Below are 133,282 nucleotides of genomic sequence, written 5' to 3' on the forward strand. Positions count from 1 at the left end.
AAATCTGGTGTTCTGTCCATGCCCACTTGATGTGAAATGAAGCCATGGATATCTAACCTCTATGGTAGCTAGAGTCAAATCATCTTGAACTTCAGCTGGTTCAAATAATCCTTTGAAACTTTTTTGGGGGGAGGGGCTGTACCTGCGGCATATGGAGGTTCCCAGGCTAGGGGTCGAATCAGAGCTGCAGCTGCCGGCCTACGCCACAGCCATAGCCCTGCCAGATCCATGTTGCATCTGCAGCCTATGCCACAGCTCATGGCGATGCCAGATCCTTAATCCACTGAGTGGGCCAAGGATTGAACCCGCATCCTCATGGATACTAGTCAGGTTCTTAGCCCACTGAGCCTCAGCAGGAACTTAACAAGATTCTCCAGTTTCAGGAAATGTAATAATATATCCAAAATCAAGTCAGAGAGCTTTACCTTATTTAAGACTAGTATATTCTCTGTCCAATTATTCATGGATAATTTATCTATTTGCAAGTTCTTTCGTCTTCTCTAGGAACAAACTCACATATGTGAATTTTCTTTAAAACCCAAACAGGAGGTAGTAAATGATTAATGAGGATTGTACAGAGATTGACACAAGAGCAGAAACTTACATACCCTTATATCCTTATTCCTCAATAAAATATTAGAGTTTAGATCTTTTATCAAGTTCAAGTCCAATAGGAACTTGTGACTACTTAATGTTTTTATTCAGAGTTTTTAGCATTGCAAAACTCAGTGGATATGGAAGTTGTTTTAAGATCTTCTCCATCAACTCTTCTATTAATAGTACAAAGACTTGAGAAGCCAACAGCAGATGCTCACTTGTGAAAGAGATCTATACTCACAAGACGCGGGTCGGATACGCATTAAGTTCCAGGGTTGAAACCTTGCTCATGTGTCTTTTTAACTGTGAACTTAGGAAATTTATGAGATTAAGGGCCTAGGTAAATCATACGGATTTTAGTGTGGTCAGTGCAGTGAACATAGCTGATGTCAGAGCTTTTACAGGAATCAAAACGCTAAGGCCCGAAGCTCTGCATGCTTGAGAAAGAGCAGCACACGCTTTTATCCTCAGCGTAGCCATTGTCATCGTATCAGTCTTGGATGTGGAGAGCCCAGTGTGGAGAACTGTGCTCACAGGAGTTACAATTTATTTGCTCATGTCTTTCATGTTAACGTTTCAGGTTCGTTTAAGTTGCTCTAGGGAGCAAATCCATTTGAATTAAAAAAGGATGAAGTGCATACAAATGTATTGAGAATGGGAGCCTTGTTTCTCCCATCCTCTCGGCCAGGTAAGCGCCACCCTGTGTGTGTAGCATCTCTCCCTGGAGGCCGGTCAGGTGTTGGAGGAGCAGCTCTGATAATTTACCTCAGATATTCCAGGTGTTTCTTTCCCAGAACCAGTGGAGTTTTGAGGGGTGTGTGTGTGTGGATTCTAGCGAGGGGTTTGTATACATAGTTGCCAGTGCACCTGGTGAGGGGGTTCATGATCCTTAGTGTCTTTTGGGCACTGCCGTGGTTCAGATGCTCACTGATTGGAGAGTGCGTTCTGCCCTTGGCATCGGGCACGCGGGACGGGTTTGAACCGGAAGCAGTGCCGTGTGTTGCATTATTTTTACAGCTCTGTCCTTTATCTTCCCAGCTCTGTCCTCTGCACTGTCAGTCCTCCTGCGTTTTACACAGGGGCTCTGACCTCTTTATCACGAGGACAGTCTGAGGCACAAACTGAGTCAAGGATTTGACTGGGGTCTCTGTCCTCAGTTGAACTTGGCTCCCCCAGGAAGCTCCTTGGGAGCAAGAATTACCAATGTTTCCCCTGGTGTCCTCCATGTCATTGATTATTTATGCCAGAGGCTTAGCAGGCATTTACTAGAGATACAGTGAATTGAATGAAAGGCATTTGATAAATGACAAACCATAGCATGACTGTGGTGTGACATAGGATAATATGAGGATCGTGGACTCCCTGGTCCTCTAACATCAGTGTTGGTGACATCACTGCAGCATGTTCTCAAATAGAACAGTCCCTCCGACCTGAGCCCTTCGAGCATGGCGTGATAGCTTTCCAGCATTTTACTGTGAAGTTTTTCAGACAGACAGAAAAGTTGAAGTTATAACAGGGAACCCTCACTGCCCACCGCCCAGATTCTGAAATGAAGCATCTCGTTCAGTTTGCTTCGTCGCCTGGCCCTCTGTCCCTGAGCCCCTCTTCATTTCTTGGCTGCATTTCAGAGTAACCTGCAGCCGTCCATACACTTCCCCCCGAAACACTTCAGCATACGTATCATTATGCGACTTCGAACTTGACATTCATCGGCCTGCTGTCTGATTTGCTAAGATTCTGACATCCTATTTGGTGGTAGCTAAGAAAAGATGGCAAAGTGAATTCGAAGTAAGCTCTGTGTTTGGATTCGGGGGAGTTTTCATTCGTTTCTAACCACCAGCAAGTGTGCAAACACTTTGTATCAGTGCCCTTTTCTCCCAGGCTGCAGGGTCGCTTTATTTGTGGTACTGAAACTCGGAAGGCCGGCCTGGGCAATAGAGGGGAGGGTCTCGATTATGTGAGGAACACTGGAGAATTGGGGCTGAGGCTAGTGGGGCAGAAGGTTCGAGTTAGATGCTATAAAAGACGGGGAAAGCGATTCAGACTAGGAAGTTAGCAGCTCCGTACCACTTACTTCTGCAGAGTCTAGAGAGGGTTTAAAGGCTGTGTACATGGCCCTTCTATTATAAGGGCCATAGATTTAATAAACACTCGCAGTACAAATAGAGGGTCCGTTTCACCTTTTTTGGTTTTCACATTGTATTCCATGGAGCCGTAGAACTTAGAGAAATTTTCAGAGATTTTTCACCAAGATCTGAATTAGGTTTTTTAAAAGTGCATTGAACCATTTTTAAAACAGTGATAAAAAAAAAAAAAACACCAGGCATGCTCAGCTGTGTCTTACAGTGAATGTTAACGTACCGGAGGACGCTTGCTGAATGACATTAAAATAGGCAAAGGTTATTAATGTCAACTTAAAATAAAATTTTGAATAACACTTAGCTGTCATCCATCAAAGCCAGGATAATATTTCTGTTGTGGGAATCAAGACAAAAGGTCTTCAGTGAGACCATTACACTAAAGCCATGGGGTTAAGGCTTTGGCCTGTGAAAGCTGAAGTTACGTTTGGGTTTCCAGTTACCATGAGCGCTTATCCATCTGTTATATTTAGATTTTTTTTTCCAGTACCTTTAGGAATCTCAAACAGATGAGTATATGCTTTCAACTTGAAACAACCATAAAAGGGGAAAGGAAGTTGAGAGGTCGGAGGCTGGCTCCAGTGACATCCCTCAGAGGGGGCTGTGTGCACGGATTAGCGAACCTTTCGAAAGGTCCTTCTCTTGGCTCATAGCTCAGACTGCTCAACACACGTCTGAAAATGCATGGGTGCAGCAGTGCAGTTCGTACTGCGATTTTCAAGGCTTCTTCAATTATGCCTAAAACGACCTGCAGGGGCTCTGGCAGATTTTGTTTCTCTGGAAGGCCATGGTTCTCACTTTGGTCCTGGGTTGCACTACCTTCTGTGCCTGCAGTCTAAGCCAGTACCTGCTCGTTTATAGCTGCAGCTGGTTTTATACAGTGTTGGCTTATCTGTATTTTATTTTCTCCTAACATTTTCTACTGAAGATTTTCAAAGTTGGAGTGATTTTGCGGGGAACACCTGTATGCCCGGGAGTCTGCCAGTGACATTTTACGCCATGTGCTTCATCACACATCTAGCCGTCCCTCCATCGATCCATCAATCCAGATGATCTGGGGGTGCATTTCAAAGTGAATGTGGTAGATTGTACCAGTTAAATTCAGATATTTAACTGATTTCATGTGTTTTACACACTTCATGTCTGGCTTTTTGAACATTACACAAATGTGCTTAAATGGGCGTAGAGTCCTGGGAAAGAAGATGTAAAATAAATGCCCCCATTTTACTGGGAAAACAAAATTAGGAGCCTTATTTTGAAAGGAACAGATTTGCTGGAATTCTGGCTTGGAGTTGGAAAAGAATACTGGCTTATTTTTAAATCCAAACTTTTTTTGTGACTCAGATGTTGCTGACTCTTGATAGAGAAGGAGGAGCTACTTGTAAATTTTGTTTTCATCTTTGAGACAGGAGCCAGATAACTCCCATTCTGATAGAGAGGCAGGGTCGTCTTTAGAAGTGTTACAAAATGTGTCAGGAGTTGGCCACTCCGTCCAACTATTCCATCTGGAAAACAGAGGGGCAGTTCACTGAGGACCAAATTGGTCTGTGCTGGATCTGGTCCCAAACCCTGGTGTCAAGGTGTTAGGTGCAAATTATTAAAAAGACTTGTTGCAGTTGCAGCAGTGAGGCCCGTGGACATGGAAGATTGGAGCGTGGGGCTTTTGCCCCTGCTAATGGGGAAAGCGCTCCCTCCGTCCTCACAAAACTGCATCTTTGTTCCCTTTCTTCTCAATCCCCCGATTCTCAATCTCGTCCAAACACTCTCCCTTGACCCAGGGGGTTGGCTGGGTGTAGTTCGTTCTGGAAGTCTTCACTCGCACTCTTGAGTTAGCCGGCGGGGGCTCCTTTAAAAGCATTTCCAAGCCGTTTCCCCACTCCCTATAGGGCCAATCCTGTCGTTGCCCCTGCAGTTCCAGCTGCTGATGCTTGGGCAGAAGTGGATACCGCTGTGCCGCCAGGCTCGGCACCTTCCAGGAAAACTTCATGTTTAAGAACAGAGTTAGGCTAGAAAATCTTCGGGGCAGGGATTAGGTGGAGATGGAGCTGGGCCGTTGGATACATTTTAAATGTGTCAGTAGAACATGAATTGTAAAAGCTATATATAGGGGGTTGTAAAAATTGAAGCAATGCCCTCAGACGGACACGCTGCTCTGTAAAACCCATAAAAAGTCCCTGGCACTGTCGGAGGGTAACGGCCCCGGGTCTTGGTGGAGACTCTTAGGTGGCAGAGGTTTTGATTCCTCTGCTACTGACCTGCTCTTTGATCTCCGAATGTGTCTGGCTTGTTCTGTGATGGTCTCAGAAGTACTGACGGTAAAGCCGACTCCTATATATAGTAGAAGAGGGAAGTTTAAAACCGTTTCTGGTTTCTGTGCTAGCTCAGGTTTTCGAATTAGTCACATTTATTTAGTTAGTTAGTTATTTTGTCTTTTGCCTTTTCTAGGGCTGCTCCGGCGACATATGGAGGTTCCCAGGCTAGGGGTCCAATCGGAGCCGAAGCCACCGGCCTACACCAGAGCCACAGCAACGCGGGATCCGAGCTGCGTCTGCGACCTACACCACAGCTCACGGCAATGCCGGATCCTTAACCCACGGAGCAAGGGCAGGGATCGAACCCGCAACCTTATGGTTCCTAGTCGGTTTCGTTAACCACTGAGCCACGACGGGAACTCTGGAATTAGTCACATTTAGATAGTAACATTAATCTCACTTGATTTTATTTGAAAACAGTTGTTCCGTATATGAATACTTGATGTTCTGTGGTTCCTATGTACAGTACCACCCTTAAGTAAATGCTCTTTCACCACATCAATTTAGAAGGTTCATCTTCTGACTACAAAGCAGATGTTTAAAACACAGAGATATTGATTAGACTGTGTACCTATTGCAAGCAGGAAGGTGGAAACTTTTCTAGATTTATGATGAGGACAGGTGACAGTATGAGCTTCTATTCTTAGTTTGACCTTGCCCCCCTCTCTTAAGGCGCAAGACACTTAATCTCTCTAACATCTCTGTTTATCCATCTATGCCACCTGTAGTCTTCTTTCATGAAAACAGTACCTGATTCATATTTGATAGCATTTGAGGACTTAACATAGAAGTTGGCATCGAGGTTCAAATTACTATGTAGAAATTATTTGTATGTTAAATGATAATCTTGACAAATTACTAATTACTACATTTAGAAAGTTACAACTCTGGAGGGAATTGCTATTTGATATTGTTGTCCTCTGTGTTCTGAGTTACCATCATAACAGTAGGAAAATAAACCCTGTCTTGGCTGTGTTACAAAGGGATTAACTCACTTCTTCAAGTTGTTACTAAATCTCCAGGCCTTTAGACAACAAATAAAATTTTATTTAATTTTTCTGGGGGAAAAAAAAGGTTTCTAAGCTTCACTTAATTTTTTCTGTTGTTGAGAGCTTTCCAAGTTAATTCTCTTGGTAAAGAATGGACGATAAACCATGTCAGGTACTCAAAGCAACTAAAATTACCCTCTACGAATAGGCAGAGGAGTATGCTTTTGATTTTTAGATCAAAGCAAAGAGTCCAGATTGTGTGGAGCTTGCTTAGTATACATTTGTTCCCAGCTCCTTGTGCCTTTGCAAAGAAATCAGATGTTAACTAAATATCAAGAGGATTACACAGCTAGACCTTAAGTAAAAGTAAAATACCCAGATGACTAGTCTCTAAATTCTGTATCCTTGGCAGTTTGCGCTGACATGAAAGAGAATCCCTGTCATCTAGGCTGCCACTCTTTTCACAGTGACCTGCTCCTGGGTTTTATGGTGAATGGTATATAATTGTTTTGTAAGTCATGTGAAAAATGAAATCTACTTGAAAAACTAGAAGGCACTACTTACGTACAAAGCCTGATTTATAAATTTTTTTCTTTTACAGATATTTTATTTTGACATTACTTTTCAGTTCATCTAGTGCTGGGATGCACATGATTTAATTTGGCTTCAAAAACAAGTCTATAGGGAAAGCTGGACAGGTACTCATGTCCCCATTTTATGGGTGAGGAAGGACAATTAACTTGGCTCATGAGCAGGTCGACAGAGTCAGGAGTCCCTCTGGGAGCTTTGATTCTTTGCCGGTTGCTCATTCCTTAAGTTACAAAACAGTGAAGCCAAGCGAATGTTAACTGCTCTTTTCATTAAATGCAGGGTTAAAATGAATTTAACTTTCGTACTGTCGTCTCCATTTATTTTAACAAAGTGAACTTGTGATTGGTTTTACACTTTGAGCATCAAATGTCCTGTTTCATAGCCCCCGAATCCATCTCGTCTCTGTACACTTCCTTGTCTGATGTGGTCATTTGTGTAGCGTTTATTTAGGACATTAAATGAGTTGATGATTTGAAGCGAGGTAAAATGAATTCGTTTTGGTGATTGCTTATACCTGTGGCCCTCCACACTGAGTTGCCACAATAGCCTGACTGGGGATCCCGGTTTTACCGTCTAACAGAGATGGCTGGCAGATCGACTTTTTAATGATTTGCATCTATTATGCTGATTTATAAACATTAACCCCTTTTCCTGAAACCCAAAGCGTTAACTTTTTAAATGTTCACTTTGAGATTGGAGAAGGGGCCGAATGAAATTTCTTCTTGTTTGTCCAGAGAAACAGGGAGGTACAATCTAAGTTGGTAAGTCAGTGACAAGTAGAGCACGAGTCACCTGGCCTCAGTTAGTTATGCGACCTTTAAAAATCAAGTGCCTGTCTCAGAAGATTGACTTTTGAGACTACAGACATGAAGTTCCCCTTGTGCTTTAGAGAAGGAACACTTGCCGGCTTCATTTAAAGCCCTGATACAGACAGGTTTCTGTCTGTTGTGCGCGGGGTGGCACTTGCCCAGCACACAGTCTTAAGGTCAGTTGTGTGACTCAGAGCCACGCGCTTGGCGGTGCCGTGTGTCTGCGCATGTGCCCATCTGTGTGCCCAGGAGGCCTGGGGCGCAGCCCAGGTGTCCCCCTCATAACCCCCAGCTGAGAAGCCCTCTTTGATTGTTTTCAAGAAATAAAGAAGAGAATGCGAACCTTTGAGAGTCAAATTCCGCATTACTTTATAGCTTTTCAGCCTGAAGACTTGACGCGCACTCAGCGCCTCCTGAATTTTGAGAGGCACCTTGTCTGTTGCCACCAGTGCCTCACCGTGCGGCACTGAGCGACCATGCGTGCGTGTTGTCAGGATAAGCGTTTTACTCAGTTTATCCTTTTGCAGTTTGTGGGCCAGGCCTTGTGGTTTGCTGTGAAGAGCACTGGACTTGGAAGCAAAAGCCACTTCCTGTCTGAGTAGCTTATTAGCTGAGGGTAACCTTAGCGTCGTTGGCATGGGATTTCCAGATGGCACCTTCTCTGCAGGAACAAAAATAATCTGCCATTTCAGTACGCCTGGTGGGTACTGCCTGATCCACGTGAGATCCCTGCATCCTTTTCCTGGCCGTGTCTTCCTTTCCCTGTGAGTGACAGCCCCGGTTCTTTGGTGCAGCTGACCCTTGTTGGGTGTCAGAGGAAGGCAGTCTGACTAAACTCACTCATGACTTTTCTAGTTAGTTCATTCCGTCATTTAAACTTAGATAAGTTTAAATGCGTATGTCTTAGAGCATCGTTTGTATGAACAGGCTGGAAACAGCCTAAATGTCTGTCAGTAAGGGACTAGAAATCATGGTACAGCCGTTGAACACTGTATACAGGCCACTCAGTCGAATCCTATATACATGTCACAGAAGTAGAGGCTCTTGCTGTACTGACGTGGAAGTTTCTCTAAAATACAGTAAATAGAAAAGGGCAAGATAGAGAAGAGTAGGTATAGTATATCACTGTTCTGTTTTTAAAAAAGGAAAAAGAAAAAAGTGTCCATAGCTCCCTATTTTTCACTTGCCCAGCATCTCTGGAAACCGAAGACCCCAGTATCGGGGGTTAGTGGGGGGGGGGGAGGCGTGTGGGGCGGGCAGGGGCGGAAGGCTTTTCACCATGTGCTCCTTACACCTTTTCTTCAGGGGGTGTTTGGAAGACACATCCCCCTGCAAAAAACGAATGTTCCCAGCAGCAGTGTTCACAGGGGCTAAAAAGTAGGAACAGTTGATGCGCATCAACTGATGTTGCCTGAACGAGCACAAGGCGGCATCCGCTTCCCCTCCGAAGCCGAACGAAGGACCTGCATAGCCTTGGCCTGCGGGAACCTTGAAACAGGCCGCGTGAAAGAAAGTCGCCACAAAAGGTCCCACATTATATGATGCCATCTGGATGAAAATGTCCGGAAGAGGCACATCCTCAGAGCCAGAAAGTCGATTAGTGGTTGCCGGGGTTCTGGGAGCGGACAGGGAGCAACGGCTGATGGCTCTCGGGTTTCTTTTTGGCTAATATACGTGGCCTGGAATTAGATAAGGGTGATGGTTACACAACTTTATGAATAAAAACCACTGAAGTAGGCACTTTAAAAGGGTAAATTTTGGAGTTTCCCTGGCGGCTCAGTGGTAACGAACCCAACTAGGATCCCTGAGGATGCAGGTTCGATCCCTGGCCTCACTCAGTGGGTTAAGGATCTGGCGTTGCCGTGAGCTGTGGGGTAGGTTGCAGATGTGGCTTGGATCTGGTGTGGCTGTGGCTGTGGTGTAGGCCGGCGGCTGCAGCTCCGATGAGACCCCTAGCCTGCAAACCTCCATATGCTGCGAGTGTGGCCCTAAAGAGCATAAATAAATAAATAAATAAAGGGGTAAATTTTACGTTGTGTACATTGTCTCTCAGTAAATAAAATAAAAACCGGTATGGTGATGTCATAAACGTGGGCACTTTAAGAATCATTGTGAAGGTATGAAACCAGGAACCCCTCCCCGAAGGTTCCATCAGAGAAACACGTCCACTGTGAGCTATGGTACTCGCACTGCTGCTGACGCCAGAGGGCTTGGTAACCTTTGCTTTCACTGCCACCCACCGCTCATGTTTTCATTTTATGGGAGAACATTGTTGTTAACGCAGATGCAGCCCTGACGGATGGAATTTTAAGCAGAATAACTCCAGGAAGGATGTTCGTTCATAGAGGTTGAGAGTTGGGCTGCAGGCCTCCCCCAGTCCCTGCCGCTAGCAGAGAAGGTCACGGGGGTTTTCAAAGGGGCCTCAGAATCTTCTGGAGCAGGCTGCCTGCCCTTTATCTTCTCACAGCTGGTCTCAAAGCAACCCCTGCACCTTCCCACTGCCCCAGTGAACCAGTGAGCTGCCCTGTCCCCTGCCTCAGGTTCTCCTGGGTCAAGTGGCATCTCCGGGTTGGGGGAGCCCTTTTTCACAGGAGGCGGTTGGTGCTGGGCTGAGATCACGGGGCCTGACAGCACAGCCTCTGTTCCCAGGCCTCTGGCCTGTCCTGGCTTGGGCGGGTCGCCGTCGCCGTCGGCCTTCCCAGCCCCGCCCGTCGAGCCTGCGCTCATCGCCGCCCAGGGTTCTGGCTTCTCCGAGACCCCAGGCGTCCCTGTGCTCACTCAAGCCAGGTCTCCCCATGAGCAGTCTCGCGTCCCCCGAGCTGCTGAGGCCTTCCTGTAAGTGGCCTAATGACATAGGCTCTTTAGATCCGTATCCTTGGCATCCGTTCAGCGTGAACTCACAGGGCAGAAGATGAACCTGTGTCCTGGCCGGAGCTGCGGTGCCTGGCGGTCTCGGCAGCCTCTCCTCCCCGTTGATCTTCATAGGCCAACAGAAGATCAGAGATGTGAGCCACGGAGCGGGGAGGGCGCCTCAGCAATTCGTCTCATCCAGGTGAACCCTTATTCATCGTGTCAGAAGATCTAGCCGTCACCGGGCTTGCCGGCTCCTTGGTAGGAGGGCCCTAAGGAAGACCCTTCCCCATCCCAGGATTGAGCAGGTGACCTCGTCCCAGTGGGTCTTTTATTTTCACTCGAGGGTCCTAAGAGCAGAGTTTGGTTCTCCCCCCAGGTCTCCATCGTCTGCTGGTAAGCCCTGGTTCATAGGGGCCATGCAGCTCTTCCCTCTGGGCTGGCCTGCTGCTAGAGCTCGGGTCCTCTGAGCTGCTGGCACTTTCAGAGGTGTTGTCCGGTGCCCCAACCGTTCTCAGGTCCAGGATCCTTGCAGCTGGGCTCTTGGCCAAGATCCTGAGCTCTTATCTTTCCCACATATCCCCTGTGAATTGCTAGGCTTTGAAGATAAAGTCCTCTTTTGCAGGCATCTGCTTCTTGCGACGTCCACATTTTTAGAGTGTGATTGAATAATAATACATTGTGCTTACTGTGTGCCAGCCACTGTTCTCAGGGCTGCCAGTATTTACTACGTCATGTCTCATGACAGCCTCGTCAGGGTGGGTACTCTTGTTATCCCAATTTTACAGATGAGCGAATTGAGTCACAGAGTAATACTTAGCTGCGCACCACCCGTAAGTGATGAAGGCAGGATTCGATCCTGGACGTTCTGGCTCCAGAGTCCATGCCCTCGGCCACTGTGCTGTAGTCCCTTGAAACTTTCTAAAACAGATGGCCCCATATTCCCCTCAGGGCAAATGCTATACTATCGGTCTTAGAACAGTGTTCGTGGTTCTGACGGTCTCATGTGAAATGAAGGCTTGAATTTCTCTCATGGAAGCCCGTCCAAAGCACGTCATCTCACTTGCCCTGAGCGCAGCCATCACCAGCGCTGTCTGCCCCCCGCACGTTAGGCTGTCTGACCTCGTTCCCCTTCGCTCCGTGTTCACGTGCTGCCGCTCCGGGACTGGCGCTGCTGGGAAACGCACGAGAAGGTTGCTTGGGGTTTGAGGTAAATGTGATGTCATCTTTCCGAGTGCGGGACCTTTGGTGGCTTCTGCCACTCCAGCCTCAGACCCCTTCTTGGGTTGGGTTTGCTGGACCTCGTGTTCCTGTCCTTCTGGTGGTGCGCTCAATGCCTGGCACCGTGAACATGCTGCTTGCCTTCCAGAGCTTCGAAACCACTCACCCGTGCTTCTCGGGTGTCAGCTGGTTGAGGGCGACTCTCTGCCCCTCCATCACCCGCTTCCCCGTTAGCTGAGCTGGAGTTGCTGGGCGCTTTGACTAGACTTGCTGGGGCATGAGGGCACCTCTGGGGTGTTTGGTCTGCAGATCGCACCGCCGCCCCTTAGCCTTGGTGTCATGATCTGGGCATCAGAGGTCAAGGTTTAGCCTAAACTGCCTTCACAAGTTTTTCAGCGCAATGAGCACAGAGCCCTTCCTGGGAGCCGTGGATGCGGATATATCCAGATCCGTCCAGACCCGGAGCTGCTGCTAACGCAGTAAAGAAGCCAGACCCTGTCTGCCCCTCTGTAAGAAGAGATGGGTGGGCTTGATGGTCTCGAAGGTCACCTCCAACGCTGTCATTGTGCAGCCTTTTTTTTTTCTTTTTTTCTTTTTAGGGCCACACCCATGGCATATGGAGGTTCCCAGGTTAGGGATCCAAATGGAGCTGCAGCTGCTGGTCTATACCACAGCCACAGCAACGCGGGACCTGAGCCGCGTCTGCGACCTGCACTACAGCTCATGGCAACACCAGATCCTTAACCCACTGCTCTTGGCCAGGGATTGAACCCGCAACCTCATGGTTCCTAGTCGGGTTCGTTTCCACTGTGCCACGACGGGAACTTGTCATTGTGCAGCCTTTATGCAGGTGGAGATCCACAGGGAGAACCAGCCTCCCCTTCGGAGTGGTGACCTCATGGTAGGCTGCACACCGCGCGGGCGCGCGGGCCTTAACGGTGGACCTGCCACGGAGTTTTCCCATGGTAGCGCCTGTCCTTGCAAACAGAAGAGCTCTTTTCACCGAAAGGCGTGAGTCACCATGCTTCACATTAGACTGAGATACTGCTCAGGCAGACACGTGGCCCTCGGGGAAACTGGACAGATGGGGACCAAGCGGGGCTCTCAGCCCTCCGGAAATCTCATTGCCCCGCTGCCAGCAGTCCATCCTGTTGCCTGACCAAACCGAGGCTTCCTGAGTGCTGAGATGCCCAGGTCACGGCCGGACCGCATTCCTCCCCTGGGGCTCCCACTCCCGCCTCTCTGCACCAGGACCAGCCTCACAGAACCACCCTCTACCCTGAATTTGGGCCGTTCCCCCATTTGGCAGTTGCAAACACCAAGGCTGAAGGAGGGAATGTAGGCTTTGCGGTCCTCGGCCCATGGAGCCGGGCCGTGTGTTACTGGTAAGCTGAGGTGTCAGGTCCTCCCCTGGGTCAGGTAGCGGCGTCGAGAGTAAGGAGGTGGGAGCTGGTTGCATTTGCTGCTCTTTCCTGTCCCGGATGTTAATCAGCTGGCTAAATTATAGGCTAAGGTCGTGGAATGTTTAGCCCTCAAGCATCTATCAGTCTTGAAATGTCCATAACAGGTGGGCTTGGTGAAGGCCAGGACTTAGCCTGATTGAAAGGGCGTTTTGAGTCATGGCACATGGCAACATGGAAATAAAACAGATATATCACAAGTGGGTGGTAGAAATAGACTGGAAGAGAATTTTAACACCTAAAATATGACACAGTTTTCTCCCTACGAGCTTCTCGGTTTCACAAAATACTCGTTTTCCTTGGATCCGAGATTCCATATCTGTTTTCTATATTTCTTTGTAAAACACTTTCTGCTTCTGTTTCTTTTATCACTTTATTTTCCTTTTTTTAAGTGCCACTTCAAATATATGTATTTTTAACATCCGCGATCATCATTTGAAAGTCCTTTGTTCAGTGTTGTCCTGGTGGTGATTTCTGATTAGAAGCCCACAAAAACATCTCCGGGGTGTGGTTGGGGTCATTCCTCCATCTTCGCGAGAGTCTCGGGGCACTGGCAGACTCGGGGAGACCTTTAAAACTATTGCTAGTTACGGAGTGACATGTTCAGAAATCAAATGGCAGAAGCCATGGTACGTGTTTAAATGCTTAACCTCTGAGTCTTTCAAGGAAATTTTTTTTTTTTTTTTTTGTCTTTTTACCATTTCTTGGGCCGCTCCTGCGGCATATGGAGGTTCCCAGGCTAGGGGGCGAATCAGAGCTGTAGCCACCAGCCTACGCCAGAGCCACAGCAACATGGGATCCGAGCTGCATCTGCAACCTACATCACAGCTCACGCTAATGCCGGATCCTTAACCCACTGAGCAAGGCCAGGGATCGAACCCGCAACCTTATGGTTCCTAGTCAGATTCGTTAACCACTGAGCTACGACAAGAACTCCCTCAAGGAAACTTTTTAAGTCCTGGTAGATTGTGAAATGAACAGGACTTCACTGGGGTGAATTAGCATTTTCAGGGTGTTGAGGTATTTGATCTCATCTGTATCAGGTCTTCCCTTTCATAGCCAATCTTTCCTTCACTCTGAAGTCAGAGACCCTTTGGGGAGGAAGGAGAATTCTAGGTTTGCTCTGATTTGGCTCTCACCTGATAAAATCACCTCTCACATGCTTCTGGGGCTGTCCTCTTGGTTTGTTTGGTTGGGTTTTTTTTTTCTCTGACTGGCATGCCCCGAGTTGAGACACTTATGCAGTGACTTTGCAGAATATGACTTGTCAGTAAGAAAAGTACTCTTCCCACCCTAAAGATTGACAGGAACATGAGATGGCTGAAGTTGTACCGGCTTTTTCTGGCAAGAGCACGTAGGACAAGAACCACATCGTATCATGGTGCATGACTAGGTGCCTTAATCTTGCGGTTGGAGTCACTGGGTAAAATTGTTGGCGGAGGGACTGGTAAGCCTGACAAAGTTATATGGAGAGAAAACTTAGAGCATATTATTATTATTTTTTTTTCTCTTTTTAGGGCCGCACCCGCGTGGCATGTGGAGGTTCCCAGGCTAGGCGTCCAGTTGGAGCCGCAGCCGCCGACCTACACCACAGCCACAGCCACTTGGGATCTGAGCTGCGTCTGCGACGTACACCACAGCTCACGGCCACGCCGGATCCGTAACCCACTGAGCAAGGCCAGGGGTCGAACCTGTGTCCTCATGGTTTCTCGTCGGATTCGTTTCCGCTGCGCCACAACGGGAACTCGTAGAGCGTATTGACTTCCTAGTGGTTGGCACAGGGAGAAGAGGAGGAATGTGAAAGAAAAGTGAAGACGAAGCCACTGGTGAAGCCACGAAGACTCCCTTCCAGGTTGCTGTCAGCCTCTCGCCTCTGGTCCTGCCCCGGGCACGTAATCTGAGGGCGTGTTGCCACTTCTTCCGTGAGCCCGTGTGGAGGCCGCCCTGCCGTCTGGATCGCTGTTCGTCTTCGCCTCCTGGGCTGCGCCCCCCTGCCCCCCGGCAGTGGTGGGGGTCAGGAGGTGGAGATTCTGGGGTTCGAGGGCCGCACCAGAGTCCCCGTGGGTGCGAGCAGGGTTCCACCCGAGCCGCACTGTCAGCACCATTGCTCTCGGCCTGACGGCTCTCATCCCATTCAAGGCACTTGGCTGTTGACATCTCAGATGCGAACCCCGTGGCACAGCGCCCCCTAACGCGCCAGGCCTCCCCACCCAGCTCTGGCCCCGCGGCCCCCCCGTCGCTTCCCCGATCACCCAGAATCCCGGCCTCTCCCGCTCCGGTGCACTGAGCCAGACCTCAGCCGCCCTCTCGGTCTGCCCCGCCGTGTCCCTTCTGGCTCCCCTGTCCTCTCCTTGCCCCCGCCTGCTTGTGCTCGTTCAGCCCGTGGCCCCTGACGTCGCAGTGGGACAGTCGCGGCTCCCTTCCAGGCTCCGTCCTGGCCCCCGGACTCCGTTCTCCCGAGAGCTGCCGGCCGTCTTCTTCACGGCTTGCCTTACTCGGGTCTTGCTCCCCTTGCCCAGCTGCAGAGAGGTCCCCTCCTGTGTGTGTGTCCCTTCTACGTGGCTTTACCTGCCCCTGCTGCCTTGTCCTATGCCCCCCACCCCGGGTGTGGGCTGCATCCGGCCTCTGGCCTGGGCCCTGCTTTTCTCATCCCCTTGTTCACACACACCCCTGCTTTTCTTGGTGTGCTGTAGACCCCACATCCTTCAGGGACCAGGGCACAGTCATCACAGCCATCAAGTCCTGTCTGATCCCCCAAAGCTGATATGACATCTGCTTTACATCTGTCTTGCTGCGCTCGCGGCGGCTCCTCGCGTGGCAGAGTCACCTGCATGTTGATCTCAGCCTCCTGTGAAGCAGGGACGCTCCTCTTCCTTGGGACCAGCAAAAGCCCTGGCACCACCCCGCGGACATCTGCTCCAGGAGTGTTCTTCTAAAATGAGCGACTACATAGGGGGTACGGTCTGCAGGTGGAGCCACGGGGAGGTTACGCGGAAGTGCAGGGTGGCTGGAGACAGGATGCCTGGCTGCCCTCGGAGGTCAGTGGGCCTCGGAGGTCTTGTGCGCGAGGGGGCTTGGGAGTTGTGACGCCCAGCACTCACGGAAGGACCATCCTGCTGTTCGCTGGGCCACGAAAGGCTGGAAGGCCTGAAACGTGGCCTTCAGGCACCAAAGAGATTTGTTCCTCAAACCTCGGCCGGTGCCACCCAGAGTATATGAGGAGCTTTGTAAACAGTGCAGTGATTACTAAGGATGTCATCACACATCATCCTTTGTTAATGTGTAACGAAGGTGGCTCAGCTGCTGATGAAACCGGTGACTGGGCGTCTGCTGAGGAACTGTCAGGGTTACCGAATCGCTGGTCTAAGACAGGGCAAAGCTGCCAGCTTTCCTTACTGAAGAACTGATTTTCACCTGGCAGAGGACCTGTCTTCCCTGTTTCGCTTTTGTGTAGTTGTGTGACGAGGGGACATGGGCAGTGGGGACAGGTGTCAGAGCAGGCGTGGCCACACCTCATACAGTTTTGCGAAGGCACGGTTGGCCTGGTTGGTGAAAGTCACCGACCGAATAAATGCCGAGGCCCAGCTCACACTGGCCTGTCAGAGGTGACTGATGAATTGATGGGCAGGAAGCAGGTCTGTTGTGTTTTCTCTTGGGTTTTAGGCAAAATCGACTTAGGCTTTTTGCTAAAACATTTCCTGGGCCAGGGATTGAACCGGTGTCACAACAGGGACCCGAACCGCTGCAGCGACAATGCCGGATCCTTAACCCATTGAGCCACCTGGGAACTCCAGCCCGTTGCTATTCCGTTGTCACCTTTCGCAGTGCTCAGCTGGCTAAAGGGACGCGTCTGCTTGCTGGGAGTAGACCTCCCGAGGCCACGCGCTCTGCTTGTTGTTTGCAGCCCTGCGAGGGGGGCCATTAAAAGCGCCTTGGCCCTAACCCAGCGTTTACCTCACTAAATGGAAAATTTAGTGTTTATCAGGGTTAAGCATCTAATAAAATAGGAGCCTTTCCTCTGGGTGCAAAGTCTCATTTGTTTTAGGAGCAAGGCCTTGTTCATACTGGCCAGTCTCCTGCTCTCGCGCAGTCAGCCCAGCTGGGAAAGAGGCCTTTCTCTCTCCGGGCTTTTTGGGGGCACTACTGTGTGATAAATCTGCCTGTAGCATCCTGGCTTTGAGGGTGCTGTTACCTTCTGCTAACTGGGAGCTCCTGGCAGTCCGGGCTGTCTTTAGAATAACTTCCCGTGAGACAGTGGAAGGGCACAGGCGTCCTCAGAGTCTGGCATCCGTTGCTGAAGCGGGTATGGCTCACCGGCCAGGCCTGGGGACAGAAGACGAGGAAAGCATGGCCCTGGCCCCCGAGTCAGGGTTGTCTACACTCCTTGATGTTCAGTGGCGGAAGCCACTTGTAGGGTTCTGGGTGGGACTGTGTTTCACTTTTATGTGAGGCTTGGCAAACCCTTTTCAAGTTGTGGAATTTGGTTTTTCCACACGGAGTCACTGAGGAAGCTGGGGGCAGTGGGGGCAGCGTTCGGCGGGGTGGCTGGGGAAGATGGCCCGAGAAAGTGACCTGAAGCCAAGCCTGGAGGAAGCAGAGGAGCCAGCGCGAGGCCCGGGGCGGAGGGCCCGGCTGCCGGGGGCGGGTACCCTGGGGTGGGGCGGGTGAGGAGGGCGCAGGGCACGGCCCGGGCGGGGGCGCCCACGGCTCCTCCTGGGGCCCCGTCTCCAGCCATCGCATGGCCCGTTGGGGTCACGGTGTTTCCGTCCCCGTTTCTGCTTTCATCGTCCCTGACAGTGGAAAGCAAGGGGCTGCGTTTGTGGGACACGGTCTCTTCCTCGTGTACTAGCAGGTGCGTGCGTGTGTCTGCCCCTCCGGGCCCGCCCTGTCTGGCACTCAGGAGGGGTGCTCTTTTCAGGATCCTGCCAACCTCCGGGACAGACCCAGGAGGACACGGGCCGTGCCCTCGACCTGTGTGGCCCTCGGGTCCAGTGCGTCTTTCCCCCGCTGCCGCCGGCGGTCTGTCTCGTACAGTTACTTTGACCAGTAGCAGCACAAACTCGCGTCCTTCCGGGGCCCGCGGGCGAGCTCATCGGGCGTATAAAGTAGATTAATGGGGTGGCTCAGCGTTGAGGTATGCCACGGCCGCGTCCAAATTTTATTCCGGTACAGGGATCACTTTCTCTGCGGCCTCTCTGGCTCTGGAGCTAATTTGGATGCTGAGTAGCCCCACAGGTATTTATATGTAGTGTTTGGTATTTTTACTGGGTCCTATTCTTCTCCCTTGGATCACCTAAAATGGTTAAGAATTTTCGAGTGGGATTAAGGTTGCGATCTCTGGGGAGGGTGGGCCATCTGCTCTCGGTTATTTTCGTGTTCACCGCTTCCCCTTAAATGTATGTTCACAACGGAGCCGCAGCCTTATCAGCCGGGCCCAGGGGACAGTGGCTCCAGGTGCGGCTTGGGACTCGCTGGCGGAGCCATGGCCTCCCACAGACATGCAGGTAAACGCGGCGGCGGCGGCGGCCCCGGGCGGCCCCGGCTTCTCGGAGCACAGGGTGCCGAGGGCCCCGCGTCCGACCTTTGTTTAAGAGATATTTTTGGGTGACGTGATTTCAGTCCTGTCTAAATAGTAACAGAGCCGTAGCTCCTCTCTGCTCAGGCCTTGCCTCCCTCTAATGCTGTTTCCGGGACAAAAGAGATCTTGTTCAGGTAAAGTCAACAGCTCGAGTAGCTTATTTCTTGAAAACATGTAAACACGTTGCTCCAGAGCCCTTTGGCAGGACGTCTGGGAGGCTGGAAGCGATTGGGTGAGGAAAGAGGTTTTCGTCGTGACTGTTCGCAGTTTGGGGGTTATTTGTAAGATACAGATCTTCATCTTGACAGTGCTTTAAACCGAATTTCAATGTTTAGAAAAGGTCAGCCGTGGAACATGGAGCTGCAAGAAGGAAGACTGATAACGCAAAGTCCGTGCTGCCCTAAGGCCCTCTTCTCCTCGGAAGGGCCCTGTGTCTGGTCCTCCCGGACACACAGCCGGGAGCCTTCGGCTGTGACACGTAGCCCCCCAAGTCTTCTGATCAGAAAACAGGGCAAAGCTGCGGACCCTCTAGACTGTCGGTGCCCCAAGAGTCTCCCTCTCGTTTGATGCCCTGACGTGGAGGAAGCCTCTGGCGTGGACCAGACCCCCGGGGGACGGGGCCCGAGGGCTGCAGGGCGGGCAGGTCTCTGGGCTCAGCCTGCTGCCTCGCTCCTCCCAAGCCAGGACTGTCGCTGTGGCTCTGTGGCCCTCTTGCTAAGGAACGGTCCCCTTTCTTAGCAGCCAGGCACTTCGGCCCATCTCTCAGCTTTCAGATGAAGGGTCGATGTCATTCTCAGTGGCAGTCTTTTGGAAACAACAGTTTTGAGAACTGAGTGTTGCCTGTGGCTGTTTAGATAAAGGCAGTACTGGGCTGTTTAGATAAAGGCAGTACTGGGTCAGATTTCTCTGTCGGGGTTTGAACCAAGCGTGCTGCCGTGGGATGCGCTGCTTTGGTCCGCCTGTCCGCTTGTCCTCCTTGTTCCCAAGGCTCTCGAGCTGCCTGCTGTCTCTTCCTCCACCCGGGAGCCATTGTACCAGCTCGGCACCACAGGCCCGAGACTGTGCTAATCTAATCGGCCAACGTCCGCAAGCTCTGGGTGTAGACAAACTAGCCGGCTGTACCAGTTGTTCCAGTGGACCTTGGACGCAGGTTAACTGGTAGAGGAACTGCCCGTTTTATTTACTAATTAAATGACAGGATAAGGAAATCTGTTTCAAAGGTGACATGTTTATAACACGCCCAACCTTGGATTTTGAAACTATACCACATCCTGACGTTATTCTTCTATAAATCTGGAGGCTGTAACTGTAACGAAATTAGACAAATTGCTGACACCTTCTAGGTGATTTTTAAAATCAGGAGCTAGCATCTTGTGTCGCGTTAGGTTCAATAGGTCCGTGAGAGCAGATGAGAGAGAAGTGCCCTGAAGTGGACTTTGTGTGGACAGGGTAGAGGCTTGCAGAATCGGATAGGTCAGAATCCATTTTTAGGGGCCGTCCGCATCCAGAGAGGATGTTTCAAGGGCGAGCCTTGATCCTTACTGTCTACAGAGGGCCTTCCTTTACCCTTTGGCCCTTCACGTCGAGGCCGGCCTGGCGGGGGCCAGCGTGGGGGGGTGTGCTGGGCTGGGGGCGCGATCCCGGGGGACCGCGTCCTAAAATAACGGAAGACTTGGGCGAGGGTGACACTGAAGGCTTTGTACTTGCCGTGACCACTAGCGGACGGCCTGCCGCTTCGCCCGAGAAACCGAAAACACATGTTGCTGCCAGTGTGTGCCCTGCTCGGCCCGCCCCGTGTCAGCACCGAGCGGCCCTGGACGGGGCGGGGCGGGGGCGGGGCTTGGACCCCGGAGGCCAGTGTCACCTGCCACCAGCCGCCCGCAGGAGACTTGCGGTGTTTTCCTAACACAGCGTAGGAGGCAAGTTGTTAACAACGGTCTGTTTGTAAGGGAAAAACACTTGGCGGTGTTCGGCGAAATTCTCTGACCGGCCCCTTTTCGCGGGTCTCCTGAGCCCGCCCCGTGGCAGCCGCTTAGGTGTTCAATCCCCAGCCCGTCGGGCGCCTCCCCTTCCCCCGCTGAGGCTTCCCCCGCCAAGGCTTGGTTCTCTGTCTGCTGAGTGTGCTCGGGAAAGCAGTGTACCCTTTCCTTGGGAGCCAGTACCTATACGCAGAGTGACTAATGTACTGCTGGGTTGGACTGAGCAATTAACAGACCAGACGTAACGGGCATTTTTTCCCGATTTGAGCGACTGCTCATTGTTTACACTGTACATCACACCCCTCAGGGAAAATGCAGTTAGAAAAACGCTACCTGGTCGTAATAATTCACTTTTTCCTTAAATCGTCTTTATTTTGAGCCATCTGGGCAGGCGGGGAGAAATGAAGATTAGCAGGAAAACATGAGCGAATATATACAAAACCAGAAACAAGATGATTAAATGCAAATTGGATCTTCTCTAATGAGGTTTATAGTTTAAAAAAAAAAGTTGTAACATTGTATTTCCTGTATGTGTACATGATTAAATCGAAAGCCAAAACGATTTTGGAGATAACTGAGGTCTGCATAGGCCCCTCTCAGCGTGCTGGCTATAGTTCAGGAATTTTCTCAAAGAGGAAGCTTGTTTATTAGGTGAAGAATGATGTGTCTTTTGAAGCAGACATGGCAAGAAGGTCCAGCTATCCTCTTGGAATAAATACCGAATAGTTGATCACGCAGTCGCATTTCCAGCTGCATTCTAAGTATAGGAAGGACCGTTAGTTCCCCATCAGCACCTCGGGGTCGCAGGAGCTGCCTCTGGATTTTCTACAACAGACGTCTTTGTTATAAAATGCTCTTAAGAAAAGAGGTTTTGGAATCCCCTGGTGGCCTGGCGGTTAAAGGATCTGGCATTGTCACTGCCGTGGCCTGGGTTCCATCGCTGGTTCTTCATTGTATGCTGTGGGTGCAACCAAAAAAACTGTTTGTAAGAAAAAAGAAAAGAGGTTTTAGAAGGTTAATCATGGTGGTGACATCTGCAGGTGTCAGTCGGCAGGTATGGACTGTGGGAGCCACGCGGGCAAGGCCCGGGGTGGGCGGGTGGCGCCCGGTGTCCTTGCAGAGCTGGCAGCGGCGGGGTCAGGCGCACCCTGGCATGGGCTCGGCCAGGAGGGGAAGTGGCGGCCTGCAGCCGTGTGTCTGATGGCTCCGCTCGCAGTCCAGGCTGTGCCCTCTCCCAGGCAGCAGCAGCAGGTCGAGGCGGACAGACAGGGATGTTCGGGGAAGGTTAAAAGGTTCTACGCATCATGTGCCCCGAAATTGCCACGGGGGTAAGAAAAGGACTCCCCGAGAGAGAAACATCCAGTGCATGTAATTCACGAAGATGAAAGCGAGCACCAAAGAGGACGTAAAAACACCCTTTTCATTTTTTTCTCTATCCTCTTCTTTCTAACGAAGGGAAAGGGAGGCGTAGAGCTTTTCTTTCCATGGGAAATCGAAGCTTGACTCTGCCTTATTTTGGTGGATCCCACGAATCAGGGATTTTGCGGTCTCTTAGGAACCTCTGGGTCTCAGTGTTGTCTGTCACCTAGCAGCTGTTGTCTTAGGGTGGTTCATCTCTTTGGAGATAAGTAGTAACAAAATATGTTGCTCATATGCAGACTGTGTGACTTGGATGCAGAGTTCTGATGCAGTAACTGTCTCTCATCAGCAGGAATGCATTGCTCCAGCTTCCTCCCAAGTACACCGCGTGAAGGCTTGAAATAGTTTTGGATCAAATAATCCTAAGGTTAGAAAAACACGAGGTAAGCGCATTCAGGTTGCCCAGAGTTCCACTCAGTTGGATTTATTGCAAAAAAATACTAAAGTTCATGAATTTGACATCGACATTATAAACGTGCCTTCAGTATTTCCAGCCTATTTACTTATTAGGCAATAAAGTCTGCAATCCTCGAAGTGCCTATTTTATCTTGACAGATCAGTGTTTCCACACACATGAAAAAGGCTTGAGTCAGCTGTGGAAATCTGTTTTAAAAGGATATGCCCTTTGAAATCTGTCTCTCCATCTGGACACAGACTCTTTGGGTTAGAGTATACAGTGGTGGGGAATGGGAGCCGACCCGGAGCTTTTCATTCTACTGAAAGACAAAGTAATAACGCCTAAATCTCGGAGTGAAAACCACTAAAAGCAGTGGAATAACATTGCCTGGGGGGGCTGATTGACTTAATTTTCCTTCTGCTTGGTTTACGACCCTGGACCGTAGGCACGATACAGGGGTGAACAGCCTCACTGACTGACTCCATGTTCATGGATGAGCCATGGATTATTCCGTCATCCGGATACCTAGAAACTCTGAGCAAGTCGTGATCTAGAACTATGAAAGTAACCAGTGAAGAACTTGGTGTTGGTAAAATGATGGTTTGAAAAGTGTGTGGTTTTAAGGTGGGAAAGGCTTGGCAGGTAAGATCTCTCTGGTACTGTGAAGCACAGTGGGTTTCCTTATCTCTGAGACCTCTGAAAACCTAAGTGGGATTCATTGTGTTTTCTGGTGCTTTGCTTCCTTGGGTGACACGAATACCTGCATTTCTCCTGTAAAGTTAGGACTCAGGAATACCCAGTGATAGGACTCCCCTTAGGTGGGTCTCTGTATGGTACTTTAATATAGAAATATCTAGAATCCATTTTTTTCTTTGAACAACATCAAAAGAGAGGGACGTTACAGTGAGGAGGGTTTAGACTCTAAGTAGAGACTTTGGTGAGGAAGGAGGTTGGGTTTTCAGACGTGGTCCAAGCAGGTAGTCCTTGCTAGAACCAGCCATGGTTACTGGCCGTGCAGGAAGCCCGTCCTGTCTAATCTCACAAGTTCTGATTTCCTGCCAAATGGCATTTGGGAGCCACTGATAATTTAATTTCCTGGCACTTACTGTTGCTGGGGATTTATTTGGTTTCTCTCCGCAGCTCTTAACAAGAAAGTAAATCTCAACAGAGCGCACAGTTTCAGTGTGGAAACACTAATAAGACAAGGATTTTATGTGACATGTGCAAGACCAGCAAGAACGAATTAATAAGGAGAGTGATTTTCAACCTTCTGTCCCTGTGATAGACGCTCTTTCCTGTAGACGCGGGGGCTGAAGACAGTTTTAAAGCTGCCTCCCTAAACAGTGCGTCGTCGTTCAAGGAGACGGACCCCAGGGTCCGGGCGGCTCTCCTTTTCTAAGCTGGCTGTGTAAGGGAACACCTCGGATTTCTTTTGGGGGAAAGAGGGCCAGTAAGAGCCGTTCTCTAGTCTCAGAAAATCTCTGAACCGTGACCCAAGTGTCCCAGGCCCCTTTCTTGGCACAGGACTGTCACTCCTTGCCTCGGTCGGGTCGTCGGGTGTCTGGAGAGGAGGGTCTGTGTGAGCAGATGGGCCGGGGCGGGCTGCTGGCCGCCCTTGGCTGGAGGCGGGTTCTGAGTGAGAGTTCACAGCTTCCTGGCGGTGCTCAGACGCAGGGTGTGGTTTCCTTAGCTCACTCTGCTATTTGGTTGCCTACAGCAACAAGATCCAAACAAGTTGGACATGTGTTTGTATAAAAAAACTGGGAATGGGACCCAAAGTGGGTGTCCGGGGCCGTTCAGTTAGTGGAGGAGCCGAGGTGAGTACGGGCAGCTGCTCCTTTCTCTTCCCTCCTTCTTTCTCTTTAAATCAGTTCCCGGATGTTTGCGCGCACGACCACCGTGTTCGTGGGTAGCGGGAGAAAGTGCTCTCTCTTCTCGTGTTGTCTGGGCGCGTTAAATAATTGCTGTCTCTTTACCCGTGGAAGTTTCTTTTTCAGGGAGAGAAGAAGAAATAAGCATGTGTTTATGGAAACTGAGAGCTCATAGAAACATTTGGTACCTTTTTGGTGGCGCGATGAACAGACTGCTTTTGAGCGCTGGTGACCGCAGGCCCTCGGGTTGGGGCCGGGGGGAGTTGTTCAGCTGCAGGCAGTGCGGGAGGGGTTCTTGACAAAATCCGCCTGACACTTTTTACAAAGTCATCCCCGCCCCCACCTAGATGCTGCTTGAAGATGGCAGTTTTGCAAACTGCAGGGTCCTGAATCCTGACACTTCATGGACTCTATTGATCCTCACTTGCTTGGATGAAGGGGGATTTGATTTTTGGCGCGTCACGAAGCCAAACGCCACTGTGACAGATAGCTCACGGGTGCAGAACTGATTGCTCAGGCCTCCAGAGTCAGTAAACTGTCTTGGAAGTCATTCTGTAGGATCATTTCAGGGATTACAAAGTGCTCTGCCAGATTTGAAATAAATGCTTACGCACTGCTCATGTCCCTAGCATGGTCTGGTGTTGGCAGAAAGTTTGGGTTCAGATGCGCTGAATTCCGTGGCTGGGAGCGTGGGGGCCTTCTCCCTCCCCCGCCAGCCTCTCCTCCTAGGAGCTGCAGACGCTGCCCCAGCGGCCGCCCGCCCAGCTCGGCTCAGAGCCGCCTGGCCCCCTCAGTGTCCTCTCAGAGGCAGTGCAGGGGGATGGCCCAGTGGGACCCTCTCCCGGGAGCCCAGGGACTGTCTGTTTCATCGCCGGAGTCACCAGTGAACTGCCTCTGGCCTCAGCGCCCTGGCCGCAGTCCCCGAACCCCTTGGCCTTCGCGTCTCATTTGTTCTGCCTCCTTGCCCCCCGCAGGCCCCTCCAGCTACAAGGTAGGCACCATGGCCGAGAAGTTTGACTGCCACTACTGCAGGGACCCGCTGCAGGGAAAGAAGTACGTGCAGAAGGACGGCCACCACTGCTGCCTGAAGTGCTTCGACAAGTTCTGCGCCAACACCTGCGTGGAGTGCCGCAAACCCATCGGCGCTGACTCCAAGGTAGCGCCCGTGGGGCCAGGGTTGGGGGGGGGCAGGGCAGGGCCGGCGCGCGGAGGAGCAGCCACACTTCCATCCCTGGCTGGCTGATGGGGAACACGGCCAGACGCCAGCCCTTGCGATTGTCTCAGGAGTGGAGTCTTCCAGCCTCCCCCGCATCCAGGGTGTCAGGGACTGTGTCATCCTGACGGCCACCCCCTGTGCTCGGTTCCCAGGAGGTGCACTACAAGAACCGCTACTGGCACGACACCTGCTTCCGCTGCTCCAAGTGCCTTCACCCCTTGGCCAATGAGACCTTTATGGCCAAGGACAACAAGATCCTGTGCAACAAGTGCACCACTCGCGAGGATTCCCCCAAGTGCAAGGGGTGCTTCAAGCCCATCGTGGCAGGTACCGGCCACACTCAGCCCCGGGGCAGCCAGGGAGGAGGCCCTGAGGGCAGCGTGGCGCAGGGGTGCTTGTGATGGGGATGACGCTGGCGGGAGCCGCTGCCGGAGGTTAGCATATATATGCATGCATATATACACCCGTATATATGTGTACACATATATGCTCGCACACACGCACACACTCGGCAAGTAAAGAACCCTGGAGAGAACGGGCTGTGGCAAGAGAAGGAAGCGACAAGTATGTAGCGCTTTCTCATTTGGGTTTAGTAAGTGATCGAAGCATGCTTCTTCCTGGGGTGCTGTTCCTGGTCAAGGAGCCCCTTCCCACTGGAATCTCTTGAGTCCATGCAGGGGGTGGGGGCGCGCGGCGCGGGGATTCAGGCGTCTGAGCCCCACAAGGTACAGCCAGGTCCCCCCCCCCCCCCCCCACGGACAGCGTCTGGGTCGGCATGACCGCACGGGGGGCGCGGTAGGGGAGCCCACGGGCAGGGTCAGGGGAAGTGTGAGGCCAACAACTGCAGGGCCTGCGTTCCCTCCCCTCTGGAGGGCCCAGGGAGGCTGAGCGGATGCAGCCCCCTGCAGGGCACTGTCAGTGGGGCTACCCCCTCGCTTCCCCCCGCAGGCGATCAGAACGTGGAGTACAAGGGCACCGTCTGGCACAAAGACTGCTTCACCTGCAGCAACTGCAAGCAAGTCATTGGGACAGGAAGCTTCTTCCCCAAAGGGGAGGACTTCTACTGCGTGACTTGCCATGAGACCAAGTTTGCCAAGCACTGCGTGAAGTGCAACAAGGTACGTTGTCAAGGGCGTTCTGCGCTGGCCATTGTTTCTAGAAGCATTTGACAGTTTGCAGAGCACTTGCACACACACTATCCCATTCCATCCTCACGACAGCCCTGCGACGTAGGAATTATTATTCTCGTGTCACAGAGGAGGAGACCGGGGCGGTCGAAAGCAGCGCCCAGGCCGAGGCAGGCACCCTGACTGGCTCTGGAGGCCGGCCTCCGCCACCCGGTTGCCGCGTTAACCTTGCACACGGGCTCGCCTTCCCCGAGCCCCGGTGTCCTCGTCTGGAACCTGGGGATAATAATGGCACCTGCCTCCCATGGCCGTTGTGGCGATTCAATGAGATACTGTAGACCCGAGCGCCCAGCACAGTGCCTGGCACGTAGTAGGCATTCAACAAAATGGTTGTTGAATCTGAATCCGGTGCTACACTCCCTGGTCTAGGCCATCACATCTGGAGGAATCACTTACCAGGATCAGCCCTGGCATGCCGAGTGCTTTGTGTGTGTTACCTGCTCTAAGAAGCTGGCTGGGCAGCGTTTCACCGCTGTGGAGGACCAGTATTACTGCGTGGATTGCTACAAGAACTTTGTGGCCAAGAAGTGTGCTGGATGCAAGAACCCCATCACTGGTAGGCTAAAGAGTCCTTGCTAAGTCTGCCAGGCTAGGTCTTGCGCATGGTAACCATCTCTCATTTTCCTACGTCGTCGGTTTCATCCACAAAGGCCCCAGAGAGTGCCCCCTCCCCCTGCCACTGTGGTCCCAAAGGCCCCCAAATAGTGCGGATTCTCCCCCAGGCCAGGTTAGCCTTTGCAACACAGAACACTTCTGACTACTGCCGACTAACTTACGATGCTGCCGGAGATCACGAGCCTGAGACCCACGGCCACGGGCAGGCACTGCGCGGGGATGCTGGGGGCGGGGGAGGGGCGGGGGGGGGCCAGGCGCGGGCTGGGCTGGGGTGCGGGAGGGGAGCGGGGGAGGGGGGGCGGCGAGCCAGAAGCTGGGATGCAAACACCCCGTAGGGGAAGGTAGCTCAGAGGTGCCAGTGGGCAGGTCTTTTGCGATCAGGAGCCAAGCGAATCACTTCATTCCTCATCTCGCGGCCGCGGTCCACGTGCCCTGGGCCCTCTCCCCCGTCTCCAATTTTCCCATCTCCCGGGGAGCCTTGAAATGTACATTTGAGAAGACTTTTGCCATCCTCAGGGAAAAGGACTGTGTCAAGAGTGAGCCACCCAGTCTCTAAAGCTAGGAAGGCCCCAGTGTGCCACGGGAAACGCTTGCCTCTCACCCTGTTTCCCAGCGCCAACCTCCGGGGCAGGCATCCGGGTGGAGAGAGGACTTGTCCCTCGTGGGTGGTGGTTCTTTATAGAAAAAATCGAAGCTTAGCAGCTCCTCGAGGCCCGGTAAGTGCACACCCCACAAACGGCCCAAGTTTGCCTCCTGGTGGCCACTTTGATGCCATGGCCCTGACCTAAATCAAAGAAACTGGTTGTGCTGGGAGGTCGGTGCGCGTCAGTCACAGGGCGATGGCGGTGGCAGGGGATGTGGGTTCTGGAAAGCACGGGAGCCCTCGGCGGAGCTTTGGCATCTTCTCAGGTCCCGGCGGCGCGGGGGACGGCGGCGCGCGCGCGCGGTGGAGCGGGGGGCCGGGCGCCGGGCGGCCGCTGCCCGCGCGCTGGTGGGCCCCGTGGACGGCCTGGCTCCCACCTGTGTGCACTCAGCTGTCGCTCTTGTTTGCTTTTGTTTCCTCCGCAGGGTTTGGTAAAGGCTCCAGTGTGGTGGCCTATGAAGGACAATCCTGGCACGACTACTGCTTCCACTGCAAAAAATGCTCCGTGAATCTGGCCAACAAGCGCTTTGTTTTCCATCAGGAGCAAGTGTATTGCCCCGACTGTGCCAAAAAGCTGTAAAGTGACAGGGGCTCCTGTCCTGTAAAATGGAATTTGAGTCTTGTTCCTTGTGTCCTCGCCCTCTGCCCCGTACCACCCCTGGGGCCAGAGAGGCCTTTTCACCTCTCCGAGTTGCTCCTCCTGTCCTTCTTCCCATTTTACAGTTACGCCTCAAGTACGGGCACGCAGTGATCATGTTAGGATTTAGCGAAAAGCAACCCTGCAGCAACGTTACTGTCCTGATAGCTGCAGTTAGCAAACGAACACGTAGCTAGATTGACTCTTCTGCATGTTTATCCTAGAGCAGAAAAGCGCCGACCATTTAGCTGCTTAGTGATGTAAGCAAGAAGCCTAAGAGATAAAGCCCCCACTGAGATGCCTCTCGTGGCTCAGCTGGGACCCACCGTGTCCGTCACACGACACACGCGAGAGTTGCAGCGGCTGCTCCAACTCGGCTGCTCACCCTGTCCTGTGAGCAGCAGGAACTTACCGAGATGCATGGTTTAACTTCCCCATCAACACCTTCCCTCTGTTCTTTTGTGCTTTCACACCACTAATACGGATTTCCAGAAAACTAACATTTGAATTTAGCTGTAATTCTAACCGACCTTTCCCCTGTACTAACGTTGGATTTGGATTTGTGGCGTGCTTTCGGAGCGTTCCTCCTGCCAAGCATGGAACACGCAAGGCGATTGGGAGAGTGTAGGCAGGTCTGAGAAAACGAGCCTGTGTCACCAGAATGTCGTCACAGCGAATACTTCTGGAAGCTTAACAAAACTAACCCAGCTGTCCTTTATCTTTTTTTAATGAATAATGTTTTGTTTTAATGAATAGCAGCATAGTTTATGGGTTTGGAGACTTGCATGAGAATGTTTTCGCCCCCTCAGACGTTCCTGCGGTTTTGCAATTTACCCTCCAGAAGTAACCATAAAACCTGAGAGGGGCAGGTGAGCAGGTGCCAGGACTGTCACTGACATGGACATGCCGTTTCCAGACATGGCAGAGTGGGCTTCCCCCTAACCGTCGGCGGCGGCTGCTCTTGTGAGTCTTAGGACCGTTCCTCAAGAGCTTACAGCTGGATCGCTGGGGGAGCGGGGAGGCCACGGTCCCGGCAGGCAGAACCGGATGTCCACGTAGCGCTTACCTGAGACGCAGGAGCACCTCCTTACTGTATTCTAGCTACACTGTTATATTACATAGCATATCCCGAGACGACTTCAAGAGTACACACGTAATGACAGCGCGTATTAACATTCTCGTAGGAGTGGTTAGAGAAGCCGAAGCCTCATTGCTACATTTTGTCATTAGCTTTGATCATCTAACGTTTCAGTGTATCCTTACGGAAATAAAGCAGCATATAAAGAACCTGCCTCATGACTCCTGATTCTGCCGGGTGGCCCTGTTCTCAGGTGATACCGCTGGTCCAGAGGCCGGAATGAGCTTTCTCCTTCCCTCCGTGCCATTACATGGAACCTAGGGATTATGAACAAGATCAGCCTTGGCTCCTGTGAGGAACAGTACCAACCAAAAACCCCACTCCGACCTCACATGACTTTTCCCAGATGTGCGTAGCCCTTTAAAAGGGCAAACCGACTTTCTTTGGCTAGGGGGCTGGGGGAGGGAATCGCAGCTGAAGGGTGGCCTCGGGAAGTCCTCACGTCCCTCTTTTGTCGGCTGCCCTCTCCCTGTGCCCTCCAGAGCCCCAAGCTCTGGCTGCTGCTCGCTCCTGCCACTGTCAGGCCTCCAGAAGGCCGATCGCCTCCTGGATGGCGCTCGTTTGGGCTGGTGTCCCTCTGGGGTGGCAGGCACAGGGACAGTGTGGGCGGAGGTGGAGGAAGCTTCTAGATGGTGGCCACGTGTCTGAGGTGCAGGTCGCGGAGGAGCACGTGGTCATTTTAGAATGGCGCCCGAGGCCCAGGAACACAGACGTCGGCCACCTGCTCATCAGAGGGGCGGGTCCCCAGGCCAAAGGGGCACCTTCAAGCAAAGGTGGAGTCGGGAGGAGGGGGTCTCAGCTTCGAGGAGCCTCGTGCCCAGGGATATCAAAGGACAGAACCCCTTTGGTGTCTGTAGAAACCATGAGCATTTCTATGAGCGGGAAGCAGCCCCTTGCGTGTCTCCATAGAGAAATCAGTCATAGCCCTCAAAACAACGAAGAGCCTGTCCGGTCTGCTCACCTCCCGGGGTCCCGAGGAAGCGGGGTGGGGAGTTGAGACGGCGCCCCTCTGCTTCCCGAGGGGTGGAGCTCAGGGGAACCTGCCTGGGAAGCGGGGGGAGGGGGCAGGGAGAGACCCTGACACACTGGCCGTGCCCCCGCCTCTGCCGGCTCTGTGCTGGCCAAGCCTGCCTCTCCTCGGACCCGCTCCCTCCCTTCCTGGTCCTCACCCTCCAGCCTGCCAGTGACAACGATGACGACGATGCTCCAGCTGCCTCTCGCAGCCCCTTCTCCCTCTTCAGCTGCCTGGGCTTCTCCGCTTTATCCCTTTCACATTCTTGCCCCCCTCAAGCCTGTCGCCCTTTGTTTCTCATACCACTTGGCCCACGCCTGGGCCAAAGAGCTCTGCTGAGAAGTAGATGTCTGTGGAGCCAGACTGCAGGCCCTTGGCCGGCCCGAGAGCCCCTAAGATGCTATTGCTCAAGTCCCTCAGTGCTGCAGTGAGGCCTTAGACACACGATAGCCAGCCCTCACGGCCGGCACCGGCACCGCTGCCTCATTCCCCAAATGACAAAGCTGGAGGTCACACAGCAAGGGACAAAACACCACCCAGGGCACACCTCTAGCCCAAGGCACTGCCCTAGGGCAGGGCCAATGCCTGTTCTGGCATCATGAGGACACCGCCATCATACACAGCGTTCGATACTTAATTTCGAGAGTGACAGACAACCTGAGACTTGGAAGGAAGGAGGGGCCGTTTCAAGGCAAGCGCATTTGCAGGCGAGAACCCTCTTCTCCCACATCATGAAGGCGGTCAGAATATCGGTGCATCTGCTTCCAGGTAACAGGGTGGGTTCTGGAGCTATACTGCCTGGCTTCAAATCCTGGCCGCGCTGCTGCTTTGCATTATGACACCTTGGGCAGGTTACCTAACCTCTGAGCTGCTTTCCTCGCCTGTAAAGTGAAACCGAATTCCTTCCTTGCACAGTCACTGCGGATAACCTGACCGCAGAAATGCTTATTAAGCAAGGGCGACTGACCAACACCCAAGAAGTGTCCAGTGTTAGCCATTATTTTCATCAAACACAGTACGTTACCATCCACCACGCGAGCCACAGACGCTGTTCCCTCCCCAAAGCCGTATGAGGTGTGACTTCAGAATCACACCTGAACATCTGATCTGCCTCTTTCTAGTTGTAGAGCCTTGAACAAATGCCAATCGCCGTGAATCTGTGTCCTCCTGGTAAAAACGAGAACCCACATGTCACTGGGTGGTTGTGAGGCCTTAAGACGAGGCCTGTAAAGTAGCAGGCCCGTGGAAGGTGCAGACGGCCCTCTGGTTATGACCACATAGCCGGGGAAGTTACTGGGCCAGCCCGTCTGGAAGCTGGAACCGGACTGGCGGGGAGACCGAGGGCAACGCAGCCTCTCGGGAAGCTGCTTCAACCCCCCAGGCCTGCGGGGCGCTGGCCCCTGATAACACGTGCAGACGGTCCGCCCTGGCTGCGGGGCTCGACGCCCTGCCTCCCGCCCCTCCGGCTCTTGCCGCAGTGAGTGAGGGACCCTCAGAACCGAGACCCCCCCACTTGCCAGAGGCGAGGTCTCTCGGCCAGGGCGGGGGGCTTCGGCGCTGGCGAGCATCCTTCCCAGGGTTCCGCACCGCGCCGCGCCGCGGGGTCGTCGGGGGTCGGAGCTGCTGAAAGACTTCGCTGCACGCGGGGCGGGGGGTGGGGGGGGCACGACGACTTGGGCGAGGGCCACGTGCTGACCTGCGGACGCCCCCGGGAGAGGCCGGGGACCTGTTCTTCAGGGGAGCGGGAACCAAGAGGCTCTCCGGGGAGGAAGGGAAACCTCAGGCGACCCATAGGTCCTCACAGGGCGAAGGACATCAGCCGACGGCCAGAGGGGCAAGGCTGGCTCGGCGTCCATCGCCTCAGCGCGTCCACACGGTGCCGTGACTGCGCTTCAGGCTGCGTGGGCACCAGGGCGCGTCCTGGTTCAACGGCCGCCACTGTCCTCAAAGCACCAGGTGCCGAAGGGCAGGATAAACGAGGGCCTCACCTTCTCCAGCGCAACTCGGCGGGGCGGGACGCGTTTCCAGACTAGAAACGAAACACCGGTTTGGCCACGCGCAATGATGTCGGGAAGAGATGCGTGTGTAACAGCACAATCACGGCCGAGGGCACACTCAGACTTTCAAAAGCACACGTGTTTTCCTCGGGCATGGCCAGCACTTGAGACGAGGTCTAAAAGGGCTGGGGGAGGAGTTCCCATCGTGGCTCAGCGGTTAACGAATCCAACTAGGAACCATGAGGTTGCGGGTTCCATCCCTGGCCTCGCTCCGTGGGCTGAGGATCCGGCGTTGCTGTCGCTGTGGTGGAGGCCGGTGGCTACAGCTCCGATACAACGCTTGGTCTGGGAACCTCCACATGCTGTGGGAGCAGCCCTAGAAAAGGCAAAAAGACAAAAATAAATCAATGAAAGGGGGAGGGGGGTGGGGACTGACCGCCTAAGGGCACAGGGACTCGTTGCAGGGCGATGAAAACCTTCCGGAGCCAGAGAGCGGTGCTGGCTGCTCACGGTAAGTGCACTAAATGCCACTGAACAGTGACCTATGTGACTCTTACCACAGAACAAAGAAAAACACCGTCATCGCTGGCCGGCCTCGAGTGTCCGTCAGAGCCATGGCTGGACGAGTGACAGGCCTTGAGGGAGGCCCAGCGTCTGCAGGCTGACGACCATTTATCACACACACCGCTGCCTGTGTTCGCAGCTTGCTAACTACTGCTGTCCCCGTTAACCCACCACCAGAACGTTTGCTGTTCTTGAAGTAAGAAGAAGCCTTGCTTTATCTGCAAAGTTTATTGCATGCTGCACAGGAACAGTGTAACCGAGTTTCAACACGTGAAATTTGTACAGAAAAAGGAACTCCTTTGTTAGCATGATGATCTCTGTCCTTTAAAGAAGAGAGCTGGTGTATAAAGATAGTTTATACACTAAGTCCCAAGGCCCCGAGCTCTAATCTATAACAAAGGAAGTGTAACTCTGCATAGCAAAGAACAGGGGACTCAGAAGAATGGTTCCTTCCTTTTACTAGTCCAAGACTAGTGGCTAGAAAGGCACAGGGGCCTGCTTCAAACTATTTGTGATTCACCAGAAATCTCATTAGCATTGGGACAACTAACCTGCATTCAAGTTTTAGGTTATGGTTCGAGCAGGCTTCAGTGCATCTCAGGCGACATTAATCCTGCGTGTGCGCACACGTGTGTGCATGTACACCGGGCAGGGCTGTGTGCCTGGCTATCCCGGGGACCGGAGAATAACTCTGCTTCTGACTCACTTGCAGCCAGCGGCTAGAGAAAGGCAAGCAAATTTTGGTTCCACATCTCAAGCCCGAGTTATACTGAAGGGCAGGCCTGGAGAGCACAAGCAGAGAAAGATGATACACAGTAAACATTTAGGCTCATTAAACAGAGTGCGCCGGACAAGTGCCAGACACTGCCTCGTGTACTTAACAAAACAACATGTCCTGATGGATAAGCCTCAATACGTACTTCAAAAGGCAGCACTGACAGAGCCGGGACGATGCTGAAGATCACAGCTTCTCGGACTCCCGGCGCTTCCGGGTGCAGGGGCCTGCGTGCTGGGCTGCCAGACCACGGCAGCGTAAAAAGAGACGTCCCTGATGGGAAAATGTGATGGGCGGTATTTTGCAACCTGTATTTGTCTATTAAAACAATTTGACAAAGCTCTCGTGAGCAGTCTCGAGGCCCTCTCAAAACCCATTATGTTCCCTATAAGATCAACTGTGAGTTTTTATTGCTACGTTAATGTAACCGTTAAAGGGAGTAAACATGATTTTGAGATTTCAAGTATGTACTGAGAAAAACGATTTCTTTGGTAAAGATTCTTTTAGAAACTCATTAGCATTTTATAAAGACACCCTTGATACACACTCAAACATGTGTTGGCAGGAAAACAGAAGAATGAATGACCATGGAGATTTTTACAGGAAAGCAAAACAACTCTTTACTCAGAACCCTGTGGGCAAGAGCAGAGATGACAGGAGCATCTGCTGAGATACGTTAAGATGATGTTTTGATCTTCTTCTTTTTTTAATAGTCATTTTCTTTGCCAGGTTCAAGTAGCAGGTGGAGAAATTTTGAGATGGGCCTGGAAGTCAAAAGCCATAGTGGAGGATGGATTCTCTTCCAGGATGGACGAGGTTTACCTAGCTGACCAGAGGGAAAAAGAAAAAAAAGAATATTAGTGGAGAAGATGCTGGATCCACAGCAAGTGGGCCCTGGCCTTGCTCTAAGGCGGGCCTGGGACCCTCAGTAGTGCACCTCGAGTTGCTGACACACTGCTGCTCTTATAAATGTTCCCCAGCCCCCAAATGTGCCAAGCTGCCTCTCAATTTCAAAGAGAGCTTCTCGAGGAAAAAAAACAAAACAAAACAAAACAAAAAAAGGCCTTTTGGTTTTGGAAACACGAGTTGAGAGAATAATTCCCAAAAACTCACTAACCCTCTGCCCTAAATGATTATCTGTGTGCTGTAGAGCAACCAGTGGATCGGGAATGAAGAGGAATCTGAGGGATCTGGGGCTAGAAATTTTTTTTTTTTTTGTCTTTTCTAGGGCTGCACCCACAGCATATGGAGGTTCCCAGGCCAAGGGTCCAATCAGAGTTACAGCTGCCAGCCACAGCCACAGCAATACGGGATCCAAGCCGTGTGTGCGACCTATACCACAGCTCATGGCAATGCCATATCCTTAACCCACTGAGCGAGGCCAGGGATCAAACCCATAACCTCATGGCTCCTAGTCAGATTCGTTAACCACTGAGCCACAACGGGAACTCCAGGGGCTAGAAATGAACCTTGTTTGTATATCTGGAAGGAAATGCAGGACCTAAAAATTAGAATCAAGTCATTTAGAAACAGATTCACAGAGAACAGACCTGTGGCGGCTGAGGGGGTGGGAGTGGGATGGATGGGGAGTTTGGGGTTGGTAGGTGCCAACTATTCCACTTAGAATGGATAAACAATGAGGGATAAGCACAGGGGACTAGATCTAAATCTCCTGGCATAGACCATGACGGAAGAGAATATGAGAAACAGAAGGTATGTATTATGTATGAGGGTCACGATGCTGCAGACCAGAAACTGACACACCATTGGAAATCAACTATACTTCAATTTTTAAAAATCCAAAAAAAAAAGTCATTTATCTTCTCAAAACTAACTTACTGGAAGATGCTTTGCTATCAACCTAGCTTTTAGACCCACTACTGTCTCCTCCCTTGACTCCAAAGTTACATGGTGCTAAGACAGTCCTGGAATAGCTGGACACAGGAGGGTCCCAGGTCAACTACCTTTCAGACAAAGGGAAGATGGGATAAAGCCTTACCTGATGGGGCAGGAACAGATGTGCTGCTCTCCGTGTTGTCTATAGGTGGCTGGTGACTCAGGCAGGATGTCGTGGAACCTTTTAGATGGTGTTTTTGGCTCTTAGGAAGGCTACGGGACCTAGGTGGTTCTGTCCTGCTTGTAATGTCAATGATCTTGTCACAGATCCACTCCTGTGCCTCTGAATGTAAACTCTTGGCAGGTCCCACGGTGTTGCTGATGACTGCCTCTCCGGTTTTTGCTGCTCGGCTGGTTGTTCCTTTGGTGGAGGATCTGGAAAGATATTTTGCTTAGAGTCCTGATTATCCACAAACCAAGGCTTCGTCTTGAAAGAATTATTTTAGATTTTCTTTAATTCTAAGACATGCCTTGGATGTAAACCAACTTTCGGAAGCACAGCATGGGAGGGCTGGAAGGGACACTGGAGATCACAGAACACACTAGTTCCCAAATGGTGTCCTACCAGGTTCCATGGGACTGTGGAGCGGGGGCTAGGAGTAGCTAAGCACGCAGTGTTCCGGGAACCCTGTCCCTACTTCGAGTAGCTGCAGGCCTCGGCCAGTGAGGCAGGATGAGGACTCACATGGGTTTACTAGCTCCAGTGTTCTTCCCACGCCATCACGGCGCCTCTTAGCAGGTTCTTATTTCCATGGGCCTTGTAGGTTAATGTCTTTTCATGCAATCACCTATTTCAAGAATCCATTCCTGTTCTTCCAACCTAACCTCTGACCCTAGGTTTCCCATATGTACAATGAGGGCTTTGATATCAAACTCAGAGTTGCAAAGAGAATTTAAATAGGTTTTTACGCCTGACACTCAGTCAATGACACTGCCCCTGACTTTCTCTGACACAATACTTAACCAGTCTAAATAAAAGCACAGTTTGGAGTCTAGTGTATCTGGGTCTGAAATTTGGGCTCTGCCCTTGAACAGTGGGATACTGGGCAAATAAGGCCTCAGTCTCCTCATCTGTAAAATGGGGATGCTTATCCTTACTAAGCAAGATGCTGTGGGGATCACTTTGTTTCTAAAAGTCAAGTGCCTGAAATAGTGTTCGGCAGAAACTGAGGATTCTGTCACTAATGTCTTGCGTCCTTCTAAAAAGGCCGATCATCACCCCCAAGTGTGCTCTGATGACCTCCCCGAGTGACTCACCTGCTACTCTTTGTCCGATTCAAAGGGTCTTTCACCTGTTTTTGTCTAAAGGTTTTCGTGTCACAATTAAAAAATGTTGTTGCATCTTTGTAGCTGTGGCTAGAAGTGGCATCTAAAAACACCAGCTTGTGAGCGTTCTTCACATTTTTAAAATGTGTTTTCAGTTTTGTGGATGAATCTATGCCATTTATAAAAGCTGGAGGAAAAATAAAGAGCAACAAGATTAAAACTGGTGTTTCAATGCCAAAGACAAGCAAAAGGAAGGCTGTGGCCCAGCTGGGCTTGGGGGAGGGACGCCTGCCTGAAGGCAGGAGCTGTCATGCAGCAGGACCCAGCACGTGTACCCACCCTGCCCTCAAAGCACCGGGGCTGGGGCTCACCTTTACGGCCCCTGCCCTCTCTCCTCTGCCAGGCAAGAAGGACAGCCCTCGGGCAGGGCGGCACCACGCTTCTTGCCCTCCTCCGGATGACCATCTCATTTCAGTCTCGCCTCCAACCTTGACCTTTCCCAATGCCCTAAGGCAGAGCCTACACCGCCCCTGCTCCTACTGCTCCTACTGCTCCGCTCTCATTGCATTTTGACCAAACTTCTTATAGTGCCACCAGCTGGTGGCAGCAGCACAGTCTGCTCATGCCTGGCTTGCCACCGGCTGTGCTTCCAAGGCTGAGGGCCATGCCTCTCCAGGAGCCAGCTCAGCGCCGGATGTGTGTGTTGACAGCCACTGTGGCATAAATGGTGGGCGAGCTGTGTCTTCTCAAATGCTGTTACTGTGGCCATAAAGTGGTTCCCACTCACTAGGGAATGAACCACACTCAACAATACACCTTAAGGGGCACTCCTATCATGACATGATTTTCATTTTCTCTCTCTGAGGGAGAGTGGCATTCTACCTCTAGCTGTGGTCAGTTATGAATGGCGCACCAGGTCCTCAACTACAAGATGCTAGTAAGCTTCACGTTGAGTTGAGAAAGACCTGCCTGATCTACACTCTCTCAGCACAACCTGAAAAAAATAGCAGCTGTAGCAGCAGCTAGTGTTTATTGAGAGTGTACCATGTGTCAGGCACTCTTGTCAGCATTACACGGATGACCTCACTGCAACCTCAGACCCACCCTAGGAGGAGAACAGCATTAGCTTCCCCTTTTCCAGTCAGGAAAACTGAACATAGAGAGGTTAACCGACTTGCTCAAAGCCACACAGCTCAGAAGTGGAGGAGCCCCTGGATGAGCCTAGACAAGTCTAGCTCCTAAACAGTGACAACAGAGCTCAAAAGGCAAGCAAACCTGATGGATACAGGTCATCGAAGGAATCGATGTCACTTTCTGGCTCGTCCTCATCGTCTGCCTCGTCGTCCTCATGTGCATCATTGCTGGATGCTTCTGCAGCCTACAAAGAAAAAAGAAAGTCATGATTACATCTAATACTCAATCATCCTGACTTAGTTATTTCAAAGAACACAGATTTCATGCCTGGACTGATGGCTAAGTTTTGTCATTTCAATTAAAAAGTAAAAAAAAAATCTCTAACCTCTGTGGTCCCAGGAATCTCCAGAGGACAGGCCAGGCGGCCCAAGTTGTGTCTTTCAGCTAGGGACAGGACTGAAAGATCTCCCTGAATGGGAGCCAAGGGACAACAGCTTGGGGCTGGCATCTAGGCTCTGCCCACTTGGAATCCTAACCAAGCCAAGGCTGGGCCAGTTTGCAAACTGCTTAAAAAGTTCTTGACTGCTGCTGGAGGCAAGACTTCTCAGGACAATCTCTGAGATGGTGACTCCCAGCACTTTCCAGAAGTGACATTTGTAGTCTAAATTTTCATAATGATGTGAATGACCCTATCTGGGCAAATGTAAGTAGGCAAAATATCAGTTTTGTAGCTCACAGGGTAAAGAACACGGCATATGGGGTGGCAGAGGAAGACTCAGACACATGCAAACCATCAAAAGACAGACGATTAAGGGAGAAACAAATACTTATGAAACAGACCCTAAAAGCACTAACTGTAAAGGAAAAATACCTGCTACATTTGAGTTCATCAGCTTCTGTTCATCAAAAGACAGTGAGAGTGTGAGGCAAATTACAGCATGGGGCTCGGTACCTCCAATAAACATGTCCAAAGGGCTCAGAACCAGGGCAGATAAAATCTCCTACAGATGGACAGGAAAAAGGTAGGTGGCCCAACAGAAACAGGGGCAAAGGACTTGAAAAGGCACTTCACCGAAGTGGATCTCCACAGTAAGGCACCTGACTCCATTAAGCATCAAAAAATACAGATAAATTCAGCGACGTGAAATTCAAGAACTTCTATGCGGCAGCAGACAGTAATCGGAAAAGACAAGCCACAAACTGGAAGAAGATACCTGCAACACACACAAGCAAGAAAGGAGAAGTATCTAAAACATTTAAAGAAATGTCTAAGTAAGAAAAAAACAAGTCAGCCAGAAAGTTTTGGGCAAAAGACCTAAACAAGTGTTTCACACAAGAAAAAAACATGAAAGCTAACTAAAGATATGAAAACATGCTGAACCTTTTTAATAATCAGGGAAATGCCAATGTGATACATTATTTCATTACCACTAGATAGACAAAAATTAAAAAGTTTGGAATAAGAGTTCTTTTGTGGAGCAGTGGGTTAAGGACCGGTGGTGTTGCTGCTGTAGCACAGGTTTGATCATGGGTCCAGGAAGGTCTATGTGCCACCGTTGTGGACAAAAAAAAAAAAGTCAGCAAGAATGTGCGGCAACCCGAAGTGTTATACACTGCTGGTAGGAGCATGCAGACTACCTGTATGGCATTCGAATCTGGCTTTCTTGTCCGCTTCATGGTTTCCTCAATTCTCTATTTAAAGGAAAATAAAAATTCAAATGTGAAAACAGTAGTCCTGAAGAAGTTGATCATTTCCATCTTCCAGAAGTGGCCATTATCCACGACCGTTCCAAAGCCACAGATCCAACCAGTGCAAGATGCTGGGCCAGCCCCTGGGCCCATTCCTCCAAGGCCAGTGTCACAGTCATCTAGGAAATGCCCTGAGTGGTGACAGATGTACCTGTTACCCTAACAACAGAAATCCAAATGACTTCTCACACCTGATTTTGCAGACTTGGAAATTAATTACTTAGATTTAAGCACATATTATTACAAACCAGTTAGAACTTGGGAACATGATTTTAGTGTAAACAGACTCTGACTGAAGCAGACGTTAATGACAAAAATGCACCCCAACGATGCGACCCTGTCAGAGGTTTTGTCACTAGGAGCGCACACAGGAGGGTAAGAGTCCTGCCCGCCTGTCCCCCTGCAGCGCACACTTCTCCCCCTGAGGTGAGGAGAGCTGCAGCACTCTGGCCTCCTCAGGGTGACTGATCTGCTGACGAAGAGGCCATGCAGCACCTCGGCCCGGGGCCTAACTTGCTCCCAGATGAGCCACCTGAGTCGCAGAGTGAGGTCCTACCTTACGAGCAGCCTGTGCCTTGGCCTCCCACAGAGGCCTGCACCTTCTGCTGCTTTCCACTCGGTTGCTGCGATTTCTAGCCCAGTTTAGAAAAAACTCTAACTTCCACCAACCCCTACCATGACTTGAGTGATTCTGTTCAAGAAACTTTATTCCCAGAGGTTTGCTGTACTGAAACATCCCTGTAATGGTCACCAGAGGTCCAAGAGGAAGAGGTATAAGGGGTAGGAGACCATTCCAGGGAGAAGAGGTCAGATTCTTGGATAAGAGAGTATGGAAGGAAGACAACCAAGGCTAGCATATCACTTGTCATTTTCAAAACCATGTCTGATATCATGTGTCCAACATTGTTTTAAACAAAGAACTAAACTGCCCAAAACAGAAAGAGTACCTTTTTTCTTTCTTTCTTTTTTTTTTTTTTTTTTTTTTTGTCTTTTTGTCTTTTGTTGTTGTTGCTATTTCTTGGGCCGCTCCCGAGGCATATGGAGGTTCCCAGGCTAGGGGTCTTATCGGAGCTGTAGCCCCCGGCCTACGCCAGAGCCACAGCAACGCGGGATCCGAGCCGCGTCTGCAACCTACACCACAGCTCACGGCAACGCCAGATCGTTAACCCACTGAGCAAGGCCAGGGACCGAACCCGCAACCTCATGGTTCCTAGTCGGATTCGTTAGCCACTGCGCCACGACGGGAACTCCCCTTTTTTCTTTCTAATCTCTCCTGTAAATTCTGTAACATAATTTTCTCCTGCTCCTTCTTGCGTCTGTCTGATTCCTCCTGAGCCTTTATTTTGGCATCAGCTTTCTAGGAAATTTGTATAAAAATATCATTTAATCTCAATACATCTGAGTGACATCTGTGAAACAGTAAGATGTTATCCAGAATAAAAGAATGATGTAACTTTTTTTTTTTTCATTTTTAAGGCCACGCCTGCGGCATATGGAGGTTCCCAGGCTAGGGGTTGAATCGGATCTGCCAGCCTACACCACGGCCATGGCAATGCCCACTGAGCGAAGCCAGGGATAGAACCAGCGTTCTCATGGACACTAGTTGGATTCATTTCCACCGTGCCACAACGGGAACCCCAGAATGTAACCTTTTGATTGAGACTACCCACATTGATAACATCCACGGGCCATCGGTTTTTCAAAAGCATTAGGAACAATGTACAGAACTATGACTTTGAGGGTTTAGAGAGCATGCAACTCCCCTCAAGGACCTCAGGATTATCAGAGCGCTCTAGCTTCCAAGTATGTGACTGTGTAGTCTTCCACTGACACAGGCAGCAGGAGCCAAGTCTCATGCTTCTCAAAAACACCAAGAAGATTCTTAATGGTACTTTCTCAAGGGATGCAAATGCATACGGTCCTTTCTGAAACACATAACTGATTTTGATAAATGATACACTAGAACTAGAATATAAAGTAGGCTATAATAATAATTTAAACTGAGTATATAGTCTGAGCTCAGTTTGGGGATTTACTTACCTGGGCATTTAAATTTATATGGGTGAGACATTCTTATTGGTGAATTGGATGATGCTAAACGTTTAGAGGTATTCATTCATCATTTTTATCTGTTGGGGGTATGAGTAGAGGGGTGCAAACGTAAGTGCCACCAAAGTATGCAGGACTGGGAAAACTCACATGGGACATTTAACCTCTGCGAGGAATTTGGATGTCCTGAAACCAAGCTGTAATACTATTTATGTAGAAAAACAAAAGAACTACTAATCTGTAATTTGTTGCTTTCTACTTTTTTTCCCCACTCGGAAAGCATTCTAGGATTCTGCCAAGGGGGGTTAAGAACGACTCACAGCGATATTGGGTAACAGCTAGATTGTCATGTGAAAATGCAAGCAGGGCATGCCACATCTGCTCATTTTCTTTCTTGGAGATACAGACTTTTGCTCTGGGCTTCAACTGAATTTTAGAATTTGGTTCTCATCCTTTGATCAAGCTTAGAGCCAGCAAACCTGGAGCTGTACATTCTGGTCTTGATTCTGACTTCCTTTCTTCTTTTCGAACTCCTTTGGTTGTTGCCCATCTTCAAATTTTGAGAACGCTTCTTCTTGGCCTTCATCCACTTTCTTTGTCATGTCTTTTATTTTTCTGATGACACAGAATATGTAAATAACTCTTAGTGTGTACATTTTTATAGGCAAAGTGCTTGTGTATAGTAATTCAATTTATATCAGACTCACCACATTTTCTGTGCTGTTACACGATTTGCATAATTTCACTTTTTTAAATGGGGAAACTAGCCCTTGGGAGTAGAAAAAGATTTCTATCAAGTAGTAGGCTATTTTGTGGCATCTTAAAACACAATTGCATGCACACGTACACATGTGTAATCACTCCCCAACTGTCATAGACATATTCTCACACCTATCTCACAGGAGGGTAGGAGAGGGAATTTAGAGGAGGGTCTGGTTGTGCTGTCTACAATGACCAGTATTCAGGGCCTTTAAAATGTTAAGTCAAGTCAGCTCTGTTTACATGAAGCAATGAATAATATTCTTCAAGTTACAGGGTTTTTTGTTATTCGCAATGTCTCCTCCCCTCTCCTAAACCCATACAAGGTACTTGGAAAACATGTGATTGTGATTGAATACAGGGGTTCCCACTGTGGCACAGTGGGTTAAGGATCCAGCATTGTCTCTGTGGGCCATGCAGGTTTGATCCAGTGGGTTAAAGGTCCAGCATTGCTATCACTGTGGTGTAGGTCACAGGTGTGGCGCAGCAGATTCGATCCCTGGCCTGTGAACTTCCATGTGCTGCAGGTATGCCTGCCCCCGCCCCGCCCGAAAAACAACCAAAAAGCCCACTTAATACTTAAATACAAAATCAGGACTATGCTTATTCATTGCAGGCAGTGGACAGAAGTTTATATTACACGGGCCACAAATCAAATGGGCCTTAAAATCAAGGATTAAGAAACCTTTAGATTGAGATGGAGTGCACCCAACTACCCAACTGTACAGGGTATTTGTGGCCATTGGAAACCTAGTAAAACACAAAAAAGTATCATTTCAAGTTCACAAATTGTTTTTTGGGGGTAACTTTTAAAAGAATTATTTTATTTTTTTTGGCCATTCCTGCAGCATGCAAAAGTTCCTGGGCCAGGGATTGAACCCACACCACAGCTATAATCACAGCAGTGACAGTGCTGGATTCTTTACCTGCTGAGCATGAGGGAACTCTGTTTTTGGGTAACTTTTTCTTCACACTTACCAAAAAAAAGTTTCAAGCAAAGCTGCTTTATTAGTTACTAACTCTGTGTGTGTGTGTGTGTGTGTGTGTGTGTGTATTATTTTTTATGAACTGTTCAAGGAGTGAATTCTGGACTTAAAAAATGTATAAAGAATGTCACTGGGGCAAATGGCAAAACTGGATTAGGAAATGATACATTTCCTGATTTTTGTTATCATACTGTGGTTATGTCAGAGAAAGCTTTTATTCCTAGGAAGCATACACGGAAGTATTTAGGAGGAAGGGTCATGATGTGTGCCACTTATTCTTGAACAGGTTTACACCTTCTAAGGTTACAAGAGACATTTGAAATGAAAGAAAAGGGGCGCCAGTGGAATGCCAACACAAACAGTCTTGTGTGATCACTCATGTGCTACTGCTGAGATCCAGGCCCCAGACATGTGCTCGGGTCTCTATGCATTTTCACAGCGCACCTTAACAGCCCATGACCCACAGGGACTAAAGAGGACCATACGCTCATGTACATGCCAGCCTGACGTCTGCTGGAAATGCTCCCCACGCTTATTTAGAAGGCAACGAGTCATTTCTGATTCATACTGAAGAAAAAGTCAGTTACCCTTTGAGAATTTATAATATACACATCTAACTTGAGGGTAAGTTTTGACTTTCAGAATTTGGGCCCCAGCCAACATTTATAGTATAGAAAGGATGATTTGGTGCCAACCTTTGTTCCATCTCTTTTTGTGGTCTTTCTTCCTCTTTTTCTTTTTGTTCACGAGCAACACGTCGTTTTTCTGCCAAAATTTTTGTTCCCTCCTTGGCATTCATAGGTCCTGGTGTGCTTTTATTACCAGACTCTAGTTTAAATTAACATATAAAACACTTAAGTTTAGGGAACTTACTGCCTCTAAGTCCAACAAAGAGGTGCAAGACAACCTACAATGTTAAAAAAAAAAAGCCAAACAGTACATCCATGATCTAAAATATATAAACTACAAGCGATTTATCAAAGAGATTTTAAAACTCCAACTCCCACCCCCCAACCCCACCCTGAGTAGTAGCATTTTGTTTCTTTTTAAAAGACTACAGGACTACTTGTTCCCAAATGAAATAATGTACTCCCACTATGGTATAACTGTTTTAAGATATCAGACTAAACTGCCCCTATGGAAAAAAAAAATATAAGATTAGGACATACTGAATACAGAGGAAGAAACAGCTGTGCATGGTCCAAATGAAGTGAATAAATCTTAAATACATGATTAAACAAAAATATATCCAGCATACATTTTGAAAATTGTGCATATCTACTAAATAATTAATAGTATGTTACTGTATTTGGTTGATAATAAATTGGCTAACTGTAGATAACCAAAGAAATCAAGACTATCAGTAAAACACAGTGACCACATGGAGGCATAATATTTAGTCCATGTGACTAATTACTTTAAATATACTACATACAAAAGTGAGACTTTTTAAGACATTAGGATTAATAATTTGTAATAAAAAGACTGTTTCTGTTACCAAAAAAAAAGTCACTGTGGAATTGCTTCAAAAAGTGAAATTCTGGAGTTCCTGTTGTGGCTTAGTGGGTTAAGAACCTGACATAGTGTCTGTGAGGACACAGGTTCACTCCCTGGCCTTGCTCAGTGGGTTAAGGATGTGGCATTGCCATGAGCTATGGTGTAGGTAGCAGATGAGACTTGGATCCAGTGTTGCTTGTGGCTGTGGGGTGGGCCAGAAGCTGCAGCTCTGATTTGACCCCTAGCCCAGGAACTTTCATATGCTGCAGGGGCAGCCCTAAAAAAGAAAAAAAAAAAGCAAAATTCCCTAGTATATTTAAAATTAAGTAATATACATGGATATTAAAAATGCATGTGATACAAAAAAATTAAACAGCAACATCTTTCATAAATAGATGCAAAAATTCTCAATGAAATATTAGCAAACCAAATCCAACAACACATAAAAAATAGCATACACTATAGTCAAGTTGGACTCATCCCAGGGTCACCCAAGGATGGTTCAACATATGCAAATAAATCTATGTGATACATCACAACAAAAGACAAAAACTACACAATCATCTCAACAGGTGCAAAAAAAAAGCATATGATAAAAAATTCAACATTCATTCATGATAAAAAACCCTGACTAAAGTGGATATAGAGGGAACATATCTCAACATAATAAAAGCTATTTATGATAACACCCACAGCCAACATAATACTCAACACTGAAAAGTTGAAAGCCTCCCTGCTAAAATATGGAACAAGACAAGGATGCTCACTCTCACCACTTTTATTAAACATAGTATTGGAAGTCCTAGTCACAGCAATCAGACAAACAAAAGAAATAAAAATCCAAATTGGGAGAGAAGAGGTAAAACTGTCACTATATACAGATGACATGATTCTATGCACAGAAAACCCACACAAGAATCCACACAAAAGCTACTGGAACTGATCAACAAATTCAGCAAAGTAGCAGGATATAAGATTAACATTAAGAAATTTGTTGCATTTCTTTCACTAACAATGAAATACCAGAAAGGGGAAGCAAAAAAAAACCCTTTTAAAAGCACATCAAAAAGAATAAAATACTTAGGAATAAACCTGACCAAGGAGATAAAAGACTCATATGCTGAGAACTGTAAAACACTGATAAAGGAAACTGAAGATGATTTAAAGAAATATAAAGCTATCCCATGCTCTTGGATTGGAAGAATTACTACTGTTCAGATGGCCATACTACCCAAGCAATCTACAGATTTAATGTGATCCCTATCAAATTACCCGTGATATATTTCACGGAACCAGAACAAATAATGCTAAAATCCACATAACCTAAAATCCATATATAACCGTAAAAGACCCAGAATTGCCAAAGCAATGCTGAGGAAAAAGATCAAAGCTGGAGACCTAACCCTCCCAGACTTCAGACAATACTACAAAACTATGTAATCAAAGGAGGATGGGGAGTTCCCGATGTGGCGCAGTGGTTAACGAATCCGACTAGGAACCATGAGGTTGCGGGTTCGGTCCCTGCCCTTGCTCAGTGGGTTAAAGATCTGGCGTTGCCGTGAGCTGTGGTGTAGGTTGCAGACGCGGCTCGGATCCCGCGTTGCTGTGGCTCTGGTGTAGGCCAGTGGCTACAGCTCCAATTGGACCCCTAGCCTGGGAATCTCCATATGCCGCGGGAGTGGGCCAAGAAATAGCAAAAAAAAAAAAAAAAAAAAAAGAGGATGGTATTGGCACATGCAGACATACAGATCACTGGAACATAAGCAAGAGCCCAGAAATAAATCCATACACCTATGGTCAATCAATCTTCAACAAAGGAGGGAAGAAATTACGGTGGAGAAAAGACAGTCTCTTTGGCAAGTAGTACTGGGAAAACTGGACAGCTACATGTAAAAGAATGAAATTAAAACATTCTCTGTATGTGTAACTGGGTCACCATGCTGTACAGTAGAAAACTGACAGAACACTGTAAACCAGCTAAAATGGAAAAAAATAAAAATTATAAAAATAACAACAAACATTCCCTAATACCATACACAAAAATAAACTCAAAATGCATTAAAGACTTAAATATAAGACATGACACCATAAAACTCCTTAGAAGTGAACACAGGCAAAATATTCTGACATAAATTGTACCAATGTTTTATTAGATCAGTCTCCCAAGGTAATAGAAATAAAAACAAAAATAAACAAATGGGACCTACTCAAATTTCTAGCAAAGGAAACCATAAAAAAAAAGAAAAGACAACCTATGGAATGGGAGAAAATAGCTGCAATTGATGCACACAACGAGGGCTTAATTTCCAAAATATATAAAAAGGAAGAGAAGAGCTACTCCACAGAGAAAGGAGCACTTGAGAAAACATAGCAGAGGAGACAGGATATTAAGATGGCAGAGCAGAAGGACTGGGGCTCACCTTCTCTCATGAAGACAACAAAACTACAGCCAATTGCTGAACAACCATCAACACAACAGACTGGAAACTACCAAAGAAGTTATTCTACACCAAAAGACAAAGAAGAAGCCACATCGAGATGGCAGGAGGGGCACCTATGTGATATAAGCAATCCCATACCTGCCAGGTGGGCAACCCACAGACTGGAAAGGTTCATGCACAGGAGTGAGAGTTCCAACCTCAGGTCAGGTTCCCACGTGTGGGGGTCTGGCATTGGGAGGAGAAGCCCCCGGAGCATTTGGCATTGAAGGCCAGCAGGGCTTGTACACAGAAGCTCCACAGGACTGGGGGAAACAAAGAATGCACTCTTGAAGGGCACACATGAGTTTTCATGTGCCCTGGGTCCCAGGGCAAAGCAGACACTCCATAAGAACCGGGTCAGACCAACCTGCAGATCTCAGAGGATCTCCTGGGAAAACAGGAGGCAACTGTGGTTCATTGTGGGGGAAGGGCATTGGAGGCAAAGGTCTCGGGAATAATCATCAGCATGAACTCCCCTGGAGGTGGCCATTTTGGAAAAATCTGGTCCCACCCATCAGGGCTGAGAAGCCCTAAGCCAAACAACAAACCATGTGGGAACACAGCCCCACCCATCAGCAAACGGGCTGTCTAAAGACCTCCTAGGCACATATTTGCCTCTAACCACACCTAGAGACAAAGCCACACCCACCAGAGGGATAAGAATCCCCCCCCACGCGCCCCCACAGTTGGGCAGGCACCGGTCCCTCTTATCAGGAAGCCTGCAGCAAGCTCCCATACTAATTTCAGCTATAAGCAGGCAGACGTCAGAAGCAAGAAAGGCTACAACCCTATTGCCTGCAATAAGGAGATGACAAACAAAAGCTATACAAAATGAAAAGGCAGAGAATTATGAAGCAGATAAAGGAACAAGAAAAAAATCCCAGAAAAGCAGCTAAGTAATCTGGACATTAGCAACCTCCATGAAAAAGACTTTAGACTAAATTTAGTGAAGATGATTTAAAATCTTGGAAATAAATGGGAGGCAAAGACTCATAAATTATAAGAAACACTGAACAAAGAAATAAAAGATTTAAAGATTAAGCACAGAGTTCCCATTGTGGTGCAGCAGAATCAAATCCAACTAGGAACCATGAGGTCACGGGTTCGATCCCTGGCCTTGCTCAGTGGGTTAAGGATCCGGCATTGCCATGAGCTGTGGTGTAGGTCGCAGACGTGGCTCAGATCTGGTGTTGCTGTGGCTCTGGTGTAGGCCGGTGGCTACAGCTCCGATTAGACCCCTAGCCTGGGAACCTCCATATGCCGTGGGTATGGCCCTAAAAAGCAAAAAAAAAAAAAAAAAAAAAAAGAAAGAAGAAAAGTAGTCATTATAAACCTGGGTAGATTGACTAACAGCTGAATCATTTTTAAATATGCACACAAATTCTTTAACCCTCTTCCCTTCAAAAGGTAGAGCCTCAGTGGTTAATGAATCCGACTAGGAACCATGAGGTTGCGGGTTTGATCCCTGGCCTTGCTCAGTGGGTTGAGGATCCGGCATTGCCATGAGCTGTGGTGTAGGTCGCAGACGTGGCTCAGATCTGGTGTTGCTGTGGCTCTGGTGTAGGCCGGTGGCTACAGCTCCGATTAGACCCCTAGCCTGGGAACCTCCATATGCCGTGGGTATGGCCCTAAAAAGCAAAAAAAAAAAAAAAAAAAAAAGAAAGAAGAAAAGTAGTCATTATAAACCTGGGTAGATTGACTAACAGCTGAATCATTTTTAAATATGCACACAAATTCTTTAACCCTCTTCCCTTCAAAAGGTAGAGCCTCAGTGGTTAATGAATCCGACTAGGAACCATGAGGTTGCGGGTTTGATCCCTGGCCTTGCTCAGTGGGTTGAGGATCCGGCATTGCCATGAGCTGTGGTGTAGGTCGCAGACGTGGCTCAGATCTGGTGTTGCTGTGGCTCTGGTGTAGGCCGGTGGCTACAGCTCCGATTAGACCCCTAGCCTGGGAACCTCCATATGCCGTGGGTATGGCCCTAAAAAGCAAAAAAAAAAAAAAAAAAAAAAGAAAGAAGAAAAGTAGTCATTATAAACCTGGGTAGATTGACTAACAGCTGAATCATTTTTAAATATGCACACAAATTCTTTAACCCTCTTCCCTTCAAAAGGTAGAGCCTCAGTGGTTAATGAATCCGACTAGGAACCATGAGGTTGCGGGTTTGATCCCTGGCCTTGCTCAGTGGGTTGAGGATCCGGCATTGCCATGAGCTGTGGTGTAGGTCGCAGACAGACGTGGCTGAGATCTGGCGTTGCTGTGGCTGTGGTGTAGGCCGGTGGCTACAGATCTGATTAGACCCCTACCCTGGGAACCTCTATATGCTGCGGGTGTGGCCCTAAAAAGGACAAAAGACAAAAGAAAAAGAAAAGATTAAGCAGGCAGATATGCAAAATATAATAACTGAAAAAAAATCTCTAAAAGGAACCAATGGCAGAATATAGGAGGCAGAAGAATGATTAAGCGAGGTGGAAGACAAGACTGATGGAAAGCACTGAGGCAAAAGAGAAAAAAGTCTGAAAAGAAATTAATATAGTCTCAGAGAATGCTGGGACAACTTTAAATGCACCAACATCCACATTATAGGGGAACCAGAAGGAGAAGAGAGAAAGAGCCAGAAAAAATATTTGAAGAGATAATGGCCAAAAACTTCCCTAACATGGGAAAAGAATCACTCACTCAAGTCCAGGAAGCAAAACAAGTACCATATAAAATAAACCCAAGGAGGAACACCATGAGACACATATTAATCGAACTGACCAAAAGTAAAAACAAAGAGAAAATATTGAAAGAAGCTAAAGTGGAGTTCCCCTTATGGTGCAGTGGAAAGAAATCCAACTAGTATCCTTGAGGATGTGGGTTTGATCTCTGGCCTCGCTCAGTGGGTCAGGGATCTGGCATTGCCGTGAGCTATGGTGTAGGTCACAGACACACGGCTCGGATCCTGTGTTGCTGTGGCTGTGGGGTAGGCCAGCAGCTGCAGCAGCTCTGATTCAACTCCTAGCCTGGAAACATCCATATGCTGCTGGTGTGGCCATAAAATAAAAATAGCAAGCAAGCTAGGGAAAAGGAACAAATGACATACAAAGGAATGCCAATAAGGTGATAGGCTGATTTTTGAGCAGAAACTCTACAGGCCAGAAGGGGGTGGCATGATATACTTAAAGTGATGAAAAGCAAAAAACCTCCAACCAAGAATACTCTACCCAGCAAGGCTCTCATTCACATTTGAAGCAGAAATCAAAAGTTTTACAGATAAGCAAAGGTTAAGAGAACTCAGCACCACTAGGGAAAACTGGACAGCCACATGGAAAGAATGAAATTAGAACACTCCCTAACACCATACACAAAAATAAACTCCAAATGGATTAAAGACCTAGATATAAGACCAGACACTATCAAACTCCTAGAGGAAAACATAGGCCAAACACTCTCTGACATAAACGACAGCAACATCTTCTCAGATCCACCTATCAGAGTATTGACAATAAAAAGAAAAATAAACAAATGGGACCTACTCAAACTTCAAAGTTTCTGCACAGCAAAGGAAACCCTAAACAACACAAAAAGACAACCCACAGAATGGGAGAAAATCTTTGCAAATGAATCGACAGACAAGGGATTAATCTCCAAAATTTATAAACAACTTCTGCAGCTCCATACCAAAAAAACAAACAACCCTATCAAAAAATGGGCAGAAGATCTAAACAGACAGTTCTCCAAAAAAGACATACAGATGGCCGAGAAACACATGAAAAGATGTTCAACATCACTCATTATTAGAGACATGCAAATCAAAACCACTCTGAGGTACCACCTTACACCAGCCAGAATGGCCATCATGCAAAAGTCTACAAACAATAAGTGCTGGAGAGGGTGTGGAGAAAAAGGAACCCTAGTACACTGTTGGTGGGATTGTCAATTGGTGCAACCACTGTGGAAAACAGCATGGAGATTCCTCAGAAAACTAAACATAGAACTACCATTTGATCCAGCAAGCCCACTCCTGGACATCTATCCAGAGAAAACCATGACTCGCAAAGACACATGTACTCCAATGTTCATTGCAGCACTATTTACAATAGCCAAGACATGGAAACACCCTAAATGTCCATCGACAGAGGAGTGGATCAAGAAGATGTGGTACATATACACAAGAATATTACTCAGCCATCAAAAAGAATGAAGTACCAGCATTTTTAGCAACATGGATGGACCTAGAAACTATCATGCTAAGTGAAGTCAGCCATACAATGAGACACCAACATCCAATGCTTTCACTGACATGTGGAATCTGAAAAAAGGACAGACGGAACTTCTCTGCAGAACAGATGCTGACTCACAGACATTGAAAAACTTATGGTCTCCAAAGGAGACCGTTTGGGGGGTGGGGGGATATGCTTGGGCTGTGGGATGGAAATCCTGTGAAATCAGATTGTTATGATCATTATACAACTACAGATGTGATAAATTCATTTGAGTAATAAAAAAATGAAAAAAAAATAAAAGAATTCAGCACCACTAAACCAGATTTACAACAAATACTAAAGGAACTTCTCTAGGTGGAAAATAAAACAAAAAAAATTACAAATGACAAAACTCATGGTAAATGCATACATATAGTAAAGGTAGGAAATCATCCACATACAAATATGCTACCAAACCCAGAAATCCTGAGGAGGGTATAAATGAAGGATACTGGAGATGCATTTGCAATTAAGAGACTAGCAACTTAAAACAATCGTGTGTGTGTGTGTGTGTGTGTGTGTGTGTGTGTGTGTGTGAGACACACACACACACTCCTATATCAAAACTTCATGCTAACTGCAAACAAAAAATCTACAAAAGGAGTTCCCATCATGGCCCAGAATAAACAAATCTGATTAGGAACCATGAAGTTGTGGTTTCGACTTCTGGCCTTGCTCAGTAGGTTAAGGATCCGATGTTGTTGTGAGCTCTTGTGTAGGTCACAGACATGGCTTGGATCCCCCATGGCAGTGTCTATGGCATAGGCCAGCAGCTGCAGCTCCGATTCAACCTCTATCCTGGGAACCTCCATGTGCCACAGGTGTGGCCCTAAAAAGCAAAAAAAAGAAAAAAAAATATACACACACACACACACACACATACATACACATATACAATAGGGACACACACAAATAGGAAAAAGAAAATCAAATACAACATAAAGATAGTCATCAAACCACAATAGAAGAGAACAAGAGAAGAAAAAAAGACCATAAAAAAAATCCAAAACAATTAACAAAATGGCAATAAGATGGAGTTCCCGTCGTGGCACAGTGGTTAACGAATCCGACTAGGAACAATGGGGTTGCAGGTTCGGTCCCTGCCCTTGCTCAGTGGGTTAGTGATCCGGCGTTGCCGTGAGCTGTGGTGTAGGTTGCAGATGCGGCTTGGATCCCGCGTTGCTGTGGCTCTGGCATAGGCCAGTGGCTACAGCTCCGATTCGACCCCTAGCCTGGGAACCTCCATATGCCGAGGGAGCGGCCCAAGAAATAGCAAAAAGACCAAAAAAAAAAAAAAAAAAAAAGGCAATAAGAGCATACATATCAATAATTACCTTACATGTAAATGGACTAAATGACCCAACCAAAAGACATAGACTAGCTGAATGCATACAAAAACAAGACCCATTTATATGCCATCTTCAAGAGAACTACTTCAGTTCTAGGGACACGTTTAAACTGAAAGTGAGAGGATGGAAGAAAATATTCCATGGAAATGAAAATCAAAAGAAAGCTGGAGTAGCAATATTCAGACAAAACAGACCTTAAAATAATGTTATAAGAGACAAAGGACATTACATAATAATCAAAGGATCAATCCAACAAGAAGACTGTAAATATATATGCACCCAACATAGGATCATCTCAATATATAAGGCATCTGCTAAGAGCCTTAAAAGGAGAAACTGACAACAACACAATAATAGTGGAGGACTTTTAACACTTCACTTACAGCAATGGACAGAGCATCCAGAAAGAAAAATCAGCAAGGAAACAGAGGCCCTAAGTGATGCATTAGACCAGATGGATTTAATGGATATTTATAGAATATTCCATCCAAAACCAGCAGAACAAAAACCACGTTCTTCTCAAGTGCACACAGAACATTCTCTAGGATAGATCATATTCTGGGCCACAAATCAAGCCTTGGTAAATTTAAGAAAATTGAAATCACATCAATTATCTTTTCCAACCACAATGCTATAAGACTAGAAATCAACAAGGAAAAAAACTGCAAAAAACACAAACACGTGGAGACTAAACAACATGCTATGAAACAACCCATGGATCACTGAAGATATCAAAGAGGAAATTAAAAAATACCTAGAAGCAAATGACAACAAAGACACAACAATCCAAAACCTATGGGACTCAGCAAAAGCAGTTCTAAGAGGGAAGTTTATAGCAATACAAGCCTACCTCTGGAAACAAGAAAAATCTCATATAAACAATCTAACTTTATGCCTAATGAGACTAAAGAAGAACAGACAAAACCCAAAGTTAGCAGAAGGAAAGAAATCATAAAGATTGGAGCAAAAATAAATGAAACAGAAAGAAAACCATAGAAAAGATCAATGAAACTAAAAGCTGGTTCTTTGAAAAGATCAACAAAATTGATAAACCCTTAGCCAGACTCATCAAGAAAAAAGAGACGACTCAAATCAATAAAATTAGAAATGAAAAAGGAGAAGTTACAATGGACATCACAGAAATACAAAGGATCGTAAGAGACTACTACAAGCAACTATATGCCAATAAAATGGGCAACCTAAAAGAAACAGACAAATTCTTAGTAAAGTACAATCTTCTAAGACTAAACCAAAAACAAATAGAAAAGATGGACTAATCACAAGTACTAAAATTGAAACTCTGATTTAAAAACTTCCAACAGGGAGTTCCCGTCGTGGCACAGTGGTTAACGAATCCGACTAGGAACCATAAGGTTGTGGGTTCAGTCCCTGCCCTTGCTCAGTGGGTTAATGATCCGGCGTTGCCGTGAGCTGTGGTGTAGGTCGCAGACGCGGCTCGGATCCCGCATTGCTGTGGCTCTGGCGTAGGCCGGTGGCTACAGTTCCGATTCGACCCCTAGCCTGGGAACCTCCATATGCCATGGGAGTGGCCCAAGAAATAGCAAAAAGACAAAATAAATAAATAAATAAATAAATAAAAACTTCCAACAAACAAAAGTCTAAGACCAGATGGGTTCACAGGTGAAGTCTATCAAAAATTTAGAGAAGCATTAACACCTATCCTCCTGAAAACTATTCCAAAACGTTGCAGAGGAAGGAAGGCTCTACTACCAAACTCATTCTATGAGGCCACCATCACCCTGATACCAAAACCAAAGATACCACAAAAAAGAAAATTACAGGCCAATATCACTGATGAACATAGATGCAAAAATCCTCAACAAAATACTAGCAAACTGAATCTGGCAATACATTACAAGGATTGCACACCATGATCAAGTGGGATTTATCCCAGGGACGCAAGGCTTCCTCTATATCCGCAAATCAATCAGTGTGATACACCACATTAACAAACTGAAGAATTAAAACCATATGATCCTCTCAACAGACACAGAAAAACCTTTTGGCAAAAACCAACACCAATTTCTGACAAAAACCCTCAAGAAAGTGGGCAAAGAGGGAACCTACCTCAACATAATAAAGGCCATATATGACAAACCCATAGCTAACTAACATCATTCTCAATGGTGAAAAGCTGAAAGAATTCCCACTAAGATCAGGAACAAGACATGGATGTCCTCTCTTGCCACCACTATTCAACATAGTTTTGGAAGTCCTAGCCATGGCAATCAGAGAACAAGAAGAAAGAAAAGGAATCCAAATTGGAAAGGAAGAAGTAAAACCATCACTGTTTGCAGATGACGTGATACTACACCTAGAAAATGCTAAAGATGCTACCAGAAAACTGTTCAGAGCTCATCAATGAATTTGGTAAAGTTGCAGGATACAAAATTAATACACAGAAATCGACTACATTTCTATATACTAACAATGAAAGATCAGAAAGAGAAATTAGGGAAACAATCCCATTTACTATCACATCAAAAACAAATAAGTAAATAAAATACCTAGGAATAAACCTACCTAAAGAGTCAAAAGACCTGTACTCTTAAAACAAAAAGACGTTGATGAAAGCAATCAAAGATGACACAAACAGATGGAAATATATACCATGGTCTTGGGTTGGAAGAATCAATATTGTCAAAATGACTATACTACTCAAGGCAATGTACAGATTCAGTGCAATTCCCTATAAAATTTCCAATGGCATTTTTCACAGAACTATAACAAAATATTTTGAAGTTTCTTTGGAAACACAAAAGACCCAGAAGAGCCAAAGCCATCCTGAGGAAGAAAAATGAGCTGGAGGAATCAGGCTCCCCGACTTCAGACTATACTACAAAGCTAGAAAACAATATGGTACTGGCACAAAAACAGAATTATAGATCAGTGGAACAGGATAGAAAGTCCAGAATTAAACCCACACACCTATGGTCAATTAATCTATGACAAAGGAGGCAAGGACATACAATCAAGTAAAAACAGTCCCTTCAATAAGTGGTGCGGGGAAAACTGGACAGCTACATGTAAAAGAATGAAATTAGAAATGCTCTCTAATACCATTCGTAAAAATAAACTCAAAATGGATTAAAGAACTAAATGTAAGACCAGATACTATAAAACTCTTAGAGGAAAACACAGGCTGAACACTCTCTGACATAAACCTCAGCAACATCTTCTCAGATCCACCTTCCAGAGTAATGACAATAAAAACAAACAATGGGACCTAATTAAACTGAAAAGTTTTTGCACGGCAAAGGAAACCCTAAACAAAATGAAAAGACCACCCACAGAATGGGAGAAAATACTTACAAATGCAAATGAAGCAACTGACAAGGGATTAATCCCCCAAATATATAAACACCTCCTGCAGCTCAATATTAAAAAAAAAAAAATCAAAAAATGTGCAGGGAGTTCCCTTCGTGGCTTGGCAATTAACAAACCCAACAAGGATCCCTGAGGATGCGGGTTTGATCCCTGGCCTCACTCACTGGGTTAAGGATCTGGCATTGCCGTGAGCTGTGATGTAGGTCGCAGAAGCAGCTCTGATCCCGCATTGCTGTGGCTGTGGCATAGGCCAGTGGCTGTAGCTCCAATTCAACCCCTAGCCTGGGAACGTCCATGTGTCACAGGTGTGGCCCTAAAAAACAAAACAAAACAAAAAAATGTGCATAAGATCTAAATAGACAATTCTCCAAAGAATACATACATGGCAAAAAAAAAAAAAAACCCACATGAAAAGATATTCAACATCACTAATTATTAGAGAAATGCAAAGCAAAACTACTATGAGGTATCACCTTATACTGGCCAGAATGGCCATCATCAAAAAGTCTACAAATAAGTGCTGGAGAGGTTGTGGAGAAAAGGGAACCCTCTTACACTACTGGTGGGAATGTAAATTGGTGCAACCACTGTGAAAACAGTATGGAGATTCCTCAAAAAACTAAAAAGAGAATTATATGATCCAGCAATCCCACTCCTGGGCATCTATCCAAAGAAAAACACGGCTAGAAAAGATACATGCACCCCAATGCTCATTGAAGCACTATATACAATAGCCAAGACCTGGATGCAACCTAAATGCCCATCAACAGAGGAGCAGATAATGAAGATGTGGTACATATATACAATGGATTATTATTCAGCCATAAAAAAGAATGAAATAATGGCATTTGCAGCAACATGGGTGGACCTAGAAATTATCATGCTTAGTCAGCGAGACACAAACATCAAATGCTATCATGTATATGTGGAATCTAAAAAAAAGGATCCAATGAACTTATTTGTAGAACAGGAACACACTCACAGATTTTGAAAAACTATGGTTACCAAAGGAGACAAGTTGGCGGAGGAGGGATGGACTGGGATTTGGGATGGAAATGTTCTAAAAATCAGGCTGTGATGACAGTACAACTATAAATGTAATAAAATTCATTGAATTAAAAAACTAAACAACTCATGCAACTCAACAACAAAAAACCAATCATCCCAGTTGAAAAATTAGGAGAAGACCTAAACAGACATTTCTCCAAAGAAGACAGATGGATGGCCAAAAAAACACATGAAAAAATGTTCAACATCACTCATTATTAGAGAAATGTAAATCAAACCACTATAAGGTACTACCTTACACCAGCCAGAATGGCCATCATGCAAAAGTCTACAAACAATAAGTGCTGGAGAGGGTGTATTACACTGTTGGTGGGATTGTACATTGGTGCAACCACTGTGGAAAACAGCATGGAGATTCCTCAGAAAACTAAACATAGAACTCCCACTTGATACGGCAATCCCACTCCTGGGCATCTATCCAGAGAAAACAAGGACTTGCAAAGACACCTGTACTCCAATGTTCATTGCAGCACTATGTGCAATAGCCAAGACATGGAAACAACCTAACCGTCCATCAAAAGAGGAGTGGATCCAGAAGATGTGGTACATATACACAATGGAATATGACTCAGCCATTAAAAGGAACGAAATACTGGCATTTTTAGCAACATGGATGGACCTAGAAATTATCATGCTAAGTTTAGGGTCTGATAGAATATTTCATGTGTATTACAGTGGTATTCATATGCTATGTCTCTAAACTTTATTTTCAAAAGCTTAAGGCCCAAATATAAACTTCTCTGGAATAATAAAAAAAAAAAAGAAATTATCATGCTAAGTGAAGTCAGCCATACAATGAGACACCAACATCCAATGCTTTCACTGACATGTGGAATCTGAAAAAAGGACAGACGGAACTTCTCTGCAGAACAGATGCTGACTCACAGACATTGAAAAACTTATGGTTTCTAAAGGAGACCGTTTGGGGGGTGGGGGGATATGCTAGGGTTGTGGGACGGAAATCCTATAAAACTGGATTGTGATGACCATCATACAACTATAAATGTAGTAAACTCATTGAGTAATAAAAAAATGCAAAAAAATAAAATAAAATAAAAAAATCCCAGGCCCTGACCAGAAGAAGGAGGCACTCTAGGAAAGAGAAACCAGAGAAGGTAAAAGACTGAAAAAGTATGTTCATGTTTATAAGAAACACTAAGATGCTGATGGGGCTCTTAACTGCGCTTACAGACTAAAAGCAGGCAATTGTGTCCAAAATCAGCTCTGTGCCAATGTCTAGGGTCCGGAGAGAATGGGTGATAGTGTTGGGGGCTGCTAGGGCCCTGGGAGAGTCTCTGAGGGTAGAATTTCTATATCAGGTGGAAGTAAGTAGCTCCTGGTGAGGACAGGGCTTGCTCTGGTGGGGTAGTAGATTCCAATCCTTAAAGCTGAATATCACCTATTTGCTTCCCCTCTTGCCTCATAGAAAAAAATAAAACAAAATTTGATTTCTTTTTTTAATCAGCTCACAAAACAGCTAAAAAAAAGTTAAACAACTCATGGAACTCAACAACAAAAGAACAATCATCCCAATTGAAAAATTGGGAGAAGAACTAAACAGACATTTCTCCAAAGACGACAGATGGATGGCCAAAAAAAAACACATGAAAAGATACTCAACAGCACTACTTATCAGAGAAACGCAAATCAAAACTACAATGAGCTACCACTTCACACCAGTCAGAATAGCCATCATCAAAAAGTCGACAAACAAGTGCCAGAAAGCGTATGGAGAAAAAGGAACCCTCGTACATTGTTGGTGGCAATATAAATTGGTACAATCACTATGGAAAGTGGTATGGAGGTTCCTCAGAAAACTGAAAATTGAATTAATATATGATCCAGCCATCCCACTCTTGGGCACATATTTGGAGAAAATTCTAATGTGAAAAGATACATGCACCCCAATGTTCACAGCAGTGCTATTTACAATAGGAAAGACATGGAAGCAACCAAATGCCCATCAACAGATAAATGGATAAAGAGGATGTGGTATATAGCTATATATATATATATATACACACACACACATACATATAATGGAATACTCATCCATAAAAAAAGAATGAAATAATGTCATTTGCAGCAAGATGGATGGATCTAGAGATTATCATACTAAGTCAAAGATAAATGTCATATGATATTTATATGTGGAATCTAAAATATGACAAAAATGAACTTATTTATAAAACAGAAACAGACTCACAAACACAGAAAACAAATTTATAGTTACCAAAGAGGAATGATGAGGGAGGCATAAATTATGAGTTTGGGGTTAGCAGATACAAAGTACTATACATAAAACAGATAAACAATAAGGTCCTACTGTACTGCACAGGGAACTATATTCGATACTTATAATAACCTATAATGGAATAGAATATGAAAAATTATATATATAAATAACTGAATTAATTTTCTGTACAGCAGAAAGTAATACAACATTGTAAATCAACTATACTTCAATTAAAAAAAAAAAAGAATGCGTGCAATAGGCAAGATACCAATATGGTACTTTCAAGAACTCACATACCGACCTGACACGTTATGGCCTATGTATGAAAGTGCCTTACGGTTTCTGATTTCTGCTTATCCACGAATGGCCAGATGTGCTCTCTCTAAGGATGGAAAATATCTTAGGGCATCTACGACCAGAGCTGGAAGGAACTTCAGGCATCACCTAGACCTCGGTATTCATCCAACCCGTACTTCTAACATCCGTTCTAAAAATGAGGGTAAGAAAGAAGTTCCAGCAAGAAAAAACAAGCAGTATGCCAATGACTGGTGAAATTCTCTTTATTTAAAAGAAAGCTTGCTTCCTAAGTTCTCTGAACTGGGAAATAAAATGAAGTTGACCATTCCCAGGCTCACTTAAAGTTTCCTGTGTTGCTGAAATGAACTTCTTAGTGAAGGAACTCACCTTCACAGATCATATCCTTTTGGCTAGCAGCCTCGGAGCTCTTACTGGTGTTAGAAATGGCTTCACTTTTCATTCCAATAGTACCTGCATTTTGTGCCAATGGGGTACGCTGGATAGGAATTACTTTATAAGAAAAAGAAAACTGGGCCGCTGGTTTTGACGTGACAGGTGAAGGTGACAGGAGGCGATTCTTTTGGATTTGCCTGCTGGGAAAAAATAATAGTTAATGGTGGAAGTTTGGTATGGTTTTGCAATAAATATGTACCGTGTCTTAGAATATAATGTCTTGATATTATGATATATAATGATATTTTATAATAGACAAAGGTAAATAGCACTTTTAAAGGTTTTCCCTTTTATATTTACGTTACCATGCATACTACATTATTTATAAAATACTGATGTGAAGTTTATTTTGCGAAAATACCTACCGGGATAGCTGTAAATAAGCCACTTACTTACCTAGCACTGACGGGAGACGGCGGACGCCACCTGCTTGTGGGAGAAGAGGACCATCTGTAACAGGGTATCTGCGACGGTGGTAGGCGCGTCTTGGGAATAGGCTTTGAGGCCTGTATATCTGTTTCTGATTTCTGAACAAATCAACACAATAAGAAGTTACTAGCACCACCTTTTGCAGCTGGCTTTTCAAGAGAAAAATATTCTGAATACAATACAATCCTAGTTCCTTCAACTCCCAACTTTCCTTTCATGCATGAGAATTAGGTACAGAGATAGGTTCTTCCAGACCAACAATTTATATTACACAATTCAAGCAGGTCATAAAAACAATTTAGTATTCTTTTACCTCAAAACCTAATTTTATTTCTAAATCCTAACTGAGGTTTGCAATAGTTCTCAAAAACATTCCTTCAGGATTCAGAAACATAGTTCATATAAACTGCTATACTTTGTCCCTATTAAAAATTAAGTAATATTCCAGCTTTGGGGGAAACTCTGGTACAATGATTATCAGATAATTTTACTTCATTAAAGTAAATTTATTTTATCAAAGAATGCTGTTAAGTAAAAAGTTGCTTATGTTGTGAAACCTGACCTGTCATAAACTACACAAGTAAATATACAGACTTTACTAGAAAATCTGTCAATGAAAGGCACTTGACGAACCTGTAGAGAGTCTTTCACTTTGGCCTTGGAAGATGTTTTCCTAGTCACCTCAAGGGAGGCCTCAGGGAGTCCCTTCACATTCGCCTCAGAGGGCACCTCCATGCTCTCCTCAGGGAGCATCTTCACACTCGCCTCGGGCAGTGCCTCGAGGCTCTCGTTCTCCTCAGAAAGTGCCTGGAGGTCCTCGAGGTCCTCGTTCTCCTCAGAAAGTGCCTCCAAGCCCTCGAGGTCCTCGTTCTCCTCAGAAAGTGCCTCCAGGCTCTCGTTCTCCTCAGGAAGTGCCTCGAGGTCCTCGAGGTCCTCGTTCTCCTCAGAAAGTGCCTCCAGGCTCTCGTTCTCCTCAGGAAGTGCCTCGAGCTCCTCGAGGCCCTCGTTCTCCTCAGGAAGTGCCTCGAGGTCCTCGTTCTCCTCAGGAAGTGCCTCGAGGTCCTCGAGGTCCTCGTTCTCCTCAGGAAGTGCCTCCAAGCTCTCGTTCTCCTCTGGGAGTGTTTCCATGCTGGCCTCAGGGGATGTTTCCACACTAGCCTCAGATGACACCTCTGCACTCACCTCAGAAGAGTCCGTGCTCACTTTGGGGGATGGGTCCACACTCACCTCCGGGGACGAATCCATGCTCACATCGGAGGAAAGATCCACATTCGCCTCAGGTGATGTTTCCACACTCTCAGGGTATGCTTCAAAGTTCATCCCAGGGAGCACCCCATAGCTCATCCCGGGAAGCACTCCGTAGCTCGTCCCGGGGAGCGCTTCGTAGCTCGTCCCGGGCAGCGCTTCGTAGCTCTCGTAGCTCGTCCCGGGCAGCGCTTCGTAGCTCTCGTAGCTCGTCCCGGGCAGCGCTTCGTAGCTCTCGTAGCTCGTCTCGGGGAGCGCTTCGTAGCTCGTCCCGGGGAGCGCTTCCAAGCTTACCTTGGGAGATACTTCAACGCTCACCTCAGGAGGCACTTCCACACTCGCCTTTGGGGGTGCTTCCACGCTTGTCTTGGAGGGTGTCTCTACTTTCTCGTGAGGAGGCATGGCCACTGTTGACTTGCAAGGCACTATGGTACTCTTCAATTCATGACTGCTGTTGCTAAGCAGGGGCATTCTTACATACTGGACTACACTGTGGATGTCTGTGGGTAAATGAAGACAGAGAGTGAACAGCTATACTGCTAGAAATCTGACAAGACAGAAGTGCACCAGGTAGCAGTATAAGAACAAAATGAGACTGCGTTCATTAGGAAATCACAGGGGTTACACACAACACAGAAATGTTTAGTGATCAGAGATAGTGGACTGAAGTGACACTTCAGAAGCACCACCACCAAGAGAGGCATTGTGGAAGCAATAGTACACTCCGGATGAAAAGAAAATGCTTTTCTAAAGCTGATGTTTACAATAAGCCATTTCTATTTTAAACACAGTAAAACTCAGAATGATTTTCATAGAAAATTATAAGAACTTCAACACTTTTTAAAAGTAACCTATAGGAGTTCCCCTTGTGGCTCAGTGGGTTAAGAATCTAACATAGTATCAATGAGGATGCAGGTTTGATCGATCCCTGGCCCTGCTCGGTGGGTTAAGGCTCCAGCATTGCTGCAAGCTGCAGCATAGGTGGAAGATGTGGCTTGCATCCAACACTGCTGTGGCTATGGTGTAGGCTGCCAGCTGCAGCTCCGATTTGAGGTCTAGCCCAGGAACTTCCATGTTCCACAGAAGTTCCATAAAAAGAAAAATAAATAAATAAATGTAATCTATAAACAACATCACCAGGGCCAGGGATCTTAGCATTACAAGTGATTGCATTAGACACACTATATATAATTGTCTTACAACAGACTGCAGGATTTCCCTTATGGCTTAGCAGGTTAAGGATCTGGCACTGTCATTGCTGTGGCTTGGGTCACAGCTTGGGTTCGATCCCTGGCCTGGAAACTTTTACATGCCATGGGTGCAGCCCTCCCCCTCCCCAAAAAAAGAAAAAAAAAAAGGGAGTTCCTGTCATGGCTCAGTGGAAACGAATCTGACTAGCATCCATGAGGACGTGGGTTCGATCCCCAGCCTTGCTCAGTGGGTTAAGGATACAGCATTGCTATAAGCTGTGGTGTAGGTCACAGACGTGGCTTGGATCTGGCATTGCTGTGGCTGTGGTGTAGGCTGATGGCTGTAGCTCCGATTTGACCCCTAGCCTGGAAACCTCCATATGCCATGGTTGTGGCCGTAAAAATAAAAAAACAAAAGTTCATTATAAAAGCAATAAATACTTAGTTTAGAAAAAAAATTAAATATAATTCCATTATGCTAATACCCACTGATAATTGAATGTTTTTCTTTGCATCATTTTTTTATAAAATGAGATCATAACTTGCTTTTGTTTAAACTCTATATATACCCTTTTCTATGTCCAAAATTGCATTTTATTACTCTTAATGACTGCCTCAGTATAGTTCAAATTTTGTGTTGAATGTTTAGATCATATTTTCAGTATCATAAACAATGCTGTAGTAAGTAACTTCATACATTTTCATTTATTCATCTGATTTGTTCTTAGGGATAGCCTAGAAGAGAAATTACTAGAACAAAGATTATATACCTTTTAGAATGGCTTTTTTTTTTTTCTGTCTTTTTAGGGCCTCACCCGCAGCATATGGAAGTTCCCAGGCTAGGGGCTGAATCGCAGCTGCAGCTGCCAGGCCTATGCCACAGCCACAGCAGCGCCATGGGTGGAATCCCAGCCGAGTCTGCAATTTACACCCCACCTCACAGCAACACCAGATCCTTAACCCAATGAGCAAGGCCAGGGATCGAACCTGCAACCTCATGGTTCCTAGTTGGATTAGTTAACCACTGAGCCACAACGGGAACTCCGTAAATATTTTTTTAAAAGATATTTGATGGCGGCTTTATTAAGACTTGACAAATATAAGACTTGGTTATTTTTAATCCCTCACTTTCGGTAGAGAAAGCATTTTACTTACTATATGTATGTGCCTGAATAATCAAGTATTAAACACTGACAGTTTGTGCTACAGAAAATATAGTATAATATCGATTCCTTCCTTTCTCACAATTATTTTGAATAAATATAAGTTGGTTCTTCAAATGTGTGATAAGGCTAGATTTCTAATAGCTATAGAAATTTAAGACAAAATAATTGAGTTTTTTGATAGGCATAATACATTAAAATGAAAGTGATTAGAGTATCTTACAATAAAGTAGGGGGAAACTGGCAGAGAATAATCTGCCATGCATTTAACTAGGCATAAACAAAATTAGGAATTTGAACCAAGAGAAATAAAGCTGCATTACCACAAAGCCCATGACAGCACTTTGATTTACTAATCTAATGGCTATTGACAGGAAAAAAAAAGAGCAAAAGGAGTGGGGATATATTCTGGAAAGGAAAAAGTGGAGGAAAAGAGAGAAAATGGATGGGCACAATGCATCAGAGCTCTCCATTACTGAGGACTTACTACGTAGAGGCATGTCTAACACGAAATGCAACGAATAAATGAGAAAATCCATATAACCCTGAAGATGTTTTATTTTACCAACTATATTTACATTCTTAATTAAAAGCTAAAGAGCCAATCAATGTTATTCTTTCACATTTCAAGAAAAAAAAAGAAGGGTGGAGTAGGAGACCTTCTCCTTTGATATTATTTGTTTTTCTGTATTTTTAAAATCCAATACTTTTCACAGTACTGTGATACATTTAAGCACAGGTCAAGAAACCCACAGTTTTAAAATTTAACAGCAACCAAACTCTCTATCTCATCCTATAAATCACCCAGATAACTGCTCTACCATGCTAGAAATCACAAAATAAATAAGCAATATAAAATGTTGGATAGAATCACTCATTTGCAAAATACTGACTCGAATTATTTTTATGCCTTACTATAAAAAAAACGATACAACCTACTTTTCAAGCACAAATACTAACACTTTCAGGCTTTCCACCCCATGCTTGTTACCTGGAGTATCACTTTCAGAAATTAAAAACAAAGTACTTTTGCTCATGGCTACTGACACGTTTGTTGAGATGAGCAGGCAACTGGTTAAATTATTCTCCCAAAGACTAGTATATAGCTGACAAACTAAATGATGAGAACAAACAAAAAAGATTCAATGTGAGGTCTCACAGAGAAATGCAAAGCAAAGAAAGAGTGAACTGCTGCAAAGGGTAACTTTCCCAGCCTAAAAGCAGAGGCGGTGAGAGCCACACATACATAATAGGCTTGAACACTGCCTCCTGATGGACAGCACTGCTGGAGAAGAGAGGACCTGAACACAGGGCAGAGGCCCCAGCACACCATGATAAACCCAAGGCAGGAAACTAGGTCATGTACCTAAGAGAACCGTACCCAATGCATGGAGTCTCTATGGAGGGATGCACATGTGGAGAAAAAATGTGTACATGACAGAGTGACATGGATACCTACAGATAGACGCCACTGACAGTCACGATGGTCAAGTCCATTGCCAAAGCTCCAAGGGATTGAGTGATTTATTTTGTTAAAAGTATATTTTGCTGTAAATAGCATGCTCCAATAAATTTTTATGTTCATAAAGATCCCTGTGACAATGACATTTTGTTACAACAGGATTTGACCTGAATCAATTAAGTGGTGAGTCTTCTATAAGTGGATGGTTCGGTATAAAACAGAAAGGAACAATCATGTCTCACAAAGAAAATTTAGCAGGGAAGGTATTAGAACCACTTTAAATAAAGAAGTATTTCAGTAATAATTATGAAGTCTTGCGTGTAGTAATCAGCAGTGAGAAAATACAGCCAAAGGCTAGATGCGGATTATGCTGTGAGCAACAGAGCAAAACTCTGAAGTTCAAACCGTGGCCGGTCACATAGAACTTCTACAAGCAAACTGATAAAGTGTTCGAAGGGAATCAAGTGCTTCAGGACAAATCTGTCTATACTGACATTCTATGGTCTAGTTCCTCAGCTTCATCACAGACGCCTTGCTCAGAGGAGGGCACAAATATTATGTTTCACTTAAAGAGACTCTTCTGGCTTCAGCCAAATAAGCATGGCGCCAAAGTACATTTTTTAGTTAAAGAAGGGATATTTTGGCTTCTAACTTTTTGGAATGACTTAAGCAGCTCAATGTTGACATAAAAACACTTTAAAACCACTGTTTAAGATCAGTACATAGAACTAACCAGTTGTTTTTTCTTCTACTTGTTCTATTTCCGTAGATGAATGCGGTTTGCTACATCTTCTATTCAAAGATGAGCTTCTCCTCTTTTTCGCTGTTTCTAGAGATCAAGGGCAAAGAAATATTATTTTTACAAGCTGTTCTAAATATATTATTTCAGTAGTGAGCCACTTATTTTTCCCAAACCTTTTTTTAATGATTTTTATTTTTTTCCATTATAGCTGTTTATACTGTTCTGTCAATTTTGTACTGTTCAGCGAGGTGACCCAGTCACAAATACACATATTCATTCCTTTTTCTCACATTACCATGCTCCATCACCAAGCCTTTTATCTTCTCTACTTTGCTTGTAAGAATTTATTTAAATTTCAAGTATTATGTAGAGATTCTACATGTCCAAACTTAAAACTACTAAGTTACCTGAAATAAATAAAATTTAGGAAACAGTAAAAATTAAGAGGGAAAACATCTAACACTAACTGATAACATCAAAGTTCCCAAATTAGAAAAACACAACATTTAATTTTGGGTACAGCCCATGACATCTAATACTAAAATAATTTAACATTTTAGGTATTAACTAGTACTTTTAAAATAATATTGCTCATTAACATTTGGTATAGATGTCACAATTTTAGCAACCCAAACCAGTCAAAAGGGAAAATAATCTCTTTTGTATAGAGGCTTCTCCATTTCACTTGAAATATTCTGGCTCAGAATGTTGTTGATGAATGTTTAAAAAAGAACTTCTCTTTTGGAGACCTATAAATTAAAGTACATATTGAATATAGCATCGTTTGAATATTCTTGAATTGAATTGTAATTATACAGCATAAACCACAGAAGTATAATCAATTCGATCATGTGGTGAAATAACCTGTTACTTATTACCACACTGCAATAAATGACAAAATAGTGTGAACAGTTATTGTGAGTCAGCAATAAGCAAAAGAAAAAGACATTGTTTTAATCAGCCAAGATTTAAAATAGAGCTATTTAGGAGTTTCCATTGTGGCTCAGTGGTTAACGAATCCAACTAGGAACCACGAGGTCTCGCTCAGCAGGTTAAAGATTTGGCGTTGCAGTGAGCTGTGGTGTAGGTCGCAGACACGGCTCAGATCTGGTGTTGCTGTGGCTGTGGTGTAGGCCGACGGCTAAAGCTCCAATTAGACCCCTAGCCTGGGAACCTCCATATGCCGCTGGTACGACCCTAGAAAAGGCAAACAAACAAACCAAAAAAACCCCACAGGGCTATTTAAAATATCACAGGTTATAATGAGGTCCTGCTGTATAGCACAGGCAACTATATCCAGTCATTTGTGATGGAAAATGATGGAGGATAAACTGAGAAAAAGAATGTGTATATATAACTGGGTCACACTGCTGTACAGCAGAAATTGACAGAACATTATAAATCAACAATAAAAAATATTTAAAAATCACATGTTACACTATGAACTTCATTTGAGTTTGAAATGTTCACCTCTCTGGATTGAACAGGTTTCCTTTCAATCTGAAGGCATTTTACAAAGGCAAGCCACTGACAATATTGATTTTATTTTCCCAGAATCATTAATTATAGCAGTCATCATTTCAGAGTGCGCAATATACTATACCTTTAAGCAAGTTATTTCATAAAGAATCTTCCACATATACCTTTCTGTATTAAAAACTAGTAAAAAAATGATGTTAAAAGTTACTTGAAGGGAGTTCCCCTCATGGCTCAGTGGTTAACAAATCCGACTAGGAACCATGAGGTGGCGGGTTTGATCCCTGGCCTCACTCAGTGGGTTGAGGATCCGGTGTTGCTGTTGCTGTGGTGTAGGCCGGCGACTGTAGCTCTGATTTGACCCCTAGCCTGGGAACCTCCATATGCCACGGGTGTGGCCCTCAAAAGACAAAAGACAAAAGACAAAAAAAAAAAGTTACTTGGAATTGCTCCTTCAGTGTAATTTAGCTAATTACCTTGAAAGTCATCTACTGTCCCTTCTTTTTCTGTCTCTCATTAATACAGCAGGTACACATATTAATGAAAGCACACTAGTGTTTGCTCATTATATTAAACATGCAATAAACCTCTGTGGAAGAAATCTCTGTGAATTTCTCCAAGCAATTAGATAGTAAAACATGGTTACTGCTTGTGAAACAATTAAGATAAATTAAATTGAGGAGTTCCTGTCGTGGCACAGTGGTTAACGAATCCAACTAGGAACCATGAGGTCGTGGGTTCGGTCCCTGCCCTTGCTCAGTGGGTTAGGGATCCGGCGTTGCCGTGAGCTGTGGTGTAGGTTGCAGACGCGGCTCGGATCCCGCGTTGCTGTGGCTCTGGCATAGGCCGGTGGCTACAGCTCCGATTCGCCCCCTAGCCTGGGAACCTCCATATGCCGCGGGAGCGGCCCAAGAAATAGCAACAACAACAACAACAACAACAACAAAAGGACAAAAGACAAAAAAAAAAAAAAAAAAGAAAAGAAAAGAAATTAAATTGAAAGTACATAAACATGACATTGCAATGAATGTTACCTAATTTTTCTAAAGGATTGAGTTGGCGAATAATGACCGGCAAGGTGCTAGAGAAAACCTTCCCACACTAATCTATGAATGAACCTGGATAAAAGTGCTCAGGGAAAGCATATTGAGAGTAAGGGTGGAAAGTGGATCAACTGACAAACAACAACCAAAAGACTTCTCAAGTTCATCATTGGAAAATTTAAGAGTTCTGAAAGTACACATAACATAATGTAAGTATGAACAAAACAAAAATCCTTTTCAACAGTTCCTGGTGGCTCAGCAGGTTAAGGATACAGCGTTTCACTGCTGTGCACGGGTTTGATCCTGCAGGCCGAGGGCATGGCCAAAAAATCCTTTTGAAAACATTAAAGCTATAATATTTAGAGTTCCCATCATGGCTCAACAGAAACAAACCTGACTGGATCCATGAGGACACAGGTTCGATCCCTGTCCTCACTCAGTGAGTTAAGGATCTGGCATTGCCTCAAGCTGTGGTGTAGGTTGAAGATGTGGCTTGGATCCCGAGTTGCCGTGGCTGTGGCGTAGGCCTAGCGGCTGCAGCTCCAATCCAACCCCTAACCTGGAAACTTCCATATGCTTGGCCCTAAAAAGACCAGGGGGAAAAAAAAAGCTGTAATTAAATTTAGACTAAAATAGAAACCTTTCCTACTAATTTAACCACTGCTACAATTAATTAATTAATTATACTTTAAATGAGATCCAGAAACGTTTCCTACACTGGAATTTTAGAGCAATCAGCATTGCTCAAAAAAACGTCAAGGCACCTAATAATATGAAAGAAACATTTTAAATTCAAACTATAATTATGCCCATATTTTTCAATTCACAGGGCACAGAAGTGGTATTTTTTTCTTTTTATGAAAGTTTGAGGGAATGATGTAGAATATGTTTGCCACATCTTTTTCCTGCCAAGATCACTTTTGTTTTTTCCTTTAGAAAGAAAAAGGGACTTTTTTTTTTTGATGAATATGGGTGACTAATCCATTATAATTATGTCCTACAAGTACTATGTCCTACAAGCCAGAAATAGCCACTGACAAACACATTCGTGTACAGTTTTTTTAAAAAACAAAGAACACTAATTTAAAGGGAAAATGCCAGGAGTAAAACATATCTGAGGTATTCATAGTAGGTAACTTTGTTTCATTTTAAAGAATACTGCATTACCTCTACAAAGAGTTATAAAGTGGAGCTTAGCAATACTTCTCTCATTAAACACTGTTGTCATTTTATTTGCTTTGGGGGAAAACATGGACTAGTTACTGGAATTTACAATTTAAATTCCATGATCTGGAGTTCCTGTTGTGGCTCAGAGGTTAACGAACCTGACTAGCATCCATGAGGACACGGGTTTGATCCCTGACCTTGCTCAATGGGTTAAGGATCCCATGTTGCCAGGAGCTGTGGTGTACGTTGTAGACGTGACTTGGATCCCGAGTTGCTGTGGCTCTGGTGTAGGCCAGTGGCTACAGCTCCAATTGGACCCCTAGCCTGGGAACCTCCATACGCTGCTGGTGCGGCCCTAAAAAGCAAAAAAAAAACAAACAAACAAACAAAAAAAAAACACCATAATCCATCCATCAAATGACCAAAACATAAACCTTAAAAAGGCAATTTTGGAGTTCCCATCGTGGCTTAGTGGTTAATGAATCCGACTAGGAACCATGAGGTTGCGGGTTCGATCCCTGGCCTTGCTCAGTGGCTTAGGGATCTGGCATTGCCGTGAGCTGTGGTGTGGGTTGCAAATGTGGCTCGGATCCCACGTTGCTGTGGCTGTGGTGTAGGCCGGTGGCTATAGCTCCAATTCGACCCCTAGCCTGGGAACCTCCATATGCCGTGGGAGTGGCCCAAGAAATGGCTAAAAGACCAAAAAGAAAAAAAAAAAGGCAATTTCTTGGAGTCTTAATTACAAAACCAGGAAGGTAATTATGCTTGTCTGTCAACTTAGTGAAGCCTATCAATCTGTCCACTGCTATACATATGCTATTATTTTCCTTAAAAGAAGTAATATTCATGAAACCTAATGGAATGAGTTTACAGGTTAGATAGAATATGAATTAGTTTTAAAGTAATTTACTGTGCCACTTAATGGCTATGTCTTTTGGTCAAAATGTTTCATATTTTATACTGATAAAAATATAAAACAGTAATGACCATCTCTATTACAAAACAACGTGATGCTCTTTTGAAACAAATCTAAATGTTCTACAATCTAAATAGGTGGTACTGTAGAAATACATGTAAAGAATGGATTTCACTGGTTTGAAACACAGTAGGATACATGAAATAACTACTCACTCTTGGCAATAGAATTTTGAAGACCTGCAGGTGACATTTGCTTGTGTAAACCAGAAGTCCCCTCTTTAAGCTTTTCAGTTAATATATAACATGTATTGGCTGAGAAAATATATAATGTCTACTGACCTCATATTTTAAAAAGCCTTATTCGCTGAAACAAAATGAGTTCATGACATAGTTCTATGGAGCATAAACATGCATTAATTACGTATACAAAGTTCATTGTCGTCATTCCTTAAATAAAAACTATATCAATTTAACTTACATTTTATGAAATTTTGTAGAATTATGTCCATACATATTTTTTAAAATAAAAAGTTAAAAATAATTGGAATAACAAGGTCCTATTACATAGCACAGGGAACTATATTCAATGTCTTATAATAAACCAGAATGGAAAGGAATTTGAAAAAGAATATATGTACATATAACTGAATCATCAGTTATATGTACACACAGTACATCAATAGTAAACAGGACAATTTTTTTTTTAATTTGCACTGGATAAAGCTGAGAGAGCTATTAATTAATTACTAATCATTTTTATACTGATTACAAGTTTAAATGGTTAAGATTTTGGATATAGTGGATAAAATAATTATAAAATCTCACCTGTTTCTTCAGCAATTTTATGACATTTATTTTTAATTAATTAATTAATTAATTTAATTTTTGGCCACACCCTCAGTATGCGGAAGTTCCTGGGCCACGGAAAGAACCTAAGCCACAGCAGTGACAACACGGTACCCTTAACCCGCTGTGCCATGAGGGATCGCCACCTGACACCAATTTAACTGCAGCCAGAGTACATGGCAGTATTTACTAGGAATACAAAGCTCACAACCTTGTTATAAATGCAACCTTACACGAATAGCCAGTATTTACATATGAACATTACTGAACTTAAAAGTTGAACAGTTGTATTAATTACCAGTTTTATCCTCAGAATTTATTGTGGAAGAGCTGACTGCTGTCCAGCCTTCCCATGACCATCTTTTTTGAAAATCAACACGGTTGCTGCTGCGTTCCAATGTACGATAAAAGACGGCTTTGAATTTCTATTTAAAAATAAATGCCAACAAATTTTTACATATGCACTATATGGTTAGCACGATTTTGATCTGTGGGTTATAAAACACTCCCAAAACCAAATTCTTCTATCAGACATATTTTTTAAAATAAAAAGTTAAAAATAATTGGAATAACAAGGTCCTATTACATAGCACAGGGAACTATATTCAATGTCTTATAATAAACCAGAATGGAAAAGAATTTGAAAAAGAATGTATGTACATATAACTGAATCACTTTGTTGTATATCAAACACTAACACAACATTGTAAATCAACTATTCGTCAATAGAAAAAAATAACTGGATATGTCTCATCTATCAATCCATACAAGGCCTTCTCTTGAATAACTAGGTTTTAATCTTATGGACATGAATTGAGGAACTGACTGTGCTTCTCTCTTTGCTTATTATCATGAAAGTATTTAGAACCGCATGTGTGCATGTATATGACTGAGTCCCCCTGCTGTGCAACAGAAACTGGCACAACATTGTAGACCAACTATACTTTCATTAAACACTAAATGAACAGAACCAAAAGTATGTCCTATTCTAGCAACTATAAAAAGACTGAGTGGTACCCTTTGGTTGTATGTCAATCATTCCTTATGTTTTGTAATTTCCCCCTCTGTTTGATTCCCTCAACATTATTTTCTCATCTCGTTGTGCTATGTCTTTTTAAAAATACACCTTAAATTCTTTGCAGAATGAGGCAGGAAAAAAGTCAACTATCACACATGTAAGTGAAATCTATGCCAGATCATCTATTATACCCACATTTGTAACATCTTAATTTCTGGGGGTAACTAATCAACTTTTCAAAAAGAGATATGTTTGTCTTGACCTCAGCTTCAGTTTAAACTGTGCAGGATAATAGCTCTACAAATATAAATGCTACAATGTGGCACAACAAAGGCAGTGACTCATAGGAACAGAGTGCCAAAGACACCAAAACAGAGTCCAGAGAGGCAAAGAGAGCAGCAGGGCCACAAAACAACAGAGACAAACACAGGAAAGAGAGGGGAGCAAGGGAGAGAGAACGCATACAAGAGGGAGCCAGGGAAGCGTGGGAGAACACAAGGGCTCTGATTTGGCTGGAGTGCTGAGAAGCAAGCTGGTCAGGGTCAGGTGCAGGCCAGTGGGGATCAGCAAAGGCCTGCCGGCTGGCCTGGAAATACTAGGCAATGGAACAACACCCTTTGGTAGGGGAGAAAGCTGTTCAGAGCAAAACCCAGGCATCAGGCACCCTCTGGGCCTGTTCTGCAAGCGGACAGGGCTGTCCTTCTGGATGGTCAAGGCTCCTCTTTACCTTAAACTCAGGGTCTGATCAGGACTGGGCAAGAGCTGCTACCACTGAAGGTAAGAAGAAAGGAAGAGTTGGAATTGGTTCTCTTTCTACACAAGGGCCCACTATAGGCAGAGAATGGGAAACAAGTATTGCAGAGCCACACAACACAGTGTATCAACAGATTAACAGGCTGGGAAAACATTTACCCTTTCCTCCTGTAATCTGTCTTTTCTCCTTTTTTCTACAGATATTCTCCGTTGTTCATCCCTTTCTTTTTGTTCTCGCAACTTTCGTTGCTTTTCCTCCGTTTGTTTTTCATATAGGATCTTAGACTTTCTTTCTTTTTCAAGTAGTTGTGTTTCTTTATTAGCTGAAATATTCCAAATGCAAGGTAAGAGCCAAGAAAATATTTGTTTTCCACATTACAGAGAAGGAAAAGTTGATATATTTTATTTTCTTTCTTAAAAATAATATAACCCATACTAATAACTAAAGATTAATAAAGTGAACAGATATGGCAATGAAAGAATCATTTCCACTGGGTGTTCATTTAACTCCCAAGAAACGAATTGGCTTAAATGATTCTCCTCCTGTCTGAGCCAAAATCCCAAATTCAGAAGAAATATTTTCTTTTTTGTGATGTTTCTGCTGACTTGAGCTGAAGTCAAAACCCACCAGATTAACATGCTATACATTAAGAATCAAAAACAAAAAAAACAAAAAAACAGGGCCAGAATATGTTTTTTTCCCTTCTACTAGGAAACTTCTCTTCAAAGGCCACATCTAGACAGATAATAATGAGCATGTCCGTTTGACCTTCACCGGCTTAGGCACATTCCACATTATTGAACAGCAAGATGTTTTCCTACATTCAGTTTCCCTCGGTAAAGCCTGGAGAGCTTTTACGCAGTTGTAAAATACTCTTCTAAAGAGTTACAGAAGAAACAGCTCCTCAACAAAAACAAAGACAACTGCTATTCCATTTGAATGAAGTTGAGCACTAGTTTTGCAATGGATTTACAAAACCAGATGGGAAAAATACAAAGCTGAAAAAGGAGTTCCCATGGTGTAGGAAGATCATTCTTTTAGATCCTAACTGATACAAAGTTACACTTGAGAAGCATAGCAATCAATCAGTGAAAGATACCGTATCTATGTTAGCATTACTAGTAACTTCATTTTTTTTTTTTTGGTCTTTTGTCTTTTTGTTGTTGTTGTTGTTGTTGTTGCTATTTCTTGGGCCGCTCCCGCGGCATATGGAGGTTCCCAGGCTAGGGGTCTAATCGGAGCTGTAGCCACCGGCCTACGCCAGAGCCACAGCAACGCGGGATCCGAGCCGCGTCTGCAACCTACACCACAGCTCACGGCAACGCCAGATCGTTAACCCACTGAGCAAGAGCAGGGATCAAACCCGCAACCTCATGGTTCCTAGTCGGATTCGTTAACCACTGCACCACGACGGGAACTCCCCTCATTTTGGTTTTTAAGAGTCATTTTTATTAAAATCCCATTTTCAAGGAAGAAATTCTCATGGCTTAGTCTTCAGAAAATTAAAGCTAACAGAAACTATCAGTTCGAAAATAAAATAATTTGGTCAAATATTTTTTATGGACCATCTTTATCTAATTTAGTATAAGTTTTTAATCCAATATAATACATACAATAAAAAGTATAATCTATCATATAAACAGGTTAAAAAGTTAAGTAAAATCACTTCATAAAATAACCTTAATATAAAATTTATTTTAAAAATATTAAAATATTGAATATTTTTAAAAGTCTAAAATATACCATCTTGTCTTTTTTTCTCTTCTCTGCGCTCCTTCTCTAATCGTTGTTTTATATCATTTTTAAGCACAGATCCACCTAGTACTAGAAAAAAAAAGAACACAGACATAACAGACATTAATAGGATATCTAACTTTAAGAATATGACACTTGGAGTTCATGTCCCAGCAGAAACAAATCCGACTAGGAACCATGAGGTTGCGGGTTCAGTTCCTGGCCTTGCTCTGTGGGTTAAGGATCCGGTGTTGCCATGAGCTGTGGTGTAGGCCGCAGATGCAGCTCAGATCTGGTGTTGCTGAGGCTGTGGTGTAGGCTGGCGGCAACAGCTTCAATTAGACCCCTAGCCTGGGAACTTCCACATGTCGTAGGAGCGGCCCTAAAAAAGGACAAGAGACAAAAAAAAAAAAAAAAAAAAAAAAAAAAGAATATGACACTTTGACATCTATCAAGGCATCTAGAAATTATACCTGGTTTAAAGGATGACTTCATATTTGAGGATTGGGATGGGAGAGTGCTAAAGCCCCTCTGATTCCGTCTTTCTTCAGCAATGGCATTGGCAGCAGCAACTACAATACAGGGTGATAAAGGAAAGGGGTTAGATATTAAGAATACAAACAGCTAATCCTGGGGCAGCAAAGCACAGCCAATTGTATCTTGGCTAATAAAAGATAGCAAAATTATGACCAATTATGCTGGGTCAACAAAGACAAACTGAGTGAGTACCTATGAGATTCAAGAACAATTCAACAAATAATTAAAAGTGTTTCCTATGGACATGCCAGTCTGTCTGCATGCACAGAGAGTTGTTAGTGGAAGTAGCACCACAAGCTGGTGGATGAGTAGGAGCCAATGATGAACAGCTTTCAAACATGCCTCAGACAAGAACAAGTTCTAGAAAAACTGAGAGGGCAAGGATTTGGAGAAAACATTTTGCCATATAAGTAGGAGAATTTAGAAAAGATTTGCAGTGTATGGATTTGAATTTGGAAGCAAAAGTGTCAACAGTGAGAGCCTCAGAGATTGGGCCCAATATTAAGAAGTACATCTATAAATCATCTAGATCAGGGGCTTTCTACCCCGGCTGCACACCAGAGTCACCCAAACTGGTTTGGTTTTTTTTTGCTATTTCTTGGGCCGCTCCCGCAGCATATGGAGGTTCCCAGGCTAGGGGGCGAATCGGAGCTGTAGCCACCGGCCTACGCCAGAGCCACAGCAACACGGGATCCGAGCTGCGTCTGCAACCTACACCACAGCTCACGGCAACGCCGGATCGTTAACCCACTGAGCAAGGGCAGGGACCGAACCCGCAACCTCATGGTTCCTAGTCGGATTCGTTAACCACTGCGCCACGACGGGAACTCCATAAACTGGTTTTTTTTAAATGATTTTTATTTTTTTCCATTATAGCTGGTTTACAGTGTTCTGTCAATTTTCTACTGTATAGTAAGGTGACCCAGTTACACATACATGTATACATTCTTTTTTCTCACATTATCATGCTCCACCATAAGTGACCATAGTCTCTGGTGCTAACAGCAGGATCTCATTGCTAATCCATTCCAGAGGCAATAGCCTCAATCTATTAACCCCAAACCCAAACTGTTTTTAAAGAAATAAGCGGAGTTCCCGTCATGGCGCAGCAGAAACGAATCCGACTAGGAACCATGAGATTGCGGGTTTGCTCCCTGGCCTCGCTCAGTGGTTTAAGGATCTGGTGTTGCCATGAGCTGTGGTGTAGGTCACAGACGCAGCTCGGATCTGGTGTTGCTGTGGCTCTGGTGCAGGCTGGCAGCTACAGCTCAGATTCGAACCCTAACCTGGGAACCTCCATATGCTGCAGGTGCAGCCCTAAAAGGACAAAAAAAAAAAAAAAGAAAAGAAAGAAATTAGCAATGTCTTCTCCCCACTTCCACTCTCTAAGAGTGGGGTACAAAAAACTCTGTTCTGATGCAAGGCAAAGGTGGAGACACACTCAATGAATTTCCAATGTCATGGTGTTATCCTAGGTAGGAAAATGTCAAGCAGATAAATTATGATACAAATTTACACACCTTGTGTAAACAGGTAGAAAATGGTAAATAAACTAAAATTCTAGGATGATACACATACAAGTTATTATTGGGGAATTCCCTGAACTTTTTCTTTCTTTTTTTTTTTTTTTTTTTGGTTCCCTGACCGGGAAATGAATTCCCTGAACTTTTTAATTCCATATATGGTGGTATCTAAAATGCCCCACGATACTGGGCATCCTCAGGAAGGAGTTGGGGAATAACACTGAAAACTCTCTTCTACCCTTATATAAAAGCATATCACAAAAAATGCAACAGTTGAAGATGGGCAATTGAAATAAGGGACTAGGAAGACTACGGACTTTTGAGATTTTAGTTGCCACTGAGGAAGGATATCTGGGAGCCATTTAACAGAGTACCCTTGAAAGCAACATCACAATTGCTGCCATAGGAATTGCCTTTCAAAAGGGAAAAAGGATTTTTTTAAATCCCAGAGGCCTAACAGCTCAGATAGATAATCCATGAATCTAGATAAATCTGAAGATTAGACTCTTCTCAGCTTCCTCAAGTTATTTAACCAGCATCAGTTTTGTGGACAATTATCCTCTGAATTTGAGTACTAGTATATTAAGAAAATTCTTAAATAAAATATAGTCTATAAATTAATCAAATATCATCCGACACATCCTTCTCCCACTCACAGCATTTCTGTGTGAACACAGAGAAAACCACTGTTGTTTTCACACATTTGGTTTTCCTGATTAAAAGTCCTAAGGAAAGTCCACATTTTGGTACAAGTTAGTTGCCATAAGGACAATTTCCCTCAAAACGTACAATTGTACCAGATTAAAAGGTCTCATTAATCAGAAATAACCTTAGAAGTAGCTGTGGTGTGAATAATGAACCAAATCATATGAAGGTTATAATATCAAATCTGATTTTTTGAACTTTACATCCAAATTCCTACTGGCAAGAAATACATTCACCAAAAAGACAGGCTCTAAAAATGATTTGAAGTGCCCAGGTAACAGGGGAAAGCCTTTATGTGTGGACTTAACAGAATGAACATTTTAGCCAACTCCATTCCCAGAAGGAATTTACTTAATTTACATTATAGCAACATAAAGTGCGATAGAATATTTCTGTAGGGGTTTTTTTGTTTGTTTTTTAGGGCATATGGAGGTTCCTAGGCTAGGGGTCGAATCAGAGCTACAGCTGCCAGCCTACAACAAGCCACAGCAACACCGGATCCTTAATGAGGCCAGGTATCGAAACTGCATCCTCATGGGTGCTAGTCAGATTCATCCCCACTGAGCCGTGACGGGAACTCCTATTTCCGCAGTTTTTATACTAACTCTAAATTCCAAATTAAAAGTTATCTTTTGCCTGTAGATGAAATAAATAAAGTGGATATTATTCTTTTATTTTTTTACAGATGAGAAAACTGGAGATAAATACAACTTTCCCAGATCACACAGGTAGCAAATGGTAAAGCCAGAACTTAATTGATTAAAAAGCAACTCTAGTTTGAAATATCACATAATTATCAAGGTCCAGACTGTGCAAAACTGACGTCAACCTCTATATGACTTAGTTTAATATTCCCACCTCAGCTACTTCTAAGGTACAATAGAGCTACTTCTTTTTACAATACCATGGTGAAGGAATTAAGGTCTAAATTTATAAGACTGATTCAACAATAAGTAAATGGGTTCTGTATTTCCAAAATATACTTTTGGAAATACAGCAATGGAAATCTTTTAAAGCATTTACCATTTTTAAAAGAAAGCACTATTACGCTGTAGCTAAGAAAGGCCTAAGTTTAGAGAAAATGTGTAAAAGACATTACAAAAAGAAAACCATTCTTCCCTCATCGAAGGTGAGAATCATCCCAGCTATCTAGCCCAATAAAAGCCCCAGAATGAAATGAACCAAACACAGTTGCCACTAGGAAGCCAAAGTTAAAGAATGCTTTACACCTGATAAATTTTTAAAAGACGTCATTGAAATTTTGAGGCCGCTTCTGGACATAAAGCATTTTAGGTCATTTCCAATATAGTAGAAAATCTCTGCTTCTCTCCAGAAACCTCTCTTCCTCAAAACACACACACACACACACACACACACACACACACACACACACACGCTCAATCTATGTCACAAGAGCTCTGTTTAAGAATGGTGATAATTAAAGAATGGTAATAATCTTTTTAAAACTGCCCAAGCACAATCACCCCCAAATGCTTAATCCATGAGATGTCAATGATACTCATCCCAATACTTACCAGCAATTCTACATTGTCTGCCACAGCTGTTGCTCTTGAAATCACTCTGAATTCTGACATAAAAATCTGTAGCATCCCTGCCTCTCCATGACCTTTCTTCTATACTCATTAGAAATATTAGATCACATAAACAAATATTTTTTATTAGGTAGCAACGGACATGGATGGCAAAAAAAAAAAAAAGATTTCTTTTTTAATTATAAGAAGGGCTATGGTTATGGCAGAGAATACCATGAAACCAATCGCTACAGATTGATACAGTGCTATTCACTCTTATTTGGATACACAGAATAAAAAGAAGCAATTGCTAAAGTCTTATCAGGAGCTCTTGCTGGATATAGCTTTCAAAGTGTAGGGGGCTGGGGGTGTCTAGCAGCAGAGACTTTCTTCCAACAGCCCAGTCCCTGAGCCTTCTCACAGCTGCTGGCCCAGTCCTGAATCCGCCTTCATTCAAAGCTCAGCAGTTGGGAGCGGTGTGGTCTCTCGCAGATCCATTCCACCCGCACCCATACCGACGACCTCTGGTCCCAGCCTATGACAGTCTGCATGTCATCTGGCCAGGAAGAGGGTAAGAAAATACGAAGAAAAAAAATAGGAAACCAAAGAAATCTGCAATTGGGGAACCACAAAAATAAGTCGGACTCAGGGAGTTTTGCCTAAAACAGCCCCAAGGTCTACTATTATTTGGATAATGGAAAAGAAGCCATTGCCACACAAAGTGACAGAACATTTCATTGACTCTTTGTCCCCTTCAGGAAAATGCTGCCACCATGAGGTTAAGTTCTAGTCAAGGTGGTTCTCTGTGAAAATTTAGCATGTGATGTTTTCAATTCCTAATATGAAATGGGCAGCAAGGATGGGAACTAGGGTTCTGAGTTATGCCTTTTTTGGGCGGGGGGGGGGAAACAGCTTTAAGGTTTTGGTTTGATATACTGTCAATTCCAGCAACTGCCCCATATAAAATTTAAATACTTTTCAACATTCAATATACAAATACTTTGGGGGATTACCCAGAATGCGGGTTAGTTCAGGGAAACAAGTCAGTTATCAGGGAGACTTGGGTGGCACTAATAAAGCAATGCGAATTGCCTGCCAACTCTCCCTCTAGGTGAACCATAATAAGCTAGAGACAGAAGAGGCTCTCTCCCTACGGAATGATGAAAAGTCTATTTGCGTCTGACATATTCTCTGGGGAGTTAATTCAAAGCGTTCTGAAGTAACAAAGCCTCTCAGGCTAAATTATTTTTTCAAATGCAAATCCAAAATCAATACGGTTGTTTCATTCAAGCTCAGAGAGGAGGAAGCTAACCTGAGAACTAAAAGCAACCTCTCACAAGCAAGAAATACTATCTCGCTCAAGCAGGGGAGCAGTCCCCTGGGCAATGCGCTGCCAACGTTTCTAAAATTAACGATTTTTAAATCGTTATCAAGGAGGGAAAAACTTTTTGGCGATGGGGCCCGTTGAGGAGAACCCTCTGAAGTGCTGACTCCCGTTCGGTTCAGCCTAAGGTCTGCGACAGGTCCCACGGAAGGTGACACCGTGGCCAAGTCGTGTGCTACAGGAGGCAACCCAAAGCAAGACCACCCCCCCAGGCCCCCTCCTCACCCGACCTTGACCAGGAGGATGCGGGAGACGCAGCCTTGGGCCAGACATGGGTTGCGACCCTGAGAGAGGATGAAAGCTCGAGCGCCCGGGGCAGAGGGCAAACTCCAGGGCTGCCCGGGGCCGCGAGGGCGTCCGCCGCCCCCCGAGGGCAGGCGGGGCTCGGGACCGTCCGGGGGGCCCCGGGTCCCCGCCCTCCCGCCCCAGCAGCGCCGTTAGTTCTCTCGCGCGCCGCCCGCCAGGGTGCGGCTAGGGCCCGCGGTCTCCTCTCCGGTCCCATCACGGCGCCGCATCCCGTGTCCGGGCGCTCTGGCACAGGTGAGGGGAGGACCGGACGGGGCGCGAGGTGTCCGGAGTCAAGTTGTCCGGCGCGGGTCGCGCCGCTCCGACGGTCCCTGGGGCCGCGAGAACCCTGCTTCCCGCGCAGCCCCGAGCTCCCCTCACCCCCCCGGGAGCCGCCGGCCGGCTCACCCATCCGTTCCCGCAGCCCCTTCAGGGACGTGCGGGTGCGCTCCGCCATCTTCCGAGGGGCTGAGTCCCGAGCCGCAGCGGGCGCTGGGGCCCCAGTGCGCAGGCTCTGGCGCGGCTGCCGCGGGGGCCGGGGCCGTGGCGCCGGGGGGCGGGGCGGGGCGGGGCGGGGCCCAAAGGCAGCCGCGCCCACCCCGGACCCGCAATCGCCGCAGGGCTGCCTCCTGTGCACCAGGTTGGGAACCAGGTTGGGCGACCCCCTGTGTAAAGAAACCCTCTCCTACGTCCGGTGCTCTCCCCGCACCCTCATTCTGGAGGCCGGCCAATCATCAGCCGGCTTGGCCCTCCAGCATTCCTTTTTTCTTTCCATCACTTCTACCTACCTTTCTTCATCCATTCATTCACTTTCTAAGTGACTCCTGGGTGCGCTTGCATCATGAGTTAGTCTTTGAAACACTACAGAAAGGCCCAAATTGGGGGGAGAGGCCCAGGGAGAGGTTGGGAGAGAGAGAGGTTCTTGTGGAGTGTTAAGGGCTGAGTAAAGACTTTCTTAAATAGTCTTGACACTATTAAGACACTTTAGGTTGTCTAAAGTTGTGTGAATTATCTTTAGGCTGTTTGTGGGTCATTAAAGTGAAGGAGAGGACATTGCTGTTAATCTCTCCGGATATAGATAGATATTCCTAAATTCTTAGTATCCAGAATGCATAAAGATCGTTAAAAAAATACTTATAACCGCGCAAAAGTGAGCAAAAGGTATAAACAAGCCTTTCATCGGAGAGGAAACACAATAAGCATAAAATGCTCACACTCTTAAGCACTCAACAGAATACCAGTGAAAACCACAGGATAACATGTTACACCTACAGATTTGGCAAAAATTAAAGAGTGGACACTAAGTGCTCCTGAGGATGTAGTTTAATATTACTGGGGCAAAATAGCACTGTAAATCAATTATACTTCGGTTTTAAAAAATCCTAGTGGGGAAAAAAGTTTGGCATTATAGCATCTGAAGCCCTGCTCCTGCCTATATACAGACACCAGCACTTTTAGCAGGACATACATGATTAGGGCACCAGCAAGCACATATACATACACACTAATTCAGTTTTGATGGATTTACCTGGCACTTCACAAAGAGAAAATCTAGAAAAATGAAACCTCACTTCTGCAGTTTCTTGCAAAAATGTTGAACCCACTGTTAGATGGTGAACCCATGTAATAGTGAGGAAACATTCAGACAAATCCAAACTATGGCATATTCTGCAAAACAACTGACCTGGAATCTTCAAAATGAAAGATTAAAAGCAAATTTCAGGAGGAATTCCTGCCATGTCACAGAGAGTTAAGAACCTGACTGCAGCGGCTTGGGTCGCTGAAGTTGTGGTTCTATCCCTGGCCTGGTGCAGTGAGTTAAAGGATCCTTCATTGCCACAGCTGCAGCTCCAGTCGGAGCTGTGGCTAAATTCAATCCCTGGCCCAGGAACTTCCATGTGCCCTGGATCAGTGGACTGTTTCAGATCAGAGGAAGCTAATGAAACCAAGTGTAATAATGTATGATCTTTGATTAGAACCTAGATTAAAAAAAAAAAACAACTTGGAGTTCTCATTGAGGTGCAGCAGAAACGAATCTGACTAGCATCCGTGAAGCTGGCCTCACTCAGTGGGTCCAGGATCCGGTGTTGCCCTGAGCTGCAGTGTAGGTTGCAGATGCGGCTCTGATTCCTCGCAGCTGTAGCTCTGACTCGACCCCTAGCCTGGGAACTTCCATATGTTGTGGGTTTGGCCCTAAAAAGCCATAAAAACAAAACGAAGAAACCAAAAAAAAAAAAAAAAAAAACTCTAAAGGGCATTCATTACTGGGACAATTAAGAACGTTTGAATATGAACTGTACAATAGATATTATTATATCAAAGTCAAATTTCTTGGGTTTGAGAATGAGAATGATATTGTGGTCTTGTAGTGTCCTTTTTCTTAAGAAGTAAATGCTGAAGAATTTAGCATCATAATGTCTGAAACTTACTGTCAAGTAGTTTGGGGAGAAAACAGAGCAAATATTACAAAATGCTAAAAACTGGTAAATCTAGATAGTTTCACAGATGCTTATTTTACTTTTTCAACTCTTCTGTGGGTTTGAAATTTTTCAAAATAAATTGGAGAATTTTTTTTTTGAAATCTAGAAAGATTGTCTTCAGCTTACTTCTAGGCATCACCATTTTGGAAAAAAAACGTTTTGGAACTACGAATATGGGGAGGCACTCTCTGAAATCTTTTCAGATTTAGAACCTATAAAGGCCTATAAAGGGACAATAAACAGATCTACAAAACACCAAATACATGCAGCATGTGCCTGCAGCTGGGTGAGTAAAGTGGCTCCCTGGAGCTCAGAGGGATGAGAATTCATTCACGATTAGGGTAATCAGAGAAGACGTTGTGAAAAAACTGGCACTTATTTTGGACCTGAGGGCCAATTAAACAATCACTCCTTAATTCCAATCCCCCACCGGTAGCTGAGTGAGGCAATGGGCCCATCTGCGGCCAGATTGCCCCATTTTTCAAAATAAGCTGGAAATCTGGATTTTAATCTAAAGTCTCTTTTTAAAGGAATGATGATGGGAGTGCCTGTTGTGGCTCAGCGGTAACAAACTCTGCTAGCGTCCATGAGGATGCAGGTTTGATCCCTGGCCTCGCTCAGTGGGTTAAGGATCTGGTGTTGCCATGAGCTGTGGTGTGTGTATGTAGGTCGCAGACTTGGCTCAGATCCTGTGTTGCTATGGTTGTGGTGTAGGCCGGCAGCTGTAGCTCCGATTCGAACCCTAGCCTGGGAACGTCCATATGCCACACCTGTGGCCTTAAACAAAAAAAATAATGACAACACGAAAAGTTTTGAAAAAAAATGGTGCAGGTCAAATGAAATGATCAAATAGCTAATGGATGTTCAAGTTTCCCAATTATCTCATTTTTTATGTTTGACTAAAAATCCAAACAAGGGGAGTTCCCATATGGCTCAGCTAGTTAAGGACCTGACATAGTCTCTGTGAGGATACTGCTGAGGATACAGGTTTGATCCCAGCCTTGCTCAGTGGGTTAAGGATCCCGAGTTTCTGCAAGCTGCATAGGTTACAGATGCGGCTCGGATCTGCTGTGGTGTAGGCCTGCTGCTATAGCTCGGATTTGACCCAGGGAACATACATATGCCACAGGTGCAGCCGTTAAAAAAAAATCCAAATAAGGTCCACACATGGCATTGATTGATGTGCCTATTGGGTCTCTATTTTATTTTATTTTATTTATTTATTTTGTATTTTTGCCTTTTCTTGAGCCGTTCCCACGGCATATGGAGATTCCCAGGCTAGGGGTCGAATCTGAGCTGTAACTGCCGGCCTACACCAGAGCCACAGCAACGCGGGATCCGAGCCGCGTCTGCGACCTACACCACAGCTCACGGCAACGCTGGATCTTTAACCCACTGAGCAAGGCCAGGGATCAAACCCGCAACCTCATGGTTCCTAGTCGGATTCGTTAACCACTGCGCCACGACGGGAACTCCTGGGTCTCTATTTTAATCTATAGATAAACCCTTCTCTCTAACATCTTTAAGAGATCATTGTGAAATTTACAGTCATTCATTCTGTAGAGAGGTCACTCAACAAAACTTTTGACCACCCACTCCATGCCTGGCAGGCTGGGGAGAAGGAGATAGACAAGATTCCCCTTCAGTGTTGCCTTGGGCCCAGAGCAGATCGCTAAGGAGCCTCTACAGGACTGTCCGTACATTTCTCAAAACAACGCTGCAACTGGAGGCTGCCAGCTTGGGGAGAGAGTCTCTTCTGGAACCAACCCAGACTCAGAGCTGGGAGACAACCCAGGCGACTCGACTCCTCTCCTCCTGTGTTTGGAAAGCCTGTGTTCCCCAGGGAGAAAAAAAGAACTGGATCCTGTTCTTTTTTTTCCTGCTTGGCTATTTGTTCCCATAAGCCTGACACCAGCAGGAAAAACATTCAGAAACCACAGTCATAATAGGTCTAGGAATTGTCACATTTTTCTTCTATTAAAACATTGAATTCACGTGTAGTAAACACTTGGTGGATTTAGCGAATCTAACAAATCTGCCTTTAAACTGCCACTGCCATTGCCCTGTCCTGAGAGTTTTAAGCTCCACAGCCATAAGCTGGCTGTTTCTCTTCATCCTGAACTACCTGTCAGATTCATCCATCCTCCACACAGCGGAGTCAGGGCTGTGCTTTTTCGCTCTTTTGTTCTCCTCTCATTTCTGACTCCTGCCTCGCATCTGCTGTGGCTTGGCTGCGATGCAGGGGGAAGAGTGATGTTTCATTCTCAGCTTATCTCTTGCCAAATCAACTCACGTTTTCCTTTCTTTTCCCAAATCTGCATTTTTCTTCTCTCCTAAGCTCTGGTCGTTTCCCGTTTGGTTGATGGCAGGTTCCAGAATTCCCACTGCAGCCCCTCGCCCCCACCCCCTACGATGACCCTTCAGCACCCCTCCCCCAGCCCCCTTCCCTTTGCTCTGAGGACCAGGGTGACTTTGCTGTCTTTCCGGGAGTGGGGTGGGGGTGCTGATTCTCATGGCCTGAGCTCACCAGGGCTGGAGCCCAGGAGCTTCTGGGGAGGGGAAGAGGAGGCCACTGCTGTCAGTGGGATCAGACAAACCTCAGAGGGGAGGAGACTGGTGGCAGCAGTGGCCACGTGCTTGGAGCAGTAGGTGCGTCTTGGACACTTACGGGTGGATAGTAAGAGCCGTCATTTGTCCAGGGCCTCCCCACTGGCAGGCACAATGCTTAAGGTTTCGTGTGGATTATTTCACATAATCCTTCATGAGATAGCTTCTGCTACTCTCCTCGTTTTTCAGGTAAGGAAACAGCACAGCTAGGAAGTGGCAAAGGCAGGATTCAAGGCCATGTGTATCTAGTACTCCTTCCACGGTGTCTCTCAATTTACCAGCTAATGCGCCTCCATCCACTCTTAATTCCTAACTTAGACCCCAGACCCCACACTCAAGCTACTCTGCTTCAGAGATGAGCTTTTTATGATGGATAAGGCCTTCGTACAGCTACATCTCTTAACCCAAGTATTAGCGTAGCAGTGTCTTAAGTCCTTAATAGGACTGGCGCTACCTATTCAATGAGAAACCTTTGAAAAATGGGTGTTTAATATATATCTGGCCGTAGGCAAAAATATTACTTTCCTTCTAGAAAGGCTCGGCAGAGTCAATGAATGTCAAGCACTCAGGACTGACTTCAAAATGCACGTGTGAAGGAACATGTGCCACATCTACTGCACTGTTTACCCTGCAATGGGTATTTGCTGAATGAACGAAGGAGTACTAAGAGCCTCCGCAGTACTCAAGGAGGAAGGAATGAAAATATTTTCGGTGGCTACCAGGGTGTTGAAAAGGTCTAGACTTCGAATTATTAAAGGGCAAGCAAATGTCCTCATTTTTTTCTCTCGACTTCAAATAAAGTAGAGCAAACGTGGGCTGTGGCTTCTCCTAAATACAGGGTGTGTAATATAAAGGAAGCTTCAGGGAATGCCCAAAAGCACAAAATATCAAGGAGTGCCCTTTAAAGACACTTTGGAATTTCTAATAGAGCTAAAAATTGGTAAAACCCAGATGGGAGAAAATGAGAAGAAAAGAGGAGTCAGGATGATTGGTTCAAACACAGATTGCTGGGCCCTGCTCCCAGAGTTTCCGACTCTGTAAGTGTTACTAGTTGTATACCATATACCTCTAAGGAAAGGAACCCACTCATGTCTAGTGTGAGGTCAAGTGCAGCAGAGAGCTTAATGTCATTACACTTGGATGCTAATACTACAGAATTCGAATCCAGATCTGGAGGTCTGGCCAAGGCCTTGCTGGGGAGCATCCTGGTGGGGGGAGGCGCATCACAGACAGGGGTGGGGGGGGGGCTGCAGGCAAGGATGCCTGAGAGCATTTGTAGCACACTTTCCAGTGACACACCACACGCCCGATTGTCCTTCTCTTCCTGACACCCCTGCCCAAAGGACAGTCACGCACACCTGCCACTACATTCTAAAAGGAACCTAAGGTGTGAACTCAGGGAAAGTGAAGACAGCCAGGTCACACCCAGGACAGGAACAGCAGAAGGAGCTCCTCTCCTCAGGACCCACGAGGGAAACGTTTGCGGGGTCAGAACGGTTCAACGATTCTGTCCTCCTTGAGAATTCCTTGGCAAAACTGGCTGATACCGTTGCAGAGTCAAAGCCCGCGGGTGTTGAAAACCTCATGGTTTTCTCACGGTCAGCTCACAGATCTATTTAGAGCAACGGGTACCCGGAGAGACCAAAGGCGAGAGCGGAGCAGCCTCCCCCCGGGCGTCTCATCTCTGCACGGGCGGTGGGCGCGAAGGACTCGGCCGCTCGCAGCCAAACCGCCAAGGGTCGGCCCGCCGGGCAGCGCCTAGAAAAGAAAACCCTCCAGAGGTTTCTGAGAGGGGGCTAATGCAGATGAGGAGGAGAAGAGGAAAAGCGTGGGTTACTCCCGAGGCCAAGGACCATTGTCCTGCGCTCCCATGAAAGACACACAGCCTGGACTTGGCTTTTTCTTTCGTTTCCAGACACCTCGGTCAAGGACGGCTCAGGGAACCGGAGCGCGAGCAGGGACGTCAAGGCCCCTCGTTTCCCCCCGAGGCTCAGAGAGGCCTCTGGACCCCAGTTCCCATCGCTGGAACCCAGGGCTCCGGACACCCTGTACCTAACGCTCTTTCCTCTACACACACGTGCAAGGCTGTCCAAAGCGTCTTGATGCAAAAAACCCGTGAGAGTTGCTGATCCCGCGCTGGAAACCATTATGTAATCCAGCTGGAACGGGACCTCGGCCCTCCGATGAAAACCTCCAATGAAAACTGAAAGGGACACGGGAGGGGAACCGATGGAGATCCCGCTGAGCTGTGAAAGGCACACTCGAGGGACGTTTTACACCCGTTATTTTTGCGAAGGAGCCAATGAGTCGGCCCCTACCTGCTGCTCCACCCACTTCTCACTGCTTCCTCCCGGGCGCCCTGTTCTGCGGCCGCAAAACCCCGACAAACACCTCAGCACCTCGCCGAGGCCTGATTCAAGAAAACCCGACTCCAGAGTTCTCGAGATTTCCAGAGGTATGTGGAACCAGAGCAAGAGAGGGCCGCTGAGAGCAATGCCTGGTGATCCATGCCTGCCCGGGCTCGAAGACTGGCAATATGGACCTGCTGTTTAATCTGGGAGTCAACGTGGAAATGCAAGAAATGGCCAAGCCCAACAGAGCCCCAGAGCTTCAGGGAAGCAACCAGACTAGCCCTTAAAACCAGACTCTATAAATGGTGCCTGTTTAATGTTGGTCAATTCTCAGAGGTGTTAGCCTCAGAACCCTGCGCAAAGCTCTCCCGGAGAGGGTTTGTGTGCAGTGTGTTTTGTTGTTGATGAGCTCAACTGAAGCACACCTGGGGGGAGCTGTTACTGTCTTCTAGAACTAACCAGCACTTTTCTCTGTGGGGGAGGAGGAGTGAGTGTGTGTGTGTGTCAAAATCTGCTTTCCTCTGGATCTGTGTACACTGAGAAACTGCCAATCGAGCTGACTTCAGGGAAAAAAAGGTGTGAGAAATAAAGCCCTGATTTCAATTTTAGTCCTGTAGAAATATTTGGGAAGCCTGCCTGGTGGTGTTTTCATGATTAAAAATGACCCCGTGTGTAAGCTTGACAGGGACATGGCCCACAGCTGGCCTGACATATGCTTTTTCCCATCTCCATATGTTTCATTTATATCTTAATCCACAGCCTGCTGGGAAATAGCCGGGGAAGATGGCACCTGGGGGACCGCGGTCAGTGGCCCCATGCTATTTTCTTAGCCTGCGGTATTCACACGTCCTCCACTATGAGCTGGAAGCTGGCCCTGGGCCTGCGGAATTGCCACAGGGCTGACTGCAGGGGAAAGAAAAAGCGAAATGTGAAATGACTTTGTTCAAATGTTAGTCAGGGAACGTGTGCGCTCTCTTTATACGAGGGGGAAATGACATTTGAAGCAAAGTGTTTCCAGGAGAAATGCTGTCATTATATAAGCCTTCAAAATCTAGTGACTGACTTTGACCTTGTGACATCCGCATGCTGGCTGCCTGTTGCCTGCTGCCCTGCGATGAAAAGAGCACGCGTTTGGAAGCGCAATACCTCTGGGCACGTGTCCCAGTCCTGCCATTTAAAGATTCTTCGACCCTGAGCCTCAGTTCCCTCGTCTGTAAAATGAGGATAATAACAGTTGCTTAAAACTGTTTTATTGATCCTCAAATCAGTCGATATAAAGGATCAGGTAGGTGCAGTGCTCAATACACGCTATGAGCTCAACATAAAATCGTAGTAATAACAATAGCTAATGTATCAGAGGTGCGGATTCTGTGCCAGGCATTCAGGTGTGCTCTTTGTTTCCACATTGTCTCACTTATTTTTGACAATAATGCTCTGAGGTCAGCTGAATTATCCCTAACATGCCTAATGCTATTAATAATGGTCATATACCACACAGCACAGATTGGGATAATCCCAAAATTTCTAATCCTGCCTTTTCTCCCTCATCTGCCCTCACGCTTCCCCCGCCCTCCACTGAGTTTTGCAGCCACGGGGCTGGAGATGATCCGCCAGGTGACAGGAGGATGAAGGCAGCAGGCCAAGGGAACAAGCCTTCTGCCACCCAAATGCTGGAAGAGGGGTCTGCAGTCAGAGACCAGAGATCACATTTCCATGCAAAGAGTGCTGATGGTGTGTAACTACCTGACAAAGAGGCTTGGGTGGGTGGGGGGGACATGAGAGATGGTCATTCACATCCTTGACATCTTTTTGAAGCCGAATACCGGAGCTTCACAGAGTGCCCGGACCTCTAGGTTTTCCTGCTCCCCCACCCCACCCCTCCCTCTGCTTCCCTCAGCTGTTGGGGAGGAGAAGACCACGTCCTCCCGTGGGGGAGGCACAGGGCGGGAGCAGACACCGTCCAGAGAGATCACAGCCACTAGGATGCTTGGGCTCCCCTCACGTCTGCCATAAGAAAAATGGCCTTATTGGAAGTTAGCTTTTGCAAGAAGGGGGCATCTCTTGAGAGTAAAGCACAAGCTGAAGCAGCATCAAAGGACAATCAGAGGGTCCCAGTCAGCCCCGGAGGACTTACGGCCAAGAGGGAAGAACCTGGGGTTAACCCAGGTCACATGGCAAAACACATGGCTCCGCCCACCTCCAAAGGACAGCTCCAAGGACAAGTCCCTGAGAAGCTTATTTAAATACTAACTGAAAACAAAGCAGCTCCTACTTTCCCTTTGGCCTGCTGGAAGCCCCAAAACAGGATTTCAACATTTTTCCCCTCACACTATCTGTGCATGGTCCCAAATTCATTCCGAGAACTTGGAAAATCTTCCAGATTCCCCACCTCCCTGCCATCTCTACGAATTCTCTGGGTGTGGTGGAAAGGAAGTACTTTCAGTCTGGTCCCCAGAATTCACGCAAATATGAAAGACAGTAATATAACGTTTTGTTTTGTGTCTTATTCAAAAATAGAAAAGTTGTATTTTTCTCCAGTGGCATTTCATATCACTCTTCAAAACAAATCTGTGGTTAAGGGACACACTGGGGTAAGGCCAGAGACAGACAAACTCCAGTTAGGACTTTTCTGATAGCTCAAAGACATTCAATTTTGAAAGTTTAGCGATTTAAGATCTAGCCAGCTTCCCTCCTCATTTTACCATGGAAGCAACCTACGCGGAGTGACTTGTCCAAGGTCATGTGGCTAGTCAGTGGCAGACCCCTGTGTTTTAAAGTCCCATTTTTCAAAATGCTGTTATACACAGTCACTATAATCCTAGAAGGGGGCCGTTTTGTGTGTCGAAATGGATAAGATGATTAGCTGTCGTGAGGATTCAATAACGTCTGCAAAGTGGCATGCTGGACGCTAAGCCAAACGACATGAAAAGGTTCTATCCATTACGCATTTTCTTTCCTGGATAGTCAGGGCCACATCTATTTTGAGTTTACATAGTTGTAATGTGTGTGTCTATATCACTTCTTGATCTCTCCTTTTCGCTTCATACAGACCACATACTTACCGTTTTAATGCCTCAAGAACATTCCATCTGGTCGGTAGCCTCTACTTTTTTTATACACTCTACCATTACCGAACCCCTGGGTGGTTGCCAGTGTCTCACCGTTATATATAGCAGGGCTCGGAACAGCCTTTCATAGCTTGCCACTCTCCCACCCTCTATGCTCCTTTTCAGCTGGTTTCTTTGGAATATGTTCTCAAAATTGGAATGAGGCGTTCCTGCTGTGGCTCAGCGGAAATGAATCTGACTAGCATCTGTGAGGATGAGGGTTTGATCCCTGATCTCACATCCCGCGTTGCTGTGGCTGCGGCGTAGGCCAGGGCTACAGCTCTGATTAGACCCCTAGCCTGGGAACCTCCCTATGCTGCGGGTGCAGCCCTAAAAAGAAATAAAAATTAAAAAAAAAAAAAAGGAATGAGACGTATAAAGAGCTTTCAAAGCAGATCGCTCTCCAGAGAAATACCACCAGTTTACTGTGTCTGTGTGTCACCAGTGACGGGAGACTTTATCATTGGTGGAGGGGGAAGAAAAGGTGGTTTAACTCTTCTGTCTGGACATTGAAAAGGAACTTGGGGATTCTTGGCTACAGCTTCCCAGGCCGCCCCTGCTCACCCCACCCTCATCCCTAGGCAGTGCTCATGCTTTCCTGGCCTTTCTCTCACTTCCTCCTGCTGCATAGACTCTTAGAGGCGAAGTGACAAGTGACCATGCTGACACAGGGGAGAATGACATTTCCTTATCAATAGGAGGCAAAATCGAACAAAAGCAACACACGCAAGTGTGACGTGACCATTCCAAGTGCTTCACCAAATAAAAGGTTGGGGATTCACTTGTAAATTTCCATCATGGACCAAAAGGTGATTTGGGGTTCAAAGATCAGTTGATAAGAAAAGCCTGCCATTCCAGAAAGAAGATCTAACTGCGGATCTATGTATCCATGTGCTTGAGTTTGAATATTTGGCCCACTGGGCTCAGGGTGTCCGTCCTGACTTCTACCACCTACCCATCGTCGATGATTTAATAACAACGAGTTACATTTTTGAGGGTTAAAGCCACATGTCATCTCATTTAATCCTCTCAACCGCCTCTGGAGTGGACACTGTTATCATTCCCATTTTACAGATGAGGAAACTGAGGTTTAGAAAAATGATTTAACTTGCCCAGAGTCATATACCTAGGAAGTGCCAGAGCTGTGATATGAACACAGGTCTGACTCTAAGGCTTTGGTACTTGATCTTGTCCTTCCTCTCATATTTTCCTCAGTTATGAGATGGTGACTTACCTGCCATACTGACACCAGTGTTGTTTCTAGAAGCCACGGAAAGAAAAACCCCAAAGTGTTTTGTAAAGAGTAAACAAAACGCTGCATTAATGTACAGGCATTTTATCAATGCGACGCAAATCTTTTGGATTTGATTTAGCTACAGTGATCCTACAGGTGGTCTACCTGACCACGTTACCTATGATTATTATTTTATTATCTCACAATTATCTATTTTAAGACAATCTATGTGTGAAGAGAATCTGAGAGAGAAGGGATATGTGTATAGGGATGACTGGGCCACTTCGTTGTACAGCAGATTATTACAACCTTGTAAACCAGCCATACTTCAATAAAATTTAAAGAGAAAAGAAAGACCGTTCCTGGAGTTCCCGTCGTGGTGCAGTGGAATCCGACTAGGAACCATGAGGTTTCGGGTTCGATTCCTGGCCTCTCTCAGTGGGTTAAGGATCTGGCGTGGCCGTGAGCTGTGGTGTAGGTCGCAGAGGCGGCTTGGATCTGGCATTGCTGTGGCTGTGGTGTAGACTGACAGCTGTAGCTCCTATTAGACCCCTAGCCTGGGAACCTCCATATGCGGTGAGTGCGGCCCTAAAAAAAAAAAAAAGAAAGCAAAAGAAAAAGAAAGAACAGTTCCTGAGACGTGCGTCCCCCTCACAGAGGAGTTTTGCAACTGCAGCGCCGGCTTGCAAGCGGGCTGGCGGGAGGAAGGCGGCACTCACCCGTGTTGATGTCGTCGATGTTCCTGATGGTCTTATCCATGTTCCCAAAAGTGTCAGATGGCCCAGGGGAAGGCTGGGAGCGTAGCAGTCATCTACCCCAGGTCTTGCTGTAGTGGCGAGTCATGAAGCTGACGAGCACACGGAGGGGGGCCCACTTCCACTCCTAAGGGAGAGAGCCCGGGTGAGGCGGAGGGCCCCTCGCTGTCTGAACTGGAGCCCACTGGGAGGCTGCGGGCGCTGGACGAGGCCTCAGGCATCTTCTCACCGGACTCCGACCCCTCCCGTGTCTCATTTCCTGAGCAAAGCTTTACTGTTTTGGTGACACATGTGTGGACTCTCCCTCTGGGGACAAGGGGAGGAAAAGCATGGGCGTGGGATGTCGTATCAGACGCTGTCCTGGGAAACTAGGGAACGGCATGCCTCGGGGCGAACCTGTAACACGCCTGCCTGTCTGCGAGGTGCCTCCCTGAGTGCGACTCGCCTCCCTATCCTTTACCTGCAGGGTCTCTAATTCTAGCAAAATCCCATTAGCATGCACCTGTTGCAGATGAGGAACTCAGGGCCCCAGGATAAACTACAGGCCTATTCTGTGCCCAAAAGAAGGAAAGGGGAAGACGTGGGGGTTGTGACTTCAGAGGCTGAGTTCTAGTCCCCACTGTGCCGCTACGTACCTGGGCGAACTTGGCCGCATCATTCCAATTCTGCTCCATCTTCTATAAATTAAAGGATCCTACTCACTTATTTCTCTGTTTCTTTCCAGGCTTTACATGCTATGCCTTTTTTGATATCTGTGCCATAATTTGTGATTACTTTTCATTGGAATGAGGCCTGTTTAGTTACTCAGGAAAATAGAAATACTCAGTATCAAGGGCAGGAATCAAAGGTATAGACCAGAGAGATGCGCACAGAAATGATAATAGAAGAACGCTGTTTCTATTTGGCAAAGCTGAGTGTTGCTGCCACCTAGTGACGGAAAGGAGTGTTGCTCCCAGGCAAGGCCCTCTCCTGAGCGGGCCTCGGAAACAGCTGGCAGAAATCATCCAGTTGACTAGTCGTACAAGACTTCACCGCTATGTTAAATCTTACAAGGTTTCTACACTATCTACTCCCTTTGACTAAAACGATGTTGAGAGATTGCGTCTCTGTGCATTATTATTATTATTATTATTATTATTGCTATTATTATTTTGTCTCTTCTAGGGGCACACCTGTGGCATCCGGAGGTTCCCAGGCTAGGGGTCGAATCGAAGCTACAGCTGCCGGCCTACACCACAACCACAGCAATACGGGATCCGAGCCGTGTCTGTGACCTACACCACAGCTCACAGCAACACTGGATCCTTAACCCACAGAGCAAGGCCAGGGATCGAACCCGCAACCTCATGGTTCCTAGTCGGATTGTTTCTGCTGAGCTACCACAGGAACTCCCTGGGCATTATTATTAATAGATGTGAGATTGTGCATATACTGGGTCCTTTCCCCAGTGGTCTTCTCCTTCCCTCAGCTGGAATCCCAGAACTGTAGACGGTTTGACAGGAAGGAAGTATCCCCAGAGAATTTCTAGGGCACCCCATTTCATAGTACAGGGGAGAAATGTTTTGGCCAGGGTCATGCAAGTAGTTAACACAGGCAGGAGTGACAGGAGACTGGGCCCAGAACTCTGGAAAATGATCTGATAAAATCCACCCCAGGAGTTCCTGTTATGGCTCAGTGGGTTAGGAACCTGACATAGTCTCTGTGAGGATGCCAGTTCGATCCCTGGCCTCACTCAGTGGGTTAAGGATCCGGCCTTACTGTGGCTGTGGTGTAGGCTGGCAACTGCAGCTCTGATCTGACCCCTAGCCTGGGAACTTCCATAGGCTGTGGGTGCGGCCCTAAAAAAAAAAAATCCACCCCAAATGGACAAGATTAGATATTGGAGGAAGATTAGGAGACACCATGAATGTATTTGCATATTTAAAGAAAACCTGAGGGTCCTGGTGGAAAGGAATGGGTGGTCGGGCAGGAAAGCAAGAGGTGCTGATGCTGAGGAGAGCTTTAGGCACTAGGAGGCGCTCTCTGTGCTGGGATGAAGGAAGGGCTCACTCCCTGAGACTCCCAAAGGCCACCAGCCTGCGACTCAGTCTTCCGGAGAGGCAGTCCCACTGAGTGACCAGGGCTGGGGTTCCTTTGCATCTGGCATAATCTTACCTTTTCCTCTGCTGACAGGAAAAAATATCAGGTGAGAGTGAAAGCAAAGGTTATTGCTGGATACCTTGCATTTGCTAGAATGCATTATTATTTTTACTATTATTTTGGCCTTGCCCAGGGCATGTGGAAGTTCCCAGGCTAGGGATCGAACCTACGCCACAGCAGAGAATTCCCTCCTAGAATGTATTTTTTAAAAATCAAAAGCTTTTGTTATAAGAAATCACTTGCAACTAACTCATAGCCTCTAGATGCAGTGGTTCACATACTCTTGTCATGATTCTTTGCACAGCCAACGACCTTTAAGGATGGTGATGACGGCGATGGCTGACATCGCCAAGGATGTCCACTGAGTCAGGGCCTTTGTCTTTATTATCTCATTGCCATCTGACCAAAGCCCAATGAGATCCTCATTTTAGAGCAGAGTAAGCTGAGGCTCAGAGAGTACTTAGCCCCTGACTAGCTCATCCCCCTCCCTTTTTGTTGTCTTTTTAGGGCTGCACTCACGGCATATGGACGTTCCCAGGCTAGGGATCGAATCAGAGCTAGAGCTGTCAGCCTACACCACAGTTACAGCAACTCGGGATCAGAGCAGCATCTGCGACCTATACCACAGCTTCCGGCAACGCTGGATCCTTAACCCACTGAGTGAGGCCAGGGATCAAACCCTCATCCTTATGGATCCTAGTCAGGTTCATTAACCACTGAGCCACAAAGGGAACTCCCTAGCTCAGCCCTTAATCACCCCCCGATACCACCTCCTCCGGGACAGCTCCGCCTCGCAGGTGGGCTAAGCCAGGGAAGCAGGAGGTGCACACTCTGGCCAGGAGCCCTGTACCTTTCCATTCCGAGGGGCAAATTCCCTTCTGGCTAGGCACAGACTCCTACTGTATTTTTCACTTTTCTGATTTATTTTTTATTAAAACATTTAAAAAATTATACTTGATTTACAATGGTCTGTCATTTTAGGGCGTCCCCGTTGTGGCTCAGTGGGTTAAGAATCTGACTAGTATCCATCAGCATGCAGGTTCGATTCCTGGCCTCGCTCAGTGAACCTGTTAAGGATCTGCCGTTGCCTTGAGCTGTGGTGTCGGTCACGATGCTGCTCGAATCCTGTGTTGCTGTGGCTGTGGCGTAGGCCGGTGGCTGCAGCTCCGATTCAACTCCTAGCCTGGGAACTTCCTAAAAAGCAAGTACACAAACAAACAAACAAACAACAACAAACCCACCACTGGCAAAACAAAATACAACGTTCTGTCCTTTTAGACCCCATTGTAAATTGGTGCAGAGGTGTTCTAGAAACACAGTCTCTCCTCGTGGAACTGATCCAGCAGCTTGGTAGGCTAGTTGCCTGTAGGGGGAGAGATTACCTCAGGAAAATATTTCCCCTAATTTCCAGCAAATTGTTTGCTGGGCGGGGATGGAGGGGGAGATACACCGTAGGAGGACAGGTGACTAGGGGAAGAATGGTGGATTATCTGTTGTTCCGGCTTATCAGAACAATTGCTTCTCTCTAGGAACATGGATTGTTAAGAACTGACTGTGCAGTTAAGTGATTCAAACCTTCCTTCCTCTCTCCCACCAAATCCCCTTCAGTAATAAGCAAGCACGCGAGGAATGAATCACGAAAACGCAGGGACTGCCTTCCAGTGTTGGTCACATCTGAGTCTGTCTTCTCATTAGATATCAAATTATCAATTAGGTGAAGAGTTTCTCTAAACTGGACTCTCCCATTGATCCCACGTTAAGTCCAAGTAATATGAACAAAGTGTGCACTGTGGTAATTTCACTCTGGCCACACCCCTCCCCACGTCATGTTTTTTTTGGTTCCTTAGATTAAAAATACATGCAAAAGTTTATATAACATTTTATGCTGTCTCTCTACAGTTTTTTTGTTTGTTTGTTTGTTTTTAAGGCAGAGGACAATTAGAAAATCTCAACAGGAAATAGTTGAACACAAGCTGAGAATGCTGTTTAAAAAAGAGGAAGTGACGGAGTTCCCGTCGTGGCTCAGTAATTAACAAACCCATCAAGGAACCATGAGGTTGCGGGTTCGATCCCTGGCCTCGCTCAGGATCCTGCATTGCCGTGAGCTGTGGTGTAGGTTGCAGATGTGGCTCGGATCCAGCGTTGCTGTGACTGTGCCATAGGCTGCAGCTGTGGCTCCCCTTGGACTCCTAGCCTGGGAACTTCCATGTGCCAAGGGTACAGCCCTAAAGAAGAAGAAGAAAAAAAAAACAACAGAAGAAAACCACGAGTTCCTGTTGTGGTGCAGTGGGTTCAGAACCCAACATAGTCTCCATGAAGATGCGGGTTCAATCCCTGGCCTCGTTCAGTGGGTTAAGTATCTGCTGTAGCTGCTAGCTGCAGCAAAGGTTACAGATGCGGCTCAGATGTAGTGTGGCTCTGGTGTAGGCCTCAGCTGCAGCTCTGATTCGACTCCTAGACCAGTAACTTCCATGTGGTTAAAGTAGACAAATAAATAGGCCCTTTGCCTTTTACCTCTAGAAGGAAATTGTCTGGAGTTAATTGAAGTCTGAAGCATCAAATAATTGGGATACATACACACTGGGTTATACAGAGCAATTAAATCCAGTTGAAGAGTAATCTAGATTTATTTTTTGCTTTTTTTTAGGGCGGCACCTAAAAAAACCTTCCATAGGTCACACTGCGGCCTATGGAGGGTCCCAGGCTAGGGGTCAATCCAGCAATGCAGGATTCAAGCCACATCTTCGACCTACACCACAGCTCATGGCAAAGCCGAATCCTTAACCCAAAGAGAGGGGCCAGGGATCAAACCTGCATCCTCAAGGATACTAGTTGGGCTCCCTCCCTCCTGAAAAATAATCAAAAGTGGTGACTACTATATATAAGCCAGAGTCTGTGTTGTTATTACGTGCCCGAATTGCTCATGTGGAGGTCATTTTTTTTTTTTTACTAGAAAATGGCCAATGATTGTACAATCAATGGGGTTGCCATCTGCTTGATTTTATTCCAGTTAGTTTGGCTAAATACCATCGACCAGAAAACAATTCATCTATGTTCATTTCTAATTGTTCTGACAGAATTGAGGACTTTTTCGCCCAAGGAAACAGACTTAGTTACATATGGTTTTGATATTTAGGAATTTGGAGCCCCTTTCCTCTAAAATGATTCATAAGTTCCATTCTTTTTCTTTCCTTCTTTCTCTTTTTTTTTTTTTTTCAGGGCTGCACTCGCAGCCTATGGAGGTTCCCAGGCTAGGGGTCAAATCGAAGCTGTAACCGCCTACACCACAGCCACAGCAATGCCACATCCAAGCCGAGTCTATGACCTAGGCCACAGCTCACGGCAACGTCGGATCCTTTAACCCACTTGAGTGAGGCCAGGGTTCGAACCCACGGCAACGTCGGATCCTTTAACCCACTTGAGTGAGGCCAGGGTTCGAACCCGCATCTCCATGGATACTAGTAGGATTCATTTCCTCCGAGCCATGACGGGAACTCCCTCCATTCTTTTTCTTAAATAAAACACCCTTCAAATGTGTGTAATATGTTACATATTATTTGTATGATTAAATCTCCGAAAATGATCTTCCGCTTCACCTCAAGTCCTGCATCATATTGAGGGTGACTTTAATATCTGTATCTCTCTCCTTCTAGAACATTTTATGACTCCCAGCATCTCCCAGCATTTATAGGGTCCTGTTCAAATAAGGGGGCCTTAAGTTTACCTGAAGCATCATTAGCTTTTTTTTTTTTTTTTTTTAGCTCGATGATAAACCTCTTTCTACAGAGCACCTACCTTAGCTTCAGGTTATTAAATCCTTAATGTGTCTCTTAACATCTTCATCCCCTAGTAGACCAAGTTCTGTGAGAACAGGGATCATGTCTAATATTGTTGATCATTCGATCCTTAGTATTTAGTGGGGTGTCTGGAATAGAACAGGTGTGCTCACTAAATGTTTCTTTGCCCAGCACAATGTCTGATGGGACCCAGGGCTCAGCGGAGTGAGACAGAGAGAAGCCCTACTGTTCCCAAAGGTTCTGTAGGCAGAAAGCCAAGCTCCAAATAGCCGATGTACCCAAAGGGATCCGGGCAGATTTATGAGTGGGGGGGATGAGGAAGGAAGTGAGCTGTATGCTTAGGCCCCCCTAGACTGGCCTAGACTGGGCAGTGGGGTACCCGTGAGCGTGGGGCTGCTCAGGCCGACCACGATCCCTCTAACCTCATCGGGGATGAGGCGGAGGCTGTGCCCTGCAGCAAGTAGGAGGGGAAGGCCCTTCGGATCAGAAGGCAGTCAGTGAACATCAGCAGCATGGCCCAGGAATCAGCATGACAACCGCCCTTCGCCAAGTGTCAGGCCCCGTGCTCAGTATTTTCACAAATACCATCTCTTGTCTTCCTCACGATCAGTCTCTCAGAGAGATTATCTGCATTTTGTGTTGTGGAAACTAGGCCTCTAGCTGGGCCAGAACTTGGCAACATTCCCACAGAAGTCCAAGGCTGTGTAGCCCTGGTCTTGCTGAGTTCAGAGCCAGAACTCCCTTTTTAACCACTATTAGCTGGATGAAGAGTCTAGAAATGTGCAGAGCCTCCTGTGAGTGGGGATCAAGTAGCTGCTAGGGTGCACTTGGCTGAGTTGCTAGAGAACCAGACAGAGGGGTTCCTTGCCCACTGGGACCTGCAGGAGCAGGATATGGTTTGAGCCCTGACTACGGCTGGAAGCAGGGTGGGACCAGAGAAAGCCAAGGCCAGTACAATGAAAGGAAACTATCCAGCACCTGGGAGAGCTCCGAGTTTGCTGCTTAGTGGGGCAAAGCTGGACCTGGCCATGCTATGGGCCCTCTCATTTGCTCAAAGTGCTTCCCCAGGTCAAGCCATCCATTCAGTGCTGTGACTGAGTGGCACGGGCTGCCACTGAGGGCTGCTCACACATGGGAGCTGTGTTAAAGAGCTGAGACGTGCGCCAGTCTCCTAAGTTGCAGCCCAACTCAGTGCCTGAACCCAGCCCCTGACCTGAATTCTTGAGCAATGGAAACAGCAGTGACAGCTGTGAAAACAAGCAGCCTTGCTCCTCTTGGCACCGAGCGATCGAACACATCATCATTTAGAGGGAATCAGTAACATCTGTCTTTCCTGGCCCTTATTTAACTTATTCTGGTTATGAAACCTCTCCATGTTCCCACCCTGTAACTACTGTAAATGATGCAAAAGAGGAGCGAGAGACTGACACAGAAAGAGCGAAGGAGAATTCATTTACCACCGGGTGAAAGGAAAATGTACTGAAGTGTAATGGAATTTCATTAACTTCGGAAACGATGATGAATGCTGTCCAAATAATTCTTACTAATGCATAATTCACAGCTGAAAATAGAGCCAAACTCTCCTAAAAAGCACATCCATTTATGCCCCCAAATTAATTTGGTGTGTTATTCAGGATGGCTGACAGGATAAAAGATCTACTATGAAATGTAATCATCTATGAAGATTGGGAATCTATGAGTCTTTCTAGTTTAGTAGATGATGGTAGCTGATAACAAGTGGCATCTTGAGAGGCAGACACCCACAGTTCTCATTCTCATAATTTCAATCTCCCCAAAGACATCATTTGAGACATAACCACAGAGAAGATAGGATGAGCTTTGAGATCTCCATAGCAACCATAGCCCAATTCATATATATCCCCAAAGCAAATTAAAATCAGTTTCAAGATTCAAATGGGGGTCAAGAAAAGGCCTATACCTTTCCTTGCGGGAAAAATTTGTTACATTATATGTTTATACAGTGTAGAAATGCTATAGACTATATATTATTTACACTCATATATCATTACATAGATTTAAAAATTCCTTTCCCTTTTGTGTAATACTGTCTATCCTATTCCACAAACTCTCAACGACATTTATCTCTTAATGTATCAAGATATAATAATCCCTTCATTAAAATTCGCTTAAGCTTTTTGTATACTCAAGAGAGTGGTAATGGGGGAGAGACCTTTTCACCTTTGACCTCACTCAAACCCCCCACGTGGTTGGCAGAGAGAAGCTATTATTTAGTAGGAGGGTAGCTATTGGTCAGGCTCCCACCAATAGGAATATGTAGCTTCAGAGGCCAGTCACACCTCACAAGGGAGACATCATGGCTTCCCCTCCCCCCATGGGTCCCTTCAGCCAATTAGAGAGAACCTTGGTCCGACATGTGAATACTAACGTCAGGGACTTCTGGAAGCCTCTCAACTCCTTTCCCAAGGTGGAGGTGTCATGGGGGAGCACTAACTTCCAAGACCACTCTTATTTGTCTTAACGGCCAGACCTTATCATTTGGGGTCCTGCGGTGGTAAACAAGCCCATTTGCTGCTGATACAGGGCATGTGACTAAGTAGGAGGCAGTCATTGGGCCAGCGGCAGCCAATGAGAAATCTTAGCTTGAGAGGCTATCAACGCCTCACCGTAGAGGCTACATGGCTCCTCCCTCCCATAGCTCTGACCACTCAGAGAGCACCTTATGCTTGGCATGTGAATAGTGATGTTCGGTCCCTTAGCCAATCAGAGAGCACCTTGTACTCCCCCCATCCCCACCCTGCTGTGGGTCCCTCAGTCACTCAGAACAGCTGTGTCACAACAGGGATGACCTGTGCTACTCTCTGGTCTGTCTCCTAGAGCAGGGTGCAGAATGTGAGGTGGAAATGTTATGGGGGGGGGGAGCCCGGTTTTCTAGGGCCATCACTGTTCCTCTTAACAGCCCTGTCCTGACATCTGGGTGCTGAGGTGGGAACCAAGCACCTTGCCTGTGGATACAGAAAAGGTGATTAAGTAGGAGGCAGCCACTGAGCAGCTTGCACCAGTGGGAGACTTTAGCTTGAGCGTCCACCAGCGCCTCGCAATGGAAGCCTCATGCCCTTCCCCTCCCCCACGCCCGGTCTGTGGGTCCCTCAGCCCCTCAGAGCACTTTGTGTTCACACATGGATAGCGACATCAGGGAATGCCTCTCTCCCTCTGGGCAGCTTCCCTTGGGGCAGAAGTGCACATATAGAAGGCGGTTCTCTCTCTCCAACCCCCTCGAGGCCCTCACATCCCCACCCAGGCTCCCTGCTGCTCTTCTGTGACGTCATCGTCTCTTTGCATCACAGTAACTAGGTAACGGTGGTCCCTGCCGGGTCCCTCACCCCAGTGCGCTCCCATGGAGATACATCGTTTACCTTACCCAACATACTTTCTAAGGCATATCTCTAAGTTTCCCACACTTTGGAACCTTTGAAAACTGTTGAGTGACTGCAGAGGAGCCCAGCCCCGCTCCTCGGCAGGCATTCGGGACCCTGCATGACTGGGCTCCTGTCTCTGCCTCCAGCCCCATCCATCTCGCAAGGCTCCGCCCCACTACCGCCCCTCTAGGTACCTTACCCACCCCTCGCGTGGCGATGAGAGCTCCCCCGGGGCCTGAAATGCTTGTTACTTCATTTCCACCCATGCGAAGGCCATTCATCTTTCAAAGTCCAGGTCTGTGATCTCCTTTAGAGCCTTCCACCTTTTAGTTTAAATGCTCCCTTTGCTGCTAACTTGAACTGAGACCCTCGTGTTGAAGCTGCATCATTTCCTTGCTCCTGGACTAGAGAACCTGCTCAGTACCTTTAGCCCTTTGCCCTTGATTTTACTTTATTTAAAATTTGTCTAGATTACTGTATTGAATGAATCCCTGTGAGCTGTCTCCAAATCTTTTTGTAGCAAAATTGAATCAATTAAGAGTAAATAGCCTCAGAGAGTTTCACCTCTAAACCCAAACTGGATGATCACCCTGCTACTTGTTCTATCCTCCCCGCCCACCCCCGCCCCTCCCACTACCTTGTTCTTTTTCTCTTTTCCGGCCAGCCTGTTGCTTCTGATGGGATTTGATGGTGTCAAGGGCAACTGTTGTTTTGGTAGGTGGATGGATGTTGGTAATTCTCTGGAAGTGAGCCTTGCCACAGACGGTGGCCTCTTGATGTCTATCTAGGCTCTTCACCAGCATCTGAGCTGTCTCAGGCAGTGAGTCTGTATTTATACCCTGGCCCCACCCAGAAGGCACTGTTGTGTGCCCATCAACCCATTATGAGCTGGCCTGAACTGTGACACAAGTGGACCAGGACTAGATTATATATGAATATATTTCAATGACTGAATACTTTTCAAGGTAGAAGAAACCTATTTATATAGAAGCACGAAGACTGATACAGGAAGCGTTAATCACAAAATCTGTCCAGAATTCTAGATTCACAAACCCACTTCCCCTCTGGTTCATAGAGTGTGGGAACAGGCACTAGTTAGCGCCATGATACTCAGCAAAGGTCTATGGCTTATTTGAGCCTTTAATTAGACCTGGTGGCAAAGCCACAGCCCGCTTCCTTAAGAGCTATAACAGCAGTAGCAAAGCATGGGAAAATGACAGTTAGTTTAGTTCTAATGAAACATAATGCATAAGCAGCTTTTGGCAGGAAAAAGCTCTCGCAGGAGGCCCCCTTTTGTCTTGTCACTACCCTTCAACCTGGCAGCCCTGAGCTCTACTTGTCTCCAGCCCTGGCACACCGTTCAGATCTTTTGATCACGCAATACCTGGCCTAAGCTGATGGTTCTTTCCATGGATCAAAGAGTAGAAAGAAAGGAAAAGTCCTTACAGATGACCAGCTCTCTTTCCCAGCATCCCCTGCAGTTATCTCGCGAACAAACTGTGAGGAAAGAGCACAAGGAATCAACAAGCCTGCACGCAGTGGGGAGGGCGGCCGCTCTGACCCCCATCTCAATGAGTAACTGAGATCCCTTCCCTCTTTCTCTTTAAAAACCTTCTTGACCGAGCAGAATCTTTGCAGATAGTTTTATTTGGGGGGGAGGGGGGCAACTGAGTCCACCATCTCCCCAGGTTGCCAGCATTCTGATTAAAAGCAACTTTCCCTTCTACCAACTTTTGCAGGTATTGAGCTCTTAAGCGATGAGCAGCCGGGCCTGATTCAATGACCAATGGTTCTCCATGCTGTGAGACCTCTTGTATTAAAAAAAAAAGCTCACCAATTTTTTTCTTTCACATTTTAGGGCCGAACCCATGGCATGTGGCAGTTCCCAGGCTAGGGGTAGGAGCTGCCAGCCTACACCACAGCCACAGCAACGCCAGATCCAAGCTGCATCTGCCACCTACACCACAGCCCACGGCAACACCGGATCCTTAACCCGATGAGTGAGGCCAGGGATCAAACTCACATCCTCATGGTTTCTGGTCGTGTTTGTTAACCACTGAGCCACAAAGCGCACCACTTTTTAGCTTGATATCTACTTCCTATAAAGTATTGTTGCTTTCTCCTTCAAACCTCACTGTCTATTGCTGCAACACTGTAAAACCCAGCCTCTTTCCTTGACTTAAAAAAGGAAACTCCATAACCTCTGTTAAGAAAAACTATCCATTGTTGGGGCCTAGGGCAGGCCACCCCCAAATATGTCCTGATGACACATTGATCATTTTGAATTAAAGTTATTTAAGAAATGGTCAGTGTGGGGCTCTCTGCCCTCCTCTCTGTCTCCCAGGAAACAGGAAATAAAGGCCATGTGAAAGGCGCGCTCCCTGCATCTGGAGAGAGGACTCATCACCAGAGATGGGAGATTCGGGCGAGAAACCTCTGTACACAAACCTTGTCACTTCTTTTTTTTTTTTTTTTTTTTTTGCCTTTTGGTCTTTTTAGGGCTGCACCCTCGGCATATGGAAGTTCCCAGGCTAGGCGTTGAATCGGAGCTGTAGCCGACAGCCTACACCACAGCCACATCAGCACCAGGTCTCAGCTGCATTTCGACCTACACCACAGCTCGCGGCAACTCCAGATCCTTAACCCACTGAGCGAGGCCAGGGATCAAATCCACAACCTCATGGTTCTGAGTTGGATTCGTTTCCGCTGTGCCACGACGGGAACTCACTCCCCTTGTCACTTCTTTCATGGGCTCCCTCAAGCTCAAATTTTGTTTAGGTTCTTCTCTAATCAAGCACCCAAAATCTGCATTTCTTTGTCCTGTCAATTCCATTTATTGTTCCTTTGTTTAAAAAGTATAAAAGCTGACTGCTTTGGGAGTTCCCATCATGGCTCCAGGAGGTTGCAGGTTCAATCCCTGGCTTCACTCAGTGGGTTAAGGATCTGGTGTTGCCATGAGCTGTGGTGTAGATCACAGACTTGGCTTGGAGATCCTGTGCTGCTGTGGCTGTGGTGTAGGCTGGCAGCTGTAGCTCCGATTTGACCCCTAGCCTGGGAACCTCCATATGCCGCAGGTGCGGCCCTAAAAAGCAATCTCTCTCTCTCTCTCTCTCTCTCTCTCTATATATATATATATATATATATACATATATATATATATATATACACACATACATATATATATATATATATATATATATGGTTTTAAGTATATGGTTGTAAGTATATGACTTTAGGTTAATCTGACTTCAAGTTGCTTTGAAACGAAGAGGTTTTCTGACCTCAACCAAAACTCTTTTAAAAATGGGCAAATTAAAGAATTTTTCAATGTTTAAGGAAATCACTCTAAAAAGGTGGCATGGCCTTCAAAGCATAAGGACCTAGATTCTCACAATTAAAACCTTAGCTGACCACTATGCTAATTCGGCAGCTGTCACCAAGATAATTGCTCCTGTAATCACTCAGAAAGGAGAGACTTTAAAGGAATTAATAGATTCCTCTAAGATTGTTGTTCACTGGCAGAGAGGAGCTTCTAATTTGGAAAAAAAAAAAAGATATTTGAAGGCTCACTGCATAGCGATACTATTTGGCACTCTCAGTATGGCTAACTGGTAGCACCAAATCCTTTAAAATGGATTTTAGCAAGAATTCTTCATGGTAGTAAGGGCAACAGCAGAGAGAAATTGGCCATGATGTTACACTTAAGGTTGGAGTGTGTGGGGGGTGGTTTTGGAGGTCTTGTCCACGATGTTTCCCAGATATGCCCTGCCTGCTACCAACACAGATTTCACAGAAATGGCAGGTCACCGGTAAACAGAACGTTTAAATGGTTAAAGAGAAAATGGTGGGTCACAGACAGGAACGAAGCTTGGAGCGCCCTTGGAATACCTCCCAATGACCTTATGCAGATGTCCCCTCAATATGCTATAAAAAGGTCTGCTTATTGTTTATTTTAAGTGGTTAAAACTTCTTATAGAGGGCTGCAGCCGTCTATAAGTTTGCTCAGGCTCCTGTAACAAAGCACCACAAGCTGGGTGGCTTGGGCAAGAGTTCTGGAGGCTGGAGATCCAAGATCCAGGTGTGGGCAGGCGTGGTTCCTTCTGAGGCTTCTGAGAGGGGATCTGTTCCAGGCCTCTCTCCTTGGCTTGTGGATGGCTGTTTGCTCTGTGTTTCTTCATATCATTTCCCCCTTTTTGTGCGCCTATTTTCATGTCCAAATGTCTCTCTCTTTTTTAAGGACACTAGTCATACTGGATTAGGGCCCAAGCTGATGACCTCATTTCTTTCTTCTCTCTCTCTCTTTTTTTTTTTTTTTTTTTTTTTGTCTTTTTGCCTTTTCTAGGGTCGCACCCATGGCATATGGAGGTTTCCAAGCTAGGGGTCTACTCCGAGCTGTAGCCACCGGCCTACACCAGATCCACAGCAACACAGGATCCGAACCGCATCTGCAACCTACACCACAGCTCACAGCAACTCCAGATCCTTAACCTACTGAGCGAGGCCAGGGATCAAACCTGAAACCTCATGCTTCCTAGTTGGATTCACCACTGTGCCATGACAGGAACTCCTGATGACCTCATTTCAACTTAACTAATTATGTCTTCAAAGACTCTCTTTCCCAAAAAGATCACGTTCCGAAGTATTGGAGGTTAGGGCTTCAGTGTATGAATTTTGGGGGTACACGATTTTCCTAACTATGGAAAAGCTAGAATCTCGATCTCATTTTTTTTTCCAACCTGAGGAATTCCAACTTATCTCTGTAGTGACAGGGGAACTTATTTTACTAGCACTATTATTAAGGAGCTCTATAAACTTCTCCCTTTTATCCAGAAACTCCACTGTCCTTATCCTCCAGCATCCTCATAAAGAGTAGAAAGAATGAATGGACTACTAGCTATGCTCTCAGAGGCCCTAAAACGTCTATGGGCTAAAGTGCTCCATTAGCTTTAGTATTTGTAAGATCAACCCCCTCTGGATTGTTAGCTTATGAATTACTAAAGGTTAATGAAATAATAAGCACTGTGCATTTGGGAATCTCACCCTCAGCCTTGGATTCTACCACATTATAGCAGACATGATTAATTCATGCAAGGGATTCAGGCAACACCTCTGGCTTTGTCACCAGCAGGTGCCAGTCACGTGAGCAGCATGCATGTGCTCTGCAACCTGGAGATTTTATTTTCTGGAAAAGACACCAGAGAAAAACTGCTCTTGGGCCTCAACAGAAAAGACCTCATCTGGTACCGTTAACAACTGTCACAGCAGTACAGCTCCAAGGTATTGGTCCTCGGATCCTTGGTTCCTGACTCAAAAGATATAAGTCATTTTGTCCTGATTACGGGGCATCCATGGCACTTGGGGATCTGAAACTTCGGATTCTTAGGAATTCTCCTTAGTCTGTTGGCTTCAGAAGGGGGACAGCTTCTAGCCAAGATGACAGGACCAGATGAATTTTCTGATTCTTCACCATTCTTCTATTCCTTCACTCTTCCACTGAACTCACCTATTGTTCTAGTTTGATGCCCTTTGAACACTAACGGGACGTCCCTTATCTCCATCCCATTATTTTTGCCTCCCTCTGACTCCTTCTGCCACTGAAGAAAAAACAAAATTCTCTTATGTGTTTTTCTCCTGTAACCACTGCTCTGAATTTAACTGACTGCTGGATCTGTGACCCCCTACCTAACCCTGCTGACAAAAAGTTAATAGCCGTTCCTTTAAACACTTCAGGAGGTAGATTCCCTTTTACAGGTTCCTTCTGGTACTTGTTTGCCTCACAGCGTTAACTTCAACCTTTAGTCTTGTAAAAATTGGACCCTGACCTCACAGCAACCAAATGCTTCTGCTGGAGTCATTATAATCCTATCAGCAAGGCCGAGTCAATTAGGAGGAAACACTAATATTGGAGATATTCTGATTTCAGTGGTCCGTTTGTTCTCTTCAGCCTGCTTTGTGGGAACTGTTTAAGGCCACTGAAGGGACGCATCTGTCTTAAAACACACAAATTGGCTCACTCTTATTGTAGTAAATGATAGTTACGTGCCTAATACAATCTCTGCTCCACTAAGGGACTACTCTCTCTCTCTCTCTTTTTTTTTTTTTTTTTTTTTTTTTGTCTCTTTAGGGCCGCACCCGCGGCATATGGAGGTTCCCAGGTTAGGGGTCTAATCGGAGCTGTGGCCGCCAGCCTACACCACAGCCACAGCAACACCAGATCTGAGCTGCACTGCGACCTACACCACAGCTCATGGCAACGCCAGATCCTTGACCCACTGGGCGAGGCCAGGGATCCAACCCGCAACCTCATGGTTCCTAATCAGATTCGTTTCTGCTGTGCCATGACAGAACTCCCATGTGCAGTCATTTTCAAATCAGAGAATGGCGCAAGCAGGAGAGCCTAACCCTAGGCCGAATCCAGACTACGTTTTCTAAACCCCCTTCTGACCAGCAGTGGGGGCGTCTGGGATCATGGAGTCACGTCCCGCAGCCTGACTTCATCTGCTCTGTGCCAGACGAGAAGGAAGAGCAGCAGTCCCGACAGCCAAGAAGTGGTCTGATGCTCACAGCCGGGCCTCAGTGTTGGCACAAGCTGGTCTGGGACTCAGGGCTAGACCACGTCCTTCTCCTGTGAGACATAAACCACCTCACGGACACCCGGGTCAGACAAGGTTACTCCAAGACCACGAGGAAGAAGGTCAAAACAAGGCCACGTCATAATTTTGTCCGACTGCAGAGGAGAACAAGGTCACTGCACAGCCCACAAAATGCCCAACCTTTCCCTCTCCCGGCTAATCTGTGACTGCCGCTTCTCCACTAATTCCAGCTTAGCCTCGCTCTGGTCAGATCTACTGAGATAGCCAGTGATAACACCTGTCCTGCTTTCTGACAGCACCTCATCTAAAGCCAACCCTTGTTTTCTTAAATTCTCCCCAAATTCTCCCACCAAAGCCCCATTCCTGTAATAAGTCTTTTCTAACTTTCTCTTACTGAGATACCTGATGGTTCCTCATGGTGTGTGTTCTCCTTTGTCACAACAAGAAATAAAACCACTTGCTCAACTGCAGCTGTGTTCCTAGTGGCCTTTGGCTGGAGGCACTGACACTAGAGAACTTTGCTCAGGACCCAGGAGCTGCGCATGACAGAAATGTCTCCTGAAAGAAATGTCTCAGAAAGCTAGACCTTTGCAGGAGGACTGACTTAAGGTGTCTTACAGTTTTCCCGCTGGCTTAAAGGGTGGGACCCGCATGAATGACCTTAGCTCGCTGTGATCTAACAAGGGGAAAAAGAGTCATTGCTGGGCTTCAATAAGATTTTGAGGGCAGAAAGGGAAGAAAGCTCAAAACTCAACTGAATTATGTCTTCTAATTAGTCAGTTAACCCCCTCTTCCCTGTGTCCTAGGCTCTTTTGAATTCTGGCCTCCCCGTATTCCCAGGGTTGTGTGCTCAGGCCTGGGCCCTCCCGGAAGTCCTACTACCCATGTTTAATCTCAAGGATTCCTGTACCCCTTGCCTTGGAGTTCAACTTCTGTTATGGGGCCATGCCCCAGGGAACCTGAGCTACCTAAGGCCTCCTCCCAACAAGGCCAATCATTATCCTTGATACATTAGGACAAAAGGAACCAGAAAAGGTGACTTTTCTCTCTCCTAGGAGTCTAGAATTGTGATGGAAAGAGAGGCACGATACTCCCATGATGGCCTGAAGACAACCCCCAAATGAGGGACATTCTGCAAAACGGCTGCCTGTACACTCCAAAAATGTCAATGTCATGCATGTCAAAGAAAGGCTGAAGAATATTTCCAGATTAAAGGAGACTGAAAAATAATGACAGCTAAAAGCAATGGTTCATCCTAGAGTGGATCCGGGACCAGAGGGGAAAACTGCAATGAGGGGCATTAGTGAGACAGTTAAGTGTGAATATGGACTGTATAGGAGATAATAGTCCATCAAGGTAAATTTCCTAATTTTGATAATCGTACTGTGGTTATGTAAGAACACTTACCCCAAATACCTAAGCTGACATTTTCTTTAAAAGAACATTGCATGTTGTCAAGGGGTGCCCACATAGGTAGCACAATATGAAGGTTATACGGGAAAATCGCAACAAGCAGGGCTGGATGGTAGTGTTTAAGGTGGCAATCAAATATAATCAAAATTGTCCTTGAAGATCTCTTAGGACGTCACCAACACAGATGATTTTTTTTTCCCTCCAGCATTGGACCCTCCCACAGTTTCTAGGGTTGAGTCCTGAATTCAGTAACGTGTTTTCAGTCTGGGGCCATGTTGTATAGAAATCACCAGATTCCAGGGAAATCCATTGTGGCTCAGTGGTAACCTGACTAGTATCCATGAGGACATGGGTTCGATCCCTGGCCTCACTCAGTGGGTTAAGGATCTGGCATTGCCGTGAGCTGTGGTGTAGGTCATAGATGTGGCTCGGAGCCCAAGTTGCTCTGGCTCTGACATAGGCTGGCAGTTGTAGCTCCGATTCGACCCCTAGCCTGGGAACTTTTATATGTCGTGGGTGTGGCCCTAAGACAAAAAAAAAAAAAAAAAAAAAAGAAGAAGACAAGAAAAGAGAAAGAAATCACCAGAGCCCAAATTGGCTCACAACAGTATAGGGAAGAGGGAGCCTGGATCTTCACTAGATTAAGGGTCTGTTCTTTTTTTTTTTTTTTTTTTTTTTAGGGCTGCACCCATGGCATATGGAGGTTCCCAGGTTAGGGGTCTAATTGGAGCTGCAGCTGCCAGCCTACGCCACAGCCACGTCAAAATACAAACCACCGCCAGGAAAGCGCCTAGGTGACGCTTGGCAATTGCCCCACATCCCCTGTAAGCTGTGTGGCCCCACATGGGGAGCAGGTCTCAACAGCTAAGCCTTATACCTCACGGAAAAGGGAAGCAGTGGAGTTCTAGGCAGGAGCAGTGGCACTGGAATCCCATGCCAGGCCCTGGCTTAGGCCCTTGACATGCACTGTCTCACGGAGCCCTCACAGCCATGTGAGGTAAGTGCCATGACTCACAGCCAGATCTGAGCTGCACTGCAACCTACACCATGGCTCATGGCAACGCCAGATCCTTGACCCACTGAGCAAGGCCAGGGATCGAACCCACAACCTCATGGTTCCTAGTCAGATTTGTTAACCACTGAGCCACGATGGGCACTCCTAAGGGTCTGTTCTAATTGTCAGAAATGGGGGTGGAGTGTCACGAAGCTCAGTGCTCTATGGGGGGGACACAAATCAGCAGAGTCAGGTGGCTATCTAGGCCTTCAAGTGTCCAGGGCTGGATGGCTCATAACATCCTGTGATAACCTTTCCCGGTGTTTATCAATTCCTATTGTCAATAATGACTTACTTATGTTTAACTTGTATCTCCTGCTGCGATTTCAGTCCATTTCCTCACTCTACAGATACGGAGAACAGACGCTCAGCATTCTCCTTATAACCTTTCCTGAGAATGGAAGAGAGCCACTGAGACCCTTCGTCCTCAGGTGGCATTTTTTTTCTTGACCAAAGAGTTCCAAACTCTTCTTTTCTTCTCCTTCTTCTGCTTCATCTTCTTCTTTTCTTCACATTTTCCAGTCAATGATTTCATTTGCACTACACTGGATTAACAAAACCCCAGTGTTTTTCTTTGAAAAAGCAACATATGCAGATGATTAAAATTCTAATAATACAAAAGCAAATGCAGAGAAAAGTGCATTTCCTTCCCATCCAAGACCTCTGAGTCTCCTTTTCTTGAATCTGCTATTCTCACCAGGGTCTCCTTCCAGAGAATTTTGTTAACATACCCAAGAATGTATGAATATATTCTCCTCTAAATTATTTTTTTTTAAAGTTTACCTTTCTGGGTTTTTTTGGGCCATGCTCACGGCATGTGGAAGTTCCCTGGGCCAGGGATCGAATCTGCACCACAGCAGCGACCTGAGCTGCTGCAGTAACAACAGTGCATCCTTAACCCACTAGGCCACAAGAGAACTCTCTAAATTCTTTTCCTTTTCAACAAATATTCATTCAGAACCTACTATGTGCCAGGCACTGTGCTAACTCCTGGGGCAGGCCACGTGGAGAATAGAGATGTGTTTTCCTGTCCTTAGTAGGGGAGAAAGTCATAGTCATTCATTCATCAATTTTTTTTTTCTGGCTTTGCCCATAGCATGCAGAAGTCTGCGGGCCAGGGATCAAACCCACACCATAGCAATGGACCTATGCTATAGCAGTGATGCCACTAGGCCACCAGAGAACTCCTTTCTTTTTCAAAAAATGTGTTTTTTTTTTTTTAATAAAATTAGGAGTTCCCATTGTGGTGCGGCAGAAACAAACCTGACTAGGAACCGTGAGGTTTTGGGTTCAATCCCTGACCTTGCTCAGTGGGTTAAGGATCCAGCGTTGCTGTGAGCTGTGGTGTAGGTCACAGATGTGGCTTGGATCTGGCGTTGCTGTGGCTGTGGTATAGGCCGGCAGCTGTAGCTTTGATTAGACCCCTAGTCTGGGAACCTCCATATGCTGTGGGTGCAGCCCTAAAGGCAAAAAAAAAAAAAAAATGTATAGTTGATTTACTATGTTGCACCAATTTCTGCTGTAGAGCAAAGTGACTGTCACATATATATATATATATATGCACATTTTTAAAAAAATGTATTTTAATTTTTTCAATTAAATCTTGACTGAGAGCTCTCTGTGTGCCTGGCAGTGTGTGAACCACTGAATGACACAGCCCCCACCTTTCCAAAGCTCCTGAGGGTCGGGGAGAGACAGACCAATGAGCAGGCGTGGTGTAAAATACAAACCACCGCCAGGAAAGCGCCTAGGTGACGCTTGGCAATTGCCCCACATCCCCTGTAAGCTGTGTGGCCCCACATGGGGAGCAGGTCTCAACAGCTAAGCCTTATACCTCACGGAAAAGGGAAGCAGTGGAGTTCTAGGCAGGAGCAGTGGCACTGGAATCCCATGCCAGGCCCTGGCTTAGGCCCTTGACATGCACTGTCTCACGGAGCCCTCACAGCCATGTGAGGTAAGTGCCATGACTCACGTTTTACAAATGAGGACACGAGGGGCTTCAGAGGTGTTAGGGAGCTGGCCCTAAATCGCACAACTGAGATTCAAACTCGAGTCTATCTTCTGCAAAGCCTGGGCTCTCATCTGCCGCATTGATCACAGTTTCTGGGCTTGGGGGTGAGTGATGGGTGATTCTCATACAGCCCTTCTTCCCCCTTCCCCTGTGAAACCTGCAGATAATATGTTGACTCAGCCTCTTTTAAGATTGACTTAACTTTTTTTATAGTTGATTGATAATGTTGTGTCAAAGATTGACTTTTTCCCTTTTTTTTTTTTTTTTTGTCTTTTTGCCTTTTCTAGGGCCGCTCCCTTGGCACATGGAGGTTTCCAGGCTAGGGGTCAAATCGAAGCTGTAGCCGCCGGCTTATGCCAGAACTACAGCAACGCGGGATCCCAGCCGCATCTGCAACCTACACCACAGCTCACAGCAGCACTGGATCCTTAACCCACTGAGCGAGGCCAGGGATCAAACCCGAAACCTCATGCTTCCTAGTCAGATTCGTCAACCACTGAGCCACAACAGGAAGTCCAAAGATTGACTTTTTCCTTTTAAGGTGGAAGGTGGAAAGGAAAATGCATTGGTTTTGGAATCAGGAGCCTCAGTTCTAGCTCCCACTCTGCCTCTCATAAGCTCTGTGACCTTGGGCAAGTCATTCTACTGTGTGGACCTCAGAGCCCGGATCTTGGAAATACAGAGGGTGGCAGGGATCATCACTGGATGATTGATGGAATTTGATATTTCCTTCATCCCCCAAGGGGTGTAATGATACCTTCTCAGGCAAAAACTATATACTCCATCTTGAGAAGGACACCCACAAGCCAGTTCAGTAAATCTACTTATTTTCAAGGCAATGTGAAGACTGGATCTGCAGTGGGGGTGAACAGCTGGCTTCACCTTCCTGACAACGTGAGATGTGAACATGTTAATACTTCCTTGGCCTCTGCTTTCTGTTCATCATTCTGAGCAACATCGCCCCTTCTTCCCCATTTTCTCAATAAAGTGAAACGAGCTTGAGTTAAGTGAGCAAGTATCTGTTTAAATAGATCCAATTTAGTTAAAGCCACAAGCAACTAGCAACTGAAGATAATCGTTAGTGAAAATGGGGAAAGATCCCTCAAATTAATGGGTTACGGCAGGTGTGTAATAACCTGAGAACTTTGCTCATGCTGATTTCATGCTCGGGAGAGCAGCCCCGTGACATGCTACAAGCCACGAAAAGAGGATGAGCCCGGCCAATCAGCCCCATAAAGCTAAGTGCAAGGAGGCTGGTCTGATCCACAAAGGAAGGGGACTGAGACATGGCCAGCAGATAACGAGCCTCCTGCTTTTGGGGGGCTCGTTTCATTTCGCATCGGACGTAGGGATTCAGAGACCAGATCTGGTCATTGAAACAGGAACCTCTTCTCTGGGACACGGCAGTGACACGGGGCTGGGAGACTAAAGGAGTCCAGTTCCCAGGTGAGTGTCTTCCTGGCTTCCTTCCTTCTACCTTTCTTTGCTTCCTTTACATTTCTTTAAAAGTACCAGCTGTTCATCATAAAAAAACCCAAATTGCATATAATCCTATAAGGCATAAAAGTCCTTAAAATCTCTACCTCCCTTTCTCTCTCTTTTCTTCCTTCCCTCTTTCATTTAAAAACAAAATCCTGAAAGTAATGCTTGTTCACTGTAAAGTAATCAAGCAGTACACAACGATGCGAGGGAGTCAGGAAACCTCTTTCATTCCCATTCTTCCCTCCGTTCTCTCTCATCCCCTTCCTTCCTGTTTTCCCTCCCTGTCTCCTTCCCTCCCTTTCTCTCTCCTTTCCCTCAATTTTTAAAATTACATAGGTAACCTATGATAATTATGAAAGAATCAAGGAATGCAGAAACGTTTGGCATGTAAAGGTCCTCCCTCCCCGCCCCCCCTTCCCCAACCCGCTTTCCATGCCCCATAGACATACAGACTTACCTCATTCCTTTTAATGGCTGCATAGTATTCTGTAGTGTGCCTGTCCCATGATTTATTTATTGAGTGCGAGGTAAGTTTCTGAAACATACCTTGGAATTGTTATAAAAGTTTAGAGGAAATGCAGGGAAGGTATAAATTGGACTGTTCACGGCTGAAAATTCCATTTTATAGATAGCCATCATATCCATTTCTATAGCACTTTATACTTTGAAAATTGCCTTTGAAATATCAGCTCATTTGATCCTCTCTTATAGCAGCTCAGGGAAATAGGCAGATTATTATCTCCATTTTTACAGATAAGGAAACTGAGGCCCAGGAAAATGAAGGAAAAGCAATACGATCTCAAAGCTAGTTACGGATTCTCGGTCTGGTCCTCGTACAGTGCTGGAAATTTAAGCTGCATTTCATCTCGCAAGTCATAAAAGATTTAGACATCCCCTTACTTCTAAGCTTGTGGTTTAGAGAATCCATCCAAGTCATACAAATTCCCTTATTATTCTAATGAGAATGGCAGGAGAACACTTGGTAAATATGAAGAGCTTTATTAATGGCGGGCGCTCTGAGCAAGCCCAAGACTCATTTGTTTCTTAATTGGCTTCTGTTACTTTAAATGTAAAGTGAGTCTGTTCACTCCAAACCCTGCTTAGAAGGGGAAAGAAATGTAATAGGTTGCAATATCCTATAGGAGAAAATGCTAAAATCTGTCATAAATCATTAGAGGTGTATTTGATTTGAAATCAGAAAATGCCCATCCCTGCCTTACCGCCGAGCTCCTGTAATATGCTTCTGTAGGATTCGTAGTTTTAATACTGTTTTGGTTGGAGAAAGGAGGACTTCATGTGTTTTTCAAATAAGCAGCTTTAGTTAGGATGATTTGAGGAGAGAAGCTGGGTAGACGTAATGAGATGGTCAGGTTTCTCCAAACGGATCTACTTTTAAAAATAGAAATGATTTGATATGTTACTTTTGTCAATAGGACCTTGCATAATGCTTCCTCCAAAAAGTTTCAGATCATTAAAACTGCAAGTTGTTGTGAAACTGACAGCACTAATGGCCTGACCCTAGCCAGAGCCCAGGTTGAGACTTGAACCCAAGTGCTGGGACTTGAACCCAGACTAAAGCCAGACTGGGACTTAAAGCCACGGTTTTAAATTAGAATTACTCACCCTGTGTCTGGACTCACTGAGGTTCAGGTTCTTTATGCCTCTGTGCAGAAGGAATTCAGCGAGAGACAAAGTGATAGGCACGAAACAAATTTATTAGGATAGGATGCTTGTGTGAGATGCAAGCAGGCAGGCAAGTGAAGCTCTGCCTCAGGATCCCGTGGGCCACAGTTTCATCATCCAGGGGGAGTCAGCAAGGGGAGTCAGGGTTGGAAAGGCCCGCCTCTTCCTTTCCGGGTGTAGTAGCTCCTCCTTAGCATCCGGTAAGGTGTGTATTCAAAACAGCTAAAGGGCGGTCTTCAAACTCTTGCCCTCGGTCTGAATCTGAGTTCAGGCCTCGTCCCATCCCCCACCCAATGACCTGAGGCAATTTTCTTCCACCTCCAAGACTGCCTTTTTTTTTTTTTTTTAAATCTTTTCAGGGCTGCACCTGCAGCATATGGAAGTTCCTAGGCTAGGGGTCGAATACGGAGCTGTAGCTGCCGGCCTATACCATCAGCCACTTGGGATCTGAACTGTAGTCTATCAACCTACACCACAGCTCACGGTCAACACCGAGTCCTCAACCCACTGAGCAAGGCCAGGAATCGAACCCACAACCTCATGGTTCCTAAATGATTTTGTTAACCACTGAGCCATGACGGGAACTCCAAGCCCGGCTTATTCTGATGGTTTTCTTGAACTTACAGTGGTCTCCCAACATCCCCCAGGTTTCCCTCTTTATCTATGATCCCCTACTGGGACTTCTACAACCACCTGTGCCCAATCCATCCCTATCAGTTGGGTTGAGGTTTTGTGCATGTGTTAAGGCTGAGTATATCACATTTGGTAATTATGCATTTAATGTGTGTCTTCCTCTCTTGGCTTACTGCCTCATGAGGGCAGGTATATCTGTCTTGGCTTCCCAGTGCTGTATTACCAGTGTGTAACACTGTCTGGCGCATAGTAGGTACTCAATAAAATGCGTTAAGCAGATATGCAAATAAATCAGTCAGTGAGGATGCATAGCTCAGGCAAGTGTGTGTATTGTGGCTGCCTGGCATGGCTTTGAGCAATAGGGAAAAAGCCTTATGTGGGACTTTTTTTTTTTGCTTTTTAGGGTCGCACCTGTGGCATATGGAAGTTCTGAGGATCGGGGTCAAATGGGAGCTGCAGCTGCCAGCCGATGCCACAGCCACAGCAATGTGGGATCTAAGCCATGTCTGTGACCTACACCACAGCTCCTGGCAATGCTGGATCCTTCACCCACTGAGTGAGGCCAGGGATCGAACCCACATCCTCATGGATACTAGTCGGACTCCTTACTGCTGAGCCACAATGGGATCTTCCATATTTCTGACTTTTTGAACACAGTTTTAGACAATGAAAGAACACATCACACATCAGAGGCTTTTATGAGTTAATTTTCATGTCGAGTTTTTTCTGTCTCCCAGGTAAGAAAATGTATTTTTTTTTTTTTTTTGGTCTTTTCTAGGGCCATACCCGAGGCATATGGAGGTTCCCAGGCTAGGGGTCGAATCGGAGCTGTAGCCACCAGCCTACGCCACAGCTACAGCAACGCGGGATCCGAGCCACATCTGCGACCTACACCACACCTCATGGCAGCACTGGATCCTTAACCCACTGAGCAAGGCCAGGGATCGAACCTGCAACCTCATGGTTCCTAGTCGGATTTGTTAACCACTGAGCCACAACGGGAACTCCAGAAAATGTATTCTTATTTTCTTTCAATATCTTTGGTACAGTAGGTTAATGAAATCAACGATTTCAACAAATGGCTTCCTTTTGGTCCATATAGCTATAGGCAAACTGGAGCTTCAGCAAATGAATTCATTCATTCAGGATTATGCACGACTGATGGAGAACTGACCTCAAGTAGACAGTAGCTTGGTGTACTACTGTCTTTGACACTTCTTTTTTTAATTTAAAAATTTTTAATTTTATTTTATTTTGGCCATGCCCATGGCATGCAGAAGTTCCTGGGCAAGGGATTAAACCTGTGTCACAGCTGTAACCAGAGCCATAGCAGTGACAACACTAGATCTTTAACCCACTGCTCCACAAAGGAACTTCTCTTTTAATTTTAAATTTTATTTATTTCTCATTTAAAATGTTTTTTGACATATCTTTTGTTTGTCTGTTTTTAGGGCCTCACCCACAGCATAGGGAAGTTTCCAGGCTAGGGCCCGAATCAGAGCTACAGCTGCTGGCCTACACCACAGCCACAGCAACACCAGATCCGAGCCATGTCTGTGACCTATGACCCAGCTTGTGACAACGCTGGATCCTTAGCCCACTGAGTGAGGCCAGGGATCAAACCCACATCCTCATGGATTCTAGTCAGGTTCGTAACCCACTGAGCTGAACCGGAACTCCTTTTTGACATTTCTTAATGAAACTCTGAAATGCCATTCGGTGGCTAATGTAGGCCTAATAGAAACTTTGGGTTTTCTTTTAGGCTGTTTTATGCATAATGCTTTGTTTAAAGCTCCGTGGAGCATTATGATACCATCTCTCTGTCTCCATTATACGTATATGGCAATAATCCTAGAATATATACAGGGAAACTGAGGTGCGCTCAAAGCCGGTCACTGATTCAGTGATGGACAGGCATCTGTTCTGGGAGGCCCAGCGGACCTAGACTTTGTGACTGGAATGGAGATAGATTCTGCTTTGTTTTTCTTCTGCAGCAAAGAGATGACTGAGACAGTTGAACTGAAGTCGCTGGTAATGTGGAGACAAGAGAAAGGTAGTCTGGGAAGCCTGCAATCCCGTCCCTGTTAAGTAAATCCTGTTGATAACACTGCTCATTTAGCACATCCGTCTTCAGCTAAAAGGTTATTCATGTCAATGAGTGACAATTCCTTGATGAAATAGACCTGGGGTTTAATTTGAACAGCCCTCAAATTTGCAAGCTAATCTGGAAAAATACCAAATTATCATCACCATCAACAACAAACCCTGACTGTGTGCAGGGTCTGATGGGAAATTGTGTTTCTTATAGTAAAGCTTGAAATGGGATCTAGAAGCACGATGGCAACTCTGTCGCCCGGCCTTGACTATGTGCTGGGATGTTGATTTATCTTTTCCTTGTCTGTTTCCTCAAAGGCAAGAAACCGTGTTTGCTCCATTTCTTTATCCCAAACATCCAGCACAGGTCTTGACACATAGGTTAAGCAGCTGGTATGTATTTTCTGATTTAACAAATGAATGCAGCTAATGGTGGTGGTAGTGGTAGCGGTGTGCGTGACCCAAACTCTGGATTTTTTGAGGTGAGGGGGCATGGGGCATGGGTAAGAGGGATCTAGGGATAGAGGGATCCAGAAGTCTTTACTGTAGTCATGGAAGAAAAAGTCAAAGAGTGTGTGATACAGGGAGTTTGGGATGGGTTTTGTGACGGATGTCAATGAACGTTATGATGCATGTTCAGACTTTAAACCATCCAAGGTCACTTTAAAGCAGTCACAAGTTTTCCAGACTGAGTCTCAAATCCATGAGTCAAGACAATGATTCCTTTAGGTTATCAAACAATTAGGTTTTCTTGTCCTTCAATTGGTGAGAAATTCATCATTTTCTTCCTAGGAAAAAAAATTGGTTCTTGAAACCGTGGTATAACCAATGTTTGGTCCCTTTCAGGCTCTGACAGAGTCACCAGACTCCCAACTGTGAGGGTCATTGTGGGAGAGAGGGAGAGGGCCAAGCCTAGATCAGAAAGAGGGTGATTCAGATGCTGTAACTGGCCGAGTCCAGAGTATGGAACAAAAGTATGTCTGTGGAGGGAGTACCAAGGGTCAAGAAGAAGAAACCGAATCCATCATAATGTCTAAAGGGCCAGGGCGGTACCAGCAAGAAGGGAGGAAGACTGAGGTCAGGAACTGAAGAGTTGCAGAATGGAGGCGGGGCTAAGGAATAAAGCAGAAATAGCCTCTCGAGGAGTTCCCTGGTGACCTAGTGGTTAAGGGCTTGGTGGTATTACTGCAGTGGCTCTGGTCACTGCTGTGGGGTGGGTTCGTTCCCTAGGCCAGGAACTTCCGCATGCCACGGGCATGGTCCACAAGTAAAAAAAAAAAAAAAATAGCTCTGGGCTCCCTGCTTTTCCTCTTGCTCTCTGATAGTCTATTCTCAGCACAGCAATCAGAGCCATCCCTTCATGTATTAAGTCAGATCACATCCCTCTTTGACAGAAAACTTGCCGACATGTCCCCATCACCATTAGACTACAATCCCAACTCTTCAATAAACCCTAAGCACCACATGATCTGGTCTCCCCCTGCCTCATGGGCCGCACTGCCTATGATGCTTCCTCTCTCTCCCTCTGCTCCAGACACACCGGCTTCCTTCCTAGTCCTGGAACATGGCAAGCCCAGCCCCACCTCAGGGCATATGCACATACTATTGTCCATGTCTGGGTCACTCTTACTCCACGTCTTTGTAACCCTAGCTTTTTTTCACCTCCTGGGACCAAGCTGAAATGACTCTTCTTCAGAGAGGCCTTCCTTAACTATCCTAGCCCATTCCCCTCATCCCTGCCCCTCCCCCTCCCATTATCTAGCTCATCAGCCGGTTAATTTCCTTTAGAAATTGCTACTCACATTTTGCAATTGTTTTCTTTACTTGTTTAGTGATTGCTTCTCTCTCTGGAATGTGAGCTGACCAAGGCCAGGGACCCGGAGTGGACATGCGTTCACTCTATCATGCTTCTCAAGCCCTGCCACATAGTCGGTGCTCAGTGACCATCACTGTCGAGGACATGAATGTTCCAGGGTGCTTTTGGCTTTATGAGTAAGGACATCCATTTTGTTGGGTGAGACGTGGGCCTTGGACCCAAGATCTGAGGGGGTAGTTCCTCCGCCTCCTATTCCAAGAAGAACAACTCTTGGCAGAGGCCGTGTATGTGGTCAGCAGCAGGGGTACTGGAGGAGGGGACATGTTGGATAACTCTGACTGGTGAGTGGTGACAAAAATAAGGCTCAAAGTTGCATGCTTCTTATATGGCAGAACTGGGGTGTTTTTTTTAGCATCTGTAGAGGGCAAATTTAGTCATTGATGGTTGGAAATTTTTCCCCCATATGTTATGTTCCAGGTTTAATATAACATCTATTTTATTAATTATTTTATTGAAGTTCCATTGATTTATAGTATTATATTAGTCACAGGTGTATAGAATAGTGATTGAGTATTTTTACAGATTATACTCCATTAAAAGTTTTTACCAGATGGAGTTCCCATTGTGGCTCGGTGGATTAAGAACCCAACATAGTGTCCATGAGGCTGTGGGTTTGGTCCCTGGCCTTGCTCAGTGGGTTAAAGATCTGGCATTGCTGTAAGCTATGGCATAGGTTGCAGATGTGGCTCAGATCTGGTGTTGCTGTGGCTGTGGCGTAGGCCTCAGCTGCAGCTCCAATTAGACCCCTGGCCCAGGAATTTCCATATGTCACAGGTGTGGCTGAAAAAGGAAAAAAAAAGTAATTACTAGATAAGGGCTATAATTGCCTGTGCTATATGGTATACCCTTGGAGCTTATTTCATACATAATAGTTTGTACCTCTTAATATCCCACCCTTATGTTTCCCTCCCCATTTCCTTCCACGCTGGTAACGACTAGTTTACTTTCCATATCTGTAAGTCTGTTTCTGTTTTACATATACATTCATTTGTGTTAGTTTTTATATTCCACATATAAATGATATCATATTGTATCAGTCTTTCTGTGACTTAGTTCACTAAGCAAAGTATTCTCTAGTTCTGGGAGTTCCCATCATGGCTCAGTGGTAACGAATCGGACATGAGGATGTGGGTTTGATCCTTGGCCCTGCTCCATGGGTTAAGGATCTGGCAATGCTGTGAGCTGTGGTATAGGTCACAGACACAACTCAGATCTGGGTTTGCTGTGGCTGTGGTATAGGCTGGCAGCCGCAGCTCCAATTCGACCCCTAGCCTGGGAACTTTCATATGCCATGGGTATGGCCCTAAAAAGACAAATAAATAAATAAATAAATTTAAAAAATATTTTCTAGGTCTATCCACATTATTGCAAATGGCAGACTTTCCTTCCTTTTCATGGCTGAGTAATATTCTATTGCATATATGTACCACATCTTCTTTATCCGTTCATCTGTTAGTGGACACTTAAAGTCACTTCTGTATCTTGACGATTATAAATAATGCTGCTATGAACATTGGGTGCATGTATCTCTTCAATTAGAGTTTTCATTTTTTTTCTGGATGTATACCCAGGAGTGGAATTACTGGGTTATAAGGTCATTTTATGAGGAACCTCTATACTGTTTTCCATAGGGACTGCACCAATTTACACTCCCACCGACAGTATACAAGGGTTTATCCAAAGACTAGGTGGTTACTCAAAAGACCAGTGGGACGTATAGGCAGTGGACAGCAGTGCTTCCAGGTCTCTGCGCTTGTCCACATGATGGTCATGGTGATGTGGGTAATGGAGCTCCCCGGGGCCAAGCATGTATCTACTATGTATACTCAGACAGCAATGGACCTGGCAGGACCCAATCTACCAAGTTTTTCAGTGCTCCTGGGCATTCATTTGCAAGGATTTGTGATAGTCAGAGCCGGAAAACCCTTTGCTCAGGTTAAAGTCTCATAAACTATGGAAATGAGTGTCTGCCCACTCCTCTTTTATGAGGTATTGCTGGGTGGTTGGCTGGACCTTGAACCTTTTGCAGTATTATGATTTGGTTATATTCCCTCCCCCAATTCATATGTTGAAGTCCTAACCCTCAACGTGTCAAAACGTGATCATATTTGGAAATAGGGTCATTACAAATGTGATTAGTTAGGTAAAGATGAAGTCACACTGGATCAATGTGGGCCTCTAATCCAATATGACTGGTGGTCCTTATAAAAAGGAGAAATTTGGATCCAGACAGGCACACGAGGAGAAGGCCACTTGGAGATAAAGGCAGAGATGAAGCGATGCATCAGAACACCATTACTGCCCGCAAACCACCAGACCCTGGGAGAGAGGCCTGGAACAGGAAAACTAGTATAGAATGTATCTGATGGGTACTAACGCTGTCTTCTGAAAATAAAGGGACTTTGCTGGGAAAAAAAAACCCCATTCAGGTTGTTTATCTATTAGAGTTTTAAACTTTTTATTGCCAACCTTTTTTGTTGTTGTTGTCTTTTTAGGGCCGCACCCACGGCACATGGAGGTTCCCAGGCTAGGGGTCTAATTGGAGCTGTAGCTGCAGGCCTATGCCAGAGCCACGGCAACACAGGATCTGAGTCACATCTGCGGCCTACACCACAGCTCACGGCGGCACTGGATCCTTAACCCACTGAGCGAGGCCAGGGATCAAATCTGCAACCTCATGGTTCCTAGTTGGATTCGTTTCCGCTGCACCACGATAGGAACTCCTATTTACTAACTTTCTGGGGAGCCATTCCCAAGGCTTGCAGAAGTTCTGGGGCCACAGCCATGACCTGAGCCATAGCAGCAACAATGCCAGGTCCTTAACCTGTGAGGCCACCAGGGAACTCCCTCCACTGGTTTTTAAGATGAACGTATTTATTACTTTGGGAATCTGATGGGGACAGGGAACTCTCTCTTGATCTCTTCCAAAGGTTCTCTAAAACAGAGGGCAAGGCACAAGTTCGGTTTGCAGTTCAGAATTTCTCCTTCTATGCGAGAGGCTTAATCCACATCCCTGATGCTTTTGCACAAGAGCAGCCCTCTGTCTGCCCAACTGTCAGCCTCCAACTTAGTGCCCTAATATAGGGCACAACCATTATACCCTGTAAATAGCAATAAAGGCCCTACTATGGGCCAACCGTTATGCTGGGCACTGGAAACTGGCAGTAGGGGCCAAGACTCCAGTTATACTACTGCCCTGAAAATCAAATAATAAAAAAGTGGGAGCATTCTGGGGAAAACTGACATAATTTAATGCTCAATGAATTCAATTCTGCTTAAAAATTGCTTAAACTTGGCATCATCAGGCAAAGTAGCTTTGGAATTTAGAAAAAAAATTAAATTACATGTTGAGTAACTATTGTGGCAAGAGTATTATTTCCCTCCAGGCTCTGCCAGAGAAAGACCTGGGGCACAATCTTTTGCTATATCAATTTGCTAGAGAGTTAAAAAGTGGTAGCTGGCAGATGAAGATATCATGAGGAAAGAAAACTACAGACCAATATCCCAGATGAATCTAGATGCAAAAAATTTTAATAGAATACTAGCAGACTAAATCCAGCAGCATACTGAGAGAATTATCTACTCTGACCAAATGGACTTTATATCAGGAATGCAAAGGTGGTTCAACATACAAAAATTGGCCTATCAATGTAATACACTACATTAATAGATTGAAAGTAAAAAAAAAAAACCCACATGATTCTCTTAATTGATGCAGAAAAAGCATTTGACAAAACCCAATACCCTTTCATGATACTAGAAATGGAAGGGAACTTCCTCAACTTGTAAAGGGCATCTATGGAAACCCCAAAGTGAACATCATACTTGATGGTGAAAAACTGAAAGCTTCCCACTAAGATCAGGAACAAGACCAGAATGCCTACTTTCATCACTTCTATTCAATACTATGCTGAAAGTTCTAGCCAGAGCCATTGGGCAAGAAAAAGAAATAAAAGACATCCAAACTGGATAGAAAAAGTAAAACTATCTCTATTCACAGATAATATGATTTTATGTAAAGAACAACATAAATAATTTCTTTTTTCTTTTTAGGGCCTCACCTGTGGCATATGGAGGTTCCCAGGCTAGGGGTTGAATCAGAGCTGTAGCTGCCAGCCTACACCACAGCTGCAGCAATGCAGGATCCAAGCCACATCTGTGACTAACACCACAGCTCACAGCAACACCAGATTCTCAACCCACTGAGCGAGGCCTGGGATGGAACCCACAACCTCATGGTCACTAGTCAGATTCGTTAACCGCTGATGGGAACTCCCAAGAACAACCTAAATAATTTTTTTTTTCTTTGCCTTTTTGTCTTTTTGTCTTTTGTTGTTGTTGTTGTTGCTATTTCTTGGGCCGCTCCCGCGGCATATGGAGGTTCCCAGGCTAGGGGTTGAGTCGGAGCTGTAGCCACCGGCCTATGCCAGAGCCACAGCACCGCGGGATCCGAGCCGCGTCTGCAACCTACACCACAGCTCACGGCAACGCCGGATCGTTAACCCACTGAGCAAGGGCAGGGACCGAACCCGCAACCTCATGGTTCCTAGTCGGATTCGTTAACCACTGCGCCACGATGGGAACTCCTAAATAATTTTTTAAAAAGATATTTAGGTTAACAAATTCAGCAAGGTTGCAAGACATAAGATCAACACAAAAATTAGTGATATTTCTATGTACTAACAATAAACAATCTGAAATGAAATTGATAAATCAACTTCATTTATCATACTATCTAAAAGAATAAAATACCTAGAAACAAATTTAACCAAGTTGGTGAAAGACAACTACACTCAAACCACAAACATTGCTGAAAGAAATTAAAGAAGACTTAAATAAATGGAAAATATCCCATTTTTACAGATTTAATATTAAGATGGCAGTATATTCCAAAGAGATTTACAGATTCACTGCAAACTCTATCAAAATCCCAGTGGTCTTTTTTACAAATATGGAAAAGCCAATCCCCCAATTCATATGGAATTGCAAAAAACACTGAATAGCCAAAACAAAACTGGAATAGAACAAGGTTGGGGGAGTAACACATCCCTATTCCAAAACTTACTACAAACCTACAATAATCAAAACAGTGCGTTATTGACATAAGAATAGACATAGATTCATGAAACAGAATTGAGATTCCAGAAGTTCCAGTCATGGCCCGGGGGAATGAACCCCACTAGTATCCGTGAGGATGCTGGTTCTATCCCTGACTTCGCTCATTGGGTTAAGGATTTGGCATTGCCATGAGCTGTGGTGTAGGTTGCAGATGCAGCTTGGATCTGGCATTGCTCTGGCTCTGGTGTAGGCCAGTGGCTACAGCTCTGATTTGACCCCTAGCCTGGGAACCTCCATAGGCCACAGGTGTCGCCCTAAAAAGACAAAAAAAAAAAAAAAAAAAAAAAAAAAGAACTACAACTATAAAACTCCTAGAAGAAAACATAGAGATAAATCTCCATCACCTTGGATTTAACAATATATAAATAATACAGCTCAGCAACAAAAAGACAACCCAGCTTTCTCTGAAGTATATATGCAAATGGCCAATAAACACATGAAAAGATGTTCAATGTCATTAGTCATTATGGAAATGTAAGTCAAAACCACAGTTAGATGCCACTCACTCCCTCTAGGATGGTTATAATGCTAATAATAAAAAAAAAAAACAACAAAACAGAAAACGGTGTTCCCATCATGGCTCAGCAGTGACGAACCCAACTAGTATCCATGAGGATACAGGTTCGATCCCTGGCCTCACTCAGTGTTGCCATGAGCTGTGGTGTAGGTCACAGATTCAGCTCAGATCTGAAATTGCTGTAGCTGGGGCATGGGCCAGCGGCTACAGCTGTGATTAGATCTCTGGCCTGGGAACTTCCATATGCCATGGTGCAGCCCTAAAAAATAGACAAAAAGAAGAAAATTAGAAAACAACAAGTGTTGGAGTTCCTGTTGTGGCACAGCAGAAACGAATCTGACTAGGAACCATGAGGTTGCGGGTTCGATCTCTGGCCTCACTCAGTGGGTTAAGGATCCAGGCAGTTCCGTGAGCTGTGGTGTAGGTTGCAGACACAGCTCGGATCCTGTGTTGCTGTGGCTGTGGCGTAGGCTGGCAGCTGCAGCTCCAATTCGACCCCTAGCCTGGGAACCTCCATATGCCATGGGTGTGGCCCTAAAAAAGGCAAAAGACAAAATGAAAACAACAAGTGTTGGCAAGGAGGTAGAGAAGTTGCTGGTGAGAGTGTAAAATGGAGCAGTCACTGCGGAAAATAGTTTGGCTGTAACACAGTAAGTTAAACATGGAATTACTATGTGACTTACTCCTACGGATATACACAAAAGAAAAGGAAACGTGTTCAAAAGAAATGAATGGCATGACTATTCATAGCAGCACTGTTCATAATAGCCCAAAGTAGAAACAACCCAAACGTCCGTTAAGAGATGAATTAATTTAAAAAATGTGGTATATTCATACAATGGAATATTATTCAGCCATATAAAGGATTAAAGTACTGATACATGCTACAACATGGACGAACCTTTAAGACACGATGCTAAGCGAAACAAGCCAGACCTCAAAAGCCACATATTGTTGTATGATTTCATATATTTGAAATGTCTAGAATAGGCGAATCCAGAGAGACAAAAAGCAGGTTACAAGTTGTCAGGGGCTGAGGGGAGGGGCAGATGGGGAGTGGCACCTTACCGGGTACAGGCTTTCCTTGGTGATGAAAATGTTCTGGGCTCGAGCATGGTGATGGTTGTACACCATTGGGAACGTACACCATTGCCACTGAATTGTCCACTTTACCATGACTGAAACGGTGGATTTTATGCTAGGGGTTTTTATCAATACGGATACAGTGGCGCCTGGCACTCCTGGGGACTGTGACATAGCCATTTAAATGAGGTTTATGACAAGGTTCTCCTAACATGGAAAACATTTATGTCATAATGTTAAGTGAGAAGAGCAGGGTACCACATTTTTCATACAATATGATCTCAGCCACATAGAAAAAAACCAAACCCATGCACAGGGCAATAACAATGACAAAAAAAGCAAAGGAAATATTCTAAAATGTTAGTGGTGATTGTCTCTGGGTGGTGGGACTCTGGCTGACATTCTCATCTTTTTACTTTCTAATACTTTCCCTTTTTTCTTTTAAAAAGCACGTACAATATCACTTTTATAATAGAAAAAAAAACACCTCTTTTTTAGGAAGTGGAGAAGGCAACAAATGTAATTTAAAGTAAAAGGAAACAGAGGATAGAGGCAAAGAGACGCAGAGGAGTCAAATCAAGAGAGAACACGCTTCAGGGGAGCAATCATGCCATTTGAACTTGAAAATTGCCAGGGAACAGATGGCAGTGTCCAAGCAGACATCTGCAATGGATAGTTAAATCATATGCAAAGACACAAGTGGCCTTTGAAGCAGACCCTGGAGAGGCCCGGCAGAGAATGCTGCTTGCCTGGCCAAACAGAAGGGCAAAGCTCCCGTCCCGCCTCATCCCAGCCCGGACTCCTCTGAGCCCCGCTGGGGGCCTGGAGGCTGCAGCTGGGCTCGACGCAGATGTGCTTGCAAGTGTAAGGGCGTGAAAGAGGTTGTGGGAAAAGAAAGAGGCTTCTCTTAAGGACAGTGGCAAACATGGCAGCTGACATTTTATAGGGGGCTTCGCAGTTTATAAACTCTCTTGCACGTGTGAATTATACGTTAGTTATTGCATCAGCTTGTTAGTTGCTGCATCAGCTTTCGTGATGTCCCTGAGGGGTAGGTAATTATTACTCCCATCTTACCATGAAGGAACGAGGTGCAGAGAGGTGATGTGAGTTTGAATTTGTTTACCATTCACATAGTGCTCACTATGTGCCAGACACTGTCCAAAAAGCTCTCACATGCATTCGTTTCCCATGCTCACACAACTAGGAAGGGTCAGAACTGGGATTTAAGTCTGGCTTTTTGGGTTCCACTATACCATACTTTTGCTCCGATATAAGCAGAATTTGCCTGCAGAGCCTCTAGTGTGGCCACAAGTGCTTTCTTTCTCTTTCTTTCTTTTTCTTCCTTTCTTCCCTTCCTTCCTTCCTTCTTTCTTTCTTTCTCTGTCATCCATCCATCTTTATTTTTCTGATTATAAATGTAACATTATTTATAAAAAATGCAAATATTACTGAGATATATCACAGAAAGTAAAAATTTCCCTAAATCTCAAATATAAAGATACTCATTTGGTGTGCATTCTTTCAGATTTTTTTTCTAGTGTATGTTAGCACACATCTTTTTCTCTCATTTTTTAAAGTAGGATAATACTATATCTGTACTTATGTAACTCCCATTTCACATAATGTTGTCTTGAAAATCTCTTCATGACTATATAAGAGAGATCTACCTTGTTTGTTTTATTATTCCACTGTATAGAGGTGACAATCACTTCTTGATAGACATACAGATTTTCCTATTTTTCTCAATTACAAACAATGCTGCAATAAATATCCTTGTAATTATAGCTTTGTACATGTGTACATTAGTCTCAAATAAATTGATGGTAATTGGATTGCTGGGTCAAAATCATATACACCATTAAAATTTTCATAGATATTGGCAAATTTCCCTTCAAAATATGGAGAAAGAGACTGCACTAATTGGTCCTCCTCCCAGCAGTGTTTTAAAGTGACTTGTTTCTCCATAGGCTTTTGATGCTAGATATTCTCAGTATGAGTGTTATTCTAAAGGGCAAAAAAGGGTATTTTATGGTTGTTCTAACTTGGGTTTTAAAAATAATTAAAAGCCATCTTTTTACATTTCTGATTTAGTAAGTTGCTTGTTCATGTCTTTGGCAACTGGTGTTATATTAGCACATTGCATCAAGCAGAGGCCCTTGTAGACCGAGTAAGATTATGACACATTTTTTTTTTTTTGTCTTTTTAGGGCTGCACCCACAGCATATAGAGGTTCCCAGGCTAAGGGTCAAAACGGAGCTACAGCTGCCGGCCTACTCCAGAGCCATAGCAACGCAGGATCTGAGCTGCGTCTGCGACCTATACCACAGCTCACAGCAACGCTGGATCCTTAACCCACTGAGAGAGGCCAGGGATTGAACCCACAACCTCATGGTTCCTAGTCGGATTTGTTAACCACTGATCCACGATGGGAACTCCATGATACATTGTTTTTAAAGGGACAAATAAGCCCTGGAGGTTTATGCTCACTGTAGAACCCATTCTTAAGTGTTGTATTTGACGTCATTTTGGAGGGCTGAACCGAAAAGCAGTGTTAACCAACCATAACTGAGACTTGGGTTTCATAGCAATATTGCCTTGCAGGATTAACTCTTGATTTATATTAGCCACATGAAAGACGATAAGATAGTATAATCACATGAGCCAAGGACAGAAATGGGCACTTGCTCATCCACCACAAACAGTTCAGAAATAGCTCCCTGGCAGGTGGAAGCGATGCATTCCAACCCATGGATGTGCGTGTGCGTGCACACGCGCTGGCAAGAGCAGACATGCATTTGTTTGCTTTTGGAGGATGTTCAGTGGCAGAAAGGAAGGAGAGAATACCGCAGGGCTAGGACATATCTAGAAGCTTTCATCTGGGGACATCTCCCAGAAACAGGGAAGCCGTCATTTCCCGTCAGCCTTCGAACTGTGCTCTTCTGGCTGTCAGTTTTAGAGCGGCTGCCCCAACATCACACCCCTAATTCAGAGAAAGACTGGTGTTTCAGTCTGCCATAAAGCTCTTTTTGGTTTGTCTTGGGCTCTGCTGGGACTGGAGTTAGGTTGATGGTTGGAAATCCTCAGCCACTGAAGCCTGGTGGCCTGGGTTGTGAGGCGTGTAATGGTGGTAGTTGTCATGACACAGTGATAGCTACTATGAAACAAAGGCCATAGTCAGTTTCAATTTTCGTAGATATTGCTAAATGGCCTGTCAAAAGACTACCAAAGGACCCATTCTTCAGCAATGTTTGAGAACATACAGCACCTCAATCTTCAAATAACATTGTAAAGCAATAGGTAGGGGCTATTATTTATTTATTTATTTTCTTGTCTTTTTAGGGCCGCACCCACGGCATATAGAGGTTCTCAGGCTAGGGGTTGAATCAGAGCTGCAGCTGCCGGCCGACACCATAGCCACAGCAACGCCAGATCCGAGCCACATCTGTGAACTATGCTGTAGCTTGTGGCAGTGCCAGACCTGTAACCCACTAAGTGAGGCTAGGGATTGAACCCGCATCCTCATGGACTCTATGTCGGGTCCTTAACCCACTGAGCCACAACGGCAACTCCTGGGGGCTATTATTTGGCATAGACTAGAGTGGTGGCCCTGAAGTGTGCATACATACAACACTGTGGCCCCGAATTCCAATTTTTCTGAAGCTAATGTTGCGGCAACAGGGGGTTAGGTTACTCGCTCAAAGTTACCCACCTGGTGAGCGTCAGAGCTGGGATCCCAACCCAGGTTGTCTGACTGCAGAGCCAATGGTAACCAGGTCCAGGACCATCTGGAGCCTTAAAGCTGCCACAGCCTCCTTGGTGAGGATATGGCAGGAAGGGATCCGGATACACTCGGGGGTGGGGGGGCATTGAGCCCTACCGCTTCAGTGTCACCCAT

General features: G+C 45.8%; 2 protein-coding genes across 47 annotated transcripts; one reads left to right on the top strand and one right to left on the bottom strand.

The window, feature by feature from the left end:
* The first annotated feature begins 18,131 nt into the window (after window positions 1-18,131).
* FHL1 (four and a half LIM domains 1) lies at window positions 18,132-29,796 on the top strand. Of its 13 annotated transcripts, none has more exons than XM_085006363.1 (8): window positions 18,385-18,471; window positions 22,236-22,326; window positions 25,186-25,367; window positions 25,580-25,754; window positions 26,376-26,545; window positions 26,984-27,170; window positions 27,746-27,945; window positions 28,298-29,796. In XM_085006363.1, exons 3-8 carry the CDS (start codon window positions 25,212-25,214, stop codon window positions 28,379-28,381), a joined length of 972 nt encoding a protein of 323 aa, XP_084862489.1. In that variant the 5' UTR covers window positions 18,385-18,471; window positions 22,236-22,326; window positions 25,186-25,211; the 3' UTR covers window positions 28,382-29,796. The 13 variants fall into 13 exon arrangements, with proteins under 13 accessions (NP_999540.1, XP_084862489.1, XP_020935184.1 ...); XM_085006364.1 differs by lacking the exon at window positions 18,385-18,471 and adding an exon at window positions 18,629-18,679; XM_085006365.1 differs by lacking the exon at window positions 18,385-18,471 and adding an exon at window positions 21,265-21,578.
* Window positions 29,797-33,433: 3,637 nt separating this feature from the next.
* MAP7D3 (MAP7 domain containing 3) lies at window positions 33,434-104,635 on the bottom strand. Of its 34 annotated transcripts, none has more exons than XR_014834699.1 (17): window positions 82,371-82,467; window positions 76,470-76,568; window positions 76,006-76,086; window positions 74,421-74,584; window positions 72,789-72,915; window positions 67,032-67,127; window positions 61,872-62,983; window positions 61,206-61,336; window positions 60,744-60,949; window positions 44,530-44,662; window positions 42,569-42,704; window positions 39,930-39,983; window positions 38,433-38,535; window positions 37,149-37,344; window positions 35,995-36,266; window positions 34,141-34,817; window positions 33,434-34,002 (listed from the first exon to the last, which is right to left on the bottom strand). XR_014834699.1 is itself a non-coding variant. In XM_085006715.1 (16 exons), the coding sequence occupies exons 1-16, from the start codon at window positions 82,417-82,419 to the stop codon at window positions 34,814-34,816; spliced, it is 2,964 nt and encodes a 987-aa protein (XP_084862841.1). In that variant the 5' UTR covers window positions 82,420-82,467; the 3' UTR covers window positions 33,434-34,813. The 34 variants fall into 34 exon arrangements, 12 of the variants coding, with proteins under 12 accessions (XP_084862841.1, XP_084862840.1, XP_084862839.1 ...); XR_014834701.1 differs by adding an exon at window positions 39,163-39,292 and having other exon boundaries at window positions 33,434-34,821; window positions 60,744-60,946; window positions 81,903-82,467; XR_014834698.1 differs by having other exon boundaries at window positions 34,141-34,821; window positions 81,903-82,467.
* Between the last annotated feature and the right edge of the window lie 28,647 nt (window positions 104,636-133,282).

Source organism: Sus scrofa, chromosome X (assembly GCF_054392235.1).
Source record: "Sus scrofa isolate SSC_HxYL_T2T_F1_AM1 chromosome X, Sscrofa_HxYL_maternal_Yorkshire_Landrace_v2.0, whole genome shotgun sequence".
NCBI lineage: Eukaryota > Metazoa > Chordata > Mammalia > Artiodactyla > Suidae > Sus > Sus scrofa.

Bases quoted from the DNA above. Each gene is read 5' to 3' on its own strand.
- FHL1 (XM_085006362.1), top strand. From the start codon at position 18,646: ATGCTGTTTCCGGGACAAAAGAGATCTTGTTCAG. The intron at 25,368-25,579 runs GTAGCGCCCGTG...CTCGGTTCCCAG, and splicing joins CCATCGGCGCTGACTCCAAG to GAGGTGCACTACAAGAACCG. The intron at 27,946-28,297 runs GTAAGTGCACAC...TTTCCTCCGCAG, and splicing joins TAGCAGCTCCTCGAGGCCCG to GGTTTGGTAAAGGCTCCAGT.
- MAP7D3 (XM_085006713.1), bottom strand. From the start codon at position 82,419: ATGGCGGAGCGCACCCGCACGTCCCTGAAGGGGCTGCGGGAACGGATG. The intron at 60,950-61,205 runs GTAAGTAAGTGG...ATTTTTTCCCAG, and splicing joins CCGTCTCCCGTCAGTGCTAG to CAGGCAAATCCAAAAGAATC. The intron at 39,984-42,568 runs GTTTGCTGGCTC...TCCTTTAAATAG, and splicing joins ACCAGAATGTACAGCTCCAG to AGAATTGAGGAAACCATGAA.